Below are 144,179 nucleotides of genomic sequence, written 5' to 3'. Positions count from 1 at the left end.
ATCTGTGCATCCAACCTTTTATTCTAAGATCTCTTAAAATAATACCATTGTTTTTAGGGAAGATTCTGATATCAGCTGCTACATAAACATAAATTATTTTTTTCCTAATATCCTATTACAGGACATGAAAATATTACTCCGTGTCTTTGAACGTCTGCCACAGATGGAACACTGTGCAAAGAACATTGTGGTACCACTGTGATTATAAGTTCGTCTATCTTACTAATAAAAATACCAACAATCTCTTCCTGGGTTTTGTAGCATGATAAAAACGATGCAATTGAAAACTAAAAAGTAGTAACATTAAGTCTCTAAAAATCAAATATGATTAAATATATTCAGGGTTTAGCATTTTTATAAAAATTACTTTTTTAACCACTCATTTTTCTTTCCATTATGAATGGCTTGAACTTCCTCTGTTCATTTGGAAACCACTTAATGAAATATTGTCATGTATATACATGAAATATACCAATTTAATATTTTATTTTATTTTACTGTGATTGTGTATGATGTGGGGGTGTGTGCACACGCCATGGGGCATCTGTGAAAGAGGACAACTTTATTGAGTTTGTCCCATCTTTCCATCATTTACATAGATTCCAAGATCAAACTCAGATCAGTGGTGTGCGTGGCTCGATCCTTCCCCTGCAGAGCTATCACACTGGCCTCTAAATATACTGATTCTTTGTAGTGTTGTGGTTTTGTAATGTTGGGGTTTGTGCATGACAAGCAAGCACTCAACCACTGGCCCACATCCACAAATTAATTTTTAAAATAAAGTCAGTGGCTGTGTCCATTGAAATAGGCCGTTTTCAAGAAAACAACATAATAAGGGAGGTTTATGTTATTTTTCCCCCTGTAATATTCTCCAGAGAAAGGACCAAGTTTAGCCAAGCTTACATGGTGACATGTGTATAATCTTCCTCCCCCTTTTATGTGCATTTTTATTCATTTCTGCCTCAACTACCAACAACCACTGAAAACAAAGTTTAATTCCACTCTTTTAACAAGCATCTGTCAAGTATACCCTCTACTGGGGAGTAAGAATTCAAAGGTTTTAGTTGAGAAGAGAACTATACAAAGAAAAAGAAGTAGAAGAAATAATAATTAATTTTAGGGGGAAAAGCATTTATAAAGTTACCAGAAAAATCAAGAGTCATGTATGTACATACATGTCACATCATTGTGATAAATCAAAATGTCACCAGGGGAAGATTAATTACATGTACAGTCTCACTACAAAACATTTATAACTCTAGGATAGGGATATGGCTGTCTAAGTAAAGTGGGGAACCTCAGTTTGACTCCCAGCAAACACATAAAATATGGGGTGTGAGTAACCATCTATAATCTCAAAACAGGGGAGATGAAGACAGGAGAATCTCCAGGCAATCAGTGAGCTCCACGGTCAGTGAGAGACTAGCCAATCAGTGAGCTCCATGGTCAGTGAGAGACTAGCCAATCAGTGAGCTCCACATTCAGTGAGAGACTAGCCAATCAGTGAGCTCCATGTTCAGGAAAGCCTCTGTGACAAACAAAAATAAGGTGAACAACAATTGAAGAAAATAGCCAACATCATCCGCTAGCATCCACATATATGCACACACAAGGGCACACATGTGAAAACATGCATACACACATGAAAACATATACATGCATGAAAACATGTACACATATGCTATATCTAACTTGTAAAGGCTATGTCAAAGTACATCCAGTGTGGAGTGAAGTTTGACCTATCAGTGAAGTCTTCACATATGTGTGTGAATCCGTAGTTATGTGTGTGTGACTTCTATACTGAACTAGCACATTTCATACCATAAATGAAAAATAACACATCTCTTCCACAATTGTCTCTTAGGATCCTCTAGGATCGGACGAAAACATTCAGGGTTTCCCTTTGAAAAGAAACAGTTACATGGCCACTTTAAGACAAATATGACCTCAACTTAGTCATTAGAATTTCTTCTCCAATAATCACAATTTTGATTGGAAGCTTCCTTACTGTTGGCTTGCTTTCCCGATGCCAGAAGGTGCTATGCAGGCAGCTGAGGAAGAAAGGTCATCATCATTCTTGTCCTGAGTGGATGCTTTATGTTATAATATTGACCTGCCAGGCAAGACGTGCCCACTAGTGACACAGTGACGTGACTGTCAAAGCAGGAGCCAGTGGCTCTGATAGGAGCTGAGGTCTATCCCGTGGGAGGAATTCATGCCTGGTACTGCAAATGTTGTCAAAAGCCATGACTGAGGAAGCCACGGCCTCTAGCACATAACCTACTACTGCTGAGTTGCTAAATGGACATGTTGTAAACTCACCTTCTAAAATATTTATGTTTATAACCATCAATTAATTAGTTAAGCTACTCTCAATCTTGTGCAGAGAAGCTTCTTTCTGCAGTGGACAATGATTAATGCAGACTCCGAAGGTTGGGCCTGTCCGTAGTCTACTGTGAGCAGGAGAGAGGTCTTGGAGGCTGCACCATGAAAACTTTTTTAAACTGGGTTTAACATTAAGTTATCCTTTCTCCACAGCCTCAGTGTGCATCTCAAGATCTTCTGGCTTGGTTTTTGCTGTGGGCAGTTACTATAAGGCTTCACATCCACTGTTTTGATTGGGTTTTTAAAGCAGATTCCCAATGTTCTACTTGGGGCTGAAAATTGTCTTGAATACCTACTTAACCTGCAGGGTGCTATTTTTTCTCTGAGGGGAAATAATTCTGTTCCAAGTAGTAGTTTTATAAATTCTCCATCTTCCCGAAGCTGAGATCAACTGTCTTTATCCTTCTGTCCTCCCCTCCCTTTCCCTGACTCTCTCTTGCTCCTCCGTGTTCCTGTGTTCCTGTCCCACCTTAAAGTGCAGTCGGCTCAATGATGTCAGGTTGGAAGATTACATGGGTTGCAATAGACATATTTATACCACAGAAATCAAATGACAAAGACAAGGGTAAGAGAATGATTGCTTCTCTCCTCTTCCCTGCCTGTCCTCTTTCCCTCTTCTCACTCTGTGTGTGTGTGTGTGTGTGTGTGTGTGTGTGAGAGAGAGAGAGAGAGAGAGAGAGAGAGAGAGAGAGAGAGAGAGAGAGAGAGAAAATCCTGTTTTCAGTACAATACGGAGTCCATTACAAATGCAGATATATCTCTTCTCCCTGCAAACTAAATTATAAAAGTACAGGAAAATCCTGACATTGCCTCTTATTGGTTCCATCATCCACACACCAGCCAGCATTTTCAGCCTTCTGTGTGTAGATCACAGGAAACTCAATGAAGCCTCCCATGTGCTTTGGAAGCCTGCTCGCAGTCAGAATTGGTCAGGAAGTGCAGGTGCCCACTGTCCACAGGGGTGTAGCTCACAGCATGGCTTTCTCCGAAATCCTCCCCTGCCATTGGTCTTGTCTTCCATTCTATCTGCTGCCTCGATGAATCTGCCAACCAGTGGAGAGCCCTGAGTTCTAGAGTCAGACTGGTGGATTCTGTACTGGGAAGCAGAGCTCTGGAGCCAGACTGGTGAATTCTGCACTTGCAATCAGTCTTAGGAAATGTCTTCTATCTTAGTGTTTTGTTAAAAGCTCAATTTTAACATTTTGTTTCATAAGGTAAGCATGCATGAAAAGCAGGAAGCAAGCTCAACACACATTCTGTTTGGAAACACTCCTAGAAATAAAAAGAAAGATATGTCAATCCCATATTTTAGCATTACAGTGGGTACTGACTGTTTATTTTTAATGTGTAAAAATATTTATTCTTTAAGATTTTTAAGATAAAATACCAATAAAATTGTGGTTGGCTTGTACCTTTGGAGACCATATATTGTGCTGCAAGTTCTGAGGAGATTGGGATGTGGGGGGGGGGGGGGGGGGCTGCTATTCAATCATCTATGTGTCACGAGAGGCAATGCCATGGGCTCAAACATTTAATTTAAAAGGAAAACATGACCTTAACTAAATGTTATGTGACTCAGTATGCTAGACAGCTGTGGATTATGCTCATTGTTAATAATAAAGCTGATAGTTGGGCAGGAAGAGATTGTTTGCAAGAGCCAGACTAGGAGAATTCTGGGAACAGAAAAGGTGGAGTCAGGAATTCCAGCTAGACACAGAGGAAGCAAGATGAAAATGCCATACTGGGAAAAGTTACAATGCCATGTAACTAAACACAGATAAGAATTATGGATTACTTTAAATGTAAGGGCTAGTTAGTAATAAGTCTGAGCTACTGACCAAGCATTTATAAGTAATATTAAGCCTCTGAGTGGTTATTTGGGAACTTGCAGAAGGGAGAGGACCATCCATTTACACAAGATTGAGCCAATGCTTCTTATAATAATGTACAGAAGAGTATTCTGGAGTGGAGGTTGTATTAAAATGTAGATGCCAATTCATAATCTAAAGGAAAATAAGGTGAAGTCACAAATGTCCATGCTAATTCTCAGGGTCTTCTAAGGAATGAAGCACTAAAGAACACACACACACACACACACACACACACACACACACACCTGTGCACATGTACCTCCATACACACACTTACAAACACACGCAGAGAGATTGTAAATACTTAAAACTATGCTGTGAGTTAGGCATTACTTTCACTTACCAGCAAAAACCCCTTCAGTTAAATGAAATAAACTTATCCCACCCCATAAATTAGTAGTAGAGAGGATTCCAACTAGTTTTGAACATTTCCTTTCTCCATTGGATAGCCAGCACCCTGAGGCTATCATTTTAAAATTATCACCTTTAACATAGTGTTTTCTTTAAAAGGAAGCTGTGGAATTTCTTATCTTCACAAGGTGATTTTCCCCAGCTTTAAGTAACTGTTTGCCATTATATAGGTTACTCATGGAATTTCTTGTAGATATCTAATCTAAGTATAAATAATTGAAACACCTATTGAAAAGACAGCTATTTTGTCCTCTCTAAAGCCATGTCCGAATATATGCTATCTAGCAAAACAGACCTTTAAAATATATTCACAGACCTTTAAAATATATTCACTTGCTTTATTTCACTTATACTGGATTTGTAGACAATGTAAGGCAAAATATGCAAATGCTAAGCCCCAAATGAAGGTGGGTGTGGGTGTGTGTGAGTCCTGTGTGCTTCCCCTAGCAAGGTGGCATAAATAACCTCAGCCTGAAAATTTTAATTTGAAAAGATAACAATCTCTGAGTCTCTGGTAACTCACAAAATATCTTACTATTTCAAACTCATTAAATATAAAAGTACTGGCGAAATGATCCTTTCAATATGGTGCTGGCTAGTTATATGTCAACTCGACACAAACTTGAGTTATCTGAAAGGAGGGAAGCTTAATTGAGAAAATGCCTCCAGAAGATCCAGCTGTAAGGCACTTTCTTAATCAGTGATTGATGTGGGAGAGCCCAGCCCATTATGGGTGGTGCCACTCTGGACTGGTGGTCCTGGGTTCTATAAGAAAGCAGGCTGAGCAGGTAAGATGAGCAAACCTGTAAGCAGCACCCCTCCACAGCCTCTGCATCAGCTCCTGCCTCCAGGTCCCTTCCCAGCTTGAGTCCTGCGCTCACTGCTTTTGATAATGAACTGTATTTGGACCCTGAGTGAAATAAACACTTTCCTCTCCGAGTTGCTTCTGGTCACAGTGTTTTATCACAGCAATAGAAACCCTAAGGAACATAAAATGTTTATACACGTTGTTTGTTGTCATTGCTATATGGACTCAGTCCCTTGATGGTTCCCTTTAAGATGATTTAAAAACACTAAATGACGGAAGGAAGACAAAGGGACATGAGTCATATGCTAACAAAAATAACAAAGCAGCGAGCTGGCCACAGATAATTTCCTGAAACCAGTATGAGAAGAAGCAAGTTATGCGAAAGAAAAACATCAGCAAGTCCTTTTGTGAAACAGAAAATTTTCCAAACTAAATATCCATTTCTGAGCCCGAGGCAACAAATAAATGAAAGATAAGAAAAATTCAGTCCAATTTTTTTTTCAGTTTTCGTTTTTAGATCTGCAATATGATTGAGAAACAAAATAAATGAAAAGCCAATTCCCACTTTAGAACTCATGGCAGCCCAAGAGAGTCTGGTGGGCCACATGTTCTCATCCCCTGAGCCTGCATTCTGAACTATCTCCTTGGAAATGGAGCTTTTAATTAAGAATATTTTCCTGTGAAATATTATCTGAAGACCCACAGCAAACATACAAAGTATTTGATTCTATCACCAGCTGCTAATAATCATTTTGATGAAAGGAAATCCTGACTCCTGGTTTCAAATTTCTTTTACTGAAAATATATTTTTTCATATAATATATTGATTATGGTTTCCCCTCTCCCAGCTCCCCTCTGGTCCTCCCCATATCCCCTGCCATGCAAATCCCAATTCCGATCCATACCCTGTCTTTCTCTCTCTCATTAGAATACAAACAGGCATCTGAAAAAAACAATAATAATAATAAAATAAAACAAGATAAAAGCAACAAACTGGAATGGGACAAAACAGATGGGGGAGGGCAAAGAAAAGCACAAGAAACACGTGAAGACACCGAGACACACATGCTCACACACAGAGAAAACCAATAAAATAAAACCAGGAACTATAGTATAGCACAAGGTCTGGAAAGGGAAAACAAACAAACAAACAAACAAACAAACAAAAGCCTAGACAAACCACCGTGAGGCAAAAAAACAAAACAAAAACAAAAAAACTCTCCAAAAACATCACTTTGTGTTGGCCACATACTGCTGGGCCTAGGGTCTGTTTTTAAAGTGTGGTTTGCGTAACCAGTGAGACTCCCTGGGAGAGAACTAATTTTTCCTTGGTGAAGAGTTATCAATTGGAGATGGTTTCTGGATTAGGAGCGGGAGCTTGTGCCCACTCCCCCTCTCAGCACTGGACCCCATCTGGCTTAGACCTGCACAGGCCTGTGCACGCTGCCTCAGTCTCTGTGAGTTCACGTGTATGTCAATCCTGTTGTGTCTAGACAGCCTTGTTTCTGTGATGCTTTCCACCCTCACTGGCTCTTACAATCTTTCTGCCTCCTCTCCTGCAGGGTTCCCTCAGCCCTGAGGGGAGGAATTAGCTAGGGTATAAAGGCTTAAAAAAAAGAAAAAAGCAAAAGTATCAAAATGGATAGCATTTTCCCATTTAGTAACTTGCATTAGTGTTCACAATCTCCAATATTTGGAATATTCCAGGAGTTTCCACTAACTACATACAATTTAAAGCAGATCCTAAAGTTTGCAAAAATTGGAAATGAGTCATAGTATATTCTTCCCAGAAAATCTAAAACCATTAAGTGAAAACTTCTGAGATTTCACAAATTCAGTAAGTCAATAGATATAAGACAAAATAGAAAGATCAACTGTTTCTCAGCATGTCACAGTAGCTATTCCAAAAAAAAGAAGAGGAAAAAGAAAAAAAACTGTGTAAAATGACTATTAAAGAAAATCTTTCCAGAGTTAGTCACATAGGCACCAGCTTCCGTAAAATATCCCATCTTGATGAAATGGCAGCTGGGAGCTGAGACCGAACCTGAGAGCTCACGCCTCAAATTGTAAACAAGAAACTGAGAACAAACTGGGAGTGGCGTGAGGTTTTGGAACCTCTAATCCCAGCCTCAGTGACCTTGATGCACCTCCTTCATCAGGGTCAAACCTCCTAAACCAACTGAAAGAGCTCCAACAACCCAGACCACGTGTTCAGATGCTGGGATGATGGGAACAGCTCATTCTAACAAGCACAGTTGGATGTTGCTTTCTTGTAGTGGTGTTTGGCTTTGGTTTTGAGACAAGGTCTCAGGTAGCCCAGGCTGGCCTTGAACTCCTCAGTTCTGAGGCTTCCATCTCGCAAGTGTCACAGCCATTTACCACCACCTCAGGCATCCAGACACCGAGTTTAAAGAAGTAAAGTTTTAAATTTTTCCCACATAAAAATGTTTGCAAGACAAATTAAAGAATATAAACTGAGCATTCACAATAAAAACGACAACACTCTGTCCTGTTTCTTTATGATTGCTGAAAGCTGGTTTAGAAGTTGACTCTCCAGTGAAAACTATAGTTTTACAATGAAAGCAAGTCTCACACAAAATCCTCCCACAGTTCAAGTGATTCATACTAAACAAGTCTTGATCAACAACACGCAAAAAGTAACGTGTACTTTAAGATGCCCAAAATGCCAGCTCTGTCCTTTTGAGTTGGTCAAACAGCCCTTGCTACATAAAAGACAAACTGAGGCAGCTAGAACAGCCTTCCAGCAGCAGAGCCTAATATTTGAATAGCAAACTTTGAGCAACTTGGAACGTATTCTTTCATATATTAACCAAAGCCTGGCCTGGCCACAGCACTCTTTAGTGATCAATTCATGGGCACTAGTTTAGGGACAGAGAGCACAGACCTTGGGGCTTTCTTCATGCGCATGTAAATGTGTAGTATCAGTAACATTTTTATGAAAATACCTTTTACAGAAAACATTTGACTGCACTAAGCAGCAATATTCAGGTGCAAAATTACAGTAAGCGGCTTCTAATCATGTTCTGCTGATCCCCATACTGACTGCTCACTGAGGTACCGTAAACAGAAGCTCTTGAATTAGCCATTTACAGAAGGTCCTAATCAGATCAAACTGGCTTCTTCGGGGCCTTGGTGTTGTTGCTTATACTTGGCTATTGCTCAAGTTCTCTCCCTTCCATATGGTCCATCTTCCATGCTGTACACAAGGCTTGGAAACAGTCGTAAGTTCTGGATACTTCTGGCAGGATCCACAGTGGTGGTTGCGTTCAGTTCAAATCTATCCACATTAATTTTGGAAGGTGAGAGCAAATAAATTCTCCCAGCCTAAAGGATATCTACAGTCAGTACAGAATGACAATGATTTCCTTATAAAAATGTCTTACATACTCTTCTAACAAAGATGATTCTGCACTTAAGTATTGGATGAGATTCTAGCTTTTCACAATCTAAGCTTTTTTCAATAGCTTACCTCATTGCCATCAGAGCCAAACAGTAAAGAGCAAACAAAGGCTTTGGCAAGGTACTCTGCATTGTTTACCATGCCACAGCTATTTGGCAATGATGCCTGCCCATCCCCCCATCAGCCTCAGGCAGCTGTGCATCTGCCAGCTGCCAGCAGTGGAGAGAGGACTTGTACTTCAAAGGTCTCAGCGCGGCTCATAAAAGATCAGGGGGATTGACCCATGCCAAGAGGAAGACTGTATATTTGGCAAGTATGTTTGGATATGATGATGAGATAATCCACAGAAACTCAGGATTAACTGGGAGGAAGTCTGGATTTAATAGAACTACAGTAGGCTAAAAATAAATGTTAAAAAAAAAATCCTGCAAATCCCCACAGGAAAACACTTGGTGAGTTTGGTCCATCATAGAGATGGAAAAGGACAAAGTGGAGTGTCATTCTGGATACAAGAAATTAAATTGAAGAGATGAGAAATGTTCAAAGATCCAGAGAATTTAAAAAAAAATCAAGAAATGAGAGAAAGATAGCAAGCACGAAAAAGAGGTAACTTTCCAGGTGCTGAGTAGCTGAGGCCACTGGGAAGGGGGAGCTTGAGAGGTGAAAGGGAAGCCAGGGGTTTCAGGAAGCTCCAAGTAGACACTGGTCACAAACCGGTCACTAGTTCCCATGCACTTGAAAGAGGACAGAACTGAACTTGGTGTCAAAGATTAACGAGACACCCCAAGTCTAGCAATGCGATGTCAAGCCCCAATTATACCTTCAGACCAGAGCTTTTGCAGTCCCTAAACACCAAAGCTGTCCCCATAAGTGACTCCTTTTGAATACTGAGAGAAAACTGAAAACAGGAAACTGTTGTCAGATTTTACATGTACCTTTGTGTTCCCAAAACAACATAGGGTAATTTGAAAAAAATTGATAGGAGCATTGCAATTTGAGAATAGAATTTAGAAGAAAATTAAAGAACTCTAGCCAAAAAAACAAGGTGGAGTTTTTAAATAAAACCAAAATGAAAAGCATGCACATTAATGCTCATAGGAATAGTTCTCAATTCTTTTAGTATGAAATTACTTTTTCTATCATTGCATTTTTATACACTAAATCTCTTTTATACACAAATCACTAAAATCTCTCTGAAAGGCCTTTCACAGTTAGATTTGCTCAAGTATTCATCAATTAAATATACAAACAATAAACCAGAATGCATTCAGCTAACTGAAACTGTATTTGATGAAGCAGAAGTAACATTCATATGAAAAAGTGATGTGGTGAAGGGGCTGACTCCAGGGATAGAGTGCCCGTTGAACAAGCATGAGAACCTGAGGTCAGATCTCCAGCAGCCCTGGAGGAGCTGAGGTTATTTCAACTTGACTCTTGTGTGTCTGCTTTTACCTATCTCTGCTAGGTTGCCTGGAAGAGCATGCCTTCTGCCTGTGCTTTTAAAAGAGTTCCCTGTGGCTATATAAATCTTTTCTTTCAATGGTACTTTAATTCTGAAGGGGAAAATGTTGTTTAAACATCTTTTCATTAGCCTTTACAAACATTGATGAGGGAGGAGGGAGAGAAGAGCCCAAGGAGCTGAGAGTGTCACCACAGAGACACTCCCCAACCTACTTCTGACATCTTAGCCAAATCCAGTCCATGCTGGCCTTCCAGAGCAGTGGTGCATGGTAAAGCACCGAGGAACAGCTCACATCTATGGAAGGGCTTAGAGCATGGGTCTGCAGATGGAGCACATTGCATAGGAAAGCCTACTCCCACTTCACTGTTCTAAAACCTCACCAGCTTTCCATAGTACTCTACACTGGAGGCCACTGGCATAAACTCTATAATGATAGGGCTGCCTGGATCTGCATGTGATTGCTCCCTATCATTTGGGAAGGGAGGTGATTGCTTAAGTCATTTGTACTTACAGTACTATGTTTGTGTTTCAAAGCTTTAGACTACTGAGTATAATCAGAGTCTGAACAAAAAGAGCTCATGGAAAATCAAAGAACTATTTAAATCCAGTTCCTATAAAATTTCAGTACAGAAATATACAAATCTCTGCAAATAGGTTATTTGAAAATATAATTCTATTTTAGAATTCTCCTCCTCAAAAAAATATGTTTTCAAGACAGGGTTTCTCTGTGTAGTACTGGCTGTCCTAGAACTTACGCTGTAGACCAGGATGGCCTCAAACTCACAAAGGATGCTGGGATTACAGGCATGTGCCACCATCGCCCAGCCCTCCTCCCAAATTTAAGGTGATGTATTTCTACTCATTAATAGACTGTGGCATGGACAATGGTCCTCTGCAGACAGACAAATAAAAAAGACATCATTCCTCTTCACATCCTGGCATATTGCTTGTTTGCCAGACATTCTGTTTACTGCTATAAATAGAAAAAAGAGAGGTAGGATCCTATTGATTACCATTTAATGCTTGAATTAATCATCCCCTTCCAGGAAGGAAATTCAAACTCAATTCATGATATCCAACAAATAATCCATCTCACCAAGGCATAATTTACAAACCAAAAGATGATCCTTCTGGAATATACAATTCAATGGTTTTTGATATTTCACAAACTTGTAAGCATCAACTCTTTTTATCACCCATAAAACTAAAGTTTTAGTCACGTCGTAATACACAAGCCTTTAGGGTGAAGAGATGCTTCAGTAAATAAAAGTGTTTGCCATGCAAGCAAGAGCATCAGAGCTCAAACCCCAGAACTCATAAAAGCCAAGTATGGCTATGTATGCCTGTAACTCCATTGTGGGCACAGCCAGGGAGATCATGGGAACTCACTGGCTAGCCACCCTAGTTGAAATGGCAACCTTCCGATTCAGAAATAGATTCTATTTCAAAGCAGTAAAGGGGAGAGAACAGAGGAAACCATCAAAAGTCATACTCTGGCCTGTACACAGCACATGGATGTACACACCTATACCCAAGGGTGCATGCAAGCCTCCCCCTACACACACACAATGAATAAATAAATTCCCTATTGCTAGCAAGTGCTCATCATCTATTGGCTGTTCATTTAAACTAGATGGAGTCTGCTGGGATGTTCCAGTCTTTTGTACTGGCTTTCTGTTTCATTTAATATGGTGTGTTCAACTTGTGGTTATTGGGTTGTGTGGTAGTATGAATGAAAATGGACCTCATAGGGCACAGGGAGTGATACTATTAGGAGTTGTAGTCTTGTTGGAAGAAGTGTGTCACTTGGGGGTGAGAGGGTCTCTGAGGTTTCAGAAACTCACAGCAGGCCCAGTGTCACTCTCTCTTCCTTCTGCCTGCCATTCCAGATGTAGAATTATTGACTTCTCCGGCATCATGTCTGCCTGCATGCCACCATGCTTCCCACCATGATAATGGATTAAACCTCTGAACCTGTAAGCCAGCCTCAATTAAATGTTTTCCTTTATAAGAGTTGCTATGGTCATGGTATCTCTTCACAGAAATAGAAACCCTACCTAAGACAGAAATTGGTACTGGGAGTGGGATATTGTTGTGATAGGCTTTACCATGCTTTTGTTTGGAGAAATATGAAACACTTTGGAACTTTGGATGAGAAAAGAAATTAGACATTTTAAGCCAGGCTTAATGGGCAATACTTGTAGGAACATGGAAGACAGTGGTACTGAGGGTGATTTGAACTGTGGGGGCCTAGCTCAAGAGGTTTCACAGGAGAAGAACATTAATGTGTAGCCTAGAGATTGTTTTTATGATATTTTGATGAAGAATGTGGTTGCTTTCTGCCCTTGTCCAATAAATCTGCCTGAGGCTTAAGTGAGAGTTACAGATAGATAACTCTTGCAGAGGACATTTCCAGATGACCTAGCTTTGACTGTGTTGTGTGGCTATTAGTGGCCAGATTCATGCAGATCTGTAATGAAAAGAAGCAAAGTTGAACAAGGAAAAAATACAAAATGTATAGTTTGAGGAGGAAAAGGGCACCATGAAGTGTAAACATCAAAGAAAATCAGATGCTAAGTGGAATAAAGGGAGTGATGACCTCAGAGAAAGATCCCACCCAGGTAAGCTTTCAAATTGTGAAAAGGAATTAAAGAAAAGCATAGGGGCAGGTGTGGTGGTGCACATCTTTAATGCCAGTACTCAGAAGGCAAAGAATGGTGGATCTCTGAGTTCAAGGCCAACCTAGTCTACAGAGAGAGTTACATGACAGCCAAGCTTAGGCAGTGAAGGACACCATCAGAACAAAAAGCTGGTGAAAATGGTATTTGGATGATGTGGCCATGTTCCAGCCCCAGCAAGCAGCAGAACTTGGCAGCTTCAGCCACATGATTCTGGCTTTAGAGTCAAAGACAGAAGAAAGGGGTTATGGATTCTCCTTCCATGACTAAGGAAAGCCACTGAGCCTAGAGCATCTTCTCTGTGCTGTGTAAATGGGTACATCCTCTTTAAGTAACTGTCAGTAATGCACAAGAGAGAGTTCTTTAGGATATGCCTGTAGGAGGACTAGAATTTGTGGGAAAGATTTAAATGCTTACAGTCTGGCTGTGCCACTTTGAAGTTTAAGATTACATTTTACCACTCACACATGCTCACTCACCATGAAGAGCAATAACTACACAAAGGAGCCTCAAAGTCAAGTCCTCCTCATGGAACACACAATTATTATTACACATATACAAGAGTCACTCATGTCCACGCTATCTAGATTGCCTTTCCCGTCAGACTCTCTTAACAGTTCTCAGTGGTTTATATGTCTGTTCCTGAGCTACAATCGTGATAGAACTTCGTGTTTTCCAAATGCCTTATCCTCATGCTTGCTCTTTCACTTGCTTAGATTTCTTTATTCTTTGTTTGCTTTCAATTTTTTGTGACTGGTATAGGGTCTGTTATAACCCAAGCTGGCTTTGAACTCTTGTCTCTTCTGCCTCTATACTCCAAGTGTTAAAATTACAGATATGTACCACTACATCCAAGCTCACTTGCTTAGATTTCATCTTAAACACCGTAAGTCACTAAAGAGGGCACATTTTCTTAGGCCTGCAAACTACTTGCTAACTTAAGAAAGGCTGTCCACACACTTCATGTCCCATCATCCACTCTGTCAGTTTCCTTATGTAGATCTCAGTCTTGGCCACCCAGTGATGAAATGTTGTGTACTTTAATGTGAATACCATCCCTAATAGGATCCCAGCTGAAAATTGTCCTAAACAGCACCAAATGTAAGAGCAAACTGCTTTCTGGGTTACATGAAATTCCCTCTTGTCTGTGAAAGCTCCTTGCTGATGCAACATTTTTTCATTAGATTTTCTCTTCCCTAGGAGAGGTAAAGATAACCAAAATCAAAATGTACAGGTCCTTAAAATCAGTAAAGAGGAAAAAATACCAAAGTGTGTTTAGAATTGAATACTGCCCAAACATGTTTCAAGATGTTTCTCATACCTTTATTCTCCCTTTATTACCAAGTTACATGTGATTTTTCTTTCTTGAGGTAACAATGTGCATAGTTTGAAGAAGAGTATCTAATGAGTGAGCATTGATATGAAATACAGGAGAAAAAAAAAATTGTCTCCTGCTCTATAGGAGACATCTTTGCAGGGAAGAAGAAAGGAGTTGGGACATCCTACTGTGTATGAAAACCAAGAGAGTCAAGCTGCTGCTGCTTGTTTATGATGTAATGTAACACATAGGTGGACTTTACAATACCCATTTTTACCCTCTGGGCAGTTATGCTCCCTTAACAAATCAAAGGTAAGAGTGCCGTTTACTTTAGTGACATCTACAGGCACTTTGGAAGAAAAACAGCCTCATTCTGCTGTGCAACTGAAACACTTGTATACGCAGGAAGCTCCATATATATATAAGAACCATGCTTACTGGATCACTGCTCAGCCACTGGAGTCTTGGGATGCATCAATTTGTTTCCAAAATGAAGCTTCTTCCAGGTGTTTATTTTTACCAAACATCACGTCCTGATCATATCTATCTAATGAAAACTGTATACTGCCATTTAGGCTCAATTCTGAACTAAAACTATGTAAGTGCCTTCAATTGACTTGCCTTATTTTGCTCACATAAATTCTGCCTTTCATGGAACTTGAATGGAAAAAAGGTGACTGTTGACATCTCTCATATATATGTAGACACAGACACACGCACACACACACATACACACACAGACACACGTACACACACACACACATACACTCCTGTCATACCTCCTGAGATGTGAAAACCTGTGGATCTGCTCCAACATACTACCAATGAGTAGGATGATAAACTTCTCAAAACAGCTTGTATTAGCAGAAACAGAAGCCAATAACCAATGAATTGGATCGCCTTAAAGAACTACACCAAACACAAGTTGTCGGGTACCTCATCTGAGTAACCCCAGAGCAAGCAAAACTGTGGAAAACAGGTGCTGTGGTAGTAGTAAGCGACACAGGATGGAATGATTCAGCCAGAGTATAATTCCAGCAGAAAAGAACTGTACAGTTTCTGAGACAGGTACAGACACAGTAGTCCTATTAAGAAAACGCACAAGGATGTTCTGTTAGAGACAAGTCAGTGTGAGGAGGCTGCCATGACAAACAGACAAACAGACAAACAAAAACAAAAAAAGCAGAAAGAAAGGTAAAATCCCAGACAGCACCACCAAATAAGATGGTCCATCCTGCCTTTTATGTCTCACTCCTCTCATTTCCTCATACCTAGAAGACTCCGTCACAAAACACAGAAGGGAGATGTGAAGCAAGGAGGCAGACCTGGGGTTCAGCCCCAAAGGAAAAGGGAGCACAGAGCTCAATGCCAGACCACACTACACGTTTAATACCTCAAGAATGAACGTGACCAGAAATTGTCACCAGGTGTGAGGAAGGAACATCTAGGGAGTTACTACATTGAAAGAAGAAAAGTAAAGCTACTTCCTAGCTTTACCCTGTGGAGCCCAGTCCATGCGAGCTGGTGAACTGGTTCAGATTTTGTGTGTGTGTGTGTGTGTGTGTGTGTGTGTGTGTGTGTGTGTGTGTGTGTGTGTGTACACATAGGAATAATTTGGCTAGTAAAGGGAAATATTAAGTGAAAAATGATAACTGTTTTTACCCATGTTAAAAAATTCAGGGAAATTTCCCAATGGTATATTTACATTGAAGTACATTTACATATTCAGATTTTTCCTTACAGAGTAGAGGAGGATGCTCATTGAGAAGCGAGGAGCAGACTTTAGGGCAAAGGTCCAGGATTTTTACTTTGCCTCTTCAAACACACTTTTGAACTTCCACTCTCCCTGTCTTACTGCTAAGGTTTTTAAGATTTGATCTCAATAAACTATAACATCAGTACTGGCAGCGCCTGCCTCTGGAGAATCAGGCTTATATTTTCTAGAGACTCCTGTGGGTTCCTCTGCCGTAAACAGGTTCCTATGGCTGACCCTCATGTCTGTCTCCAAAGGGCTTTCTTGGAAGATTGTCTTATAGGCTGCCCTATGCTGATCTGTAGGACTGATCTGTAGGACTGCAGGGGCTTAGTTCTGTACTGGCCTGCCACATCAACTGCCTACAAGATAAAGGGGCTACCCATCCCTAGGCCATGAACAATGAATCACAGGGGGACCCAGGAGCCTCTGCAGATCACAGGTGAGGAGCTAAGGACAGGTCTCAATTCCCCATCTCAAGGAAGATGAAGTATGCATGGGGTAAGAGGACATGGCTATCAGGAGGATGCTTTCAAGAACTCACTTACTGATATCAAGCACCTGGATGTGGTCATGTGTGTCACAAATATCCACTACCTGTTCCTTACCACAAACGATGCTTGGTCACACCACTGAAACAGCAAGCAGGTTCTCTCTGACATTTACCATGGTCTAGTCCCTTCTTTAGGACTCAGGCAGCCATTCAGATTTAGGGGCACAATGCATGAGGTGGAAAGAAATTCTGTATGTGTTTCTTTTTCTTCCTCTCCTCAATTACTCTAGCAGATAATCATACTGGAATTCTCTTCCATAGGATGAGACAGCTCAGGATGGTCAAATAACCACAGCAGGATCCAAGAACCATTAAAGCTCACCTCAAGCATGACTGGAAGGCCAGGGTTGACACCATGAGTACACATCTGTCTGTCCCCATGAGTACTCATCTGTCTGTCCCCACAAGTACACATCGGTCTATCCCCACCCCACTCCCTCTTCTCAATCTCCCACTTTATTCTTTAGTTCTTCAGCCTCATGCCAAAGGCCTTCATAAAAAGCTTTCTTTGGGAAAAATAAAAACAGCTAAACCCATCAAAAGGCTGTTCTTCACATGTGCCACTTTCTAAGCAGCTAATGTACTCTGGGTAACATGAACTCATGGAGAAGAATAATACAGCATCTTAGGAACAAGATCACTAAAAGAAAAAGTAGAATTAGTAAATCAAAAAGTATTTTTAAAATGTCCTCAGAGAGACAGAGACTTCTGCAAATGGGGAAAAGAGTGGGAGAAAACAATTTAAAAAAGAAGTGGAAACGTTACTATGAAAACATCAGTTTAAAAAATAAAAATTAATATGATAGATATAGCTAAGTGAAGAAACTCGCTCAAAGATGGACATAGTACACTCCGTAAACACTGCTCAATCCAGTTTTTAATTTAATTTTTGTTTAATAAATGTATTTATTAATTTATCTAACATCCTGGCTGCAGTTTCCCCTCCCTCCTCTCCTCCCAGCCCTTCCCTCCAGCCCCGCTCTGTTCCCACCCTCCAATCCACTCCCTCTCCACTTTGGTTTAGGGAAGGGCAGTTCTCCCACGAGTGTCAACAAAACATGGCCTATCAAGTTGCAGTAAGACTAACCACTTCCCCATGTATTAAGGCTGAACAAGGTGACCCAGTATAGGGAATAGGGTTCCAAAAGTCAGTAAAAGAGTCAGAGACAGCCCCTGATTCCACTGTTAGGAGTCCCACAAGAGGGCCAAGCCACACAACTGTAACATATGCAGAGGACCTAGGTTAGTCTCATGCAAGCTCCCTGGTTGTCCCTTCAGTCTCCATGAGTCTCTATAAGCCCAGGCTAGTTGATTCTGTGAATTTTCTTGTGGTGTCCTTGACCTGTCTGGTTCCTACAATCCTTTCTCCCCATCTTCTGCAGGACTCTCTGAGCTCAGGTTAATGTTTGGCTGTGGGTCTGCATCTGTTTCCACCAGTTGCTGTATGAAGCCTTTCTGATGACAATTGGGCTGGGTACCAACCTGGTCACAGGAGATGGCTATGCATCTATTACTAGGAGTCTTAGCTGGGGTCCTCCTTTTAGATTCCTTGGAGATTCCCTTGTGACAAGTTATTATCTGACCCCAAAATGACCCCCTTTCCAGGAGTCTCTTTAAATACTCTCCCCCTCCAGCCCTCAACCTGATCACTCATGTTCCCATTCCCACCCACCATCAATCCACTCACAAAATCTCTTCTATTTCCCCTTCCCAGGGAGATTGGGGCGTTCCTCATGAACCTTCCTTGTTGCCTAGTCTCTGGGTCTGTGTGTTATAGCATAGGTATCCTTTTTTTATAGCTAATATTTCACTTATGAATGAGTATATACCATGTTCATCTTTCTGGGTCTGGGTTACCACACTTGGGATGATTTTTTTCTCTCTCCATCCATGTGCCTGGAAATTTCCTGGTGTCCTTGTTTTTAACATCTGAGTAATATTCCATTGTATAAATGTACCACATTTTCTTTATCCATTCCTCAGTTAGGTACATCTAGGCTGTTTCCAGGTTCTGATTAATACAAATAAAGCTGCTATGTACATAGTTGAGAAAGTGTCCTTCTTGTAAGACTGAGCATCTTTTGGGTATATGCCCAAGAGTGATATGTAACTGGATGGTTTCTTCCACCACCAATTCCAAAATAGCCATTTAGAGGCTTAATATTACTTATAAATGCTTGGCCAGTAGCTCAGGTTTATTACTAGCTAGCTCTTGCATTTAAATCAACCCATTTCTATTAATTTATGCATTGCCACATGGCCCATACCTTAGTGGTTCTGTGACATCTTGTTCCTTGGGTGGCTGCATTGTGTCTACTTGACTCTGCCCTTCTTCATCTCCATAGTTTGAATGTACCACCTAAACTTATTCTGCCTCACCATTGGCCAAACAGCTTTATTATCAACCAATGAGAACAACACATATTCACAGCATACAGGATAGATTTAAAATAGTAAAATAAAGTCCTTAGAAAGGGGAATAAAGTATTATAAAAGAAAAAAACCACATAAAGATGGAATATACAAAGAGAGTCTGGATACTATATATTATTGTGTTGTCTTTGAAGATTTTTGGACTACAGAGGAAGGAGTAAGAACTGCTAAGAGACATTTGACTATAAACATTGTTAGATTAAACCAACCTATATATTTAGAAAATGCCTTGACTTCAAAATTTAAGTCAAAAGGCATGTTACTTTGGAGAAGAGTTTATGCTTTTGTTTCCACAGGAAATAAAAGGCTGTGGGTTCATTCTGGGCTAAAGAAAATCAGATTTGATCAAGGAAAACCCCTGAAATCAAACTATAGACATGAAAAAAAAAACCTAAAGTAACTAAAAGACATGTAACATATACTTTACCTGCCCAAACATAAAACAAACAAACAAAAATACCTTTGACTGGCATGGGTACAATGCACAGTTTATATTTGTATTGATGCAGATATGTATATTACCTTTAAAAGTTTATATATTTTTAGTATGAGGTGACCTGACACCAATAAAAATGGATGGCCCAGATGAGCCAACAATCCAATATACTTCTGTTACAGTATCCTCTGAATTCTGCATCCAAAACAGCTTTGAGGCTGCTGGCTGAGATGGACCAGCCAGACAAAATGCCCTAGTCAGGACTTGACCATAATTCTAAATTTTCTCAGTGTCCCCATAAGATTATCAGCATCTCTAATCAGCAGGAAGTAGTATAGAGAACTATGCCCAAATTCTCAAAATATTGTTTATGAATGTTTGTTTTCATTTAAGGGGGGTTGATTATAAATTGTTAATGGTCATAGCCAATCACTTTCTAAAGAAGAAAGGGGGATATTATATAAAAATGATGGGGAAAAGGGTAGATTCTTATGAAAAAAGGTAGATTATTGAATCTATTTTAATCTAAAAAACAACTGTTAATCTCAAAATATTTTGCATTGGTGTGAATATTATTTTATTGACACAAATTTGAAGTCATTTTGTTATACCGTATGTATATTTCCACTCTTGTTTAAGGTATTATGTTTATGCAGCTCATTTAAAAATGTAATGTATAGTCCAGAAGAAACAGGAGTGCAGCGTGAACATGGGGAAGCAGAAGAAAACAAGGAAATATGCGACTATGAAGCGAATGCTTAGTCTCAGAGATGAGAGACTTAAAGAAAAGGATAGAGTAAAGCCTAAAAAGAAAGAAAAGAAAGATCCCAGTGCGCTGAAGGAAAGAGAAGTCCCCCAGCATCCTTCCTGCTTGTTCTTCCAGTATAATACACAACTGGGTCCACCTTACCACATCCTCGTTGATACCAACTTCATCAACTTTTCCATTAGAGCCAAACTGGACTTAGTGCAGTCAATGATGGACTGTCTGTACGCCAAGTGTATCCCTTGCATAACTGATTGTGTGATGGCTGAAATTGAGAAATTGGGACAGAAGTATCGAGTGGCACTAAGGATTGCCAAGGATCCACGATTTGACTGACTTCCGTGCACACACAAAGGAACCTGTGCTGCTGACGGCTTGATCCAGAGAGTCACTCAGCACAAGAGTTACCTTGTGGCCACAGTTGACCGGGACCTCAAATGAAGAATCCGAAAGATCCCTGGAGTTCCTATCATGTACATTTCTAACCATAGGTACAAATTGAACGGATGCCAGATGATTAAGGAGCTCCTCAGTTCTAATTCTTACTCGACAAAATTTGCTTGCCTTTCTTTGACGAGCTTTCTCTGTTGTCAATTAATTAAACATACTTTTTGGTGTTTTTTTTAAATGACATTTTGTCTCAATTTAAAAAACAGCTACATCTTTTAAAAAAAATGTAATGTATAATTTAAAAAATACAGATTAATAGTTAGTCACCTATAGGAGTCAAACTTATACCCATATTAGTTAGGCTTTTTAGGTATTCAAAGATATATTTCAATTAGGTAGGTAATCTTCAAACACTTCAAAGACCTACAGAATGTGACATTTAAAATGTCTTAAGAACTTAGACTTTTCTCAACAATGAGATGAGTCAGCTCCTGGAAGCACTGATTACTTCAAAGAGGATGATGGGCAATGAAGACTTTCCTTATGAAGTTTGCTTTCAATATCAAGGCTACCCATGCTAGTCAAGGCTAGAAATTGCTCTTGCCTGGATTGCTTGACAGTATGCTATATAAACTGGACAAGAAGGACCCACAGAAAAGTGACCATTAAACATTGCCAACACAAGATGGGACAGTCCTTCAGGTTCCTACTTTACAGAAGAAACTGCCAGACACAGAAGAAAGTGATGGATGAACTTTGCCAATATAGGTGGGACAATCCTTCAAATTTGCTGCTTCACTAAAAAGTCTGCCAGATAGTCTAGGACTGTAGGCTGAAGATAGATGCCCCAACATTGCAGAAGAACTTTGAATGACTGTCTAGGCAGTCAGATGTCTCTGTCATTTCTAGAATTTTGGAAGTTGCTTGCAATGCACTTCCTGTTTGCTCAGGTAATATTATATCCTTCTGGAGTCTTTGATGGAATTGAAGATTAGATAGTTATAGTTTTCCTTAATTATGATAGAAGGTAAATTCGATATGAACCTTTAGACTCACAAAGATAGGATAGATGATAGAGTATTTTCTTTAATTTTGCTAAATATAAATAGACTGGGTATTGTAGTTCTTGCTTGATAATTGTTTTGTTGTATATAATTTTACTATGTTAAGGTTAATACCTTCCTTTTTAATTAGACAAAAAAGGGGAAATGCTGTGGATTATGCCAATTGTTAATAATAAATCTGATTGGCCAATGGCTGGGCAGGAAGAGATTGAGTATGAGAGCCAGACTAGGAGAATTCTGAAAAAAGGAAAGGCAGAATCAGGGCAGACACCAGCCAGCCAGCCTCTGAGGAAGCAAGACATATAGAAAATGAGGTAATAAGCCACAAACCATGTGGCAAAGCATAGATATAAAATATGGGTTAATTTAAGTGTAAGAGCTAAATAGTAATAAGTCTGAGTCATTAGCCAAACATTTATAATTAATATAAGCCTCTGAGTGATCATTTAGAAGCATCTGCAGGATGGGGCAGGACAGAGAAAAGCCTCCATTTACAGTGGTATAGCTGTGTCTTAGGGCAGATTGATTCCTAGTTTTCTGAGAAACTATCACACTGATTTCCAAAGTGGCAATATAAGTTTGCACTCCCACCAGCAATGGAAGAGTGTTCCCCTTACTTGAAATCCTCTCCAAGCATGAGCTGTCACTTATGCTTTTGATCTTAGTCATTCTGACAGGTGTAAGGTGGAATCTCAAAGTTGTTTTGATTTGCGTTTCCCTGATGGCTAAGGATTTGAACATCTCCTTAAGTGTTTCTAAGCCATTTGAGATTCTTCTGTTGAGAATACTTTGTTTAGATCTATACTCCATTTTTAACTGGATTATTTGGTTTGTTAATATCTAGTTTCTTGAGTTCTTTATACATTTTGGAAATCAGCCCTTTGTCAAATGTGGGGCTGGTGAATATCTTTTCTTATTCTGTAGGCTGTCATTTTTTTCTTTGATGGTGTCCTTTGCCAAACAGAAATTTTCCAATTTCATGAGGTCTCATTTGTTAATTGTAAATCTTAGTCCCTGTGCTATTGGTGTCCTGTTAAAGAAGTTGTCCTGTGCCAATGCATTCAAGATTAATTCCCACTTTCCTTCTATCAGGTTCAGTGTATTTGTTTTTTTTTTTTTTTTTTTTTTTTTTTTTTTTTTTGTTGAGGTCTTTGATCTGCTTGGACTTGAGTTTTGTATAGGGCAATAGATATGGATCAATTTGCATCTTCTACATGCTGACATCCAGTTAGACCTGCACCATTTCTTGAAGATGCTTTCTTTTTTCCATTGTATAATTTTGGCTTCTTTGTTAAAAATCAGATGTCAAAAACCATAGGTGTGTGGATTTATGCCTGGGTCTTTTATTTGATTCCTTCATCAACACATCTGTTCTTATGCAAATACCATGTTGCTTTTATTGCTATAGCTCTATAGTAGAGTTTGAAATCAGGGATGGTGATGGCTCCAGAAGTTCTCTTATTGTACAGGATTGTCTTAGCTATCCTGGGTTTTGTTTTTGTTTTTGTTTTTCCACATGAAATTGAGTATATTTCTTTCAATGTCTGTAAAGAATTATTTTGGGATTTTGATGGGGATTGCATTAAATCTATAGACTGCTTTTGGTAGAATTGCCATTTTTACTATGTCAATTCTACTGATCCATGGGCATGGGAGATCTTTCCATTTTCTGACATCTTCTTCCCCTTACACTACAACTAAATCCAATCTTCTCTTTCAGAAAACCATTTCTTCTCCCTATCCTGGTCATCATCAAACCACTTTCACCTTTAAGCCACTTTACTCACCTGAGAGAATCCAAGGACCCACCATCTGCATTCAGACACCTTTCTCACTGGAAATCATCCTGTAGCAAGCGTTCTCATCAGACTTTCTTTGGCCTGCCAGCCCATAAATAATGACATGAAGACTTACTAATTATGACAGCTTGGCCTTTAGCTTACTTAGGCTTCTTTCCAACTAGTTCTTATAACTTAATTGACCCATATTTTTTAATCTATATTCTGAAATGTGGCTCTTTACCTTTCCCCAGTACAGCACATATGACTTGCTCCAAGTCTGATGGCAAAATCCATTTGCCTAGATTGCACCTCCCAGTTCCTTTCTCTGCCTGGAAGTCCTGCTTATCCTCTCATGCCTAACTATTGAACATTCAGCTTTTTATTAAACCAATCAGAAGGCATCATATGCAGAGACACATATTTTCAGTATCCAAAAAGATCATCCTACAACATTTCCCCCATTTGTCTAACTAAATGGAAAAATTTTAATTCTAACACATTAAAACTGTATACAATAAGGACAAGTATCAGGTAAGAATTACATTTACAAAGTTCAGTCCATTTGCTTTTGGCAAAATCAGAGAAAATACTCCATTATCTAATCCTATCTTGGTGAGTCCAAAGTTTTGTACCTCATTCACTTTCTGTCATAATTTCTATTACCAGACTTAAGCTATCATTTTAGACCTTAAGACATTTTTTAGATAAACAACTTAAATTTTTATGTCTCTTAAACTTACACACTTTACATCTCTTTTGTAATTTTTTTTTAAATTCGGTAACAAACAAAACAAAACAAAAAAAATGGTATAACTATCTAGTCTTCAACCCCCATCAGAAACCAGAAAAGGATAAAATTTTACCCGAGTAAACAGGAAGTGCAGAGCAAACAACATCCAAAACTATAGAAATGACAGGGAGAGCTGGGTGCCTGGACAGTCACCCAAGGTTCTTCTGTAACATTGGAACATCCATCTTCAACCTTCAGATGTAGATTATCTGACAGACTTTTCTGTGAAGTAGGAATTTTTAAAGGATTGTTTTACCTTGTCTTGGCAAAGTTTGGCAGTCACCTTCTCTTGTGTCCTGCTTGTCCAACTTGGATAGCATACTGTCAGCAATTGAGACACTAACAATCTCTTGCCCAGTGGCTGAATTTGTCACAATGAAAGCACACTCCTTATGGAGGTTCTTCATTGTCCATTATCCTTTTTTGAAGTAAATTGATGCTGCCAGGAGTAGCTGTCTCTTACTGTCATGAAAAGACTTATGTTATTAAAGCATTGTAATGCTGTATTGTGTAGGTCTCTGAAGTATTTGAAGACCACCTATCTGTCTCAAATACATGCGGTTAAATAGAGCATATTTCTGTCTAAATCTAAGCCCTTACTACTAGTTTGATTGTTATCTTAATTATCCTAAAGAATTTGAAATAATAGCTTTCAAAGACAAGAACTTTACATTACATTTTTTAATTGGCTGCATAGGTACAATGCCCTAGACAAGAGTAGAAAACACACACACACACACACACACACACACACACACACACACACACACACAGTATGTTATAGCAAAAATAACCTTAGATTTTTATCATTATATAAAAATCCATACCAATGTAAAAACTTGTGATTAATAGTTGCTTTTTAGTTTAAAAGTAGATTCAATAATCTACTATTTTATCCTATCATTCCCTGCTGTGGAATATCTTTCTGTACACTGTGAATATATGCTCCTACCTATCACTGGTTGATAAATAAAGCTGTTTGGCCAATGGTGAGGCAAAATAAGGTTAGATGATACATTCAAACTGAAGACAGAGATGAAGAAGGGTGGAGTCAGGCAGAAGCTGTGAGCCACCACCAGGAGAAGCAAGATGTGAGAGGACAGGCAATGCCATGAAGCCACATGGCAAAACATAGGTTAATAGAAATGGGTTGAATTAAGTTAAAAGAGCTAGCTAATATAAGCCAGAGCCATAGGCCATACAGTTTATAACTAATATAAGCCTCTGAGTGGTTATTTCATAACTGGCTGTGAGAGCTTGGGTGGGAGAGATTTGTCCAGACCTCAGGGCTAGATGGGACAGAGAAACTTCCTCCAACAATTCCCATATTCCCCTTTTTTTCTTTTCAGAAAGAGGTCTTTGAATCCAACCTCACTTGGTTAGTTTCTTCCCTGACCATGACCAATAACAACTTGCAACCAATCCTCTTAAATGATGATAAACATTCATAAGAACCAAATGACCAAAAACCATCCACCCCACCTCTTGGGAATGTGGGTGTCATGTTCTCTAGACTGCTTCCTTTCCTTGGGGATATGGAATCTTCAGGGGACCCTAAGAAAATTGAGGCAATGGTCAAGTCCTAGGAGAGCTAGCTGTATTATTTGTTGTCCAGTCTCTGTGTGATAGGAAAGTATAGGGCTTATCTGAAGTCCTGGCTAGAGTAGTCTGTGAGACTGGACCACCTCAGCTAGCAGCCTTGAAGTTGTTCTGCATGCAGAATTTTCAGGAAACTGCAACACAGGCATTTTGAGAAGGTGGATCACCTGAGCTACTTGTCTTTATTGGTGTCTGGTCCTTTTTTTCTGAAAATACACTAATACACATTAATACAAGTATGAAATGTGCAGTGTGCACAATTCAGCTAAAGATGATTTTTTTTGTTCTGTTTGAGCAGGTAAAAGGCATTGGTCAACTTTATAAGTTCCTTTGAACTGCATAACCAAACTGTAATATAAATTTCCAGCCATGCCATATGAAAAGATGGCAGGTAACAATAAGTCATGAGAACTCTGTAGCTAACAAGATTTATCACATCTCATCTCGTCTCAGAGCTGTTTCCATGTAGAGGGATCAGCATACATATCACCTGTCCTGTAGGTTTTCTTGGTTTCTTTCTTTATGACTGTAGCCAAGATTTTCAGGAAGTCTCCCCTGGTCAAACCTAATCTTCCTTAATTTTGAAGGAATCTGTAGCTTTTTGTTCCTGGTGGAAATAAAGGCATAACCTCTCCCATAATACAACATATTTCCTGACTTCCATTCTGAAGTTAAGACATTCTTAAAATATATAAGTTGGTTTAATTTAGCATTTTTTTCTACAATTCAACACATCTCAGCACTATTTGTCCTTTGCTTATCAACATTCAAAAAATTTAAAGTCAACAAATCAAATAATGGGATCCAGGTGTCCTGTGTATTTCTCATCCTTACATGGCTTTTTTTAAATTACTTTACTCTTTCTTTAAAGACTTTACTTTATTATTTTTAAATTATTTATTTTTTATTTTTTATGACTGTCTATAACCAATTTCTTTTTTGTCCTTAAGTATCTAAGCACATTTTAAAGCATTCTGTATTTCTTTAGGTTTTTTTTCAGTCTGGACCTGGCTTTACTAAGCACCTGCAGCATTCTCTGACCGTATGAGCCAAAGCTTAAATTGCTAGGTGGCGGTTAGGCCCTCCACTGTGCAGCTAGTTTAGTACATGGCACTAGCAACTGGCTCTGCCCCCCTCAGCCTAATGGTCCCAGCTCCAGGAAGCTTCTGTGTCTGTGTTAGAGCAGGTGTTTCTGTCTAGTCTCCTGCCCCAGTAGCACACAGGCTGCTCAAGGGGTTGGTTGTATTAAAAAGGGCTGCACCTCTGTACATTGCAAGCTCTGCACTTGTTTGAGAGTCCAAGGCCACCTGGAAGCTATGTCTGACTCTGATCAGAATTTTTTTTTTTTATCTTTCTCAGGCTCTATGTGGATTTATGTGGTTGGATGTTGGGTGCCAGCTTTCTCATTGGACTTTCTTTGGACTACCAGCTTGCAAATTATGGCATGGAGACTTGTTAATTATGAAAGCTTGGTCTTCAGCTTAGGCTTCTTTCCAATTATCTCTTATACCTTAATTAACCCATATTTTTAGTCTATAATCTGACACATGGCTCTTTACCTTCCTCAGTATGGCACATCTGACTTGCTCCAAGTCTGCTGGTAAAATCTGCATGCCTAGATTCCTCTTTTCAGTTCCTCTTTCTGCCTGGAAGTTCCACCTATCCTCTCCTGCATAGGTATTGGCCATTCAGCTTTATATTAATCCAATCAGAAGGCGCCTTAGACAGAGACACATCTTTACAGTATGCAAAAAGATTATCGGAGAACAGCATCCCAGAATCCAGTATCAGCATTCAGACAGACAACTTAGGTGTTGTAAGACTTTATATTGAGAGTTGGTGCCTGATATCAATCCTGGTGATTATCTCCATAAGATAGCTTGGCTTCCAAAGACAAAGACATTTTAAACTCTGAGGAATCAAAGTCACCAGTAATTAACACCTTATCCTTCCTACACTCTCCAGAAAATGGTAGCTGCATGGCTAAAGAAGTAAAAACTGGGGGGATAGCAAGATGACTCAGTGAGCAAAGGTTCTCACTGTGAAGCCGATGACCTGAGTTCACTTCCCAGCACCTGTCTGGTAGAAGAAAGAATGCTAAATCTTTTTTCATCAGTAAGTGTTATACAGAGCAATGTGGCGTGTTCAAAGAAACATGTATGCTGGACTTAAAGGCTCAGCCTCCAAATTAAACATAATAGACAGCTATAAAATCTGAAAAATGTATTTCTTTTAAAATATTAGGCACATGCTCTTACATATGCTTTTGGTCTAGAAGAAAACAATGTGGACTGAGACTACCTTTAGTTTTAATACTACTTACTGGCATTATATAAGGCAGAGTCCATGACTTCACTACCCACTACTATAAATATTAAGGCTAGCTGTTTGAATTGCAAAATGTATTCCCTGAGACTATAGAATTTGGAGTGAAGTTTCCAAAGTTGTGGCATCAGATAAATAAATAGCCTGAAGTCCTAGATCAAAATTGGCATGTAAATTTATTTACACTAAAAAAGTTTTGATAAACACCTATATTGGGTCAGGAGTTTTTTCCACACAGGAAACTAAAGATCTCTATATTCATGAAAATAATTTACTTGGAAGAGAGGTTTTTAGCAGGAAAATCATGTCCGTAGTTTTAAGGTCACAGATTTAACAATGGAAGCGGAATGTCTTGCCTTGCAGTGTAGTTGACTGTCAATAACCACAGCATAATGAAAGCTCCTCACAGCATCATCAAAAGAAACCTTAGAATATGTTAGAAAAGTACTAAGAGATGCTTCTCTTATAAGCAAAGAATACGAAGTATGCCTCTAACTCAGCCTGATGAAGTCCATTTGCTTCATTTAACAATGAACTGTGATTTAGAACCCAGGCATAAAATGTGGCTGTTGCTGCATGAGCAAGTGGGTAGAAGAAGAAACTACTCAGTCTTAAAATGTTTCCACTCTGAGGACTTTAAAATATGCATATACTGTGTGTGGATGATTTATGCATTTGGAAAGAAAAGAAAGGACAAAGAAAAGAAGGATTTAATTAGTTTGTGGGTTGCATAACATCTAGCTACTAAACCTCTTCTTGCAAAAAAGATGACTTCCTGATGGCATCCTTACATAACACAGAGAAGGGAAGAGAGACCGCTGGGAGTCACTAGCCGTGTCCTGGACACATAGGCACGAGGACTTGCCACATTTATTCATTATCACGTAGAACTTTTATGGTTCTAAATTATTTACTTAGGGCACTTAATATTACACTCGAAACCTCAAATCCTACTGGTTTTCTTTAAAAATCTTAAAGATTAATTTAAAAGGCTTTCTAGTATCTAAGAACATTATGAAATGGAAACATGAATTAAGCTTTAAAATGAGCAAAAGAAATGGATACAGCACTAACTTTCATGGTTTGCATAACCTAAAGATAGACGAAGAAATATGAGAAATGAAGGTGTCTTTACTAGTGGCACCATCACGCTCTTAGGTTTCTGGGCTCACTTCCTCAGGGAAACTTGGCAAGAAACAACATATTTTGAAGAAACACACACAGAATCAGAATTAATGAAATTAAGGATCAAGACTTCAAAGCCAGAAAATATATCATACAAGGAAGTGAGGCCGTAGGCAGGCGTTATCAACAGCAGCACATTTAATCCACAAAGATTGCAGATATTGCAATCATCTGACAGCAAAACTACAGGAAATGTGGCTTCTATGTTTATAGAAACAACGTCTGAATGGGGAAAATAACATGTGATTCTGGGAATGAGATAAGCAGTTTTAGAGAGGAAATGTATATATGAGTGAGTATGTGAATGTGTGTGTTTATGAGTATGTGTGTGGGGTGTGTGTGTGTGTGTGTGTGTGTGTGTAAAAATTCACAGTATAGTTTTGGTAATAAATTAGAGTATGAAGAACAGGAGAACTTCCCAGAATGTGGATAATGTAAAATCAAAGAAAATGAGGATTAAAATTAAAAAATCTAATGTATGCCTCTTCTGTGTTACTGGAATTCTGAAGAAATAGTGAAAGTTGGCAGTTATCAAGATGAAACTTGGGGAGAATTACTTTAAAGTTTTAAATTAGGCAGCTCAATGAATTCTGAATTGTATACATAAAATGTACAGAAAACTAAATAAGGACAAAACTTAAATATAGCCCCCAATGGAATATTATTTAACAATGAAAGGAGTACAAGTCACAAAATGGGTCATAAGCATCAAAACATTAAACCTAGTGCAGCCTCAAATTTCAGCATAAGACCAAACAAAATAAAACTAAACCACTAACAATGACAAAATAAGGCCACGTACAGAAAGCCAGAAGCATAAATCTATGTAATTCGGCTGACTTGTATATCCTGTTATTGCCATTCTACTCACAAATCCAGGTAATGAATCCTGGCTAAATGCCACCAACAAATGAATGCTTGAAGACTATATGATACATGTGCTGTGGGATGTCTTTCTGTATGCTGTGAATATGTGTTGCTCTGATTGGTTGATAAATAAAAGTACACTGGCCTATAGCATGGCAGCTTAGAGGCAGGCAGGACATCCAAGCAGACAGATGGAGAGAAGAAAGGAGAGGAGGGGAGTCACCAGCCGCCACCGAAGGAGCAGCAAGATGCCAGCAGACTGGTAATGCGACAGCCACGTGGCAACTTAGAGATTAATAGAAATGGGTTATAAGAGCTGGTTAGCAAGACACCTGCTATAAGCAATACAATTGGCAATTAATATTAAGCCTCTGAATGATTATTTTATAAGTGGCCGAGGGACCATGAGCCCAGGTGGGACCTGAGAAAATTTACAGCTACATACATGTCCTCATGGAGACACACTGAGCCATAGAACAAATGATATTATGTTTGCAGAAAAAAAAACTGAATTGGGAATCACTGTCAAGTGAAAAAAAAAAAAACAGAAAAGAAAGGCAAATGCTGTCTGTTTCCTCACACAGACAAACCTACATTTAAACATACATTTATTTATGTACATCCATGTGTGGATATTAAATATGAAACATCAGAGGCAAATTTACAGAGCAAAACCACTGCTCAGCGGTTCAGTGGCTACCTATGACTGACTGGGCCTTGGAGCACAGATGAGCTGCAAACGGGCATGAGTCAGCTTTTCAAGTGATAGAAATGTTCTAAACTTCAAACGTGGTAATGGATACACATCTCTCATTTTGCTAAGATTACTGAATTGGGCCTTTGAAACACTAGGTCAACCCTAAAAGAGACTACATGATGTACACATACATATGTATACACATTATACACATATAAACACATTTAGACAAAAAAGAAAAGGAGGATATGACAGCTAAATCGATATAAAATAGGCATCCCAATAAATCACTGTCAGATCCAATCATATGGATCAAAGGTTTAAATCATCAGGTATATTCAAAAATTCCAAACTAGTATAGAGAATTAACATATACCAAGCAAGAAATCAAAAACTATGAAATAATAAACAATAAATTCATGCCCTACTTGTAGATCTTCAGAGTGTATGGCATAATTGACAAATTCATCAGAGAAAAATATCAGTAAAATAATAAAAGATTTAAATTACACAATTATGTGCTGTAATCTAAGGGACACATAAAATCCATTGTAACTAATAAATTTTAGTGCATAAATGAAAAATAAAATTGCTATAAAAACAAATTTCAAAACACTTTGAAGAATGATGATTCTGTAGTTTACACTGACATCTATGAATATGCAGAGATCATCAGAGAACTTCCATGTATTTAGAAATTAAAAATATAAGTCAAAGTTAGAGATACAATCATACTAGAAACTGAATATGTTTAAAAATTAAAAGTAAGTTTCAAAGAAAAATGTAAAAAAAAAACCAATAAGCATAAGAACAGAAATGAATTAAGCCAAAGACACAAAACAAACAAATATCTAAACACTGGTGTTTTCAAAACCTCTTATAAGCTTGATCAAGAAATGAGGTGGATTTCATGAACATCAGAGGTGATTATAATAAAAAGAAAATCAAAATTAATTCAAGGGGAAATTAAGAGTACCTAAACACTAAAATTATGGGAAATAAAATTATGGTAGTTGGTAGAAAAAAATATGCAGATATTGTCTTTATAAAAGAGTAAGAACAAAACCAGCATTCGTGACACAGTCCCAAGGAGCTAGCAAATGCACAGTACTTCTGATGTACCATGTAGATTCCAGGTCCTTTGAATGTAGACACTGGACAGAGGCCACAGTAGTAACTGGAACACTGCTACCCTTGGACTTTCATCTAGAAAAAGTGAACCTTGATGATTGTGCACAATTAGCAGTACTGCAAGTCTGATGGCATGATAGCTTGTTCCCTTTGGAGGTTGACTGGCTTCATTTTCTGAAAATAGGGATAGCAACTTCCTTCTCAAGAGGACAGAGAAAAATCCATCCATGTGTGGTCAATTCTAGCTCCTTAAGGAAAAGCTACCTAAAACAGTAAAATTCTGTATCTACTACTTAGGAGTCTGTTAAGGGAATCACATATAAACCCTCCTGGTAAAATTTAGGGTAATTAAAACATTGGTAATTCTGATATTTTCTTCTCTTTCATAACATACACTGTTTGTCAAGCCTCAGAAATATAAGAACTCTGAATAACAGAAGAAGAAAGGGAACAACAATTAGAAAGATATATTTAATATGCTAAGGAAAAACAATTCATTGAAGTATTCATTTTTCATTTTTACTTAACAGTCTACAAAGTTAGAAATCACAGATTGAGGGAAATGGATCGTGTTCTGTTTGGCTCAATACACACATATTGAGCACCCGTGACTCATAAGGCTCAGTAGTGGGGGCCAGAGAGAGAGATGAAGAAAGCCTGAGACATTTCCTGGAGGCATTTTGAATTTAGCAGAAACTGGAAGCTGGTTTGTTCATCAACCAGGCTACTGAAGAGGTATGTCATAGATACTAATCATAAAGATTGAAACACTTTCAAAAGTATGTGAAAGTGAGGACTGGAGAGGTATATCAGTGGTTTGATCACTTGCCATCTAACTATGAGGACCAGAGTTCATATCCCCCAAACCCACAAACATTCCAGGTAGTAATGGCTGACTGTGTATGATCACAACACACAGAGAGTAGAAAAAGGAAATCGTGGAGAAAGGGGGCAAGCCAGATTGACATCTGAATACAATTGAGAGACTGTGTCTCAATTAAGGTAGAAGAGCAATTGAAGATTCCTGATGTCAACCTTGAGTTTCCTCAATAATGTGCACACATGTGCATCCCACACACAAGTACCCACACACATGAGAACATGCCTATTCATATACATGCACACCACTGGGCTTCCCACTGATAAGGCAAGTGCTCCACCACTGAGCATTGTCCTCAGCTAACATTTTGCTTTTATTCTGAGACAAAGCAAGCTGTGACACAAAGCTGCTGTGCTCTTTGGACAAAACGAAGGATGTGGGCCAGGGACTTGCTACCAGAATTTCAAGAATTTGGTTGTGTTAGGTCTAAAGAAATGATAGGTAAAGTGTATAGAGCATTTGCTATGCCGTGGGTTCTATACTCTGCTCCCAACTAATGTCATTCTCTTGTCACCTGACTGTGTAAATTTGGGCTTCGTAAAACCATGTAAACTCTGATCAAAAAGAGGCCTTTTGCTTGTTGGATATGGCAAAGTCTTAAGGCTCCATCCTTGAAGCAGGATTAGCAGGTATCACAAACCTCAGCTAATGATTTGTCTCTAAAATGGTCTGAGTGTTTGGAGTGAAGCTAGGAGCCCACAGGTACTGCTCATGTTCTCCTCCATAGGGGCTGCTCATGTTCTCCTCCATAGGGGCTGCTCATGTCCTCCATAGGGGCTGCTCATGTCCTCCATAGGGGCTGCTCATGTTCTCCTCCATAGGTGCTGCTCATGTTCTCCATAGGTGCTGCTCATGTTCTCCATAGGGGCTGCTCATGTCCTCCTCCATAGGGGCTGCTCATGTTCTCCTCCATAGGTGCTGCTCATGCTCTCCATAGGGGCTGCTCATGTTCTCCATTTCTGTCTTATGGAACTTGTGTGAACTTAGCTAAAGCTGTAATATCATTTTAAATAAACAGGGGTATTGTAAGCAGGAGGCCTTTAGTAATCATCAAAATAGGACTTTTGTTCTCATACTAATATTAAAACATTGTCTAAAAAAAAACAGCTGGAGAACATGGATCAAAACCTCCAAGAGTGCATTTCCTTTCATGGAGTAATTTTTATGTCTAAAAACTGTAGTTTTTTTTCTGTCTCAGTCAACCTAAGTACAAGTTTGCACAAAAATTCCACCAAGAATATTCAACAGGTTGCTTACAACAGGGAACAATGAAACTCCCAAGTGACCAGTGGGGAGCAGGTAGCTATTTAGCCCAATGCTACAAGAGTCGGCAGGTCTACAGCAGGGCTCCCTGTTAAGGAGCATCCCCGGCCACCGCAGGATGTTTGGTAGGAATTCTTGCTTCCACACAGCAAATGCTAGGAGCAAAAATATTTTGTGTGACTAAATGTTGACCTGCTGTGAACATTGTCCATGGTTGAGCTTCACTCTACCAGATATTGTCACAGAAAACTGTCCACAATGAGCTTGAAGATGAAACCAGAAGTTATAAACAATAAGAAAAATATAGATGCTTCCCTTACCTATCCCTCCACCACATACTCTACATTTTTATTGAAGAGAACTAGAAATATATTAATTAAAAATGTCAATGAAAATCCTAATAAAATTATTTCTGGAGAGTAAGCTTTGTTTGTTTTGCATTTTTATAGTAAATATCACAGCGAGGACCCAGCATGCTATCACTAAGGGCTTCAGTATCACAGCTCAAGTGTGCCTGCTCCCAAGGCAGAGTCAGTTATCAAGAACTACAGTGTAATTATTCAAGTTTGACCTTTCCAACACTGTCCTGAGATGCAGGAATCATGGAGGGTGCACACACAGAGGGAATGCTCTCCTTGTGAGACAGGTCCTCTTCCTAACATCAAGCCATCAGCATAGAGTCTCATTACTGTTTGAAAATATAGGTTTCCCAGTGGAAGTAGATCCTAATCAATTTAACCCAAATAACCAGAAAACCAGCTTGACCAATTTCTTCAGTAGGGTGCTGGTTTGGGAAGAGGAAAGAAAGTACCTAGCAGTAAGAAGAGAAGGACTTGCACGGAAAGATAGCATTCTGTGTCTGTGTTTTCTATGCCTCGCACGTGTGCGTGCGTGTGTGTGTGTGTGTGTGTGTGTGTGTGTGTGTGTGTGTTCATAGTCACATTATTTCCAGAGAAGTCCTTCATTAACAATAAACTCATCTGAAGAAACAGGCCCAGCAATATAAAGTGCTAACCTTGATAGGCAGAAGAATGCTAGGTCACACAGGCAGATCACCTTTTCTGGGCCACTTCCATGCTAATGGTGTAGATTATAGAATGGAGGGGTGGACACGTAAAATAATGGACAAGACTGCCCTGCTGGCCTGACTTCTGATCTACCCAGTCTGGCTCCCATGCTCATGTAGAGCTGGCTTCACTGCAAATAATCCTTCAAAGTTGATTCACTAGAATAAACCACTGTATTCAGGGTTTCCATCTAAATTAGAATCTTCAAAAATATGTCATTCCACATATTACGTCAAACTATTGATGTTTCTTGAAAAAGAAAAGTTATTTTCACTTTTAATTAATATGAATGTTGTTGTGGATATCGCTCTGTATAAATAAAATGTTGATTGGCCAGTAGCCAGTATAGGGGGGACAAGGAGAGAGGAGAATTCTGGGAAGTGGAAGGCTGAGGCAGAGAGACACTGCCAGCCACCGCCATGACAAGCAAGATGTAAGGTACCGGTAAGCCACGAGCCACGTGGCAACTTATAGATTAATAGAAATGGGTTAATTTAAGATATGAGAACAGCTAGCAAGAAGCCTGAGCCATTAGGCCAAACAATTTAAGTAATACAAGTCTCTGTGTGTTTACTGGGTTGGGTCTGAGCAGCTGCGGGACTGGTGGGTGAGAGATTTATCCTGACTGTGGGCCAGGCAGGACCAGGAAAACTCTAGCTACATGAATGTGAAAATTCTTTTTACCCATATGGACATTGTATGTGTTGAGTGTGGGTGACTTACACAAGACATACTGAAATGCCGGTGTAACTCTGATGAATCTTGGACTTGATAACCTTGAATATCTTTAAACACTGTTGCTAAGATGGGTTTAAGAATTCACCTTCCTCAGAGCAAGGTCCTAGCTAAGAATCAGGAAGCTTGCTATCAGTGCTTTTGGGCAGCTGAGTAACACAGAAGAACCGTGTCTCTGAGCCCACTGACCCATGGCATCTACAAAGGAAACGTCCTCAGTTGTGGAAGTTTACTGTTGTATTTTGATTTTACTTTTGGTTTTTGAGAACAGGATATCCACAAACACAAAGAAATAAAGACTAAAGCTGAGAAGAATCAGTAAAAGCAATGAATGTTTTAATAATGGTGTTAATCAGACATGTGATAAGTCATTTAATGTACAGATGAACCAAAAAGATGGCCCCACCATGTGCCAGGAGAGACAAAATTAAGCATTAAGAATTTCTATATCCTGCCAACCTAATTCTAACTTTTCTTTTTAGCACCAACAATGAGATATTTTTTCTAACCACAGGATGCTGCATGATACTTACTTGGCAGCTCCATGTGGTAGAGACAGAGAAAGGAGAACCTGAGTTTAGTTTTATTCACTTTGAGGAAAACAGAGCAAGGTCATGAGAGGGAAGCAGAGCCAAGCCCAGGAGCAGGCTGTGCTTTGCTGAGTTTTCTGTTCCTTAATTGGTTTGGAGTCTTGTGGTTCCTTTAAAATATGGGGATTGGGTGATATCTATTGGGTAGTGACTCAGACCATAGCTACAGGAACAAACACAACAACAAAAAGCTTAAGCCACACAAAACACAAGCACTCAGACTCTGAAAAAGTAAACAAGCTAAAAACACCATACACATATCACAAAATGGTTGGGCACACACCAAAAGCCAGATATGTTTGCAAGTTCACCAAGTCCCAAATACATCGTGCCACTTGTATCCTCCCTTCCAAATGTTCTACCCAGGTGCTCTGAGGTACTTACTGTGAAGAAAAATGCATCATCTTACTGAACCATCTATAGAGCAGGAACACAGAGAGAGAGAGAGACAGACAGACAGAGAGAGAGAGACAGACAGACAGACAGACATAGACAGAGAGAGGGAGGGAGGGAGGCAGAGAGAGAGAGAGAGAGAGAGAGAGAGAGAGAGAGAGAGAGAGAGAGAGAGAGAGAGAGAGAGGGAAAGAGAGAAAGAGAGAGAGAGAGAGAGAGAGAGAGAGAGAGAGAGAGAGAGAGAGAGAGAGAGAGAGAGAGAAAGGAGGGAGAGAAGGAAAATGAGGAAGGGAAAGGAAAGGGAGCAAAGGAGGAAAGGAACAGAGAAAATTATTGAAAAACACAACAAAAGGCATTGAGTTTTCAAGTCACTTAATGTAAAACTTTCAAAACTCCCATGTTTTACCAGATAAATATTTCCCCATAGCCTCAGGAAGTAAGTCATCTCCCCCACATACTATAAAAAAAATCCTCTTCGGTTAATCCATCAGTAATCCCTACCAAACATTTTACCTTAGAAACGGTTTGTCTTGGAGGCCAGAGACAGCTTGGTTGGTGAACCATCGCACAAACATGAGGACCTGAGTTTGGACCCCAGCACTCAGGTGAAACAACCGGGGCGGTGGTGAACACCTACAATCCCAGCCAGAGCATACGAAGACAGAAAGATCCCCGGGACCTGCTGGCCAGTTGGGCTAGCCAACCTGTGAACACCAGGTTCGGGGGAGAGAGAGAGCAATTGAAGAAGACACTTGGGTGTCAAACTCTGTCCCCCAGACGTGCACATGTAGGCACATGCACTGGCATACACATGTGTACAAACATGCACACACATGTACACACACAGACACATGTAATTCCTTGTCTTTTAGGGTTTTTTTATATGGGTTATTCAGAATAATCAAGAAAGGAGGCAAACCTGTGTGTAGAACACTGAGTTTGTTTGTTGGGCATTCTGCAAACCCAGCAGCAACCACCCACTCTTTGCTGTCCTGCTTACAACCATCCACCCCATCGAGTGACAGCAGTGTGGCCAGCTTGGTCCATCAGCGCCCCTTGCATGGAAACGTACTACAAATTTGCATACCAGCCACATGTTTTTCAGTAATAAGAAAGTGTGGGAAAGTGGACATTCTGGCTCAGTCTCCCTGACTTTAATTATAGCATTATCTGCTTCTCTTAAGACGAAGATAATCAGTTCAGTTCAAGTTAGCTGAACTTAAATTCACAGTAAATCCAGTGGGTGCTCAGTACACGTCAGATTACATTTCTGGTTTCTGCAGGTCTTTCTCAGGGTTCAATTTCTTTTCTCCCTCCCCATTTCAGGGCACAGACAGCGCCCCTTGTGAATCCTACAGGATGAGTTTTGGGCTACGTTCTCTCTCACCTTTCATGTGGTTTACTTTTTGTTGTGGAATCTTTTAATGTCAGATATTGCTAGGTGGTTTTTTTCTAGCATTATTAATTTAGTTGTAGTACAAAGTATATCTAAGTGGTTTAGTCTCAACTAGTATTGCTTTTCTTCAGAAATAAGTATGGTCTACTTTTGTGTCAAGTAGCATATGATGTGGTTCCAGACCTTCACGGAGCTGCAGTTGATCACAGAATTAGTTGTTTATAAACCTCACTGTTCATTGCCATAAACACATGGATCATAGATGATAAATAATAGATAAATAATAGATAATAAGGTAATAAGCACTGTTTAAAAATACTCTGAATGATTCAGAGAGGGGGATAGATGATTCACATTAAAAGCAGACAAAAAGGAAAAAGGTTTCTCTTGGGAATTCTTTATATGTCTAAATAATTTGGGAAAGTCTATGACATAATCTTAAGGGAAATGTTGATGCTTGGACAGAACACAGTGACAGGTTTCTGAAATCAACTGTTGCAATGGATGATCTGGATATGACTGTATGAATTGCTTGAAATTACGGCTTACCAACGGGATAATCAAACTAGATGTAAAGTTGAATACTGATTTCAGAAGGTCTTTTAATGTTTAATTTAATTTGAAATGCTTTTGAATCACAGATTCTTGTTATCTGATTTTATGTATATAGGCTGAGGGATATTGGCAGGGTTACTGTGTTGAGTAAAACTACATAATAATAATAATGGACTACTGTTCAAAGGAATGGGGTGAAGAACAATTTTCTTTTGTTCAAGGCTAATTTCTAGAGATTTCTGTCAGATTCCACCCAATTTTATGGCCACATTGAAGTCTCAGAAGACTTTCTATATTGCTCAGTGCTGCTGGCGTTCCGCTTTCAGAAGTGCCCATCACACTGGACAGAAGGGTTAGGGTGGCCTGAGAACTGCGCTCCTTTTGTTAGCAGCAAAAGAGGCTGGAGCGAATTCAGCAAACAGGGCCAGCATCTAGCTCCACAGTGAATCTTTTCTTCAGCTGAGACTGTGGACTGTAATCGATGGTTTGGAAGGAATGAGGTTGGTGAATCTCACAGAAGAGTTTTTGAGACATATTTATTAGACAAAAGGCTTTTGAAAGCGGAAGTGGGCCGTTAAGTGGGATGGCCTCCCGCAGACATTTCACTCATTTCCAGTAAGAAGTCCTCAGCAATGGACAGTGCTTCAAAGTGAACAATCGCAGTATTTCAACACCCGCAAGGCAGACCGGGGAGGGCACTGGAATGAGGATGAGAGCCTGTGCCGTTCTGACCTTTCCCATGCCCGTAACTGACAGACACAGCCCTGAAACCCTTGACAAGGCTGCTGGTATATTTAGAAATGTGCCTGTGAGTCACTGTGCACACAATCTGGCAGGGAATGGGGCAATGGCTACTAAGTCCAACTCACTGCCCGAGGACATGGCCTTTCCATGTGCAGCACCTTCCGAAGGACGCAGTTGCCTCATTTACTAACTTGATGGCTGAGTTCAGAACTTCATAAGCCAAGATCTAGTCATCAAAACAAATACCAAAATAGTTAAGATCAGAATGTTTCAACATGCATTCTGATATTAATAAAAGTGAAAATGTTTTAAAAATGGGGGGCAGCAATCCGGAAGGTGACAGCTGTGAAGAGCACTGGCTGCTCTTTTAGAGGACACAGGCTTGGGTGCCAGCACCCATATAATAACTTACAGCCATCCAGTGGTTCCTGGGGATGTGTTGCTTTCTCCTGACCCTTACAGGCACCAAGCCCACACATAGTAAATATACATCCATGCAGACAAAATACTCACATGTGTAAAATAAAACTAATTTTCTTTTAAATATTTAGTCAAAAGCTTGTGCTGACTTCTAAACAGCACCTAGGATATGAAAATATGGAGGAATGCCATTCCTACCATAGTGATCAAAACAAGCTTCATAGTCTACAAGTCTTGATTTCTTTATTTATTGAATAAAGGAGTGTAGCTGGAATCTCTCAACCTCTTTTTTTTTTTTTTTAACAATATACTTGGGTTTAGAGAAGGAGTGAGCCAATTCCATCTCCAAAGCCAGCTTGGTATATTTGGGAATTTGGGTGTAGCTTTTTTTACTACTTCCTGCTGGAAGGGGGTGCTGTATCTTATGGGGACACAAAGAAAATTTTAGGATCATGGAGTAGTCCGTGAGGCTGTATCTTCTGAGCCAGTTGCCTTGAAACCATTCTGGATGTTGGATCATCTGGGCTATGGTGTCACTGGAGACCTTTCAGGTGGTCTTGCCTGGTCAAACCTGATGTATCTTAATCTGGAACAAATCCATAGCCTCTTGTTTTTTGTGGAAACAAAAGCGGAGCCTCCTTTCCAAAACAACATATCCTTACATCCAAATTTTGAAGTCAAGGTACCTTTAAAATATTCATATTGGTTTAACTCAACAGCTTTTACAATCAAATGTTTTTCTGCAGTTAAAAATCCCAAAGACAACACAATCCAGATTCTCTGTGTAATATCCATCTTTACATGCCTTATTTTTTATACTACCTTTACTGTCTCTTTAAAGACTTTATTTTTAAAAACTATGTATCTTTTTTATATAACTGTATATATTTCTTTTTCTCTTCCAAGCTAACATACATTTTTACATACATTGTAAAAGCATTTAAAGTCTTGTTCCATCTGAATCTGTCTAATTATGAACCTATTGCTTTAAACTGCAGCATTTCTAAGACTGAAAGGCCACTGTGGCTGGTGGCTCTGCCCGCCTCAGCTTCCCAACATGGTGGTGGTACAGTTTACCACCAGCTCTGGGAGCCATCAACTCTTAGAAACAGTGGGTCTATGCTTTTATCAAAGCATCGTATGGCCCAGAATCCTTTTTTTTTTAACTAGCAAAAACTATATCCAACACACAGCACAGTGCACAGCTTGGAGACACCTCTGTGTAACATAGCATAGGGCAAGCCCGCACTCACGCCACGAGTCCGCCATTGAGTAGCTCAAATCCACAGGCTGCCGCTAACTTGAGAAAGACAACTAGGGAGCTGTTTTTAGCTCTGTTTTAGAATCTTTTTTCTCAGGTTTTAGGTGGAAACTCTTCCAACCCGTGGGCGCCATTTGTAGCTGGAGTTTTTCTCTCCAGCTCCTGCTAGGCCCGCAGTCAGGACAAATCTCTCTCACCTGCCAGTCCCCAACCAAGTAAACACACAGAGACTTACATTGTTTACAAACTGTATGGCCACAGCAGGCTTCTTGTTATCTAGTTCTTATATCTTAAATTAACCCATTTCTATTAGTCTATAAGTTGCCACATGGCTTGTGGCTTACCGTTACCTTACATCTTGCTTGTGGCGGCTGGCAGTGTCTCTCTGACTCAGCCTTTTACTTCCCAGAATTCTCCTCTCTGTTAGTCCCACCTATACTTCCTGCCTGGCTACTGGCCAATCAGTGTTTTAGTTATTAACCAATCAGAGCAACACATTTGACATACAGAACATCCCACAGCAAAGGAGACTGGAGGGAGGTTATATAACTAACTTAATGCCCAAGGAGACAGATGTTTTAAATGAATAAATCAGTAAGTGTAAGACTTTTCCTAATAGTTACAGAGAAGCCAGGGTTGCCACATATGTTGATAAGATAAATTCAATTAAAATTTTAGCAAATATCTTAGTCCAAAGAATGAACCACCATGAGACACCCTGGTTTTATTGTTTGGAAAAGTGTCCCTCAAAAGTCTTATTGGGAGATGGGGAGATGGTGGGAGTTTTAAGAAGTGGGGCCTAAGTTGAGGTTCCATGTTCTTGCAATGGGCTCACCTCTGGCATGAGGAGAATAGGCTTGCTCAGTGTGCTTTCCTGCCAGAATGAGTTGGCTAATCACAGCTGAGAAGTCAGAGCCAACTGGCAATAAACGAACTGCAAAGCTGCAAGCCGATGTAATCCTCTCGTCTTTTTAAGCTGATTTTCTCCAGCATTTTGTTACAGTAACACAACGCTTGTCCAACCCTGGGGACTTCAGTCAAAAATGAAGCTTGTACCGTCTCAGTTATCCATTGTCATGTTCTAGTAATCTAGAGGGAAAGCTCTTCCTCCCAGGATAGCCAGAACGGACCAGCAAGCACATGAGTGCTCCCGGTCATGGCAAGAACAGCGGAAACCTTTTCCTCTTTGATGAACAGTGAAGGCGAAGCAAGAACAAAAGCCCTCTTACAAGACGAAAATAATGAACAAAACTAAAGCAGATCACAACTCTGAGCCATAATTTAGTTTCAAATCCCTGCAATAAACATTTCAAAGGTCCGAGCCAGATTACTATTCAAAATGCATAAACACGTGAATTTCAGAAAAGAGCCGGAAACAGCAAGAGTCAAATGAAAATGGGAGAAAAGACAGAAGAGACGCTCATGAGTAGACATCTCATCTTCAGTAGACACAGCACTGCTGAAGGCGCATCACGAGGTTACCTGAAGAGAAGCAAAAGAGGGAACGAAAGAGAAGGGACCGCGTGAGGTTCCAGTGCTGCCGCGTGGCCGGGTCACGGGGGTGTGTTTGCAGTGACTGCATGAACCTTCCTTTCTCCTCGCTGGAACAGACGCCTTCACAAAAGAGCCTTTCTACTTCCCACCATGGGAGGACAGAGCTGTGGTCACCTCCAGAGTGAGCAGCAGCCTCGCCAGAAACCCAGCAACTGGGTCTTCGTCTTGGACTTTCAGCCCCCATGAGACTAATTTGTGCTGGTTACAAATGACCAGTCTGTGGTGTTGTGTTACAGTGATAGCGATGCAGATGGGTAGATTAAGGTGAGGGCGACGTGCGGAATCAAATGGTATAACGCATGTCAACTAGAATCCCCAAAGACAGGCTGTAAGATAAAACAGCAAAAACAATTGAAGTGACACTCAAGATTTTTTTTATGATGAGAATCAAATCTCAAATCCCCAAAGTCAGAGTTTTACAGGAATAAACATTTGTACAAGTAGGTATTATCCTATATAAAGTGCTGAAAATGGGATAAGGGGAGAAATCTTTAGAACAACCATAGGAAAAAAGGAACATTAAATAAAGTTCAATTCATACAAACGTAAAATCAGTACTACAAAGTACTAAAGCAAGAAGATACATCAAGAACAACACGTACTAGAACTGGAAGTACTACATACAGAGAATGCCCTTCACAAACAACGGACACATCAAGACTTCAAGACTTCAGGTGAGGAAGGGCATCCAGAGTCAACATGCATGCAGTACATGCATGTGCTACATGCACCATTGCAAGTACTTCAGGCAGAAAGAATTAATGCAAGGCAGAGAATAAAGAATTGAAGGTCTTCATAGTTTGGTTACTGGAGAAGATTTTCTAGTTTCAAGTTATTCTAAAATAATTGATTATTTAATTCAATAAAAGTATAAATGCATTATATGTCATAGAAGATATATATGTAAATTTTATTTAAAAAAACATTAGTCCAAAGATTAGGATATTTTAAGAAGTATAACACTGTAAAAAATCTCACTCTATACGTTAAGAGGTATACTATTTTATGAGGATAAACTATAATCGCTTAGAGATTTACATTGAAGTTAGTAGGAAATAAGATTAAATACACTTCTAAAAAGTAAAGATGATTAGCTAACAATCCAAATACATGCAGAAAAAGAAGAATCTAGGAAGGTGAAAGATGGCATAGCATAAAAGTGGCGTGTTTTAATTTACCAAATCAAAATGCTATTAAGAGCAAGTTTCAATGCAAAACAATTGAAAAGTAGGAAACATATAAATATAGTCTAGTGACAAAACTACTTTAAATGTAAAAATTGTATTAGTTAAAATTATGTGCAAATGTATACACACACACACATATACACACACTGCAGGTAAACAATAAACGTATAACAACTGCCTTAATGTTAAAGTATATTTTAAAATAATGAATCTTTGGGGGAAATAAAAGAATGATATTACATATAGCTTCAAAAGAGTAAATTCCAATAAATACAAAATAGTTATAAATGCAAAAAATAAGGATTTGGAAAGCAAAATGTGAAAACTAATACAGCTAAAGTAGAAATGAGCTAATTCCACATTATAGATTGAAACATAAATGTTTCCTCGCTGGGCAGTGGTGGCACATGCCTTTAATCCCAGTATTCAGGAGGCAGAGGCAGGCAGATCTTTGAGTTTGAGACCAGCCTGGTCTACAGAGTTAGTTCTAGGGCAGCCAGGACTACACAAAGAAACCTTGTATCTAAAAACAAAAACAAAAAAAAATAAAAAATTAAATGCTTTCCTCTATATGTGATTAATTAAAGTAGCAGAGAACCTGAGAAATTCTATTGGCCAACCTGAGCAAACTGTTGATAAAGGAAACCACACACAGTGGCAGAATGGCCATTCTTTCAAGTACACAAGGTACAAACAAGAAGTTAAATACATTCTGTATCCTGAAACAAATTTCACTCTGCTTCTAAGGAAGACCAGACAGGGGTGAGAACGTAGAGATGGATCTCTTATCTTGCATGCACAATATCCCAGGATATAGACAGATAGATAGATAGATAGATAGATAGATAGATAGATAGATAGATGATAGATAGATAGATAGATAGATAGATAGATAGATAGATAGGTAGGTAGGTAGATAGATAGATAGATAGATAGATAGATAGATAGATAGATAGATAGATAGATAGGTAGGTAGGTAGGTAGATAGATAGATAGATAGGTAGGTAGGTAGATAGATAGATAGATAGATAGATAGATAGATAGATAGATAGATAGATAGATAGATAATCATATTATGGGTTTGGATGTGAGATTTCCCAGATAGGCTCACCTGTCTTGGAACTCAATCCCCAGCTAGCGGTGCCTTATTGGGAGGCTGAGGAACTTAGGTGGAAGGAAGTGGGCCACTAGCAGATGGACCTGGGGATTATAGTTCCAGCCCAAGCTCTCTACTTCCTGGTTGGCTGGGACATAATGAGACATGATAAAAGCTTTCACCACCACAAATATCACTTCGGCCAGCATATCTTCCTTGCCAAGAATGACTGAGTTGTGAATCAAAACCAAACTCCCATGCATTAATTTGCTCTCATCAGGTATTAAGTCACAAGAAGATGAAGTAACTAATACAGATAATTGGCACTGAGTCTCCCTACAGTGATACATCTGACCACATTGTAGGTCTGTGGACCTGGTTTGTAGGAGGAATACGGAAATGGTTGAAACTGTGGCTAGGGACGTCCAACTGTGATACCAGCAGAGCTTAGTGTACAATCCTGGAAGGAGTTCAGAAGAACGGAATACAATAGACAAGCAGTGAAGGTCCAGACCATGAGATTCAGAGGGGACGGAGGACTATATTAGGGCCTGGACTCCAGGCCATTTGTGTTACAGTCTGGTAAAGTACTTGGATATGTCTTGCTCATTTGAGGAAAACTGAGCTTACACTGAATTGCAAAGTAATGTGGCGACTGGTTTAGTGGAAGAATTTCACGACAACAAAACATGAAGGCTATGGCATCTGTAGTGAGCATCCAAGGGAAAGAGGAAGTGGAGCAGAAAGACATGAAAAGTGTATAATATGTCCAAGAATAGTGACATGAGCACATTTAATGCTGTGGACATGCTTGGGCAGAGAAAGCAGCTGCAGTTATTGAAGAGACATGCATCATTAAAGAGAAACTCAGAGCTTTTCACTAGAGCAACAGGAATGAATGTTGCCTTCAGGAAAAGATTTGCCTTGTCAAAAATCTTCAGGTTATACCAGAACTAGATGTAATACTTTACTGCTGAAAACATGACCCACTGATACACTTTGGTAACAGGATACAGAAAAATCAAGCTGGAATAGAGCTCAGAAACAATCTCTCTGCTGGCTAGCTAGCTCAAAGCTGAAGGTGCTATTCAGGCCACAGGGGAAGAAAGTGTATGGATGGCATTTAATCAGTAGTGAACTTCACATACTCTAATACTAACCTGCTAGGCAATATTTACCCATGGTGTAGAAGCAGCATAAAAGTTATGGGGGTAACCAATCACTTTTGGATTGGATTTGAGGCTTGATGAAAGTAGCATTCATGTATGCTACTGTAAATCTGGTCAAAAATCCATGGTTGAGGGAGATCTTAGGCTCTAAGGGACATCCACTACTTCTGTCTTGCTGGATGGACATGTCAAATTATCTTCTAAGTGTTTATGTTTATACACATAGATTAGTATTGCTCTCAACCTTGGCCAGAAAAGATTCTCTCTGAGTGATCAGCACTTAATACAAAAACTCATAACTAGTCCAAGTACTGAGAATAAATGACTAGCGAGGACTCCGGCCTAAGTGGGACATCTTATCTTCTACCCACCCACCCCAAGGCTTGGCAAACATCTCAGAAAAGTGGGAGGACAGAATGCACGAGCTGGAGGATGGAAAGAGGGTCTCTTGGACACGATATGCCACTGTACTCACAGAATAAGTGCAGCTATGGTCCCTGCACACGACTAAGTCAACAAGATCAATCAACTTTCTAACAAGTAGCACTAATTGGACTCAGTCAGCCATGAAAAAAATATAAAAGGACATTAACTGGGGAGAAAGGGTATTGTGGGTACCTGAGAAGAGTAGGGGGAAGGAGTTGGTGATGGAGATGATTGAGATCTATTGTCTACATATACAAAATTGTCAAAAATAAATTAAAATGTTCTATTTTTTAAAAAACCTCCATGGTATGAAAAAAATAAACTCTTTAAAAACTTTTTTGCTTAAATGGAGAGTTCTCAAATAGAGAGTTCTGGTTCTGGGGCACCACACCCTACCAGTACTGCCTGGAGAAATGTTTACCCTGTGTCAGCCATGTGGCCAATCAGAGACCAGGGAGCTGTTGTAAAATGGGCTTTACCTCATCTCAAGGGGCCACCAGAACCTGGCACTGTCCACATAGTGCTGGACTTGGATTAACATAACACCCCAAAAAAAGTGGATTGAGGAAGTTTGGTCCAAAGTTCCAGAAAGCAGCTAGTGGAGAAAGGCAATGTATAGCAGAGAGGCCCTGAGATATCGGTCTGTGACTCTGTGACGCTGATACTTACGTTGCAGTGGAGATTCCAGTCTGCTATTGATGCCAAGAACATGAGACATGTTCCAAGAAAAACAGCAGGTACAGGCCCAGCAGAAATCGTATGTGTGCTGAAGGCAGCAGGGCGGAGAAGACAAGGCCACACAAGCACACTGGAGCCAAGTTGATCCCATATTTGTGCTCTGGATGACAGACATAGAGCTATAGGATTTGTATTTACTGGTTTCCGTCCTGCTTCAGCTGAAACTTTTTTCAGCTATACTGTTAATCCTCTCCTTTCAAATAGGCTAGAATAGGAATGCTTACTCTAGGTCATTGTATATGAGAACTATATAACTTGTTTTTAGTGGTGTTGATAGTTAAAAGACTGCCTTGAGTCTCAGAAGAAACTTCAGATTTTTAACAGAGTTACAATTATTGAAAATACAGAACTTCTGTAGTTCATCAGAATACCTGTTTCAGTAAGAGATGGTCACGAGTCTTTGGGAGCCAGAGGAAAAATGTTATGGTTTGGATATTGATGACTCCTGTAAGTTCTTGTATCTGAACACTTATTCCCCAGCTCGTAGCCCTGTGGGCCTCTAGAGTTCCAGCTCTACTCCACATCTGCCCCAGGCTTGCTCCTTCCTGTGTGCACTGCAATGTGGCCAGACTCTCGGGTTCCCACCACATACTGAGACAATATGAGTGTTGTCCTTTCTCCACTGGGGTGGACTGCTTCCCTTTAAACTGTGACACAAAATAAGCAGCTCCTTCCTTAAGCCACTTCTATCAAGTTCCTGCCAGGAACAAAGTAACTAAAATCATGTATTCTAATACTAAGAAAATTAATCCAGCAATCTGTAGCAAAAACATATTGCAAGCCATTACATACTTGGAAATTAAGTTGCAAGCTTATATATTGTTAGTAGAGGAGAGTGATAAGACAATTAGAAACTACTTTTATTTGAATTAAAGTAAATCATCACATAAAGATTTTTGGGGAAAAAAGTCAGTAAGGAGAAATCTTTGCACTAAATATCTATATGAGAAAAATGCTAAAAGTAATTATCTAAGCTCTTCCCTTAAGATGGGACTGACTAAAGCCCAAAGGAAGGAAACAATTAGGAAGGGAGAACTGCATAGAACTGGGGGGAACCCGACCAGAGACATCAGTAAGACAAACGCTGTGTTTTAGGGGATCAGTAAGAGGAACAAGCTCATAAGCCATAAGAAAAAGAAAGGGGTGAGGCAGAAAGGAAAGGAAGGCAGGAAAAAGAGATATAATCATAAACATCAGTAATTCAATAACTCAAATGCAACAAACAAATTTCTTGAAGGGACACTACCAAAGCTCATCCAGGAAGAAACATACAACTTAAGTAGCTATCAACCTTTCAAAGAAAATTTGTAGCTAAAATTTCTCAACAAGGAAAATATCAGGACTACATGGATATACTGGCAGTTTCTATCAAAATCTTGAGATAATATGAATTATAGAGAAAACCTCAGAAACCTATAGCAGCAAGGAGCATACCTTCACTTAGTTTATATAAGGCCTGACCTACTGTGACCACTAACCAGGTAAAGGAGTAAATAACTATTCCAGACCCTTTCCTCCAACCATACAGACAAAATTCCTCAAGATACTTGGCAAATTGGATCCAGCAAGCTACCAACACCATGAAAAAGGGAGTTTAAAGTGAAAATATGGAGTTTTTTATCATTAGCAAGTTAATGTATACAATTCATACGTGAGTAGACTTAAGAAACACAAACTGATAGAGGCACATGGGAAAGCATGTGGCAGTTCCTTACAAGTAAACATGTACTGACCACATAGCTCAAGACCTTATTCCTTAACTTTTACCAACAAAAAATAAAATTGATGCTTTCATGGAACTGTCTATGGTAGTTTTGCTCATAGACTCTAAGGATGGCTACCAACGTGAAAGTCCTTCAGCTGGTCAATTCACAGGTGTGGGTGGCACCGTTCCTTGGCTGGGGTCCTGGGCTGTGTTGGTGGAGAAAGGGTACCAAGCAGCAGTCTACACCTGCTTCCTCACTACATGTGAGATGGGGTCATCTGCTTCAACTTCTTGCCAATTTGGTTTTCTGGCCATGATGGACAGTACCTGTGGCACAAACTGTGAAGCAGAATAAGACCTTTCTCCTTAGGTTGCTTCTGTCAGAGGGAATCTTTGTACAGAAACAGAAGAAGCCAAGAGGTCAGTCAGCTATAATCTGCTTTCCTATTCTCTGGTATTCCTGATCTGTTATCAGCGTGGTCCACAGGTATCCTCAGACCTCATGGAAACCTTCATTGACATTGTTTTTCCTGAGCCCTGAATTCCTGAAGGACACTGCCTCTTCTACAGTCTACTTGCCGAATTCTTACTGTCTCTCTCATGCTCCGATGTCACCAGGCTAGCAGGTTCATTAATTGTTCTTGCTTCTTAATGCTGCTTCCAGATAATTGTTCTTCCCAACAAAATTTCCAGGAACATGAAAGTCACACATAACACTGTTGCATCCTATCCTTTCCTGACTCAGTCATCTACGGAGATGCCCCTGGCTGAACCCTCCATTTTCACTCACTCCACTAGCTCCCTGAAATGAACTACCCATGCTTTTCTCCTAGTCCAGTCCCCAATTTGTCAATGAGGTATCTTCATCATCCTGCACTGAAGGATGCCACCCCCACAGTAGGCTGTTAGAATAAATTATGAACCATCTGAACTTAATCAAGTTTCAATTTCCTTTGTTTCCTAGCTAGCTCATGCCAACTTGTCACAAGCTAGAATCATAGAGGGGAGTCTCAATTTAAAAATGTCTTCAAAAAAATTGGGCTGTAGGTAGGCAAGCCTGTAGGGCATTTTCTTAATTGGTAATTAATGTGAGAGAGTCCAGTTCATTATGGGGGGGGGCACCCCTGGGCTAGTGGTCTTGAATTCTATAAGAAAGTAGGCTGAGGAAATCATGAGGAGCAAGCCAATAAGCAGCACCCCTCCATGGCCTCTGCATCAGCTCCTGCTTCCAGATTCCTGTCCTGTTTGAGTTCCTGTCTTGATTTCCTTTGATAATGAACAGTGACATGGAAACATAAGTCAAATAAACCGTCCCCTGCCCCCAACAGCTTAGGGTCATGGTGTTTCATCACAGCAATAGAAACCCTGACTAAGACAATGAGTATCACACACTCAGGCATGCTTCTCCTTTGTCCAGATGAGCTTCTGCCCCACAGCCTCCACTTTAGCCAGAGAAGCAAACTCAAGCGTTCTTCATCAGGGATACTTGGCGCCAATACATACCTAACTTTCTGCATACACTTAGGTATCCACCAAAAAGGCCACAAGAAACAGCACGGTATGAAAGGTCCCAGGTTGTTCTGGGGAGTTGATTCTCTGCCAAACAGTACTTTCATTCTCCCATCCCAGAGACTCTGCACGGCACCTGCCTCATGCGTTCTTCTCTCTAGCAAGCTGTCTTTTCCTGACACATTGCCTCTATTCACTCTTGGCTAAACTCCTGGCCAGGCATCAATACCTCTGCAGCAGCAGAGTGAAGCAGATGACCTGCAGGATAAATCGAGGAGCACGATGGCATGCGAAGACAGAGAACGTTTAGGAAAGGAAGCAAAAGAGAAGGAGATAGTACTGTCTCCTCTCGGGACATTAGCTTGTGAGAATAAAGGCACCAAGTGATAGTGTTGACTTGTGTCTGATACAAAGTAGATGTGCGTGCTAAAACATCAAGAGACTCAATGGACACACTATCGACTCCCTGATTTTATGACCTTCGTCACACACATAGCTACAGTTAATAAACTCTCGCTTTGCTGGCCCTGGAAAGCCTGGCATGGCACACTTGATAATTCTGGCAATATGCTCCTCACCAGTGTTTGGTTACTACTGGCTTCAACACTCAATGGTTTGACTGATCCTACAGGAAAAAAATGTGGTAGATAGAGATGAAGAAAGCAGTTTCCTCTAAGGAACTAGCGAAAACTTCCGGGTTGGGAGGGTGGTGTTGACATTTACAGATGAAAGTTTTCAAGGCAGATATATGGAGGTATATGTCTGCAATCCCAGAACTTGGGAGGTGGAGGCAGGAAGATCAGGAGTTCAAGGCCAGCCTGGGCTACATGAGATCTTGATGGGGGATGTCTTTTTGAACAGTGCGAATATGTGTTGCTCTGATTGGTTGATAAATAAAGCCATTTGGCCTATGGCAAGGCAGCTTAGAGGCAGGCGGGAAATTCAAAGAGAGAGACAGGAAGAAGGCAAGAGAAGGAGAGATACACCAGCCATCTGCCCAAGGAGCAACATGTAATGGGACGTAGGTAAAGCCACGGAACATGTGGTGATACATAGATTATTAGTTCAGGCTAATTTAAGATACAAGAGCTAGCTAGCAAAAAGCTTGAGCCATGACCTGCAGTTATAATTAATACAAGCCTCTGTGTGTTTACTTGGAGGACAAGAGTGGGAGAGACTTGTCTATAACACTGGCAGGCTGAGACACAGAAAAACTTTCAGCTATAAGACCTTGTCTCAAAAAATGAAAAGACAGCTAAATTCTAAAATCTTCCAAACTATTAGGTAGATTAAAATAGTGTTCTTGTGATTTAATGGAGTCTCACTTCAGAGAAGACTATCCTAATAAGATTTTAATTAATTTATTTTATTATTTTACTTTAAAATGTAAGATATTTTGTTTTCTGAAAATCATATAATATATTGACCTTCTTTAAGTTTTCATTTGCTAATATTATTTTTCCATATCTCTAATAGTTCAGTTAAAAACAAAAATAACTGTTTATAGGTTCAAAATAGAATTGAAACTAGTATGACTGTAGATGTTACACAGGGATTCCCTTCTAGCTTAAGACTTCCATTTGGGTGACTGAGATGTGGTTTTCTTAGGGTGTTAGAGTTCAGGTTTAATTCAATGGAACAGGGTTCTACTTGAAGGACACTAAGAGCTGTTCCACAAGGCAAATGACTCTTCCTTCTCTTGCCCCTTTACAACAGCCACCCCCACTAGACCTCACTGTAGCCAAGTCTCAAGCCCCAAGGATGAGCATTTATGTCAGAGATGCCCAAACTCCATAGCATTCTGCACCCTCAATCTAGGGCTAGATGTAGGAAGTGTTCATGTGCTTCTATTTATCTCAATTTAGTTTTCAAGTGAGTCCTAATGTACAGAACATATTGCTATCTGCCTCAAACTCACAGCAAGTTGTACAGCACCAGAGACTCCTAATTTCTTAGAGTGTGATTAGCCTTAATGTGTGGCTGCTGAGTCAGCGTATCAAATTTGACTGGCATGTTGGCTCAAAGCAGAGGGCAAAACATTTGGCATTATAAATTCCAACTTTTGTGGAAAAGAGTGACTTTGATTGCTATGCTTTTTCATTGCATATGAGGAATAGAAACTCCTAAATACATTTTCTGGATGGCTTAATACCCCCAGCTCTTAGAATTAAGGTTGGGCAAAGCTGGTGAAAATACTTCCATGGACAAGCTGTGACTCACAGCTTCCTCTGGGGGATGAATTCTTGGTAACTCTTGTGGAAAGTCACGTTGACATCTCTCCTCCTCCTCTGCTCTATTTGAAGCTTGTCAGTGTGTCAAGTGTGTCTGTCTGCTGCTAACTCACAAAGTGGTATGGGAAGAAGACTCACAGGACAGCTCTCCTCTTGTGGTCATGTGAACACAACTCCCAGCGAGTGAACAAGACACATTGTTGTACATTCAGAGAAAGACACGATCTCTTGCCTTCTGGCACAACTTGTACAGTGACTAAATGAGACTGAGGTCTTGGGAACCCGGATATGGTTATGTCTATTTTGGTAGCACTTTCTTGCTCCGAGCCTGCAGCAAATAGGGAATCACCCTCTTTGTGTAAATGTTTGCTTTGTTGAAAATTCTCAAGCAGAAATTAATAGCATGCATGCTCCAGAAGGAGTATTAAATCAAGCATGGTAAACAACTCCTAGGCAATGTTTAGACTGGCCAAAGCCAGCTAGGGATCGCGTATCCATAATGAATAGGCCTATCAGAGTAAGCGGATTCACGACTAGACACGTTATCAAATCCCCACTGAGTTTTCCTTCTTTCTTTCTTTCTTTTTTTTTCCTTTTGGTGGTGTAGACACTGCTAATGAGTCATGAATGTTTGATGTCCCTTTCCAGCAGTTACAAAACCCACTTGGAACTGGTCTGGGAATTCACTTTGATCTCTTGTTTGAAGTCATATGCCAGTATTGTGGTCCCCTGTGACATCAATGATCTCAGACCCTGGACTACTAAAGAGCTGAACCTAATCACACAGAATTTATGCCAAAAGATGTTTCAAAATGACACAGCAGTGTGTTCAAGAAACCTGCAAGCGCAGGGCCTTGTGCTTCTAGGGTTGAGTCAGCAACAGGCAGCCAGCTGGCCCGAGGGTCCACTGAGGCTGTTTCACTTTCCCACAGTGCTGGACCCGACAGCCTCAAGCACAGACCGTGACAAAGGGGAACAATGCCGTCCAACACAAATCTTACTTTGAATAATAGCTTAGAGTTGACTTTAAGCCAAATGAAAACAATGTAGCTTCTTTTTTAATTTCATTCCATTTCTGTTGTCCAATCCACAAGTGTTATTAAATATTTACCAGAAATCAAATGGCAATTTCTTAATGTTTATTAATCAGAGATAATGTACTCCATTAACAGCTCAATAAACTTCATTAAGGTTGGACAAGGTCAGTCTCTCTACCTTAACACTGCTAACCCATCCTTGCAAAATAAATATTTACTTTGAGTTTCTCTATGCCAAATTCTATGGGATCATGGTGTCTAAATCTCCTTTTGTAAATAAGGAGTACCTCAAAGAGGAAGAGATAGCAGAATTTGGTCTTGTTAGCCTTTCTACATTCCCTCGACCTAGAACAAAAGGTCAATGGATCCAGAACATCAGATTTAGGACATTTCTGACCTATGTCTTTGAAAGTGCTTAGCTAGTTCAAGTCACACTGGCATCGATTGTCTCAGATGCACCAGACTGATGTGGGCTCTGTTGAGGTGTCCTCTCTAGTGCACTAAGAGACAGAGGGAGTATCTTTGGTTCCCTTAATTGCTCCTTCATACAGACGCCCAGCCTCCTTCCTTCTCCAGGACATGCATCTCTTCCTTTGCATCTCCATCTTGACTTTCCTGAGTTGCTTGGGTGCCCCCTCACAAACACAGCACTGAATGTGAGAACAGGAAGGTCAGGACTTTGCTGACCCCTGAGCAGACAAACCCCCACCTTCACTGAGGTACCTCCACTACTGTGAAGAGACGTCATTCACCCGCAACTATCATGTACAGACAGAGCATGCATTACTATTATCCATTACTAATACTTCTGTAGAATTCCCCCAGGAAACACTAACAGTAACATAAATTCTTACTTACTTATAATCGGCTGACAGTTTCTTTGAGAGAAAGTATTTTGAGTGAAGAAAACAGAGAGGGAAGGGGACATTTCCCAGCAAACCACACACACACACAGACACACACACACACACACACACACACACACACACACACACACACACAAAAAAAAAAAAAAAAAAAGCCCTGACCTTGTAGTAGGTCTTTCAGATAAATTATATCTTTTTAATTCCTTCAACCATAGTTATCTGTAGACAGTGCTGTTTTCATTTTGGGACTAATGAACTCAACTTCAGAGGAGCTAAGCAAAATTTCCAAAGTCATAGCTATTAAATGGTAAGTGTGGGATTCAAATCAACCATCTTAGCAAGGTAACATTGCTTAAAACAACTAAGGGGGCTGAAGGACACACTCTTTTTAAAGTACATATACCCAATTCCCAAAAAACATGTGAGGAACATAAGTGACACATGAAAAAACAATTTGTCTAACTAGGGTTTGAGGGGGAGGGAGCCTGGGGTGGTAGGAGTAGTTTTACTTTGATCCCAAGTCAGCATGGTCTAACTGAACTGGGGCCCTGTCCTTTTCGTCTGTTACCCAACTGTAAGACTGAATACGGTGTCTGTGTGCACACGGACACAGATGCATCTGCGATTAAAACCACATTCTCAGTTCCAAAAGGTTAAATCGAACTCTCCTGGAATCTTTTCCCAGTTAGCATTAAATTAAATAGGCCAGAAAGATTGAAAATGTGAAAGCTGTAAATGATTCAATTGCCATTTCCAGAATTTAAATCAGTTATGAGGCTCAAAGACCAGTGCCAAGTCTTCTTAGCCCACTCACCCCCCCACTCCAACCCCCTACCCTACCCATCCCAACCCCCACCACAAACCCCCACCCTACCCACCCCAAACCTCCAACCCACCCACCCAAACCCCCACCCCACCCAGCCCTGGTCCATAAGCAGTTGTTAACCTATTCAAGGAAGTGGACTAAGGTGGATAACAAATAAAAAACTGAGTTTAAAATACTCCCCATAGCATCAACAGAAATCATGGTTTACTTTGCTAAATGACTCCATTGTTCTTTATAAACATCCAGACTCCCCACATAGATAAAGGAAGCCTTGGGTCAATTATGCAAAGGACTGGGTTGCAACATGAACTAAGCATATTCTTCAGAGTGACTCATCTGAAAATGAAAGGAATAACTATAAAAGATGATGCCACCTGGTAACATTTCAAATAAGACACAAGAAACATGTCTGTGTTTGCTTTCAAGTCATAAAATAGCACACAAAACTGAATGTTCAAGAAGCCAGGATCTGTGAATCAGTTTGACTCAACAACTCAGTTAATCATATCTTTAGGTATGCATGACCAAAAAATTATATCCTTATGTGGCATAACAAATGTACCTCAATTTATTATTACTTTTTTGTTTTAAATGCATACTGACGTTTGGGTGTGAGTAAGTGTTATTTGTTGTAGGGTAAGAATAAGGCCTCCCAAGCTTTAAGCACTCCAATGATTCCAGTGTAGTCCAGGGTGAGCACTACTCTGCTAAGTTGTATAAGATTTAGAAAGTTTCACCTTTGGGCTCCTAATGTAGCCAAAAATACCATCATGGCAACACAATCTGGGTTATTCACTCCTTCCAATGACTCTGTTTCCACATCTCTAAAATGGAGCTCAGTACACCTTCCAGGATCAGGCTTTGGCATGGAGCCCAGGTCATCAGAGTTTCAAAAATAAGTGTAAATGAGCATAGATACTTTGTTTCCCCTCAATCATTTTTTATTCATATCATCTATAAAATGATGTGTATGTCACCTATAAAATGCCTCATTGTTTCTTTTACCCATAAAATTTAAAGTATTCTTTCAGAATGAAAAAAAATGACTTAAAAGTAGAAGAATATTTCTAACTGTGCTGGCTGGTTTTGCCAACTTGATACAAGCTAGAATCACTGAAAAGGAGGGAACCTCAACTGAGACAAGGCTTTCATAAGATACGGCTGTAAGGCATTTTCTTAATTAGTGATTGATGGTGGAGGGCCCAGACTATTGTGGGTAGGGACATCTGGGCTGGTGGTCCTAGGTTCTATAAGAAAGCAGACTGATCAAGCTGTAAGGAGCAAGCCAGTAGGCAGCACTCCTCCAGGACCTCTGCATCATCTCCTGCCTCCAGGCTCCTGCCCTGTTAGAGTGCCTGTCCTGACTTCCTTTGAGGGTAACCTGTGATGGGGAAGTGTAAGCCAAATAAACCCTTTCCTCCCCAACTTGCTTTTTGGCCATAGTGTTTCATCACAGCGATAGAATCCTAGTGGAATTCTGCTATACTCTAGATGGAAGACTGGCATAGTCATTATCAGAGAGACTTCATCTAGCAACTGATGGGAGCAGATGCAGAGACCCACAGTCAAACATTAGGAGGCGCTCAGGGTATCCTGAGGATGACGGTGAGGAAGGATTGTAGGAGCCAGAAGGGTCAAGAGCACCACAAGAAAACCCACACAATCGATTAACCTGGGCTCACAGGGGCTCACAGAGACTGAAACAACATTCAGGGAGCCTGTATGGGTCTGACCCAGGTCCTCTGCATATGTGATGTACCTTGGTCATCCTGTGGGACTTTTGCCTCCACTTGGGACCCTTTTCCTCCTGCTGGATTGCCTTCTCCAGCCTTGATATGAGGATGTGTGCCTAGTCTTATTGTAACTTGATATGTCATGTTCGGTTGATGTCCATGGGAGGCCTGCTCTTTTCTGAAGGGAAATGGAGGAGTGGATCTGGGGGAGAAAGGAGGAGGGGGGAGGGACTGGGAAGAGAGGAAGAAGGGGAAACTGTGGTTGGGATGAAATGAATGAGAGAAGAATAAAGAAAAAAGAAAAAAGTCTATGGTCATACCACCCTGAACACTCCCAATCTCCTCTGGTCTTTTATTTTTATTCTCTCCCTGACAGATTAACAAGTGGTAACCTAATAATCATTTCAATTCACTTTTACTGATACTCTCATTTTTCTTCCTAGCTACTTCTACTCATTCTACCCATTTCTATTCTCATTCCTTCTGTATGAACACTATCCCCTTCCTCTTTCCCTCCCTAAATCCCTCTTTTCCTCCCTAAATACATGTGTGTATGTGTACATCCAATGAATATATGCTTAGCTGCTCTGAATAAAAAATTTATCTCACATTAAAACTGAATTCCTGAAAATGTGATGAACTTGAGCAACGGTCTCAAGACCTTCTTTGCACAGTGCAATATGGGAAATCTCAGGACAGCGAAACAGTTTGGCACAGAATACCAATCCAAGTGTGGCCATCACAGGCCCATGGGACACAAGGAAGGAAGCGTAGTACCATAGTTAGCTTGTTATCCTTGATGGCTCTGGTGGACATAAAAATCTTCTCCAACATAGGCTCAACAGCGACATAAAACATGTAAGAGACAAGAATCCACAAATTTGCCTGACACCCCTCCACCCACCTACACCTATGACTGCCTGTCTCCGACTTCTGAGGAAAGACGTTGCTACGTTACCTCCCCTGGCTCTCGCTCATTGTTTCACGCTCCTCCCCTCCCTTCTCCTCCCTCGTCATTTTTACTAGATATTTAGCAGGATTTTCATTGTAATCTTTAATGTTATATGTTTTCTCCCCCTTCTTACATTACCTAATTTTTGAATAATTGGAAAATCTTTGGTTTTTACTTCTGGTATCTTGGCCTTTTCTCTTCCCTCTGTGACGGTCTCCACCATTCCCATTCTCTCCTCTGCTTTATTTAACCCTTTCCCATCCCCTTCCTTTACCCCATTCATGTAAAACTTTCAGTTAACCTAATAACTTTGATTTTCACAGCACATTCTCCATTATTTTACTATCTTTGTAGTCTTTGGTGATATATTAGTGATATATAGTTTATTTGAAGTATTTTTCTGTATCTTTTCAGGTTTTCTTCTCACATGACCAAGTGGTAATGGGGGTAAGCCTTCAAAAGTAGTCTGCACAATATGAAAGTCCATGGCCCAAAATATCTGAGATACATTAGTGAACAGATGGGTAAGAAAGGAAGCAATGTTAAAATATGAGACAACATGATTCTTTCAAAAGATGATAATACAACTACTGAACTCAAAGAAACAAAAATAGGTAAGTTATCAGTTTAACTTTTCAAATAATTAGACAAAAATTGTCAACAAAATTACTGTGAACCTAACTGAAGGATTAAGATTACCCACCATGACAATTTTGGTTTTTGTACTGGGAATAAAAGGTTGGTTCAGCATGCAAATGAGTAATCATAATTCAGCAGATAAAGAAACTTGCAATATAAAACACATAGTCTTTATCCTAATAGATACACAAGGTGTTCAACAAAGGTCAACATTTCTTCATGATACAAACACTGAATCCTCCAGTCCCGTAGAAATGTTCTACCATGAGAACATTTCAGAATTTTTAAGAACAATCAAAGTTTTTTTTGTTTTTTGTTGTTTTTTTTTTTTTTTTTTTTGTCCAGAGCTGGGGACTGAACCCAGGGCCTTGCACTTGCTAGGTAAGCACTCTACCACTGAGCTAAATCCCCAACCCCACAATCAAAGTTTTAAGGAGTTTGAAGAAGACAGAAAGAAGCAGCTCAGTGAACGTAAAGAGAATAAATGCCTGAGTGATGCACGAAAATATAAATACAATGCTGAATGAAATGATGAAGCTAACCCAGGAGTTAAAGACCAAACTCAATGAAGAGAAACAGTAAAGAAAACTCCAGTTGAAATGAAGGTAAAACTGCAAAACTCAGATAGAAAACCCAAGGGAAAGTCTTAGAAGTAAAATGACCAAGTAGACAATAGAATATCAGCCCTTGAAGATGAAGTACAAGAACTAAACCAAACAAGCAAGGAATCCAAAAAAAATTAATTAAATAAATAAATAAATAAATAAATAAATAAATAAATAAGCACAGGAAAGGAACATGTAGGAAATATGAGACACATAAAAAAAACAAACCTTCACATTATAAGCAGATTGGAGAGAAGAAACCAGGTCAACAGCACAGACCAGATCTTCAGCAAGAGCAGAGAAAAAAACTTCTGCAAGCTCAAAAAAGACATATTCAACATATACACAGAACACAGAGAATACTGAATAGGCAGGAAAAGAAACTCCCCACAGCATATCATAGTTAAAATACTTATAGAACAAAGAAAGCATATTGCAAGCTGCAGTAGAAAAAAAAAAAGAAAACCACAAGCCTCACATAAAGGAAAATCCGTCAGAATAATCACTGATTTCTCTATGGAAACGTTGAAAGCCAGAGGATCCTAGAGCAATGTATTCCAAGTTCTAAAAGCTTATGACTGCCAGCCTAGACTACTGTACTCAGCAACACTATCTGCCATAGTTGAAGGAGAAATAAAAACTTCTCATGATACATACAAACAACCTAAAATAGTTCATGTCCCATGAACCAGCTCTAAGCAGAATATTGGAAGGAATGCTTCAGACAGCTAAGAGGAAGGAGCACAGCCAAGAGACTCAAGAAAGAAAACACTGAAGCCCAAATTAGTGAAATGCGAAGCACAAGTAAGAGCACAAACAGAAAAAAAATCAAAATGACTGAAATCAGCACAAACCTATCAATAATAACTTTAAATATTAATGGCCTCAATTCTGCAATCAAGACTCAGGCTGGCTGGAAGTATGAGGAAGAAACTCTATCTTGCTTTGTCTACAGAAACTCAGCTTTAAAGATAATCATCGTCTTACAATAAAAGGATGCAAGGACAAACAAACAACTCCAGTGAAATAGGGCCAGGAAGCAAAGCAGGCATTGTTACCCCAATATCTGACAAAGTGAAGTTCAAGCTAAAGCTAATCAAGAGAAAAAGAAGGATCAGTTATCCAAGAAGACCCTACTGTCCTAAATACACACGCACCAGATTCTGATGCAAACATTTCCATAAAAAGTATACTACTAAAATTAAAGCTACAGAGTAATGTTTTAAGCTATTGGTAGTAAATTCCAAACCCATTATCTCCAATAAACAGGATATCTTAACAAAAAGAGAGAAAGAGACATCAGAATTAAATGGTATCATACATGAAGCAGAAGTAGCAGATAGCTACAGAATATCCCATCCAAGTACTAAGAATATGCATTCTACCCAGAGGCCCACAGAAGCCTCTCTAAAACAGGCCACCTAGTACACAAAACAAATTTTCAAAAATACAGAAAATTTTAAATAACTCCCTTCATCCTAGCCGACCATTATGTGAAATAGACAGCAAACAATCAGTGATAAGGCACAAACCCATGGTGATCAAACAAGTCATTTACTGAATGATGAATTGGTCAAAGAAAAACATTTTTAAATTTTCTAAAACTAAAGAAAATGAAAATACAACACAACACCAACTCAGACACATTAACAGTTCTAACAGTGAAAATAAATTTCTAAATATCTGATGAAGAAATAGAGAAAAACACTAGAAAACAGAGAGATAGTCCATATACACAGATTAGTAGTATTATGGAAATGACTGTTCTACCAAAAGCTATTTAGAAGATCAATGCAATCTCAATCAAAATTCCCATTCCATTCTTCACAGGAAAAAAAACTCCTGAAATTCTTTTGGAACCACAAAAGAACCTGAATAGCCAAAGCAATCCTGAGCTAAAATAATGCTAGAAGGATTACCATCCCAGAATCAAGATATACTACAGAGCCATAGTAGTAAAACAGCATGGTACTGGCACAAAACAGATATGTAGACCAATAGAACAAAAGAGAAGACTGAGTACAAGTAACCCAGCCATTTAATGTGTGTCAAAGAAACCAGAATCATATCCTGGAGATTAGAAAAAAAAAAAAGCATCTTCAACAAATGGTGCAGGGATAACTGGGTATCCACAGACAGGAGAATGAAATTCCACCCACACCTGTCACCTTGTACAAAAACAAGCTCCATGTGGATCAAAGCCTGAACATGAAACCTGAACAGTGAACTCCTGGAAGAAAACAAAGGTAGTACTCAACAGGAAATAAGGGTGGGAAAGCACTTCTGAGTGGGACTCGTTTGCCCAAGAACTGAGGCCAACAATTGAGAGGTGAGACTTCATAAAACTAAAAAGCTTCTGACAGCTACAGAAACAACCAATCAGGTGAAGACAAGGCCCATAGAATGGGAAATATTCCTTTGCCAGCTATACATCTGACAGAAGATTAATATGTAGAGTATGTAAAGAACTATCCAAAAAAAAAGTCAAAGAAATCACAAATGAACCATTCAAAAAACAGATGAGGCTATGGATCCAAACTCAGATTTCTCAAAAAGGAAATATAAGTGGCTAAGAGATACCTCCAAAAACGTAATGTTCATGTCCTTAACAATTAGGAGAATGCAAATCAAACCAGCTTTGAGACTTCATCTTTTCCCAGTCAGAATAACAAAGAACAACAAAACAACTGACAAATTCAGGAGAATTGTGGGAAACTCTCACTGTTAAATAACGTCATTCCACGTGGTCTCACAATGTCTCCCCCACACCCTCATGAGCCACAGACTAACAAAAAAAACCCAATACCAGGCATGAGGAGAAACCCTGTTTCAAGTTGTTGGTCAAGGGAGTCCAAAAGACTTCCAAAACAATATAGGTTATGACTGTTGCCCTTGTTTGCCTCCCAGAGGTTAAAATAAGTCCCTATTGCTGAACAAAATCATGCAGTTCAGATACCAGATCCAGAGGTCCTGGATATGACTTGAAAGCTTCTTCCCTGAGGACTAGCTTTCATAGGACCAAAAGGTATAGTGGGGAAGCAGTAACTAGTACTTCTACCCAACTGTCATACCTATGAAACATAAGGAACACAAGGGGATCAGCATGGCATGATAACCCTAAGGATGCAACAGCGGCACTTACATATTAGTAGTAACCAACAGCGCTCGAATTGGACGTAAGACCTGCCTAACAGGAGGGAAACCTTACGTGATATTGGAAACCTAGCCAACTGCCTGGGGCCAGTCAGGTCAATGATCTTAGAGAACCTTCTGCTCCCACTGTGTTCGTCCAGTATAATCACTAACTGCGTTCTAAATACAGACAAATGTAGCTCCCATTCCTCATCAAAGAAACTTCTCTTTGCAACCAATAGTCTCAAAGACTGCAACAGAAAACCACAACCAATCAAAATGCATACAACCACTGACCACAGGGTATCCAGGTCCAATGGACATATCCACAACCCAGTGCCTGCACCTAAGCCTCAGAAACATCTCAAAGGAGGAGGCAGAAAAACTTTCAGAGTCAGAGGATCAGGAAATCTGCTGCGAGATTGTATCTCCTGAAAAGGACAGGGAAGCTTCACCCAGTACTTCAACCACAAGCTAACATGGATGTGAAAAAATCTCACCAGGCTCCAACCGTAGACAAAGAAGTACAAGCAACTAACAACTGCTGAGAATGGGAGAAATAATCTTCCCTCGGGGATGAGCCCCCAAATTAGCTATCCAGTATCAAACGGTCAGCCCTGGAATCATACGTGTTTGTGTGTGTGTGTGTGTGTGTGTGTGTGTGTGTGTGTGTGTGTACATACATTTACACAAATAAAAATTTTGAGAGGGAGAAAACAAGGGTAACATGGGAGGAATTAGAAGGGAGAAAGAGAAGTGAGAAAATGATTGAATTATATTTTAACTTTTAAAAATGAATTTTTAATTAAAAATATATAATCCTAAGAATAAACCTAGCAAAGGAGAAGATCATCTCCTACAGCAAGATCTTTAAGACCATGAATAATTTTAAGAAAGCACTAGAAAGTAGAAAGAGTTTATATGGCCATGAGACAGGAAAATAAATATTATAAACATGGCTATATTTGTAAAAGTGACCCATCAAAACCCAATGACATTCTTTAAAGCACCAGTAAAGCAGCGTATAAATGGACAAAAGATTTTTAATTGTGGAGGCCCACGAAGAGTCCTAGTGAGATCTGAGTTTGCTTTATCCAGCAAAGCTGCATTAGAGGATTGCTTGACCATATGCGTGGTTACCAGGTGATTGGAAGGGTCTGTACTTGGATGTGTGGTGTGCTTTGATCCAGCAAGGGGAGGTCTTTTGCTCTGTCCCTTGGCATTTCTTTAAAAAGCCCTTTAGAAGAGACAGAAGGGGCCAGTGAATAAGGATCCAGGCCCTCCCGGGCTATCCTGTGCTTCTATCTGTCTCTCTCCCCTGTATCCTTCTATTTAAATATTTCTCACTTCTCCCTCCTCAAGAGTACCCTGGGGTAAGGGTGGGAGAGGGCCTCCCACACTCAACGGGCAATGCAATCAGTCCTTAACAAAGGACAATGCTGGGGTATCACAGCATCCAATCTCATACAGAATCATAGTAACAAAAACATAAATTTGCACAGAAACAGACACATAGACCAATGGAATAAAGACTCATAAATAAACTCACACAGCTACAGCTACTGAGTTTTTGACAAAAACGTCAAAAATACACATTGTAGAAAAAATCTACAAATGGCGAAAAAAGAGAGATTCCTGTGTAGAAGAGTGCACCTAGATCCATGTTCCTCAGCCTGTGAAAAAATCAATTAAAAATGGACCAAAGACCTCAATGTTAGATCAGGGACTTTGACCCACTGGAGATAACACGGAAAGGGTGCTTTCAGGTGTCATCTTACACAAGGGTTTTTTGAGAAGACATCAATACAGCAAATAAAACCAAAAATTCACAAATGGGATGACATCAGCAAAAAGCTGCATAGCGAAGGGAGTGATCATGAGTAAAGAAACAGCCTACAAAATGAGAAGTAGGTGAACAGCTAGCATATGGGAGGACATATGACAATCTTCAAAATTCAACCTCCCGAGAGAGCCACCCATTCAAGTCAATAGGTTAATGAACAGAATAGACAGTTTTCCAAAGAAGAGATACAAATGGCCAATAAAAACCTGGAAAAAATGCTCAATATCTTTAGCCATTGGGGAAATTCACATTAAAACTACTCTGAGATTCTATCTCACTCCAGTTAGAATAAACATGGTATTTCTTAAATCAGCCCTATGGGGACGTTTATCTGTATTTCACTCTGCTTCATTTTAGTAGCTCTGATAGTTTCCTGTTTTTGTGATAAAACTCCTGAAATAAACTTAACTCAGTAAAGATTTATTTGGCCTCATATGTAGATCTCTGAGAGTTTGAGGCCAGCCTGATCTATATAACAAGCCCCTATCTCAAAAAACCTAAACCAAAACAACAATAACAAAGTAAATATATAAATTAAGTGAAAGAAACTAGGTGGAAAAGATTTTATAATATGTAATTCCCTGCGACTTAAATTTAAACACCAGGCAAAACTACAGTAATCAAAAGCGAGTGAGTGTTCACTGAGAAACAGGTGTGGGAAAGAGTAAGTTGACTGCAAAGGGATATCGGAAGTTGTACGGGGCACAGATGTGTTGGATAACAATCATGGTAGCACTTAAACTACTCTAAGCATCTCTCAAAACACAGTTGTACCCTACAGCTAGAGCATATAATTGTCTGTCATTTGTATCTCAACAAAGCTTATGAAACCAGTTGCCCTTCAGAAAATACTTACTGGACACCTGTTTCAGGTACGTTTGAGAAAAAGTTGTAAGAAAGCAAAGTCTGCTATTGAGAAAGCCTGTCTACCTGGGGAGTGGGAGGCGGTAGATCACAAACAAATACTCAGAGTAAATTAGAAAACCTCAAGAATCCATAAATACCACAGGGAGAATAAAATAATTCACATTAATCAGAAGAACATGGTATTGAAAATACTAAGTTCAGTAGCCATCAGCCCTCTGTGTTAGTCTTTTAGTCATCAAAATAAGTAAGAGAAATGATTGATAGTAGGAAAGATTTATTTATGCTCACAGCTCCACAGTTTCCATCCATATTGACTTGTTCCACGGCTATGGATCTACAAGAGGCTGAACATCCTGAAAGCAGGAACACAGAGAACAGAAGCAGCTTTCTTCACACAGCCACAAACAGAGAAACCAGAGAGGGCCAGAGATCCTGGGAACAAGATACACCCTTCCAAGCCATGTCCTCCCCTCTTACAGCTTTCACCATCGCCTAACACAGGACTACCCACTGGGGACCAAGGCTATGCGCAGGTGAGGGCCTTCCATAGCCAAGCCATAATGCTCTGCAGCCCTCGTCCTCAGTGAGAGTCGAGCTCTGCAGGCTGAGGGGAAGGAAGTGGGGATGGGATAAATAGGTGTGAGGAGGAATGGCCAGAAAGCAGCTGTATATTTTATTACTTGTCCTATGATATTGCTTGGATATGTTACCACATGTCTGAATAATTGTTTTCCTTTTTAAAAGGCAACTTAAACAGTATATATCAAACATAAGCATTTTGGACAATACCAGAATCCAAGGGACAGAATGAGTCATCTTTACAATCATGTGTTGCTGAGGGGAAAATGACCATTACTCCTATACAGGTAAATGGTTCTTCGCAGCCAAGAAGGGAACTACTTGGAGAATCTATTGTTAGGAAATTGTTCACATGGAACTATCTTCCTGCTTCCATGTGGTTCTCTACAGGATCATAGCTACTGAGAAGTATTTGCTCTTTCTAGAATCATATACATTTGTAAATTATTGAAATGTGCATCTATTGATACACATGTACACTGTGCATTATACTTGGTACTCTTTCCTGGCAAAAGAGTTACAAACAAGAACTTGAGGCTATCAGAAAGCTATTTGAGAAGGCACTTACTGAAGAATCTCCAGGAAGACAGCCTGCGCAGCTTGGGATACATTGTGATAAATGAGAAACAACAGACTGGAGAGAGGGAGTCTCTTTTATCTAGAATAAATCCATGAATATACTTGTTTTTAAAGTAAAAAGTTTATGCTGGGTGCAGGAGCACAATGACTGAAAACCTAGATCTTGAAAGGTGGAAGCAAGAAGATCAGGAGTTCAAGACCAGCCTCAGCTATATAGCAAATTCAAATCCAAACCCTTAGAATACACCATGGCAGAGGGAACTCTGTAAACTGTGACTAGGAGATAACAGTGCATCAGTACACGCTGATATAAAAATATAAAAACCAAATATAAAAAGCTAACACCCTGATTTGGGGGATTTGTTCTGATAGGACAATGCATAAAGGGTGTCATACGACAATCTCTGTGCTTTCCTGGTTTGGCTGTGAACTTCCAACTACTATTTATAAAAAATCATTTTCAATTTATGAAAGAATAAAGCTTTTTTCCTCCAATCTATGGTACAATGAACTACACCATGTAGCTATGAGCGTCACAGACTATGGTGAAAGCCAGAGACCAGTGCATGCAAGACTGCTTCACAATAGAGCACACTGAACGCTGCAGGGTAGAGAGTCTTGTTAACGAGGGCTCTCTTAACTGAGCAAGTGACTTAAGGGACGATTCTGCTGTCTGTACCCTGATGAGGCCAAGAGTAATTCCAGTAGAGGGAACAATGGGGGCCAGGACCAGAAGCTCAGGTACTTCAAGTCTAGGGCTAGACTGAAAACAATATTAGTGATTTCCCCTCAGGGTCTGGTTCTCTAGACTCACAGCATATCAGGGACAACGGGCTGTTTGTGTCATTGCTAAGAACAGTCCCTCCTGAACAGTGAGCTGTTATTTAATCATGATTGAAATATTTTAAAATGAAGTTCCGGCATGTCATTAATTGATGAAAATACATGGTTCTATGGCTCTCAATCTATTTGAATGCTAACTGTATTAAAATTAAGAAAGAGAAGAAAAATGCCTACCTATGTAGAATCATTGTATTGGAGAGAGGGGCTTGAAAAGTTGCAGATTGGCAGATAATGACAAAGAATTCAATTTATGAAATGTTCAATTTATGATTATTTAAATCTTACTAATCATATAAAATAATTTACACATTTAATCTTGATGAAAATCTTGGTGTAGGTACCGTTGTGTTCTCCACTTTATATATGCGTAAACTGAGGCACAGAGCAAAGACTTGCCCTGTAAACAGCAAAGCCCAGGATTGGCTCTCTCTAGCTAGTGGTTGTAGACCTCTGCATCCGGTTACTAGCCATGGCTCCACCAGTGTCTGGAAAGCAGTTACTGGCTAAGTTGAAGCCAGAATGGAGGTTCCAGATTCCAAATGCCAAGTTATTCCCACCACAAGCATCTGCCTACGCAGGTTGTCATCACTGGGTTTCTGAGGCAACTTGCTATTTTGTAACAAAATTCTTCCTTTACTCCTCAAATTTTAAAGTGGTGTTCCTCATTTTCACGGATGGAAAATTTCTCTCAGCTACACTCACTTTACAAACCACTACAACCAAACCACTACGAGTCAAGCCACAACAAAAATGCTTTGGCAACATGCATCTCGTCCACAAAGAGGGAGCGAACACAGCAGACACTAGCCACATGCAGCGTCTGCTTTTATTTGTCCTTGAAATAAGAAGATAGAAGCAAGCTGATGGCACACATCTGTGCGACTCATTTTCAGAACAAATACTTGGTGGTGTTTCACTTTATGATCATCTCCCTTTTAAGGGGCTAAAGCAGAGGAAGGCAGGAGGCCTTCTGCGCATTCCTCCCCGGAGCACGCAGCCTCATCCTTGTTGAACAGGATGCCGAGGGAAATGCTTCCTGGAGTGGGGGTATAGATTCTATAGCTGGAAAGAGAAGTATTAATATTTGAGAGAAAAACATCACCATCTGCCATGGCTTAAGAGAAGGCAAAGGCAGGATTCCCACAGTCAGTCTCAGCAAGAAGGAAGGATGGGGTCAGCCTTGACTGGACAGTGACATCAGCTGGGGGCTTGCCACACTGCCATGCCTGGGGCCTTCTGGAGAGAGAGATCTTTAACTCATCTCTGATGCCATCTTTAGAAATGTGATACTTTTAAGCTTCCCAGTTCTAACCACAGGCATAGTCGTAACAATTATTTACAAAAGGGAATGGAAGGAGGCAGACAAATGTAGGAGAGCTTTGGTGATATTCTTCCCTGGGTGTTGGAAAGACTAGGAAGGTGTTTGGAGTCAAATTCCAGGAAGAATTTCCTACAAAGAAGGATGCTATCTGTAGCTATGTTTAAGAGTCATCAACAGGCATGAAATTAAAAAGAATAAGGCTATAGCACTGTTCTATTGGAGCCTCTGGCTCACCCCTGCACAGTCCAGGAAGCCCCATTCCTCCCCCGCCCTCTCTCCAAACCCTGCCCACTTAGAATCTCCAAAGGAAAGTCACCAAAAGGCCAGTTGCACGTTCTTGGCGAGTATTGCAGTTTTGTCTCCTGATGCTGCCGGTTACCCACCTAAGCTCTCAGCTTTTGATCCTACTTGGGCACAAACCCAACTTGAGGCAGACACATCATCACTCCTCCCCTACAATCTATAAAACCTTCCTGCCCTGGCTCAGTCATGTGACTCCTCTGGCCTTCATCTCTGGGACTGGTGAATCTGCCTGGGAATTGCTTTGCCCTCAATAAACCTGTTGTTACACTTTTTCAATTCAGCTTGATCTGACTTACAGCATCAGCAGAGGAACACATTATTTGGGACAGAAAACCTATTAAGCAGGAGAAGGAGCTAAGTTCCTAAGGCCTAAATGGACTATGCAGGAAGTAACTGTCTTCTGCAGATTTCATGGTCATTGACGCAGGAAGGCTGTTTACCAGATGCTGGCCAAAGTCTAGTTAGTGGCAGCAAGTAGCTATGTCTAAAAGAGTCTTGTGGGAGCTACATACAGCATCCAATAGGAGTTCTATCATTAATTTCCTCTAAATCATATTTTACATATCTAAGTGTTAAATATATGTTAAATGCATTATTTGTATATGTGTATATAATAAAAATAAACCTTGGAAAACTATTCCAGTTTTTATGGTTTCAGGTAGTTTGCTGAGCAGGACTCAAGCAACTCCCCCACACACTCTCATCTGTTCCTACTCGCCCATTTTAGAGAAGAATACTTGAAAAATCCAGATCATCAACTTGACTTTAGTTTTATGCCTCAAATATATGCAATTCTAATTCTATATCCTGTGTTTGCCCAATTGAACCATAAAATTTTCAATTGAAGAATTATAAAGTGAAGGAAGTGTTTGGGAAGCAGGACTCATGTTGTCTATAACTTTTGGCATGCTTGGCAGAGGCAGGACTTAATTTATTTCAGTATCGAGTCTGTTTCTCTCAAGGAAGAAAACAAGCTGTGTGAGTCACGGTCTTCATGTTTACTGAATTGTGTCCCATCTCTCAAAGTATTTTAATAAGACTGCTTCCTTCTAAAATTGCTTTGCTATCCCCAACATTAGATAAGAAGATGGAGAAAAGGAATATCCACCATCTCCCAAGAGCTAAGTGGAATCCAGGCTTCGATTCCTACCTAAGTACTCCCAGAAACCTTGGCTCTGCACTCAACATTTCCTGTGAACGTCGCTCCTCTGTGCCAGATTCACATGTCTTCACTCTCCAGTAAGCTATGATGCCAGGCCTCATGTCTACTAAAGTCAGAGGGGAACTCAGTGAATATGAAAAAGAACACTCTGGGGGTTTGATGGACATTAAAATGTTCTTATAAAACAAAAAATTCATATGAGTTCATTGTGACTTAGTGACGAACATGTGAGCCCTAATATCTTTAAATAAAGTTCACTGGTTCCGAAAAAATAAAGCAAGCCTATGTAGCAGCAAACATTCTTTCTACTCGAGGTATTTAAGTAACAAGTTTGGATGATCTTTCTCTATGCATTAGGTTAAAGAAGGCTCCACTGTGAGCACTCCAATGCTCCCCTGTTACTGTAAAGGAGTCCAGGGAATGACAGCATTCTCTGAGAGCACATGATGCTCCTGGGAAGAGCATGCCCAGAGACATTGAATTTTGCCATTATCACATCAATTCACTTTCTAGAGCTTGAAACTTGCATTTAAACATATATTATCAAGGACATTTTCCCAGTAAGTAATTCCATGATGACATTATTCAAAAAGTAATTGTGATCTTAAGCAAACTGTGTCAACCTTAAAATATTGAACTATTCCCATAGTGAAGACTACAAAAGATAAAAGATTAAGATGAACCTACCACAAGTTAGTGTTTTTATTTTATTTCAATTTTATTTTATGTGGATGGATATTTTACCTGCATGTATGTCTGCACCATTTGCATGCCTGGTACCCACAGAGGCCAGCAGACAGCATTGAATACCCTGGAACTGGAGTTGCAGACAGTTGTGAGCTCCCACGTGGGTACTGGGAATTGAACCTGGTCCTCTAGAACAGCAGCTACATTTTTTTTCTTTTCACATAGTGCTCGATTGATTTGGATTGATCATCTCAGCCAGCCACAGTATTGGTTAACTGCTTTGGTTTATTAGCTTACTCCTGCATGTTTACTCATCTTGAATACCCAGGGGTCATAGTTAATTTTGCATGTTACTTTGACTGGCCATGGAGTGGGTGTCCAGATTGAACATTGTTTTGGGTTGTGTTGTTAAGGTTATTTCTGGTTAAGATTAATAATTGACTCAGTGGAGCTAGTAATTAAACCCTGAGTTCTCCTGGTTCTTAGACTTTCCTGCATGAAATGGAATTATCCCTCCTGCTTGCCCTGGCCTCAACCTTATACACAGTCCAGCCTAAAAATCATCAGTCTCTCAGGAGGCAATTCTTCATAGTCAACTAATACCCTCTTGGTTCTGTTTTCTGAAGAAAATTTAGACCACTCTTTGTTTGCAAAGCTGTCCAACATTGTTGGTTCACTGATTCTTTGGTTTAATGATTTCTCTGCTAACCTAACCTCAGTGAGTGCAGGGAACCAATTTTGTTGCCCAGTGTCTGGATGAGTATGTTTCATAGGAATTACAGTAGTCTCCTGTGAGCATTTAAGAGGGACTCAATACCAGTAGTGAACTGATGCCCAAGCTTTGACTTATTTGACATAATTTTGCTAAGCATTTACCATGACGTGCTCCATGCAAAGTTTTCACTACACAGAGGATTCAAATGTGGGAGAACTTTCTTTCAGTGCTATCCGAGGCAGGGAGCACGGTAGGATCCCCTTCGCTCAGGCTGGATGGAGCACTCAGGCAGAAGATGATCATCCTATCACACCTCGCACAGAAGCCTCACCCTCTCTCATGCATTCTTCCCTACACCCTTCATGCAGCAAATGGTTCCTGCACATTCCCACCACATCTGGCCCTCAGTTAATCCTGTTTGCCTTTTCATCATTGTCACAAAAATCTACAGGGAGATATGAAATATTGAATTAAAAATGCAAGGCAAGTAGGAAGAAAGATCTTCATGTTCCTGAAACTCTGTCTCATGCTGTTGAAGTTCTGTCACCACCCCTCTCTGTGAGTCATGTACTGCCAGCCCACGTTAGCTGTTTGGGGTTTTTTGTTTTGTTTTGTTTTATTTTACACTCACATCTAAACAATTTTAGTTTTTGGTCATCACCATCCCAGTTTCATGAGCCCAAGAGTTAAAGATAACATAAATGTTACAGGGAACCCCTGTTTATAGTGAACCTGCACTTAGCACACATGTGGAGAGAAATCTTCTGGTTGTTAGGTTCCCTGGCCCCATGGTGGCTCACTGAGGGACTTCCATCAACTTGGGAGTCATGAGATACTGCATGTCAGGAAACCAACGTCTCCAACTGTCTTCTGGGGCTTTGGTGAAACTTTACTTACACTTCATAAATAAAAATGGCAGGCCTGGCCTTCTTACTAAATAAACAAGAACACACACACACACACACACACACACACACACACACACACACACACACACCCTCTCTAGATTAGTGCCTGAATGCCTTCTGAGAACAAAGGCCTTTCCAGACTTGGAATAATGTACAAGATAAGTACACCCTTGAGTTTCTGACATGAAGCAAATCTCTTCTCCAAATAATCTTATCCTCCCTCCCTCCTATGCTTGGACTAAAGGGAGAGGCCAGACTTTTCTATTGAGGTGGTTCTCAAAGAGGGGCTCCTCATCACTATCACCGTCAGCTGGTTACACTCTTCCCAATTCCTACCGGAGACCCAAGGTGGGGCCCAAAGTCTGTTTAAGCAAGCATTGCACAGGATACGCTCAGGAAAATTGAAAACAACTGCTCTGTATTTATCCCTGACACCACCACCATCAAATAAACACAAAAAATATGAGCAAATTCCAACTTTCCGAAAAAGAAGTAAAGTCTTACCCGGAGGACAAGGAGTGTCTGATAACTTAGAGAATTCATAAACTGATTACCAAAACTTGTATGTTCTATGAATGGAACATTCATCCGGGAATGAAGCAAGGACAGATCATAAAATGAAGGTCATGTGTACACAACCCATTAAACCTGCCTGCAGAGTCGTGATTCATCACACTTGAATTCTGTGGATCACAGGGGCGGTGAGAAGAGAGAAGAAACAGATGGGTGTGAAGTTCGATTGTGGCTCATTACAATGCAAGATAGGTCAAAAGCTAGGCAGCAACACAGTCAGGAGGCTAAGGCCGGAGGATTTGGAGTTTTAGGACAACGGAGGCTACCAAACACTTCTTTTTTTAAAACTTAACAACAACAACAACAACAATAATAATCTACTATTTAAGAAAAAAGACATCTAGTAAATGGGGGAGCAAGATTAAGTTTCTAAGAAAATACAACAGCCAGTCATCATTGTGTACACACGTGACATAGGAGGTGGGAGCCGAAGGCTCAGGAATTCAGTCATCCTGTTAGGCAGCTAACAAAGAGGCATAAAGGTTACTAAGTATGGGTGCTTAATTAGCTTCAGGCCCCACCTCTTGTGTGCCTGGTACTATATTAATTGTAAGGCATATGAAAGTATTACAATTGCCCCTCGTTAGAATTTGAAATGTCACATAAAAGGGAGGAAGACAGAGATTGCAGAGCTTCATTGAGGCCCATTAAGGAATGGCTACTTCCTCCAGGTAACACATGGTTGTTTTATAAATGTATTTGTTTGTTCGTTTGTTGTGTATGTTTGTATGTGTGTGTGGGGGGGGAGGTGTGTGAGCGTGTGCACACGCGTGCATATGCAGGGCAAGGAAAGCACACATGAGTATATGTGTCCAAGGAAGCCAAAGGCATCTGTTGCCCCTGGAGCTGGAGTTACAGGCAGTTGTGAGTGTCCTGATGTGGATGCCAAGGTACTAAACTTGGGTTCTCTGCAAGAGCATAAACACTCATAACAGCGAAGTCATCTTTCTCTCCACCCTCCTATAGATAATTTATTTTCTCTTTAGGTTTTTAAATCTATTCTGTTGTATGGTTGCTGGTAAAAGAATAGGATCTGAGTTGGACCATTGACCCTGAGTAAAGATATGATTTTCTGAACATCCAGAAAGGTTGCAAAATTGCCACCTAGCAAGGGTGTGATTGCTCCATTAATATAGAACATCAATTTGACAGAACTCAGAATCACCTAGGAGACACACCTCTGGGCGTGTTTGTGGGGACATTTCCAGGCAGGCTAACTGAGATGGGAAGACCCACCCTGAATGTGAGTAGCATCTTTCCTTAGCTGAAGTCCTAGACTGGATAAAAAAGAGAAAGTGATCTGCATGCATCAACCAAAACCTCCCTGTGCTTTCTGACAGTAGACGCACTGGGACCAGATGCCCAGGTTCTGGCCACCATACCTTCCCCACCATGACATGCTGTGCCCACAGGCCATGAGGCAAAAGAATCCTTCCTTCTCTCAGACTTTTTGGTGAGGAAAAAATGTATCACTGTGCCCTCCCTTACCAAAATGTCCCTGTCAAATGCTTAAATAGGAAAACATTCCTTGGGACCTCGTTGTCAGTTCTAGAGAATTTAGGAAATCATAAGAAATCTGTTAAACATGTGGATCAGCCCAAGGGTCTCCCTAGTCATTGTCCTCTCTTACCCCATGATAGTGTGTGCCTCCACAATGGTGTCTCTGGCCATTATCCTCTCTCACCCCATGAATTCTCTGTAATGGTCCTTTTGGTCATTGCACACATCACAATAGAGAGCACACCCATGTTATTCTATAGTGAACTCTGCCTGTTTTCTACACTATCTCAAGGACCATGGCAAGGACAAAGAGAGATTCTGGCAACAACCCTTAGCTACACATTGAATTTAAGGCCAACATGGACTCCATCTCAAAAAGTGTAGAAATAAAAACAAGTAAATACAACAATGCAAACAAAAGTTAAAAAAAAATACCATCACAACCTGCATCACTCAAAAATACAAACTTCTGTTCTCCACCCAGTACCTACTGGAGACCAAGGCCCAGAAATATGTTTAAATAAGCATTTTATCCAATAAACACACAAAAACTTAAAAACACTAGTGTTTCTACATAGTGTTTTGTGAATAGAAATTAGAAGATATAAATAACATTGTAGAGTATACTAGTGATTTGGGGACAGTGAGGAGCTCTCATGTAGCTCAGGCTAGCTTCATATTTACTATGTAGTTGAGAGATAGCCTTTGAACTACTGATCCCCCTTCCTCTATGTCCCAGTGTTGGGGTTAAAGACCATGCTTGTTTTTTTTGTTTTAAAAGTGACTCTAGTGCCTCTGTGTTTTCCAGATAAGGTGTGCTGGCTTATGGTTGTGGGAAAGTTGAATGAACCAATGGGAAGGGCACTGTGGTTCAGATTTTCTGATCTCCCTCATTTGTTCCCTGGTCCCTCTGCAGAACCCACAATTGCTGCTTCTCACACTACTGCTGGTTCTTGCTGTGTAAATCTATGATACTACAATCATGTTCTCACAAGGCTTCTTGGGTATCAGATTGTCAGTGAACTTGACTGGCCTAGAAATTTTTCTTTAGAAGAGTTGAATGGCCTATCCCTATTTTCGAAACATTTCAAAGTTACATTTATATCCTTGATGGTGTGGTCAGTGTAAATAATAAAATTAGCATTTGGAAGAATATGTCACTGAGACATATGGAAAGGACAAAATAAGAGGGCATGGCCAGGAAATCCCACTTCACTTCAGTTACCAGGATCACATAACAAGATGCTGTGAGAACAGCATTAGAAACACTAAATAGAGACACAGAATGTGAACAATTAAGAAAACATCAAGAACAAATGGTTATCCCTTTTGAAGAATAAATAGTTGGTGATGCATTTATTTCTTCAACACCCTTGGGGGGGAATTAAGTAGAAATAGAATAGAAAGGACTTTGCTCAAATGGCTTGTTAGTCTGAAGAACAGCTGGGTTTAATTTGGCTTTCCCAAGACCAAAGAAGAAAAATTTGGAAGTAGCCCAGCTTTACTATCCAGATTCATTTATCTTTGATATATTCATTCATTCACCAATGAATCTCCATGGAATAGCCACCACACACCAAGAAAACATTGTGCAAGGCCCTTGGGAGGCATGCAGCCACACCTCTCATGGGCCCTTCTCTATCTCTTGGTTTCTCCTCTGCCTTTTGTTAGACACACAAGCTCTTCAGTGGCCAGGAAGTGTGCAGCCTCCTTCCATACTACTCAATGCTAGAAGATAGTCTGAGGAGATAGAACCTGGAAGTCTGCTTTTGAATGAGGCCTGCCCCTCTCTTTTTCTTCCACCAGCTGAGCCCTTGTAGGGCCCTGGCCCCCCATTTTGGGGAGCTGTTGCCTTGCTTGCTGACCTTGACCGGATGTCCTCCCTATGCTGATTCCCTGCCAGTTTCCTTCCTCCTGAACACTCACCCGAGGTTCCTTGTTTGTGTATCCTGCATATTGGGCGTTAACAGCTTAGATGCAAGAATGTAGAACATCTGTAGCAAACTTCTGCCCTCCGGGGTTCTCCCATTGTGCTGTAAGCCTGTATTTAAGGTTTTCTCCCTCCTTCAATAAACAAAATGCATTCAGCATTCTGCTGAGGTGAATGACCCGCTGTCTCTTGTCTCTGTTTTTTGATCCACAGCCCCTCACTTGGACATGGTGAACGTGTAGTAGTAGCGTGGGCGTTACCGCTACATGCCCTGCCTCTCAAAGCTTTTAGAATATCCAAAAGTAACATGATTTATATCATGATCCTTAAGGGATATTTCCTATTTAAAACATGATAGGAGTTGAGGAAGTTCAGGGTCTGTCATAGAAATGCTGCTGGTTAAAATTCAAGGTATTGGACAACAGTACAAGACCATTCACACTGAAGAAAGATTCCTAGTATGAGAAATATCAGACAAAAGAAATACAAACTTTTAGCTACTTTATCATTGTTAAAGAAGAGGAGAGAGAGAAAGAGTGAGAGAGAGAGAGAGAGAGAGAGAGAGAGAGAGAGAGAGAGAGAGAGAGACCAGAAACAGGGTATTGGCACTGTACATGACAGTCAACTGTTGACTACTCTTCTCTCCCATTCTCTAGCATATCAATGACATTTGCCCGAACACTGGTAGATATACTCTTCCTATATATTGATCTGAAATAGTCACCCATCAAACCATTTCAAACATATGGCAATATGGAAGTAGGTTCTTGATAAATTGATAATATCTTGGCACTATTAAAATGAAGTTGGTTTCATAATTTAGAGTAAAAGGTGGAATTCCCTATACCCATACTTGAGATCCTACATAACTGCCTTTCTATGCTATGACCTTGAGCATGAGCCAAACAAAGATCAAACGAAACACCAGATCTGATGCAGAAGCCTCAATCTTTACTTAAAGTCTTGGGTTGGAACCAGTAAATTCTGCTGCTTCAGACAGAAGGAAAAAACCTCTCTGGTATATTTGCTTTCTATACCACAGTAGGTGCAAAAAGGAAAAGAAAGGAAATCCCTATTCATTACTTCAAGCAACAATACACCTCAGTTAACGAATTTTCAACAAGGAATTGCAAACTCACATGACAAAAGAGCTATAAATAAATATATAACACAAGCCATTACACTTTCTGTTGTGAGACAGGGTCTCACTGTTTCCCTGGCTAACCTGGAAGTCACTATGTATGTGCCAAGGATGGTCTTGAGTTTGTGGTTATCCTCCTGACTTAGTGGAGAGATTACAGACATAGACCACTACAGCTAGCCCAAGAGACAATTCTTAAAGCAGAAAACCTTGAAACCAACTTCCTTTTAAAATGGAAAAAGATACTACAGATTTATCAAGACTCCACCTTCCTACTGTCACATATTTGAAACTGTTTGATGTAGGACTATGTCAGACGAATACATGGGATATACTAGAGATACACTGGAGAATGGAAGAGAATAGTTGACTTCTGAGGGACTGATTCAGAAGGAAAAGTCTGATTGCTTCTCTTGAGACTTCTGGACTCTAACAGCAATTTGAAGTCAAAATGACTCTCCTAATTCTCAGATAAGATCATCGTACTATAGACAAAGAAATGTCTTAACAATAAGATTATAAAGCATAGCTTCCAAGAAAGGGAAAAAGTTTCTCTATCATAATTCTTTGAAGTATAAGTTCTTTCTACAATACCTTACGAAAAAAATGCCCATCTATTTTAGAAAAAGAAATGATTACCTTAGAACAATGTTTATATCATAGTATATACACTATTTGCCAAATTATGTGTATTTTTATTTTTTCTCATGCTTAAGGGTAGAGATTACCATTTTTTTTTACATATCCATAGGTGATTCTTTGCAAAGAAACTTGATGTTTTCTTACCCTGCCTCTTATCTGATTATATTGGTCTGTCACCCAGGAAGAGGAGATGGGAATTAGGATAAAAGGACTATCAAAGGTAGAAAAGGTTCACTAGGATTAAGTTAGAACCATTCTGACTAATCACATGTTGCCTTAAATATGTACTGCCCCCCCGCCCCCGCCACCGCATTCTTCCCTACACAGAGAAAAGTCATCAGACGTACCGAAGAGAGAATGACAGGATTCTTCAGAGACCATCACCTCTAGCCCCTATAGAAAAGGACAGGCATATCTCAAAGCAAATCCTGGAAAATAATGCTTTGGAAGAAGAAATATAAAGAAAAAGTGATTATTTCTAAAGACTGTGGAGCTAATATTGAAACACAAACCCAGATACCTGAAAAGTGCTATTTTGGCAAATCAGCCACCATGGACTGGAGGACACAAGACCAAGGGAATCAGAATCCATATGCTCCACAGTGTTCAATATGGTGCATGGATATTTAATCTCACAATCCTCAGACTACTTCCAGAAGGTAGTTTCTAAATTTATCTCATTTCAAAAAAAAATTTTAAAAAAGCAACCTAAGGTTTAGAGAAATGTGAGCTATCATCTAAACTATATTTCCATTTGAGAGTCTGTCAGTGAACGCAAAATTTATTTTAGCATTTAATTATACCACAAGTTACATAAGGTTATTTCTTCAAAACAAAAACATATTTTAAGAGCAAAACTTTAAGAAAGAATAAATAAACCATGGGGTTTTATATGGGAAATTGTGGCAATACATTGTGATGAAAATATCTCTTTCATTCTAAGAGACTGGAGCTTTTGCTGGACCTCACAACCAGAGTTAATTCTAAGACTTAAGACTGCCAGCCTCCCATGTACTCAGTCTGTTTTTTCAACCTGCCTTTAAGAAAATATTGTAACAATAACCTTACTTGTCTTGGATTCTCATATATTCAGCTTTTACAAGTTGATTGGTTACAAGTTAATGCATAGCTTTAATCTTAAATTATGTGCCTTTCTATGCCTCAACCCAAGAATAATTCATGTGTGTTCTAATAATCACTTGCTGAAAACAACCATAATGGAGACTGAATGAAAGAAATCTTCCAAAAAGAATGTCCACCATAAATTTTTAACTCAACTCACAGATACTGGTTGATAAACAAAGATGCTGGTAGGAGTTTGTTATCTGGGTCAGTTGGACTCCATTACATTTTGTGGCTTAATCCATTAGAAAAGTCTGTTAAAGATTTCTTCAAAGCATCTCCCATGCCTTCCTCCATGTGATGGCTTCTGTGCTGCTCGACAAAAGAGAGGGCAGGCCCTTTGTTGGAGACAGACACACAGACATATTCACATAGACAAGAAACTCAGACAAAAACAGACACGAGGACAGGGATAGATTCACAAGACCGTCTTCGGGCAGGCACAGAGTCAGACTCCTACAACAGATGGACAAAAGGACAGAAGACCCAGGGAGAACAAAGTAAAGAATTCAAACCTGGACTCACTGTTGCCTAAATGACACCAAAGAGAAGCACTTTGATTTTTCTCCTTAGTGCGACACTGACACACTATGGGTGACTCAGAGTTATTACTAATGCGTTCACGCTGACCACAAGAAAGAACAGAAACTGTTTCCAGCATTTGTTCAAATCTGATTCTGGGACAAGCTTCTAGTCAGAGCTGAGGACAGAACACTTATCTGGAGCACAGCAGGCCAGTCTGCAGTAAGGAAGGCATGACTTGGAGAACGTGGGTCCCCAGCACAGGGACCTTCTTCTTCCCAAAGGGAGCTTTCCTCATTTTGTCCAGCTAGATTTGGCTTAGGAGGAGAGAGAAGAGGAAAAGACAGAAATCGTGCAACTGAATCAACTTTGTTTGAAGTTTTCTGCTCAGGAACCAGCACAAGAATAAATCCTCAGCCTGTTGAGATAGCAGCATGCTAATTCAACCAAAACTTGCCCTAGTATTGGGTTCAGCACAAAAATGATCATTCTCATCTTTTTTTCCCATTGTAGGGCACAAAGCTCCCACACCAAGCCCTCACACTTTTACCTTCCACTTGCATTATTATAACAGAAAGTCTTGCATTCACGACTTACAGAGTTTCCTTCACGTGGATCCAAATACACAGGGGAAAGTGGGCTCCCATAGCTTGTCTCTGCTGGTTCCCAACCTTCCTAACGCTGCGACCCTTTAATAGAGTTCCTCATGTTGTGGGGACCCCCAACTGTAAAATTATTTTCATTGCTACTTCATAACTATAATTTTGCTACTGTTATGAATCATAATGCAAACATCTGTATTTTCCCATGGTCTTAGGTGACCTCTGAAAGGGTCATGACTCACAGGTTGAGAACCACTGGCTTACACACTTGTCTTTCTGTTGTCAGGGCCTAATCCCAATTTATATCAATTTTTATTCAGCATTCATTCCTGTCTTGGCACTCAGAAACCTGTTTCATTTACTAGCATTCTACCCTGTTACTGTCTCTTATCTTACTGTAGCTTATCTCTACTGGCTCATCCCCTGTAACGGCCAAGCTTTGCTTTCCCAGAAGCTCTCTGCTTATCTTCTTCTTCCTATGTAAGTCTCATCCCCCACCTCTGCTCGAGCTTCTGATGTTGGTGTCCACACACACTTTCTTCATGTTCTTCCTCCTTTCCAGTCTGGGACTTGGATCTAAATTCCTCTTGCTGAGATTGTCAGCTAAGGTTATTATTTTCCAAAGCTGACCCCACACAATTCCAATGGTTCCTGTACAGAAGCAGGCTGTGACTCCAACCAAAAGCTAGAAATGATCATCCCTCTGCTCTGCTCTGGTCTTCTGACTGCTTTAATTAACATAATACAGTGTAGGAGATGACGTGGAGCTTGCCTTCACTACTTCTGCTCCTCTTAGGGTACTTCAGAAATATTTTCATTTGAAATATTCCAAATGAGGTATAAATACTCTAATTGCCCCCAAACATAGCCTTTTCAGTTCATTATAGTGCTTATCAAAGTTTTTAATAACTATTTTATTCTGTAACTATTTTTAATAAATGTCCTCCTTTACCAGTAAACATGTGATCTTAAGCTTATAGTTTTCATTCTCTAGATAGGAAGCTTCTGGTATGATTCCCTTTTGAACATGGGCTGGACCTACCAAGTATTTTCTAAAAAACAAACATGTCAAAAGTAAAATATTATTCCCATAATTAGATTATAAAAGATGATGGCTTATATTGATAGCCAGCCATGTTTATTATTATACTTCTCTTCCTCCTCCTCCTTCTTCAATTGGGTCTTAAAGATACAGTACAAGCTGTTTTCAAATTCACTGTCCTGTCTCAGCCTTCTTGAATGCTGGAGTCACAGATGTGAATCACCACAACTCTCTTCAGTTGTCCACATAAAAAAGGCAAGTTGTCACCGGGCGGTGGTGGCGCACGCCTTTAATCCCAGCACTTGGGAGGCAGAGCCAGGCAGATCTCTGTGAGTTCAAGGCCAGCCTGGGCTACCAAGTGAGTTCCAGGAGAGGCGCAAAGCTACACAGAGAAACCCTGTCTCGAAAAACCAAAAAAAAAAAAGAAAAGAAAAGAAAAAAAGGCAAGTTGTCATGTTGGAAAGACATATATGATGAGGAACTGAGTGTGACCACTGGCCAAGAGTTATCAATGAATTAAACCCTGACAACAACTCTGTGTGTTTAGAAACAACTTTACGTCATTGAACTTTGAGACAACTACAGTCCTTGATGCCCTAAATACTGCTATGAAGTAGTAGCGGACACATCTAAGCCATGCAAATTTCTGGCCCACAGAAACACTAAGATAATGAATGAATGCTATGTCAAGCCACTAATTTCTAGTTTAATTTAGAGTACAGCCTTGCACAGCCTTGATACAGACGGGAGGGGCTTGGACCTGCCTCAACTGAATGTACCAGGCTTTGCTGACTTCCCACGGGAGGCCTTACCTTTTTGGAGGAGGGGATGGAGGGTAGGTTGGGGGAAGCCTTGGGGGAAGTAGGAAAAGGAATGAGAGGGGGATCTGTGATTGGTGTGTAAAATGAATAAAAGAATTCTTAATAAAGAAAGATAAATTAAAAAAAGAAATATCATCCTTGTGCCTTCTGCACTGAAAGTAACATCTTCGACATCTGTATCTCTTTCAGCACTTCATGTGTGTGCATTCATTTACTCACCACAACCTTAGGAAGTGTTTTAAAATGTGGAAACCAAGGCACAACGTTTCTGTAACTACCAAAGACGATTCAAGCGTTATGAATTAGAGTTAAGACTTGCATCAGATATAAATATTTATTAAAAGAATGAATGCCTATATCATTCTAAAAAGCAAGAAAATGTTCTTGGAATAATTAAAACATTTTTAGCACTTTAACAAACTGAGTGAAATTAAGAAATGCCCATGTAATAGATTCTGGATGCATGTTAGTATTTGGAACCTTGCAGTTGACATAAAATATATAAAATATCTATTCCCTACTCCCATGCATACTGCAGATATGGTTTATACTTTATGCTATTTACATATAAACTAGAGTAGTCATTCAGGAGAACTGGTAACTGATTGTGAGTTACATATGAGCTTTATGATGAGACACGCAAATGCGGGCTGTTTTATTGGACCAAAATAACCAGCCATCTCCAAGTCAGTCAATTTTCCACCTTGCAGTAATAATAGACATTGTAGGAAACAATCTGGCTCTTCATGAATGCTGTGCTACAGAATGGCAGCTCCTTCCATTTCCACACCTGTGAGTGGGCCATGCGATTTCACGTTGCATGGTTTCCTTTCTATGACTCTGGTGTGGTTTCCAAATCACGTATGTTCAGGCTATAGCTTCCCTCCAGAGACTGAGACCAGCTTCATCACACATCTTTACTGTATCCCTCATTAAAAACAAAAGGGAAGCCCCAACAATGGTCAGTTCATAGGCCTGGTTTGAAGAAAACAGAAATGGGTCGGGCTACATTCCTGAACATTAGTTCTGTTTTACCTCCCAGGAAGTTGTGGGTGTTTGGGCAGTGTGACACATGAACAGACATGTTGATAGGAGTCTGAAAAGAATGCTCATGACCGTGAGTCACCACAACCATGACTTCAAAGCTGTGTTAGTGCTTGGCAGGAAGTGCTATGGGTCTCTAGAGCATAAAACTGGCCTCAGAGAAGGTGTGGTCCATGAAAATCCTGATGTAATATAAACATTGTCTTTCCCAAATATTTATAAGGTCATTCCTACCCTGCTCCAGAAGTCACCTCTGCTGCCGAGAGGTTCCAAATGGAACCTACAACATTCTTCGGTTTGGGCACTTTTGCAATTCGACCCATTTCTGCACTCTCTGGGAAAGGGAGTCATCAAAGTAGAATTTGACTTGGCATTCCTCTGCAGAACTTTCATCCAGTCAGTTCACTAGGCTCCAGCTTCCTCAAAACTCTGAATAAACTTAGACATTTTTTTTTTTTTTTTGGTGTTATTCTCCTGTCCATGGCTTGATGAAGCCCTAGGAGCGACAAAAACAAGTTCCTTCAGTGTCTCTCAGGACCATATTGCTGCCACAGACACACAGGTACCATTATTCCAGTGCCGCTGTAACTTGCAGAAACACAGTCAATCCCTACCACCCCTCTCGTTTATATCTTAATAACTTGAAACGTCCTAGAAAATAAAAGGTAAAGTGAAAAACTCCTCGACCCCAAAATTTTGAGAACTACCCTTAATAAGAAAGTGCAAGAGCCGGACGGTGGTGGTACACACCTTTAATCCCAGCACTTACTTGGGAGGCAGAGGCAGGCGGATCTTTGTGAGTTCGAGGCCAGCCTGGTCTACAGAGCAAGACCCAGGAAAGGCGCAAAGCTACACAGAGAAACCCTGTCTCGAAAAACCAAAAAAAAAAAAAAAGAAAGAAAGAAAGAAAGTGCAAGAAAGGAAACAGTAACAGCCTGGCTCACCAACGCCTGCACCACAGCTACGGAAAAGTTGCTTTCTTTAAGGGGAGGATGTTTTTAACTAAGAAAGAGCTGTGCTGTAGCAGTCAATATCAACACCTGGGAGAAACCCGTGTGACAAGTTAGGGGTCTCAGATACAAAGAAGTCATTTTCATAAGACATCACATCGCTTGGAATCACAGGATGATTGAACTACAGCACCCAAAGCAGAGGGAAGGAGGCCATGCTCAACTCTAAACAAAGAAAATGCCTTGTTTTGAAAGATGCGAGTCCAGGTCAGGACTAGCCAAAGTGAAATCATGTCCTCTACCTCCCTTCTCAGCAAGGTTTTCCACCTCTGCTGCTGTCCAATTCTACGCTACCCCATCAAGTCCGATTTCCTAAGCAAGTTATTGATCAGGAAAAATAATTCTTAAGTCCCTGCTTTGAACGTTCTCAGTGATGTTTGCATTTAAATATATTTTATTTTCTAACAGTTTCTCAAAAAATTGTCAATAAAAGAATTTTAAACATCTATGAACAAATCTGGAGTAAAGGATGAGCTGGAAACACATAGGCAAAGTTTAAGAGTTTTTTGTTTTGTTTTGTTTTTTAATTTGGCAGTTTTACAAATAGTTCTTTGTCCAGCAGCACTTGTTTTGATGTCACATGAAGGATAGGAATTGTGTCCAAGCCTGTTGAATTCAACTTCATTATTGACAAAGGATGCTACAGTATATCCAGAAACAAAATAAACAAATGATTGTTGATAGCGCTGGCCTCTTCACCGTGACACTGGGGAGAACACATGTGAAAACACGAGGCAGCCTAGGAAAAATAGGAAGAAGAGCCTGTGATGTGACTTGAGAGCTAGGCACACTTGGTGTCTTCTGTGGGAAAGGCAGAGCCATGAAAACTCAGACTAGGGTTCAGAAGTTCAACTGATTTCCAAAACAAACACAACCAAGATTAAGAGTGGCATTTGGAAGGTAAGTTAAGAACTGAGAAGCAAAGGGCAGAAGTGAGAGGACCTCTGTGGTGGTATTGTGTTCCCCAAAATATTGTGTACCCTAATAAACTTATCTGGGGTCAGAGAACAGAAAAGCCACTAGATACTTAGGATAGGCAGTGGTAGCACACACCTTTAATCCTAGCATTCTAGAGGCAGAAATCCATCTGTTCAAGGATACAGCCAAGCATGGTGACTCATGCCTTTAATCCCAGGGAGTGATGGTAGAAAGCAGAAAGGTATATAAGGCATGAAAACCAGAAACTAGAAGTATGTGACCTGGTTAAACATTTGGCCTGGTTAAGCATTTGGCTGGTTAAACATTTGGGTGGTTAAGCTTTTAGGTTTTGAGCAACACAGTTCAGCTGAGAGCGATTCGCATGAGGACACAGAGGCTTCCAGTCTAAGAAAACAAGATCAGCTGAGAAGTTGGCCAGGTGAGGTTAGCTGTGGCTTGTTCTGTCTCTCTGATCTTCCAGCATTCACCACAATAACTGGCCTCAGGTTTGATTTTATTAATAAGACTCTTTAAGATTCCTGCTACAGACCTCCATAGGAGAAATCCTGAACCTCCACCTGCCTTCTGGCCACCTTACCGTCATTCCACGGCTATGCATGGAACGACTGTTTGCGCTAGACACCTCTCTAAACGGGGAAACTGGTGGATGAAGGCCTTTCAGGCATAGGGTGTGCATGCCACTGGGGGTAACACCTACAAGCAAATAGAAAAATAACGGAAATTGAAATAGTGAGTGAGGGGAAAGTGACACAAGGAGGTAGTTACTGGAGGAAGCTGTTTGGAGCTAAATTGTCTCTTCAGATAACTCACATATTGAATTCCTAATCCCCAGGACTTCAGAATGTGGCTCTATTTAGATATGAGATCTTTAAAGGTAATTAATGCAGTAAAGAATAAGATAGGACATTTAAAGGAGTTTTTTAAAAAAAAAACAAATTCATTATAGCAAACTCCAATTCAACATGACCAGAGTCTCTGGAAGAGGAAGGAATTTGGACATAGACACAGAGGGCAGACAGTGATAAAAAGAGACCTGGGAAGAAACCAACCTGCCAATGCCTTGCTCTCAAACTTCTGGCCTCCAGAAATGGGAGATGATGTATTCCCACTCTTTAGATACATGATCCATGGTGTTTAATTCTGACAGCCATAGCAGCAGCAGCCAAATCAATACAGATGCCTTCCTTCCTGTGGTCAAAGAGAGACTCTGAAGTGGTAACAGGCAACATTTAGGGTGAAACACAAATAAACAGTGTTCCAAGAACAGAAAAGGTTACATGCATGAGAAATAAGACAGACATTTCAAAAGCAGAAATGCTGTCTTCCATTTCACAGAGAGGAGATGAATGATGAGACAAAGGGCAGGAAGGTCTGCCCTTAGCTCTTATAGAAGTTCTCCATCATAAAAGCATGGGAGGAAGATGAGTGTTGAGATGCCTACTCACTCACAGCAACAATAAGAACTGGCCATTAGTGAGATGTTAGAGGGAAAGCAGTCATCGGAGTGATGGGAACGTGAGCATGTGGGAGACGTGAACAGGATTAACAGTCTGTCATGTGCTCATGTGGGATCTGACTATGATTTCAGAAGGAGAAAGATCACAGCTGCTCGATCTTCTTTACTCTGCATAGTCCACAGATGCATGCTCATAGTACATCTTTGAGTAAATCAAAACAAGAATTTTAACCAATGTTCAAAATCTGGTAAAGAAAAATTAATGAAATTTGATTCCTGTTTTCTGAGGGCTTTTTGTAGGCATAACGATCAACAATGATGTATTTTCCCAGAAAATTTCAATTCAAGTACTCACACATTATTCTAACTGATGCCCTTCTAGCTGTCAAACTGCATGCTTTCACTACTGCTTGTAAAAACATTATAATAACTAGCACAAACACACTGACATTAAGAACAACATAGAATTATGGTGAAACCCCATGCAACAAAGATAACCCACTCTTGTGGTTGCTTTAAGAGTAGGTACTGATCACCCATTTCCTTCCCTCCTTTTATGACAGGGAAGTAGACACTAGCTAAGTTCAGACTTCCCTCCACCTGTCTGTCTCATCGTGCCCTCTCTGTAAACAGAAGACAGCGATTCTGCACTCTAGGAAATAATGCATACCATACATTCCCGTGCACTGTGTTGCATGTGTTTTGCTTCTTTCTATATTTTGATTTCCTGTCTTGGGTCTACTGTGTTTGACCTTTTCTATTCTTGGAATGGTGTTTATTTGCATTCCAGGCCACTTGTTACCTGTCACCACTTCAGAAAGGCTCCCCTCCACCACACTGAGGAAGGCCATTGTTGCTATAGTTGCTGCTGTAAGGTGGGAACGAACAGTCTAATCGTTTTCATTAGACCAATGTACTTTTTAGACAAATGTATTCAATAGAGTATGACCCAAGATGCAGGATGAAAATCCTCAATATTCACATGGTGGAACAAACCTGAGGCCCATTTCTCGTTTATATAGCAGTCTGAAAGGAGCTGGCTGGGTTAAGAGGGTGGTCTAAAGGAGGACACACGGAGATCTGTCAGATTGAAATGGAGATTATTAAAATTTTGACTATAGGACCCCTTTATCCTCTCGTAGACTCCTGAAGACCATGAAGAGAATACATTTATTTGATAATTATCCACTGATATTTAATGTACTAGAAACTAGACTGGGAAGGTTATTGGAATATTTGTTTACTTGGAATTTTGAGATCACATTTTCTCCTTCTCTTTCGTCCATCCAAACCCTTCCAAATGCCATTCCTTGCTCTCCTTCAAATTCATAGCCTCTTTTTTCATTGTTATTGAATATATATATTCCTAAATATAACCTGCTCAGTCTGTATAATATTACCTGTATGTATTCTCAGGGCTGACCATTTGGCACTGAACAACCAACTGGTGTGCTCTTCCCTGGGGAAAATCATTTCTCCCACTCCCAGATTTTCTCAGTTGCCTTTGCGTAGGGTTGGGGTTTCATGCACTTCTCCCTGTCCACTTTGGCATGTCCATTTGCATCCTCCTTGTTCAGCTTACAGTTGGGCAGTCACATTGGTAAGAATTTAAAGGCATAGTTTCTGATGTTACCATGAGACACAATCTCACAGCAAACTCCCTGATCCTCTGGCTCTTACAATCTTTCTGCCTCTCTTCAGCAATATTCTCTGAGCCTTAGGTTCATGGGTGTTTTATAGATGTGTCCATTGGAACTTGAATCCACAATTCTGCCTTTTGGTTAGTTGTGGTTTACTGTAGTAGTCTCCAATAAATCCATTTTTGTTAACATCAGTTATGTATGAATTATTTGTCATGCACTTCATATGTCTTCATTTCTTCAGGGTAGGTTATTGGTACTTATTTTTGTTCCTTTGATAGTGCCATGTTTCCCTGATTGTTTAGGATCCTTGTGGCTAAACACAGGTGTCAACACCAATGAAGAAGCTGGCATCTAATTCTAATGATTAGTATTGGTTTTGTAGACTGGCTCTACTAAGGGAAGCCCTAGAGCAATTTGTTCACCTGTACTCTCTGGACAGATAACCTAACGTGCTTGATGGGTGAACTTGCTGCCAGATTCCTTGTGAAGGCTGCTGTATTGCTACAATCAACTCATACAATCTTGAGTTCACAGTGTGTCTCTGCTGGAGTGAGCCTGCATCCTGAGCCTGTGAGGCCATCCTGAGCTTGTGAGCCTGCATCCTGAGCCTGTGAGGCCATCCTGAGCCCGTGAGGCCATCCTGAGCCCATGAGGCCAGCCTAAGCCCCTGAGGCCAGCCCAGCGCCATGTTCACCACTAAAATGAACCTGCTGAAGGAGTCCAGTAGGAAAGGCCTAGAATCCTGGCCGGCAAATGCAGTCTCAGCACCTGTATTCCTAGAGCCCTCTGGCAGCACAGATTCAGTGACTGATCTGGATCTGGGTCAGGCCAGAGTCTGTGATTACAGGACTTAGTCTGATACCCTGCATCTGAGTTTATAGGGCCCAGTTTGGTACTGGGGTGAGCCTTCAACTTTTTTGTTTATTGTTTGAGACAGGGCTTATCAGTGTAGTTTTGGTGCCTGTCCTGGATCTCACTCTATAGACCAGGCTGGCCTCGAACTCACAGAGATCTGCCTGGTTCTGCCTCCTGAGTGCTGGGATTAAAGGCATGCACCACCACCGCCCAGCCGGAGCCTTCAGCTTTTGACCAGCAGAGCTGTCTTTCGCCAGAATTTTACTACTGTGGGCCTGGAGACAGGTCTACAGCAAAGCTCACTGCTCACTCCTCTCTCCTTCCCCTATATGGAGAGTATCTGTATCAATGCTGTGGTAAGTAGGCTTAGAGAAGCCATGATGGGGAGTGTTCATTCTTGTCATCTTCAATTACTTTATCTTTTTTTTTTGCACTGAGCTTGCGTAAGCTAAACTGACCTATTACTGAGATACCCCAAGCGAGGTGTACCTCCTTAATCCGTACTACCCAATATGCTACTAATCTGTTGACCAATTTCCTTAGATCTTGTAAAAGTGCTCCACTGTCCTGATGATGCCCGTCTGGCATGAGTCCTTTTAGAAGGAATAAATACATCCTTTGACAGTAAAGAGAGGCATTATGAAAAGAGAAATCAATAATAGAGAAAAATAGGAAAGTTCTACATGGGTGTGGATATTAAACAATACATCTCAGAGCTGCCAACTGGTCAAAGAAATCAAAAGTGAAATCAGAAAAGTAACTTTGATAAAATGAAATAAAGCCCACTTGTTTTTTAAATGTATTTATTTTTATTTTGTGTATCTGGGTGTTGGGCGTTCATGTGTCCGTATCTTTGTACTATGTGCATGCTCTGTGCCTGAGGAGGCAGAGTGTCACATCCCTACAACCAGTCGCAAGTTTTTTAGCCACTGTTGAAGTGTTAAAAATCAAACCTAGGTGTTGGAGAATATTATTTTAAAGTGTGTTGCATTTTTTTCTACTGTTTTTGTTAACAATTCAAAGATGTGTTTGATTAAATAAAATTAACCTGCGAGCAGGAGGCTGAGTCAGCACGTAGTGTGGGGTCCACAGAGACCCCAGCTTGTGGCTTGTTTTCATCTGGACTCAGGATCAGAGAGTCTGAGCTTGTTTTCCCCTGCAAGGCTGCATAACAGGATGTTTTGGCCAAAGGCATGGTTACCAGGTGTCTTATACCTCAAGGCCCATTTACGGGATGCTTTTCCATAAGGCATGGTCACCAGATGTCTTGAGTACTAAGGAGGTGTTTATACTTGACTGTACTTTGTACCTTGAGCTATAATGTCCTTGAAAGAGGGAGATCTTTTTGCCCCCCTTGCTTTGGGTATATAAAGTCTATGAGTAATAAACTCGGGCATCTGTGGTATTGACTCAGAGCCCTCCCAAAGCTATCCTGTATCTCTGTCTTTTTCTATATCTATGTCTGTATTTCATAGCTATCATTTCTCAATTTCACATTCCCCCCTTCAGAACCATTTGACAGGTCGAGCAGGACACAGTAGCTGACAGGAAGTGGGAAGGAGGAACCACGTGTAGCAAGGGTTTTTTAAGTGGGGACTGAGAGAAAGACACAGGGTTTTTTGGAAGATGCCAGCAAAGGGAGAAGGTGAGCTACTTGCTATTCAGCCTCTCTAAGCGAGCAGAATTCCACCTCAACCTTGAATTGTGAGTTCTTTATATTTAAAGTTTCCCTTAGTAACTTTGAAAGAGTCGGTTCCTAAGGGAACAGAATCCCCTCAGGCTGCAGCCCTTGTGGCCAAAGCCATTGCTTACGGGGCAGCCATTATAGGTAATAGAAAATAGATAACAATACCTAGGTCCTCTGGAAGAGCAGCCAGTACTCTTAGCCACAGAGCCATCTCTCCAGTCCCAAGCACACCAAAATGTATGGAATACAGCAAAAGTAATTCTAAGAAGGGAATTCATTATAAATGTCATCAATAACAAAAACAAGAAAGCTCTCAAATAACCTAATTTTATACTTAAGGCTGGAGTTAGCAACAGAAAGAAAATAAATAAGATTAGAGCATAAATGAATGTAACAATAACTAGAAAAATTTTTTAAAAATGAAAATAAGATTTTGTGTTTTGAAGAGATAAGTGAAATTTATAAAACTTTATTTTGAGAGAATTATGATGAGAAATAAGGTGAGAAGTTTCAAATATATAAAATTATAAGCAAAAGAGGCAATCTAAACAGTGAACACAAAGGAGAAAGAGCTAAGCTCCTCCAAACAAACCTACCAAGAACACAGGAAGGAGACATGGGAAATTTGAGTAGACACATAATAAACAAGAAAATTGAAATGGTAATCAAAGATATCCCAATAGAGAAAATTGTGTGGTTTCACTGATAAATGACAAAACATTTTTACTCTGTGTGTGTGTGTGTTTGCCTGTCGATATGTATATACAGTGCCCATGAAGACCAGAAGAGGGCATTGGATCCACTGGAACTCAAATTGCAGGCAGTTGTGAGCTGCTTGATATGGGTACTGAGAACCAAAAGGTCATATAGCAGGTGTATAGACTGACAAGGATTTAGAGCTAATCACTATAGCCCCAGAGCCTGGACTATTTCGACAAGACTGTAGCATGCCCAAAATTGTTTCTAGCTCTAAAATGTGGAGTCCCCACAAATGATGGGTAGTAAACATCCCTTGATTTGTAAGACTTTTCAACCTTCTCTACCTTGTGCCCCAGAGTTGGGCACCAGTAGCTTAGTGCCTGTGCCAGAGTGAGAGCTCCCAAGGCAGGGTGACAATCAAGTTGACATCATCCCCTCCTGTGGGTACCATAGAGGGCCTCATCCTCAGTATTCCTTCTAACACTTAGCTAAAACGAGCATCACTGTGAAGTTAATCACCGGACATAGAGGTCTATATAGTATAGGAAACAACTGTTCATAGAGAAACAATTAGATTAAAGCGGTGTGGCACTTTAGACAGCTCATGTTCACTTCATTTTGATTCAAACTAGAATAAAAAGTTATACTTTGCTTTAAATCCATTTTGTTTTGGGGGTTCTCTCCTCCTACAATTCCTTCACTTCACATTATTCACTATAGATAAAAGCCCTTGTGGCTGGTGAAAATACTTTTTTGTTTTCATAAAGAACAATCAAATATTCACAAAATACTCATACAAACAAGCCATGTATTTCTTTTATTCTTACCCAAAATAATTTGTCAACTGCCCTGTTGCCAAATAAAGGTAACACACCATTCCCACTTCCCATCTGCACTGGACACTGCTGGCTTGTTGCAGGCTCTGGAAAACCAGAAGACGGGGATGTCAGAGACTGCAGTCAATGTCAGTGTCTCTGGCTTCTCCTGAGACCCTCTTTGGAAGGATGCTGTGATTGCTGACCTCACTAAATTCCACTCCGTGGTTCCCAGGCCCTCCCGTGTCTTTGGCATATGTTATATACTTCATCTCTATAACCCACATTTCCACTTATTGCTATCTCAAAACCCAAGCTGGAATCATAGCAATGGTGTTTCACTAAATGTTCCTCAGGGTGATAGTTATGAAAATGTATTCTACACCTGAAGTTTAGTGAACACATAAAATATGCAGAAGACCTGAGATATGCAGGTGATGATAACACTGTCCTGGGGAATTGAGTACCAGATTTATTTCTTCCAAGAACACTCCACTGAGTCACAGGACAGCCCAAACTATATTATACCAACTTCACCAATGAGAATGAAAAGCAACAGAGCTGAGTGTGGCTGGGAATTCCAGGTAGTTTTGTTTAAGAGCTTTTGGGAGGACAAAATTAGTTACTGACTTACTCCAATTCTTATTTCATAAAGTCAAGGTAAGTTTTCCATGACAAACCTAGTTTTAAATTACCTTTTTTTCCTAAAAGCTAGAGGTGAAAGAATAGATATATGTGAAATCAAGTTCATCTCATACTTTAGTCATGTACATCACTGTTTAAATCACCAAAATAGCCTCAAATATTTCTAGTCACTGTATTCTCTCTAATCAAACATCAAAGCTTTTTTTCAGAACTGAAGGACTTAAACTAAACAGGGTGGAGTGGCACAATGAACCACAGGAAAGCAAATGACTGTCATAAAATTTCCACGTTCCCAGAGTAGTACTCTTTCCGGCTGGCCGAACTCGTGTTATATCCTGAAGATGTATTACATTTGACATCACTCACTACTGAGACTGTAAACTTTCTGGTAAATAGCTCAGGGCAGGGGACAGACATTTGGATTATTTACTCTCATTGATGCAGAACCCAAAAGTCATTGCCTCAGTTTTCCAGGATCCTTTAAGAAAATTTTCATGTGATTTCCTGTGACAGAAATAGTCCTGTCAGCAGAAAAAAAGTAAAACTATTGATTGAAATAAGGATTACATTTGCAATGCTCACATTCTTTCTACAGATTTTTTGAGGGTTTTTTTTTTTTTTTCAGATTCCTTACTGTGATATAAGATGCTGGCTAAAACTTAAGTATTTGGAGATAGACAAATCTGTTCTTTATTGTGTTTTTTGTTTCTCTTTCTTTAATCTGCCACTTGCCAGTATCATGGCTTTGAATAAGCTACTCAGAGGTTTTTCCACTTGCTTAATAGTGTCTGGCCCTTTATCAGGACTGGTCCTCACAGTCACAGTTCAGTTAGACTATCAGAGGTGCTGACCCAGAATACATGCTCCCTAAGTGTTAGTCAGCACAGCTGTCCCAGTGCGTCTTCCATAACTGGGTCAGTAGACTGACAGTGACTACCTATCTCCTGGGATACTGAGTGCTAGAGTTTTGTTGATCCCTGGTACACAGCATACTTCTACTTCTACTGACTACATAGAGAAGATGAAATCTGGGATGCCTTGCTCCTGAATCTGGAACTGGGCTCATACTGAGATTAGAAACACTTTTGCTGAACTGCAGTTATACCTGTGTACATGTAATTAAACTAGACCAGAATCAAAACTCTAAATCTCTGGGAACTCTACAAAATTGCTACCTGTTTAATACTTGTTTATGTTTTCAATTCTGAAGATTCTAAACAGATTTATTAAAAGTATGTAAAATTAATTAAATTCAATGCAACTCAATGAACCATGAGTGGGAAAATTCCATTTCTACACTTGATCTTACTCAAAGAACAAGAAGCAATAAAAATACCATTTCTATATAAAAACTAAAATGGATGAGTATAAATATTGGTATATATTCATAATAAGAAGCCACTAGAAAAAAATCAATGCTAATATAAAGGTAATGATGAGTTACTAAATATAAGATAGAATGGAGAGAGAGAGAGAGAATTGTATGATTATGGTGGAATAATTAAGTCCATCTTGGTGGATAAAAAGGGGTGTTGATAAAAGGAAAGGGCTCGGCACGACTCTCTTCCATGACTTAGTTTTATGTCATTAGGAAAATTAGATGACCTCCTCTCTAAAACAGGGGTGCACAACAAACCCTGAAGACCTAGGTGTGGGTCTCAATATTTCAGGGCCTTTTCTAACACAACTAGAATTGATTTTCATAAGAAGTAGGGAAACATTCAAAAGCAAAAGGAGCTTAATACCTCATGCAGCTGTGGCACTGATGGATCATAAACACTCAGAGGGACTCATTTGCTGGTATAAGTGTGGCAACCGTTCCCAGGACATGCAGCATTGAGGCAGAGCTACAACACAAGCTTCTGAGGTGTCCTGTTTCCCTGCCTCTCATTTCTACATCATAATAATGTATATACTTTGTGAAGATTTTTATTCTGGTCTAATTTAATAAAATCTACATTAATGATCTGCTGTGGAATAAAGGCATTTATAATCTCAAGGTAAGTCAAGTCCCAGATTCAGTAGCAAAGCTTGACAAATTTCATCATGCTTAGACAATGCATTCAAATGAAAATGTCTTCAAATCCCTGCAAGAACGTTCCACAAGCACCCTCCTTTCCTGCCTTTGCCTCGTTATATAATAACCACTCAAAAAGAAGAACAGCTTTTTATAATGTGAGATTACAGCCATTAGCTGCAGATAATCATCTGGTCCCATTAACCAGAGCCTCAAGGCCCTGGGAAACGTGCCAATGAAATGAAATGAGATTCATTAAGATCAATTTGTTAATTGTTAATGAGGCATCAAAATGTGGTAGTAAATGACTTAATCGTTTTAAGAACGCATTGATACTCCTTCACTCATCCCTTCTGTACATGAAAAAGTTAATTTGTTTTTAATCATTTCCATTTCTCCTTTCATCCCCCTGAAGGCTACAATAATTCTCTGCTATTACCACCACTAATCAAAGCAGCCCATAAAATTGAAGACCAAGTGTAATGAAAGAGCACTTAAATAGCATGACAGAATCTTCAAAGCAACCACATTATTTCATTCCATTTACAAAACAGTAAATATAATAGTAACTCACAGTTTTACCATAAAGAGCTAACATATTGTAGTGCCTCCCTTTTGAAAATGATGGGTTGAGCTGTTCAGGATGTCCCTGAATACACTAGCATGCTTCTGATGAATTAGACAAGATGCAAGACATCTTTTTAATTGCTTGTGTTGATTAATTAGCTAAACTTGGTCGGAGGCCTAGCAAAATGACGAGAAAACATTTAGAAGTTAGCTATTAACAAAATGACTTGTGCCTATCAGGACAAGAGCCCCTTGGGCCATTTGTTTACATGGTAGTCCTGTGACTACACAACACAGAGACAATAAAAACATCTGCAGCATAGAATGTCTGTCTATAACACAAAGAAATTAAAATTAGATCTTCTGCCAATTCTACAGTAGTAAATTAAAGACTTGAAAATTCTTTTCACACACAAAAAAAGGCTACTTTAAGAAACCACACAGGGCACATTGCAAAAATTATCACAGGATCTCTATGAAAGGATGTAAATTTATAAGGATGGAGGGCTGCACCCATCTGCTCTCTCTCCCTAGCAACCATGAGGCATAGAGAAGCTGGATTCCAATTCTTCTCTGCCATTCTCTGAAGTGTAGAATGAATGTTTTCTGAGCTGAGCTTTCCTCCTCCACAGAAAGATAATGTGTATCTCATGGAGTGCTGTGATGACTCAGACCCAGCGCATGGGGAGGGGGGGCAGAGTAATTTAACTGATATAAACCATTACCTTAAATATCTGTCTGTTCTAAAAAAGGGTGTGTATACTCATCTCTCAGACCTAGAGCCTGTTCCAGAAGAGAAACCATCACATTGATATAGACACATATTAACGTATGTCATCATGTAAGTAGGCCACAAGACAAGATGAAAGTGTAGGCATTCTAAGCTTCCATGTCTATATATTGACTTTCATGTGCAATGAACAGATTTCCTGGCTTTTCAAGCATCACAAGGATACAGGTCAGAAATCAGAAATTTCTTGTCAATATTATTTTTTGTTTGTTTGTTTGCTTGTTTGTTTTTTGACAGGGTTTCTCTGTGTAGCTTTGGGCCTTTCCTGGATCTTGCTCTGTAGACCAGGCTGGCCTTGAACTCACAAAGATCCGCCTGCCTCTGCCTCCCGAGTGCTGGGATTAAAGGTGTGCGCCACCACCGCCCGGCCTCTAGTCAATATTGTTAAACATCCAAAATAAACTCAGACAATTCTAGAGCTATATTTAATAATACAAGAAGTAACATGATATTCCCAAAACAAAAATAAATTATGTGGTGTGTGTGTGTGTGTTTTATGCCTGCTCACTTGCATGAGGGCATACTTGTGTGTGATGCACATGTACCTGTTTATTCATGTGTGTCAGACCTAAAGCTGATGTCTGCTGTCTGCCTCAACTGCTCTTCACTTTATTTGTTGAGGCAGAGTCTCTCAAAAACCTGAAGCTCACAGATTCTAGGGAATATAGCTAACAAGCTTGCCTTGGTGATTCTGTTTCTGCCTCCTGAGTTCTTGGATTAAAGGTGGCTGCCACAACTTACCCAGCTTTTATGTGGTATCTAGGGATCCAAACTTAAGATCCCACATTTGTGAAACAAGTTATCGCCTCAGCCATGCCTCCAACCTAATACTAATTTTTAAAGTATGTTTCAACTAGAAATTTTTAAAAAGGAGAAATCATAAAACTGCCATAAAAACAGTTTTAAGAGTCATTTAATGTATAGGCTCTTAATACCTCCTCCCAAACTGTGAAAATAATTACATTACAGAAACATAGTGGGCAAGCCAAGTGATAATCACCAAAATGTACACTATTTCTCTACAGGACCACTGAAGAATTAGATTTATAAAAGTGACAACAATAAATCGCCCTTATCTGAGACACAAAGGTCTATTTCCAACAATCAAAAGCTTTCTGAGTAAAATAGCACACATTTGTAACCACAGTTCTCAGTATGCTGAGGCAGGAAGATAAGGAATTTGAGATCAACCTAAACGGTGTAGTTCTACATAGTGACAAGTTGTCTCAAGAGAAACAAACAAAATCTTAGAGCAACAAATTCATGAAGGCAATTTATAATAATCAAACGCTATTTTCTAGATTAAAAATAGCATTTTAGACCTTAAAACATTTTCTTAGATAAATGACTTTTTTTTTTTTTTTTTTTTTGGTTTTTTGAGACAGGGTTTCTCTGTGTAGCTTTGTGCCTTTCCTGGGACTCACTTGGTAGTCCAGGCTGGCCTCGAACTCACAGAGATCCGCCTGGCTCTGCCTCCCGAGTGCTGGGATTAAAGGCGTGCGCCACCACCGCCCGACAGATAAATGACTTTTATGTCTCTCAACCTTTATAAACTTCAGATCTTTTTTGTGATTTTCTTTTCTAATTTGGTAACAAGGAAAACTGTAAAACTATAACTGCCTAGTCTTCAGCCCCATCAGAGACTTGAGAAGGATAAAATACTACCTGAGCAAACAGAAAGCACAAAGGAAGCAACTTCCAAAAGTGTAGAAATGACAGAATCAGCTGGCTGCCTGGATAGTCACTCAAGTTCCTCTACAACATTGGGGCATCTGTCTTTGACCTACAGGGCTAGAATATCTGACAGACTTTTCTGTGAAGCAGTAGTTTTAAAAGACTGGCCTACATTGTCTTGGTAGAGTTCAGCAGTCACCTTCTTTTGCGTCCTGATTGTCCAATTTGGACAGCATACTGTCAGCAGTCAAGTCAAGGGAAGTTTCTTGCCCAGTGGCTAGCTTTGTCATATTGAAAGCAAACTCTATATGGAGGTTCTTTAATGCCCATCATCTTCTCTGAAGTACATTGGTGCTGCCAGGAGCAGACATGTCTCACTATCCTGAAAATCCTTGTGCTATTAACATTTTAAATGCAATATTCTGTAGAACTTAAGTGTTTGAAGACTACCTATCTATCAAAATATATTAGTTTAACCTTGAAAACATACCTAACATGACTACAAGTTTGATTGTTATAGATGACTAACTACTAACCTGCATTCCTTAATTATCCTTAACAGTTTGTAATAATAGCTTTTAAGGATTAGAACTTTACATTTTAAATCAGCTGTATAGATATAATACCTTAAACAGGAGTAGAATATATATATATATATATATATATATATATATATATATATATCCATATCAATATAAAATATTTGAGACTAGTAGTTGCTTTTTAGTAGATTCAATAATCTACCCTTTTATCCTATCATTCTTATATCCTCCTTTTCTTTCTTTTCATCCTCATTCCTTTATTTCAACACTATTTAGAAGAGAAAAAAGATAGAAAAAAGAGGAAAGAAAGAAATCCCTTAATCTACCCTTCTTTGTTTAGCTTCCTCTCTGACCATGACTAATAACAACTAACCCCCCCAAACAATGACAAACATCCATGACCTGCCAAAAATCCAAAAACTACCCACCATACCTCTTGGGAATGTGGATACTGTGTTCTTAAAATTACTACCTAATGTCTGGGGGCGGGGTGAAAGCATCTTTAGGGGACCCTAGGAAATTGGGAAAATGGTCAAGGCCTGGGAGAGCTAGCTGTTGTCCAGTTTCTATGTGATGGGAAAGTGCAGGGCTTAACTAAACTCCTGGCTGGAGCAGTCTGTGAGGCCACACCAGCTCAGCTGGCTTCTTTGAAATTGTTCTGGATGCTGATGTTTGAGGAAGCTGCAAGAGAGGCATTCTAAGAGGCTGGATCACCTGGGCTACTTGTCTTCACTGGTGTCTAGTCCTTTTTTCTGAAAACACATAAATTTAAAGTTAACATATGTATCTGCATTAACACAAGTATGGAATGTGCACAACTCAGATAAAGATGATTTTCTGTTCTATGTTTGAGCAGGTAAAAGGTATCTCTCAATTTTATAAATCTGTTTGGATTATATAACCAAACAGTAATATAAATCTCCATCAATGCCATATGAAAGAACAGCTTGTAATAATAAGTTATAAGGACTCTGTAACCAAAAAGAGTTATCATGTCTCATCCAGTCTCAGAGCTATTATCATGTAGAGGGATCAGGGATCAGCATATATGTCACCTGTCTTGTAGTTTTTTTATGCTTCTTCCTTCATGGCTGCAGCCAAGATTTTTAGAAGATCTCCCCTGATCAAGTCGGAACTTAATTGATTTTGAAGGAATCCATAGCTGTTTGTTTCCTGTGGAAACAAAGGCATAACCTTTCCCCCAATGTAACATATTTTCTGACTTCCATTCTGAAGTTAAGACATCCTTAAAATATGTATGATGGTTTAATTCAGCAGTTTTTTCCATAATCAAATGTCTTTCAGTAGCTGTTGGTTTTGTTCATTAGCATTTAAAATTTTTTAAATTAATAAAGCACTATATAAGGTCCAAACTCCCTGTTATATTTCCCATCCTGATGTGGCTTATTCTTTTTACACTATTTTACTCTATCTTTAAAGACTCCACTTTATTACTTTCAAACTATTTTTTTCTATGACTGTCTATACCTATTTTTATTTCTTTCTTCAGCACCTAAGCACATTTTCAAGCATACTTTACCTGTTAAGAGGTTTTCTGCAGGCTCCTTCTGCAACTCATCTTAGCACATGGCATTAGCAGCTGGCTCTGCCATGCCTTGGGTTGGTCTGGCAGGCTACCCAACTGGTTCTGGGCTGCAGTTGATGTTTTCCCTTCCATAAGAGCTTTTAGCCTCATGTCTGCAGGCATCAGCCAGGAATCATACCTACCCATCTCAGCTCTGGGAAGCTTTTGAGCCCATGCTTTGGCAGACATTTCTGCCTAGTGCCGAGTAGCATGTTGCTATCCAAGTGCTCAGCTGCACAGCGGGGCCTCTTAAAGTGCCTCTAAGCTACAAGCACTGGGACTGCCTTAGAGACTGAGGCTGCTAGGAAGCCAAATCCTACTCTGTATCTGTAACTTTTGTCAGCTTTCTCAGACCCTATGTGGATGTACATGCCGCACAATGGACATTAAATGTAGTCGGACTTTCTTTGAACCTCCAACTCCCAAATAATCACATGGAGAATTCTTATTTATTATGAAAGCTTGGCCTTAGCTTGAACTTGATCCCAACTAACTCTTAAAACTTAAATTAACCCATTTATATTAATCTACATTCTGCCACATGGCTCATTACCTCTCCTCCATACTGTACATTTGAACCTCTCTGCATCTCGCTGGTGAATCCTCCCTTCTCAGATTCTTCCCAGAGTTCTGATCTCTGCCCAGAAGTCCTGCCTATCCTCTCCTGCCTAGTTATTAGCCGTTCTGTTCTTTATTAAATCAATCAGAAGGTGCTTTGGCAGAGACACATCTTCATGGTGCACAAAAAGATTATCCCACAACAGTTTCCAGTTTTCAACTCTCAAGTACCATGTACAGCTCTGCACATGCATTTAATCAGTTCATAAAAGATATTAGTCATGCCTCCAGGAGATGACTTCCACAAATTGTGTGTGTGTGTGTGTGTGTGTGTGTGTGTGTGTGTGTGTGTACAAAAGGAGAGATGCAAACAACTCTAGCGAGATCTTGAGGGGAATTCTCTTATACATGGTGACAAAGGTCTATAGCTCTTGCCCAGCTAAGGCATTCCCAATTCCTCAGCTTTATCTGTGGAATCAAAACAAGCACTATCACATCTATACTATGTAATCCTCCTTTCAAGCTATGTGGCGGAAAATGACTACTCTATATGAACAGAGATCAAGAAAGAGTGACTTCAAAGAGATTGTCAATCACAGCAGGAATGGCTTCTCACTGGGTATCATTGCCTGTTGCCCATTTATCCCTATGACATTGCTACTCCAGTTCCTAGCCACATCCACTTAAATACATTATAATTAGAATTGAAAACTGCCCAAAGCTGCATTTTCTTCCTCAAAACTAGTTCTTGCCTTTTTGAGTTTTGAGTTGGCATCAATCTTACCACCTAAACTTCCAACTATGAAAAACCTGACCTTATGGAGGAGTTGTACATCATGAATAAACATCCTTACAAGGTTTGACCTACAGCAACCCACCAGGTCCCAGTCTAGCAGTTATCCCAAAGTACTTGAACCTCTCCTATTGGTTTAATCCAAAACTGCTCCAGAAAATACGCATTTCCTTGTTGACAGACAGAAAGTCTCCTTTCTTAGGGACTGGTCTTGCCTTGAAAGCTAAAATTTCTTGAGGCCAAGAATAAATAAATTTAGAAATGTACTCATCATGATGAAACAAAGTCTCAAATATAACTAATTCAAGGTTTTAATAGTAATGTGTATAACTATTTCAATAATGCTATTCTTGTTTGAAAGCAAATTATAACTTCAAATAGCCATTTATCTCATTATACACTGATTTTGTTCATATAAGAATGCACATGCATGTGTGGGCATGTGCGTGTGGAGGACAGAGGTTGATATCAAGTGTCTTCCTTCATCATTCAACCTCTTACCTTTTTAGAAACGGCCTTTCATTGAACCCGAAGCTTGCTGGTTTGGCAAGGCTGACTGACCAGCAAGCTCTAGGGATTTGCCTGTCTCTGCTTCCCCAGCACCAGGATCATAAGTGCATGCCATCACACCCAGCTTTTTATGTGTTTTTAGGTGACCAAACTTGAGACCTCATGGTTGCTCTACAGGCAGTTCACCAACTGAGCCATTTTCCTAGCCTCTCATTCTACATTGTATGCCTATTATACACATACACATGTGTATGCACACAGTGTCATGTTGCTAGGAACACTAAATCACAGAAACGACTAAGACACTGCCTCTGTCTTGGGAAAGTTCATTAGTAGAGGAGACAAACACATAAATAAGCAATGCTCTGGCTTTATCAGCTGGACTACCTGGCCCTGCACTTTTGGTTTACTAGTTGCTAAGTTCAATGCTCACATAGGCCATTTATTTAATTCTACATGACAATACCATGGTAGGTAGTATTACAGATGTGCAGGCCTTAGAGCTACCAAGTGCTTTGTCTGGCTTGTAGAAGAAGATTCAAACCCAAGTCTGTCTAGCCTCGACTGCAAAATCCTAACTGGCACATTTTCTTCTACTTACAATATTGCAGGAATAAAGCAGCAAAAATAAATCCACGGGATTGGAACAGAGGGCTTGATCTTACCCCAGCAAGCCTGGGGATTACAGACAGAAGGAAAGCTGATGGGCAGCAAAGCTAAGGTGTGGATGGAAGCAAGCGAAAGAATCACTAAGGTCATAGCAGGCTCTTGGACCTGGGCTACTTGTTGCTGAGGGCAGCTCCACCCCAGATACAGAGCACAGAGAGACTCTTATGTCTCCCTTTTTAGACTAGGCTCCTTGGTGTCTCAGACCCTGAACATGGGTTGTTGTTTTGTATCATCATGGCGTGACTCATTGTTTCCTCATACTGCTCTTTTGAAATGGCAATAGAGTGGTCCACACCCATTTCCCCCCGGTCAGCTGCACTGGGACTGAGGAACAACTGAAATACAGTTCTGCAAGACTCTGAAGTCAGATGGACATAGTACATGCCTTTTAGAGCTTCCCAAGCATGTTGGGGGTGTTACTAGCTCTTCTTTGAACTCTTTCTATAAGGTGTGATAAATATCAAGTGACATTTATATACTTCTCACAAACACCTTGTTACCATAATGCATCTTATCAGAGGAACTCAAGGTTCCTCACCTAAGAATTGTTTTTGGAGAACATTCTATGTGCCTGTCCCTGGCCTGGATACTGAGAACACACAAAATGAAATAGCAGCCTGCAGAAACCTTACTTACTTGCAGATACAACTGATTAAAAATGTAAGACTAGCATCCTCCCAACAAGCTAAACAGAGAGATGATGAGAAAAATAAACAAAAAGTCTTTTCACTTATAGCTACAGTGAAAGTTGAGTTGGTGAGCAGGTGAGATGGTTTTTAAGTTAGTGTAAATGGCAGAAATGAAGGCATTCTAAAGAGACATGTGTCTCTTAATCTATCAGACTATTGAAATAATTGACATCAAGGGATGAGAATTCTCCCAGAAATCTCATTCTAGAAGAAGAAAAAAATGCCAACCAGATGGAGAAATCATTCCCCAGAAAGGGAAAGAGATTGGACAAAGTCCTAACATCTTGTCATAACCACGTTAGACTAATTGAAGGCCGGGCAATGATGAGGCAATAGTAGGCAGGACCCCACCTGGATCCAGACTGCTGAGATGTGTGTGTCCCTGATCTGCTATGTGAACTTTAGTCTGTCCTGAACCTGGAAGACGCACTTGAAGAGCGAGCACACTGCATCACTGGTCCATCTTCCCAAGGTGCCCACATTAAATAAACTTCCTTTTCTGCTTACTGTTAAATCGACTGTTTTAATTGGCCTTCTCAAAGACTGGTAGCTGAACTTGGCTTCCTGTGGTGCACACTGTGACCCTAAGTTCAATAGCATTAGGACTTCATTTTTTATTTTAAACAAATTGAGACAATATAGAAATTTACAAAGGAAGAAGGAGGTAAATGAACCACATCCTTCCAGGTTGGCCATTGATCTTTGCTGAGCTCTATTGCAGCTGGGCAGCATTAGAGACAATGAAGATATTAGGTGGTCAGAAACACACTGTATTTTCAACATGTGTGATTTATCTAAGATATTAAATAACAGACGTGAAATTAAAAAGAAATAGAAATTAGAATAAAATAAATAGGTTTTAAGAGGTATCCATAATCAGTAACATTAAACATTTCAAGAAGCCTCTCAGATGCAGACTAGCCAGACAAGGTCCTCAAAGCCTTGGCTGGTGGGAAGACATCCACGTCCGGACTGATGCATAGGCCTGCTTGCCGCCTGGGCTGGCCATGGTGATGGTGGTGAGGATTATACTGAGGTGGGGAGGTTTGCTATCCACTGGAATCATAGTGATGTCTGGGCCAGGCTGCTGCCAATGGCCGTGTCTGGGTCCCTGGTCCTACAGCAGCAAGGGTCTGTGCTGATGTCCACAGCCCGTATTGCCATCAAGCGCCATACTGATTCCAATGGTCTGCCTCCTGGGGCCGTGTTTGTGTCCAGGGGCTATGCTGCCCCTGGAGCCATGCTGATCTGGGTAGCCTTTGTCACCATCTGCGGCCATGGTGACAACTGGGCACAGACTGCAGCTGAGGACCATGTCTGGGTCCATAGACCTACTACAGCTGAGGTCTGGAGGCACATGAGTCTCTCCCACCTGCCTGTTTTTGAATAACCAGCCAGAGGCTTAATATTAATTATAAACTGTTCGGTCTATGGCACCAGCTTATTGCTAGCTAGCGCTAACATCTTAAATTAGCCCATCTCTATTAATCTATGTATTGCCATATGCCTTGTGACTTTACCTGTGGTCTATTACATCTTGCTCCTCCAGCAGCTCACAGTGGCTCTCCTCTCTCCACCTTTCTCCTCCCTGTATCTCTGCTTGGATTTTCCTCCTGGCTCTAAGCTGCCTTGCCATAGGTCAAAGCAGCTTTATTCATCAACCAATGAGAGAGCAGCATATATTCATAGCATATAGAAAGATCATCCCACAGCAGTGGTCTATGTTGATGTCCATGGCCCATGTTGCCACCCAAGGTCACATGAAGCCAGGGGTCTGGGCTACAATCTGTGGCCTTGTTGGTATCCAGGGGCCATGCTGCTGCCAGAACCATCCTGATCTGAGTGGCCAGGGCTACCACCTGGAATTAGAATGTCCACCAGGCCCAACTGCTGCCTGGGACCATGTCTGGGTCCATGGCCCAGTTGTAGTTGGGATCTGTGTTGAAGTCTGTGGCTCAGGGTGCCACTGGGGCTCATACAGAGGCCTAGGATCTGGGCCAAAGCCTGTGGCTTGATTGAAGTCTGGGGTTCATGCCACAGCAGGTGCCATACAGATTTGGGTGGCCTATGCTGCCACCCAGGGCTATAGTGTCATCCAGGTTCAGGCTGCTGCCGAGGGCCATGTCTGAGTCCATGGCCCTGCTATAGCTAGGGTTTATGCTAATATCTAGGCTCCTGCTACTATTGAAAATCGTGCAGACACCCAAGATCTGAGGCCATGTCGGTGTTTGAGGGCCTGCACTGCCACCTGGGAAAGTGGTGACATCCAGACCCAGCTGTTGCCGAGGACCATGTCTGGGTCCATGGTCCTACCATGACCAGGATCTATGCTGAAGTCTGAGTCCCATACTAAATAAAGGTCACATAGAAACCCAGGGTTGGGGCTGAGACCTGAGGACCTGGTGGTGTCCAGGGCCCATACAGGCTGCCAGAACCATCCTGACCTGAGTGGCCATTACTTCCACCCAGCGCCAGGATATTGTCCAGGCCCAAGCTGCTACCAAGGGCCATATCTGGGTCCATGGTCCAGCTGCAGCTGGGGTCTGTGCTGTTGTCTGTAGCCCATGTCAACTCAGGGGTCCTTAGAAACCATGTGAGATGAAATTGAAGGGCCATGCTGAGCAAGCCCCGTGCTTCACTGGCTCTGGGAAAGCTGGTCTTCCCTCTCACAGGACACTACAGCAAGAAAGCTGGCCCCTGCACTCAGGAGAGATGGCCCCACCCCTCACCACAAGCAAGGCTGAACCAACCCTGAGGGCATAAATGTAGGGGAGCTGACTCTGCCCCCTCACATGAGGTCAATGGCCCCAGTGGCCTGGACTGTTCAGTTTAGCTACCACCCAGGCCCACAGCTGGGCCTTGGGTTGGCCCAACCTAGCATCTACCCTATCTAGGACCTGGTGGGAGGTGAGTGGAATTGGGGTGCCTGATGTGAAACTCCCAAATAATTAATAAAGAAATTAAATTTTTTAAAAAAGTTTCAGGAAAGGGAGGGCTGGAGAACCCACATGCAGAACTCAGACTTCCCATCTCACACCATAAGCAACAATCAGCTCTAATTTGATTAGAAACATAAACAGACATCTGAAAGCAGAGAACTCCTGGAAGAAAACATAAAGGAAAGGTTTCTTGGCATAGGTCTAGGCAAACTTTGGAATGGGGTTTAGAACATCATAGACAACAAAAGCCAAAATAGACACATAGGGTTGCCTCAAGTGTAGAGGCTTTTGCTCAGCAAAGAAAACAATTAAAATAAAACCCATGGAATGGCAACAACACTTGCAAGCTGTATACCACGAAGGCGGTCGCTGTGACTTCCGTGTCTCCTCCAAAATCCTGACATTGTTTGAGAGACAGGAAAAGGTTGGTTCTTAGAGGGTCATGATTGGGCCATGAGGACTCCTCCTTTTCAATGAAAGAGGCTTCAAAGGACAGCCTTTGCCTAGTGAGAACACTGTGTGTGTGTGTGTGTTTGTTTGTCCTTCCAGCTTCCAGCACAGGAATGAGAGTATAGCAAGAAGTCCTCACCAGACACTCCCACGTTGATATGGATTTCCTAGCCTCCAGCAGTATGGAGCTTGCTAAGTAGACTCGGCTGGCCAGTGAGCCCCAGGGACCCGCCTATCTCCACCCTCCAGCATTAGGACTGCAACTGTGTGTGCCACCATACCCAGCTTTTGCTTTACTTGGGTTCTAAGTATTAAATTTGGATCCTCATCCTCCTAAAACATGGACTTTACTGACTAAGCTATCTCCCAAGCCCTCAGTTTCTCTTCCTTATAAACTACCTAGTCTTGTGTTGTTGTGTTGTATTGTTGAAAAATGGACAAGGACAGAAGTTAATGTCCAAAATGTATAAGGAATCCCTACTGTGGGGGCCCACAGAGGCTCCCTAGTAAGGCCTTACTCAAAGTTAGAAAGTCTGACCTTGCTTTATTCAGCAGGGCTACATAATAGGATGATTTGGCCAAAGGCATGGTTAACAGGTGTTTTGAAGGGTCTATACTTGTTGGTACTTTATACCTTGACCTTGTAAAGGGAAGGTCTTTTGCCTCTCCCCTTATTAGCGTATAAAAATCCCATTAGAAATAAACTTGAGGCTGTTGGGTATTGACCCAGGGCCCTCCCAAATCTATCTTGTGTCTCTGTCTTTTTTCTTTGTCTACTTCTCTATTTCCTATCTAGCATTTCCCAGTTCCTCACTCCCTCCTTCAAGGGACCCTTTGATAGGTTGGGGCTGAACCCAAACACTGGTCCCTGGATACCCTACAACTTAACAGCAAAAGATATTATTAAAAGATAGGTGCGTGCTGGCCATGGTGGCATGTGTCTTTAGTCCCAGGACTTGTAAGGCAGAGGCAAGCAGATCTCTGCAAGTTCAAGGCTAGCCTGTCTATACCATGAGTGAAATCTTATTTAATAAATGAATAAATAAATGAACAAACAAACAAATAAATAAATAGGCAAAGAATCCAAATATATGTTTTTCCAGTGAACACATTGACCTGGGCAACAGGTATATACAACTGTTATCAACATCACTAAAAATTAGGGAAATATGAGGCAAAGCCACAGTGGGATGGCTCCTCACACTTGTTAGAATGACTGCTATCAGAAACTCAGCATGTAAATTTGGTAAAGTCATGCAGAAAAGTGGATGGCTCTTCACACTTCTTAGAATGACTGCTATCAGAAATTCACCATGTGACCCGTCCTGTGGGCCAGGTTATTTGATGAGACCTGAGGAGGCACCTCCTGAAAGATCAATGGGGGTGAGAGAGAAAGGAGACCAAGTGCATAAAGGAAGACAAAGTCAGTCTGAGTCACGTCAAGGTCTCGTTTATTGCAAGGGGAATCAGGTTTATATATGCTAGGGGCTAGGAGAAGTAGATAGGGGTATGGAAAGTTACTAGGAGGATGTTAGGGTAAGGTAGGGTTCAGGAAAAGGTCTCTTTGTTCCAGGGCCTGATCAACGGACCATACAGCAAACCATTATGTTTCAGGGAGTTGATCAAAAGGTACATACTGTGGTCTTGTTGAAAAATGGTTGCTATTGAAACTGTTAACGGAAGGTTAGGTACACAGCTTTTTCCCATGAGAATCAGTTAGGCTACTTGGCTCCTGACAACCATGTAAATTTGGTAAAGTCATGCAGAAAAGTGGATATTATATGCTGTTGGTGGGCATGTAAATAGTACAGCCATTATGGATATCAGTATGTAAATTCCTCAAAAAGTAAAAATAGAACTACCTATGATCCAGTGATCTTAATTCTCTTCTTATGGCTAAAGAAAATAAAGTCAGCATCTCAAAATGGACAGCTAGCTCCTGTTCTTTACAGTACTATTTAAAACAGTCCAGACATGTAAACAACCCAGATGACTATCAATATATACATGACAAGTGAATAAAGTGCGATCACACACACACACAAACAACCCAGATGACCATCAATATATACATGACTAGTGAATAAAGTGTGATCACACACACACACACACACACACACACACACACACACACACACACACACAGGAATGTTATGCTATGTGAAAGAAGAAAAACATTCTGTCTTTTACAATAAAGCCAAAGGAAGACATTAAGTGGAAGATGCCAAGCAAAGACGACAAATTATGACTGGCATCAATTATACAGGAATCTAAGACAGTAAAATTTAGAGGAGCAGAGAGTAGAATGATGGTGGTTGGGGCCTGAGAGAGGTGGAAATGGGAATACACTGACCAAAAGTTACCAAGGTTCAGTTGTAGGAGCAAGTTCTAAAAACCTAATGGGTAATATGAGCTTAGTTCAATTCTGTACTAAAAGGGCCCATCTCCAGTGTTCTTAGCATGGGAAAGAAAAAGAAAATGCTAACTATGTGAGATTATGGCTATGTTAATTAATTTGGTTGGTACCATGAACTGGGCTCAAAACACCTTTCCTGGGTAGGTCATGGGCCCTGGGAAAGAACCTAGTCACTATTATTACTATGCTAAATGACATAGTAATAAACTGTCATCTAAGTTCTCCTTATACCCATAGATTAGTACATCTCTCAACCCTTAGCAGAGAATCATCATTTTGCAAAGGACAGAGATCAATATAGAGACCCCACAACTGGTCAACATGCAGCGAATAAGAGACTAAAGTGTGCTAATGTCTAAAGGGGAACACACACACACACACACACACACACACACACACACTGAGGCTCAGAGATCATCACAGAGGAAAAGAAGAAAGATTGTAAGAGCCAGAGGTAGTAGACAACTTTTTCTAGACATGAAAGGGTCATTACACACATAAGCTCACAGTGGATCTGACTGCATGCAAAAGATCTGCACCAGATCAAGTCAGTCAGTATTCCAGCACAGATGGGGAAGGGCTCGTGAAGTCCCACACTTAGCTGAGATGCTACTGGCAACTGATGGCTGCTGGGGAAGTCAGTTTTCTTCAAGGATGTGTTTCCTGAGAGGCTACCCATTCCTGATGCTACACTTTTGCACATCCAGGGAGCATTAAGTGTACTCAGCAGGGTTAAAAATGGAGCACATGAAGTTGGGAGGGAGAAGTAAGGGGGACAGAGAAGGAATTGGAAGGAAGAGAAGTGGACTTTATCAAAACACACTATATGCATATGTGAAATCTTCAAACAATAAATAAAGAAAGTGGTAACTATATGAGGTAATGGCTACGTTAATTAGTTTGTCATCCCTCATTTCACAATGTACATGTATGCCAAAATACTCACATATGGCATACATATACACCTTGGTCTCCCTAACATATGTGATTATATTTGCTTGCTATAACCTCAAATAGTTGTCACTTCTACACAGCTTGACTACTTAAGTCCTGTCATTTAAGTACTGATGTCAACATGTTTATAGATAGCACAGTCCACTCCCTGGAGCATGTTTGGATGCCATCATGGTTGCCACTTACATGTGTGCATGCTTTTTCTAAGGAGCAGAACTATGGCTTTCATCAGGGTCTCAGAGCAGTTCTTCATGCCAAGATATTTAAAAATCTCTGCTTCACAAACTGGATATGCTTGTGGTTTGGAGAATCAAAATAAAAAAGTTAAAAGGGAGCCAAAGAAATCACTTAGAAGCCCAGCAACTGTACTCCAGGAGACAGAAATAATTACCCTTTCGTGGAAGGGCCTCAGCCATGACTAAAGAGCTGCCTTTACCTGTTAAAAACAGTAGGCTTCAAGCTGGGTAAGGCCCTCTGATGAACTTCCTAGAGGGTCTCCTTACAGCTCCTGGCCAAGGGAAACAGGAAGGGGAAACCGAGTAGAACCTTAATGTACCTGCTACTGTTTACCAGGATGATCTCTATAAATAGAACACACCAAATAGTTTGTGTCACATGACCTAGCGGGCATCATCCCTATCTCCCCATGAGGAGAATCTTGCAAGTTACAAGCTTGACCACCCCCAAGTATCTCTGAGTTTGTGGGGTTCCTAACCCATCAGACAGGGCAGAGGATACTGATGTCCAGTATTGTGGGCCTCAAATTCACAATGGCCCTCCAGTGTGGCACAGAGGATCATGGAAGGGAACCACCTTTATCTTGAATAAGTAGCCGGGGAGGGGGGAGGGAGAAAAAGGTTATTGATGTTTTCACTACAGAGATTAAAATTCTCTGACTCAGAGAGAAATAATCTTTTCAAGGTCCATTAATATGAGTCATAGAACTGAAATCCTAACTGATTCCTTTTTAAAAAACAAGCCTCATTACTTTTTTAAGGCAGTTTTAGGTTCACAAAAAAAGAGTAGCTAGTTCTCATATATCCCCAATCCTCACATGTACACACCTGCCCCACCCCATATATATACACACACAAGATAGATTTTGTTTTGTTCACAAAAAGTTTCCAGTTACGTGAAAGCAGATGAATTAAGGGAGTCTCACTTTCAAGTGACTTTTATTATTAATTATTTTTGCAAAATGAATAATGAACTACTTCATTGCTTATTTCTTGAATGTATGTGAAGCTTCCCATATGGGATTCTCTTCCAGTACAGCAACACTATCAAGGCCCAGTCAATAGGACAAAACAGCCTACTGATGCTACATTGTGTACTGGATCATCAGTTGTATATTTTGAAGAATTACTCATGAGACACCATTTCTAACAGCCCTCATCTAAGTAAAGTCCTTTAAAACTCAGAGTGCATGATCTTACTTCAGGGCCAAAGCCATTCACGTGGGAATACCCCCAAAAAAGAGACAACAGGTGAGAGAAATACTAAAAATGTTGGGTAATATTGAGTAAAGACTTTGAAAAGATCAAAGTATTAGTTGTTTGAGAAAGTTCCAGAGAAATGTCGATCTCCTCAAGCTTCAGTTTGAATATGTCTGTAGAATATGGATGATGATCATGATGATCACATATGCTTCATGAGACCATGTGAGAATGAGCAGGATGACAGGGGATGCAGATCATGAAGCCTAGACTGCCCAGCACCACAGTGTCCCTATGAGTGCATAGTTACATGGCTGTGTTGTACCTGCTACTGCAGATACAAAACTCTTCCACCTTTAATGGGATGCAGAAGAGTGGGGTCTGTAGCTGTGGCTGAGGCACCTACTGCCTCAGAGGTTAAAAGCAAACATGTGGGGTTCATGGTAGACATCGTTACATTTTTCCCTGAGACCTACTGTTTGCTTCTTTCTGATAACAACAGTACTTCAATTCAAAAGATTAAATCTATGTAAGGTTACAGGGGGAAGCAAAGCACGCTGGTCATTTGTGTATGTACGGCCTGTGCTATCTTTTCTACCAGATTAAAATCACTTAGCAAAAGTTCTATGTACTCTAAACAGGAAAGACTTGGTAAGACAGTAAAAAATAACTGAGCTGAAACTTAGAGCACATGGGGCACCAACTTACATCTGTTTATAAAATGTTTCAAGTGCTTCCCTCAGGCAGACATGCCCTCTGCCCAAACACAGGCTACATCTGCCAGAAGACCAGTAGGCCACCCACCTTCAGACCGTCCCCACTCTCTAGCTTCCAGCACACCCAATCTGCAGTTGCCCCTCCCCCTTTGTCACTGAGTCCCAGCCCCCGACTCCAGCAGACATCCCAAACACTGGCCATGCCTGTCAGACTAGGTAGGCAGCCATCCTCAGACCTCCACTGCTCTCTCAGTCTCCACAAACACTATGCCAAATCCACTCCATGTTGCTATGTTCTAGCCCCCCAACTTGGGCAGAGACCCCCCTGCTCAACAAGAGACCATGCTGGCCACCAGAAGTCCAGCCCCCAACTTGGATGAAGAACCCCTGCTCAATGACAGGCCACACAGGCCATAAGACCAAAAAGGGAACAGAAACCAAGGAACAAAACACCCATTCAACAAAGACAAACCCAGAAATCAGCACCCAGACCTATCAATAGCCAAAACCCAGATTCCTAGACACCAGCATAAGAACACAATCAACAGCCAGAGCAATATGTCACCACCAGAACCCAGTTATCCTACTACAGAAAGCCCTGAATATTCCAACACAGCTGACACACAAGAAAAAGACCCTAAAACCAACTATATGAAGATGATAGAGGTCCTTAAAGAATCAATCAATCCCTTGAACCTAGGAAAAGGCAAACAAAAACATGCAGGAAATGAATAAATCTCTTAAAGAAACCCAAGAGAGCCAAGAAATAGATAGATAGATAGATAGATAGATAGATAGATAGATAGATAGATAGAAACATGAAAATGGAAATAGAAGCAACAAAGAAAACACAAACCAAGGGAATTCTGGAAATGGAAAATCTAGGCACGTGAACAGGTACAAGCATCACCAATAGAATACAAGAGATGAAAGAGAGATTCTCATACATAGACGGTATGATAGAAGAAATAAATGTGTCAGTCAAAAAATGTTAAATCTAAGAAATCCCTGACACAAAACATCCAGGAAATCTGGGACACTATGAAAAGATCAAACCTAAGAATAATAGGAATAGAAGAAGGAGAAAAATCCCAGCTCAAAGGCCTAGGAAGTATATTCAACAAAATCATAGAAGAAAAATTTCCTAACCTAAAGAAAGGAGACACCTATAAACATTCAAGAAGCTTACAAATACCAAATAGATTGGACTAGAAAAAAAAGACCCCTCCCGTCACATAATAATCAAAGCACTAAACATACAAAAAATATTAAAAGTTGCAAGGGAAAAAGAACAAGTAGCATATAAAGGTAGACCTACTAGAATTACATCTGACTTCTCAACGGAGACTCTAAAAGTCAGGAAGTAAGAGACGTCCTGCAGACACAGTTGCCTGCCCAGACGACCATACCCAGCAAAACTTTCAATCACCAGAGTAGAGAAAACAAGATATTCTATGATAAAGTCAAATTCAAGCAATATATATCTATAAATCCAGCCCTACAGGAGATACTAGGAAGAAAACTCCAACCCCAAGATAATAACTACACCCATGAAAACACAGGTAATGAATAATCTCACACCAGCAAAACCAAAAGAAGGGAAGAGTGTACACACACACACACACACACACACACACCACCTCGCACAGCAACAAAATAACAGAAATTAACACCCATTGGTCCTTGATATCTCTCAATATCAATGGACTCAATTCCCCAATAAAAAGATACAGATTAACAGAATGGATGGGAAACAGGATCCATCCTTCTGTTGTATATAAGGAATGCATGTCAATATCAAAGATAGACATTACCTCAGAGGAAAGGGTTGGAAAAAGATCTCCAAACAAGTGGTCCTAAGAAGCAAGCTGGTGTAGCCATTCTAATATCTAAGAAAATAGACTTCAAACAAAAATTAATCAAATACTCATCATAGTAAAAGTACACCAAATGACATTTCAGTTCTTAACTTCTATGCTGCAAATACAAGAACACCCACTTTTGTAAAGACCTTAAATCACATACAGACACTCACATTTTGATAGTGGGAGAATTCAATACCCCAATCTCACCAATGGACAGGTCATTCAGACAAAAACTAAACAGAGAAATACTGGAGCTAACAGATGCTATAAACCAAATGGACCTAATGGATATCTACAAAACATTTCACCAAAACACAAAATAATATACCTTCTTCTTAGCACCTCATGGAACATTCTCCAAAATTGACCATATATTTGGTAACAAGAAAGTCTCAACAGATACAAAAAAAATTGAAATAATCCCCTGTATCCTATCAGACGATCACAAATGAAAGCTTGTTTGCAACAACAACAGAAACAACAGAAAGCCTACAAATTCAGGGAAAGTGAACAACTCCCTACTTGAACAACTACTGGATCAAAGAAGAAATTAAAGATTTCCTGGAATTCAATTAAAATGAATCAACAACATACCCAAACTTATGAGACACACTTAAAGGGGTACTAAGAAGAAAGTTCATAGCACTAAGTGCCTACATAAAGAATTTAGAGAAACCTCACACTAGTGACTTAACAGCACACCTGAAAGCTCTAGAACAAAAAGAAGCAGACACACCCAAAGGAGTAGATGGCAGGAAATAATCAACTGAGGGCTGAAATCAACAAAATAGAAACAAAGAGAACAATACAAAGAATCAATGAAACAAAGATTGATTCTTTGAGAAAATCAACTAGACAAACCCTTATTCAAACTAACTTATAGACAGAATGATAATATCCAAATTAATAAAGTCAGATACGAAAAGGGAGACATAAAAACAGATACTAAGTAAGTCTAAAGAATCATTAGGTCAACATCAAAATCCTGTACTCCATAAAATTGGAAAATCTAAAAGAAATGGAGAATTTTCTTGATAATTACCACTTACCAAAGTTAAATCAAGATCAGATAAACAATTGAAATAGAACTATAACCTCCAAGGAAATAGAATAGTCATTAAAAATCTTCCCCAAAAAGCTCAGGGCCAGACAGTTTTAGTGCAGAATTCTAACACACTTGCAAAGAAGACCTAATACCAATACTCCTCAAATTATTCCATAGCATAAAACATAAGAAATATTGTCAAATTCATTTTATGAGGCCTCAGTTACCCTGATACCCAAACCACACAAAGATACAACAAAGAAAGAGAATTACAGACCAGTTTTCCTTATGAACATTGATGCAAAAAAAGTATTCAATAAAATACTCACAAATCAAATCCAAGAACACATCAAAAAAATCATCCACCATGATCAAGCAGACTTCATCTCAGAGATCCAGGGATGGTTCAACAAATGAAAAATCAGTCAATGTAATCCATCATATAAACAAATTAAATGAAAAAAAAAGCACATCTAATTAGATGCTGAAAAAGCCTTTGACAAAATCCAAGACCCCTTCATATTAAAAGTCTTAGAGAGATTAGGAATACAATGGACTTACCTAAACGTTATAAAAGTAATATACAGCAAGCTGATAGCCAACATCAAATTAAATGAAGAGAAACTCAAAGCGATTCCACTAAAATCAGGAACAGGACAAGGCTGTCCACTCTCTCCATACCTATTCAATATAGTACTTGAAATTCTATCTAGAGCAATAAGACAACTGAAGGAGACCAAGGGGATACAAATTGGAAAGGAAGAAGTCAAAGTATTGTTATTTGTAGATGATACGATAGTATACATAAGTGACTCCAAAAACTCTACCAGGGAACTCCTACAGCTGATAAACACCTTTAGCAAGCTGGCTGGATACAAGATTAATTAAAAAGATCAGTGGCCCTCCCATACACAAATGACAAATGGATTGAGGAAAAAATCAGGGAAACAGCATCCTTCATGTTAGCCATCTTCTGTAACCGTACATGTCTTCCAGTGGTGGAACTGGGATACCAATCCAGCCACAAGACCTTCAGTTTACAACCAGTCCTATCTGCAAGATGTGCTGGGGCAATGGTGACTAATAGCTTGTGGGAGTGGCCAACCAATGACTGGTCTAACTTGAGGCCCAAGCCACAAGACAAAGCCCATGCCTGACACTGCCTGGATGGCCAGGATCCAAAATCTGGATAACCCAGAGACCTTGGGTAGAACCAAACACAACTCACTTAAAAAAAAAAAATGAAAGAAAGGATTCCTAATGATACTCTGCTATACTCATAGATTGGTGCTTAGCCTAATCACTATCAGAGAGGCTTCCTCCAGTAGCTGATGGAGCAGATGCAGAGACCCACAGTCAGACATTAGGTGGAGCTTGGGGAACCCTACAGAAGATGGAGAGGAAGGATTGTAGGAACCAGAGAACTTGAAGACGCCAGAACATGGCCCAAAGAATCAACTAAGCAGGGCTCACAGGGGCTCACAGAGATTGAAAGGACAGTCATAGAGACTGGACAGGTCTGCAAATATGTTGTGGTTGTTTAGTTTGGGGTTTTATGGGACTCCTAATAGTGGGAGTGGGGGTGTCTCTGGCTCTTTTGGCTGCTTTTGGGACCCTTTTCCTCTTACTGGGTTGCCTTGTCCAGCTTTGATTTGAGGGTTTGTGCCTAGTCTTACTGTAACTTTTATGCCATATTTGTTTGACATCTCTGGAAAGCCTTCTCCTTTCTGAAGGGAAAAGGAGGAGCAGTGGATCTAGGAGAGAGGGGAGGTGGGGGGCTGGGGGAAGAGACTTGGGGTAGGGGGAACTGGCGGGAGGGAAGGCTGCAGCCCAGATGTACTGTAGGAGAAAAGAATAAATAAAAAGAAAAAATGTTTTAAAAATACAAATACACTAGATTTTAGATGTCATTCCAGTTGATTTTTCTCCAGAACAAGCTTCAAAAAATACCTTGCAGAAGAAAAAAAATTTCAACTAAGGTTTACTTTTCTGCATAGAGCTTCAAAATTCTGGTCTTGCTGAAAGACAACTCATCCTGAACTGTCATAGCCAAGAGTACCCAATAAGGATGAATCTAGTCCAAGAACTGAAAACACCAGAGCCAATACAGCACCCTCCCCGCACCTCCAGCCACATGCCTATCAAAATCAGTGTTTTTAATATGGTTGAAAACAGATTTTCAAGCTTTTCATTCTTCCCTCTACCCAATACTCTTAAGTCATTATGTCTTAAGGCTGAACAGAGTCCAGGAACACCAACAGTTCAGTTCCAGGCAATCACAAGAAGTAGAAGAAGGCGAAGGACTGTTTGCCAAGGTTACATAAAACCTCACCCCAAAGCAAAGCCCTGTGAACGGAAAAACAGGAGAGTCAGAATCCTGGCATGAGGCCGCAAAGTCAAAGGCCAATCCCATTCCATATGTGCCTAGAGCTGCACAGGGAATTCTCCCAGATGCTGCACTCTGATACAGAAAACTCCTTCAGTTCCATGGGAGCAATTTTTCTTACCCTTTTAGAAAATGCTGCTCTCTTCTAATATGAATTACATGTACCCACTATAACTGAATTTCTCTCGTATAAAATGAATGGCCAGTAGGATCTGGTTTTCTGTTGGCAATATTTAAGAGGACACACTTGTTCTAACAAATGCTTCTCCCGCTCATGCCATTTCCCTTTACCAGCTGCTGGGGTGGGGCAGTTGCTTACAATCCCTGAAGAGCCAGAATACACCTCAACTTTTTAGATAAGATCAATTGTGGCCAGAGTAGTATGTCCATAGGCTGATCTAGACTTCAAATGACAGTGATGGCTATCCCATCTAACAAATACTGTGAATAAACACACATCTTCCCATTGTATCTTCACAAATATCTCTCTCTTACTTGAAGACTAAAGCTTGATAAAATTCTTGATTGCTACATGGACAGTATTAAAACTTTTTAAATATTTAATCTTTTAGTTAACTCTCTGCCATATATGGTATAGCTCTGGATTTTATAAGGGACTTCATCAGTGAATTACAATTTTTAAAACCCAGTCAAGGCCTAGGAAAATGCACTGGTCTGTGAACCTGAATTCTGATCTCCAGCACACATATAAAAACTGGGTGTGATGATGCACTCCTATGACGCCAGTACTAGGGTATGGAAACAGGTAGGTCCAGTGCTTCCCTGGCACTAGTCTAGCCCAAGCAGTGAGCTCCAGGTTTATTGAGAGACCCTGTGTCAAAGAATAAAGTGGAGAGTGATTGAGGGAAACATCCCACCATCAGCCTTCGCCTTCCTCCTGCACTGCACTGGTGAATACCTATGTGTACACGCACGGGTAGGGAGCACATACCACAGACAAACAAACAAGTAAATGAATGAATAAGTAAATAAACTTAAAATCTAGTCAAGCAATGGAAAAGTGATAATGGCTTAAGAAGTTCTTAAATATTAAAAGTAAAGTTCTGTAAGGAAATCATCATAGAAAACAAAAATGAATCACCAAATGCTCACATGAACACAAGTGAGAAATTAGACTGACTTCCATTAGAATTTAGAGAGAATAAGCCAGTGTGCCTTGCCTTCATCTCCCCTCTCCTCCTGTCCCTTCCCTTCCCTTCCCTTCTTCTCCCTGGGGTGATGGGAGAACTATCTTTTCCACCTGAATTTAATGTCCCTGAAATAAATCAGGCAATTCCAACATAACTTCCTTATTTTTCAGATAAGGCCCAGCGATATACTCTGTTGAGCATGGTAGGGTCACGTGACAACTATGCCCATCCATAACTATGCTCATCCATGACTATGCCCATCTGTGACTATGCCCATCCATGACTATGCCCATCCGTGACTATGCCCATCCATGATTATACCTATCCATGATCATGCCCATCTGTAATTTCCATTCAACATTGAGAACATGTTGTCTAGGATCAGTGAGGTCTAGAATCAGTGATGCTGCCCGTTTGACATCACAGGTCTCCCACACTACATATGGGTCTATCTGTATGCCTGTCTCCTTCCCACTGACTTGTTTTACTATACATTGCATTGCTCCATGGCTGCTGCTAAGATGGACAGCCTCTTCAGCATCCAGGAAATTCCTGGATGCAAGGCAGCAGCTCTTCTCTTATTTATATTGGGGAATATGCAAAATATTCCCACATTATGGAATGGCAGACAGGAATCCTCTCAGGCTATTTATATCTGTGTAACAGCCTCCAGGATGGTGAGACCAAAAGGAATTAAATCCATCACCCACTATATATATCACCACTAAAGGAAATGTCTATGTGTGCTTCTGAAACTGCCTTGTTGAACAAATCTGCCTTACAATGACATCTGCTGGGAGACTCTGGCATTGGGTGGAAACTAAGCCAAATATCCAATGTCAATAATTGCCCAGGGAGGAGAGAGATTTGTGCCAAGATCTATCTGTTAAATGATCTTCCAAGCTACAAACCATATTGTTAAAAGCATAAACCAAATCCAAGGTGAGCCCATAATAACTACCAGATGCAGAAATATGAAGCTGAAACCCAAATACAAGTGAGCAGTGCAGTTCAGCTTTTAAACACTTCATCGAGAAAGATAAAATAGATGACAGTCATCTGAGGTAAGCTTACACTCTAGTTCCTCACTGCAGAAGAGTTGTCATTTTCTTTCACAACCATCAAAGCACTGGTTGAGCTTAAATATCTTCATCTTCCTGGGAATCCACCATACATTTTGGGCAGACTTCCCTGGCCAATGGGTAGATGAATCTCCTCCTAATCTGTGTTTGAATTCCAGTTGATGGTGTGGCCAACATCTGAGGTAAAAAGACTTCAGCAGAAATGATCTTTCATCAAGCTACTGTTATTTCCAGGGGTTCATCCTCCAAGGAGAAAACAAAAGCAACCTTAGCTATAATAAGTCTCCTGGTATCCTCTAGCATGTGGAAGAGACACATGAAATAAGTCTCCTAGTATCCTCTAGCATGTGGAAGAGAAACATGAATAAAGAAAGAATCACAGGAGCTCATGGAACTGGAAGTACACAATAAATTATGACATGAATAGTCATAATTTTACTGACTTGTCCCCACTAAGATGTATTGATTGCCATTTAGTCAAAAGATTTTTGCAATGAAATGGAAGGTCTCTCTATTCATTGAGGAAAATTCGTTTTGTCGTGAAAGTATGATAGATCAACTATCTATTTCTAGTAAAAATTGAAGCCAATTTTAACATGTGATTGGAGAGTAATTATAACTGCAAAATTCCTGAGCTCAATGACATTACAATCTCTGGGAATTTCCAAAGAGAATGGCAAAATACATATGCAATTAAAATTGGACAGGACTTCTGAGAAAAAGCCCCTTGTACTTTTTAAGGATAAAGTACAATAAAAGGAAAAAATATTTTATCACATAGTAGGCCTGAGACTGCAGCACATGTCTGTGATATTCAGATGCATTTTTGCGTGGAAAAACAATTCATTATTGAATCTAATCATCCAAAGGCTTGGCTTCTAGCAAGGCTCCCATCATGTCTGCAAAAGTGGCATAGGGTTAATGAACAGAGAGAGTTGGCATATATTCTATAATCACTTTCTTTTCATAAATTGAAATTATTTAGAGGCAAGTCTCTACAACAACCAACACTATATTCAGAATTAGTGGGTTTTGTATTCTCAGTGACAGTTCACAGGCTTCCTAAATAATTTGTAAAAGGAGTTTCCATATATCCAACCTTCCACACTTCTGTATATCCTACCACTTTATTATCCCACCTCACCTCTACACACACAAATGCTATAACGGTCCATGCCTTCTTGCCTCACAATTCTATTTCAGACACTAATTTATTCCAAAATTTTGTTTTCTATTATTTCCCACACTTTGTTTTGCTCTATTTATAGATTATCCTACCATCATGCAACTCCCGTTACCATCTTAATCTCTCTGTTCATTTTGTTTTCTCACCTAGAATGCTTTGCTCCCTACTTTCATATTCATTCTTCGAGGTTGACTTTAAGCTGCAACTGAAAGCTCTTGTGTGTTTCAAATGTTAAAGCTCCACACTACTCATCACAACAGACTTTCTGAATGTTACTGAACACCTGTAGATCAAATGTACACTTAACCACAGAAGAATGAAATACAAACATCTTGGCTAAGTTAACCTGATTTCTGTGCTGGTGTTACACTTCCATTGGTAGCCAACGACAATTAGTCAACACTTTTCACCATTAGTGCAAATCAGAGTGTCTCAAATTTAGCTGCTTTTTAAAATCAACAGAAGCTTATGTAAGAATAAAGCCTATACTCCCCTTAAGACTATGACTGAGTAGGTTTCCAGAACATGTAGTTTCACGTAGCTCCACAGGTTCCTGATATCTACCCAGTGCCAGGACATTGTTTTTCCAAAGTAGATTCCATCTGACTGCTTATCAACTGACCCATGAGAAGTCAAAGAAGTTATGCAAACCACAAGAGATTTAGGGATGATATGTAGATTAAACAAAAGACAGGAGTTTTGTTTTTACATGTCAAATTCAGCAGCATCTGCATATTTGATCAAATAATCCACAATGTTTTCCTTGTTGCCACAGCTATAAACTGGCAACTGGAGCTAGAATTTCCCAGATATGACTGTATCTTGAACAATTTGGGGGCTGGGGGAGTGGTGTCAATATATTATCTCACTGACTCAAACTCTGAGAATGGAATCTGAAGGTCTGTATGTTTTTTAAATCTCCAGGTAAATGTTTTAAGCATAAGGCTTTGGAAATACCTTTTCAATATAAATTTGTGGCATATATTTGTTATATGTAGTGATGGGTGTCATTTGAACATGTTTTTTGTTTTAAAAAAAATCTTTTTAATTCATTTTACATACCAACCACAGATCCCCCTCTCATCCCTCTTCCCACTCCCCCTAGTCTCCCCCCACCCCACCTCACAACCCACTCCGATCTCTCCTCCAAAAAGGTAAGGCCTCCCATGGAGAGTCAGCAAAGCCTGGTACATTCAGTTGAGGCAGGTCCAAGCCCTTCCTGCCTGCATCAAGGATGAGCAAGGCATCTGACCATAGGTAATGGGCTCCAGAAAGCCAGCTCATGCACTAGGGATAGATCCTGACTCCCTGGCAATGGCCCCTCAAACAGACCAAGCTACACAACTGTCTCCCATATGCAGAAGGCCTAGTCTGGTCCCATAGATGTTGGTCTAAAGTTTGTAAGTTCCTACAAGCTTGGTTCAGTTGTCTCTGTAGATTTCCCCATCATGATCTTGACCCACCCTCCTTGCTCATTATAATCCCTCTTCCCTCTCTTCGACTAGACTCCTGGAGCTCAGTCTGGTGCTTGACTGTAGATCTCTGCATCTGCTTCCATCAGTTACTGAATGAGGGCTCTATGATGACAGTTAGAGTATTCACCAGTCTGATTACTAAGGTAAGCCAGTTTATACTCACTTCACAAGCTATCCTCTTTAAATACCCTTAGAGATAGTTTTCTTTCAATTGAAAAAAAAAATCATAACAAGACTTCCCTTCTTATTTTGCCACAGTAGATATTTTGATACACATCAACCACGAAGAAAAGAGAATGTTTGTCAGTTGGGATTTTGCCCTTGTTATATAAAATTGAAGGTGGAAACTGTGGCTTTGAAGAAAACATTGAAATTCCAGTAAGTGGGATTAATCAGACTTTTATGTTCCAGAGTTATTGCAAACAGCAAGTAAAAGTTCCCTGACCTACCAGGAGAAGTAAACTTTCTCAAATTAAAATAAAAAAGGACTTCACAGACTTAGCAGAAGCAACTCTGGAACGAGTAACGTTTGACATTTGGAAGGCTGGACTCTCAGCTCACAGCTCTCTCCCACAAGGGACACATCTCACCAAATAGTTGGCTCATTGTGGTATCTAGCTTTCCTTGAAACAGCAAGCTTAAAGTCTTTAGGGAGAAGGAAAATTAATGCAAACTTTTTTGGCTTAACTCCTCATGGCCTGAGAACTGTTGCAATCTAGTCAAGAAGTGCAGACCAAAAACGAGTTTTAAAGTCCAAGTGTCTGAGAGATGGGAATGACATCAATGGGAACAGATTGTTGACAGGCCTGGGCCCTCCAGCAGCCACAGAAACCCACTCAGCATGTGTCTTGGGACTTTTGCCCGACATCTTTAATAAAGTCTCATTGTTTGGGGTTAACATTTGAACATCCTTATTTGTTTTGTGCACCACGACAGTTGTCATTTTAAAATGCAAAGAGATCTCACATAACAATGAGAACAGCGTAGAAGCACAACAATGAGCACTACAGAGTCGTCAGGGGTGAAAACCTTCTGTACCGTCACCTGCGTCATTCAGAGTTCAAGGCGACATCCAGGTGAATGGAGAGATGAAATAGGGTGGGCTACTAGAAGTTCCAATATTGAACTAAAAAATAAGATTTATGCATGTTCTGTGCATCTCCTAAGGCTTCAGAGCTGTGGAGCCCAAACAACCTCATTGCAGTTTGTTATGGTTTCTTAAGTGCAGATAGAAAACCGAATATCTCCATGCTTTTCCTCTAAACCACATTTGCATCTTAAGAAATCCTTCTTAATGTCACAGACTCTCATGACTCACACAGAAAATCCCAGCTTCATTCCATTCTTCTCAATGTCCCTTGGTTTTATGAGCACAATGCAACAACTTTTAGTAAGCCCTTGGCTGTCTCTGTTGCCTTGACCTACTCCACAAAATGCAGGTGGTCTTTGTATCCATCCCCAACATGTGTGGTCAGTGTGTAATGGTGACTAGAACTCTGAGAAGCAAGGATGGCAAAGCAACTGGACCATGAATCACATTGCTTATATCATGAGCTAATACAGAATTATCTTCATAAAGATCCTGTGAAAATGCAATTCAGAATTCAGTAAATCTGTTTACCTATAAAACACTTTTCTTCTGTATCTAGCAGGTTCCTTATTATAAAATATTATGACACAGTGAACCTAAAACCACACCAGTGATGATCTATGAGTATAATGACTTTGGTTTTTCCTTTATCATCTTTTACTTAGTCAATAAAGACAATTCTCCATTTGTACATTAAACATTGAAGCAATGACCTAATCGTATCATGCTTTAAGCAAGAGTGCCCAAACGTCTGTCTTTCCTAGTTGCACAGCCCTAACTTCAACAACAATTAACATGGTGATAAGGTTGTTTTCTTCCTAAGGAACTCAAGCACACCTGCTGAAAGGCCCTCAAACAGAGACTGGTCACTTTGTTCCATTACCTGTTGATGATATGGTCAGAGTTTTCTCTAATAAAAGTCTCATCTTGGAAGACACCTTCACTAGGCCAATGATGAACAAGGCTACAGTTCTTGAACAAATTGCATACTCAATTAGAGAAAGGGTCCGCCTATCCAAAGAAAAGTAGTGGTACCAAATAACCAGAGGAATAAAGATAGAGAGTGCTATTTCAAATTTGAAGACAACAAAAATGTCTTAAGATTTCCAAATGTGCAGTTCTGGGCGTTGCTTAGAACAGAAAGCATCTGCCATTGGCCAATCACACACTGAATGTACAGGACTGCCCTGCCAGGGTCTGCTCTCCTCGACTGGCCACAGTTAGAAATGTCAAAGTTGATGCATACAAACCACATAGGTTAAAGTTGATTAAAGTTTTCAGTTTTATATAGTTTAATCAAATTCCAGGTTCCATGCATTAATTTAACTCTTCCAAAAATCCTGCAGTACAAGTCCAGAGCTCTGCCCTGGAACTGCATCAAGTCTATACTAGGAAGGTTTTCAAAACCACTAAGGGGAAGTCCTTCCTTTAGGTAGACAAGTCTGAAATCATCCTTAGTCTGTAAGCAACCGAGAAAAGGAACAAAATACAGGAAATGCCTATGGTTAACATTGGACCAGAGACAGCAGAGACTGTGACTGCAGGGAGAAACAAGAGAATGAAGAGAGTCTCAGAATGTCCAGGCTTTTGCCTGAAAGTATTCTATGGCTTTCTGAGCAAGGGAGTTTCGCTTGAAACTGCTGCTTCACTGTGGAGGGGAGACAAGAGGCTGAGGTGCTCTCTCAGCACATCAAGAATGCCTGAGAAACGGAGCTCCACAGAGAGCTCCAGAAGTCTACATGGGGGAAGCTGGAGTATGTGAGCACACATCGTCTGCACTGCAGGGTATGAAAGAGCATGCGGGAAGCCGAAGACTGTCTTCTAAGAAAAGAAAATGCGCTGAAGCAGGGCTTACCATGAAGTTTCTAGAACTCACTCCAGGTAAGGAAGAGTTCCAGTCCCTACATGAGAAACAGACTCCAGGTACATGAGACTATCAGGAGAGACTACACAGGCCAGTCTAATTCAGCTTAAGTTAGCCCTGCACCTTGTTCTGGGTAATGTTAACAGGCCAGTCTAATTCAGCTTAAGTTAGCCCTGAACCTTGTTCTGGGTAATGTTAACAACTCATTTTGCAGGATTCAAACAAGCAACCCTGGTCTACAATCTGATCCAAACAAAAACCAGCAGGTATGTGAAGAAGGGAGGAAAGCTGACCAAAACCAATGAGGGAAATTAATCATTAAAAAAGAGATAAAAATACTATATATGAAATTAAAATGTCACTAGCTAAAATTGATAGCAAAGTAAAAAGTGCTGAAGAAAATATCAGTGAATTTGAATGCAGAAGTAAAAATTACCCAAAATCAAATGTGGAAAATTTTCTGGAAAAACATTAGCACCTTAACTTTAACATAAGTATAACTGTGATTCAAAAGGAGGGAGAAAAGTGACTTAAGTAAAACAATGGTTTAAAATATTCCAATGTTGAGGAAAACTAAAAATCTGCAAAGTTAAGAGGGTCCGCAAACCCTATAGCTCCAGATGAGAGAGAGAGACAGAAAAAGACAGAGACAGAGAAAACTGTACTGAAGACAGTTTCACTAAAGAACAACGTAATTGAAATCATTCGAAGCCAACAATAAATAGGAAAATCCTTGAGAAAACAAACAAAGCACCCCGAGGAAAATGTCACATAAAATACAGAAATGAGACTAAGAATATCATGTATTTTTCTTTTAAAACTACATAGGTTAGAAGATAAGACAACAGCATATATATGTATACACACACACATATATCATGTGTAGATATATGTTCAGGTGCACACATGTTCATGCATGTAGAGGGCCAAGGGTGAAGTCTTCTTCTGTCTCTATGTCTCTCCACTTTATTTACTGAGGCAGAGTCTCTCAATGAACCCAAAACTTGCCATTTTGACTTGTCTGCTAGCCATCTTGCTGTGGGATTCATAGTCTCTGCCTCTAGATCCACATCTCATGATTACTGGTGGTCTGAAATGTCTGCTCAGCTTTTACATTGGCAATCTGAACTCTAGGCCTGATGTTGGCACAGCAAACCCTTTACCTGCTGAACCATCTCTCTAGCCATAGACCAGAACTGACGTATAGTCCAGCAACATGACTTCCAGACATATATACAAAATACCTGAAACCAGTGTCTATAGAAGATTCACTGCAACATGAGGGACAACAGTCAGAAGGCAGAAGCAATTCACATGTCTACCAGTGGATGAATGGCTAAGTGAACCATGGTTCACACACAGAATGATACAGCCTGGAAAAGAAGGGACAGCATGTGAAATAAACTTGGAAGATACTGCTAAGTGAAATAAGTCAATCAAACAATGACAAATACTATATGACAAGACTTATGTGAGTAGACATTCAAAGAAGTAGAAGATAGAAGACTTGCTGGGGCCTTGCCCAAGACAAAGAAGGCAGTTGTGAATGGAGCATGCCTGCAACTCCCTGTACAGCTTGCAGGCAGTATGGCTGGCTGGAGAGTCCCACTCCCCAACAACTGTTACTGCTTGTATAAATGGGGGGACTTTGTGAGTCTTGTAAGTTCTATAGCTTCTCGATCCTTGTAAGTTTTGTTTTGTTCCTGAGTCTTGTAAGTTTCATTTGCTTTCTGGGTTTCAAGGTCACCACTCCTCTACAGAAGGGAACTTTTCAATTTTTGAGAAGTAGCTACATAACATGGAGGTAAAGGTATAGAAAGAAAGAAAGAAAGAAAGAAAGAAAGAAAGAAAGAAAGAAAGAAAGAAAGAAAGAAAGGAAGGAAGGAAGGAAGGAAGGAAGGAAGGAAGGAAGGAAGGAAGGAAGGACAAAAAAAGAAAAGAAAGGATCACAACTCATCCAAAAGAAAGAGGAGAAGTGGAAAATGAATATAAAGTACAAAAACAAAATAAAAATGGTAAACTTATAGTACCAAGAAATTCATTTAAGACATGATTCCAACCAGGTGCAATGGTGCATACCTACAATATCAGTATTCGAAGGCTAAGGCAGAAAGATCATGAGTTCAAAGTAGGCAGTGTAGGCTATATAATAAGACCTTGTCTCAAAAAACAAAATCCAACATCCAACCTATATATGTACATATAACCCTATATATAGATTATATATGTGTATGTGCACGTACATAATGATACAGATAGTACAAAAGTAGATGAAGAGCTAAAACTACTTGTGAAAGCAGTAGACTTTTAGGAAGATAGGAGAACATTTAAGAGGTGAAGACTTGCTGGAGGAAGTAAGTCCCTGGAGCCAGGCCTTGGGAATTTGTAGCCTGGCCTCACTTTCTGCTCATTCTCTGCTTCTTGACTGCTGGTGTGATTTAACCAGCTGCCTGTCACTCCTGTTTTCCCCACCATGGTAGAATATATCCCCTTGAAACGTGAGACAAAATAAGCCCTTCTTTCCTTGAGTTGCTTTGGTTAGGTATTCTGTTGCAACATGGAAATAACTAATACACTCATCTCCTGGAACTCACACCCATGTGCAATCCTTTCCCTTTGAGGGTGGGCTAGACATAATGACTTGTTTCTAAGAAAAACAAGCCGGAAAACTACTGGGATATAACTTCTGACATTCATTTTCAAAGTCTGTGTCCCCATCTGACCCTGTCCTTTTCCCCAACCCATCCCGACTTGCTTGCTTGCTCTCCTCAAGTAAACTATCATGTTGTACATTGCCCTGTGGAAAGCCACATATAGCCAGGAACTGACAGTCATCTATCTCTGATCAATACCTAGGAAGAAATGAAAACCTCAGTTAACCAGCAAGAAACTGGCTTCCATGTGAGGAATTTGAAGTGAACCCTTCCCTTATGATTTGAGATGAACCAGATTTAGTTGACTGTGATTACTATCTTATGAGGGATCCCAGACAGGGAATCCAGTGAGGCCATAATTCTTGACCCACAAGATACTGTGAGGTAGTATTTGTTGTTTTCCTGTTCAAGGTTTAAAGTAACTTGTTTTACTACAAAAGATAACTAAGTCCTTTCTGCAATAACCCTTATTTCTCCTGTTGTCTGTTTGGAGAATTGCCAGACTTAAGTTTCTACAACCTCTACAAATCATCTCTTAAATATCAACATGCAGAACAAAATTTAAAGTTCTTGAAGGACCTAAAGTATCCTACAGCAGCCTGTTCCTTTGTCCTTAAATCCTAGTACTCACACCTCAGCCCACAGATGTTGTGGGTGTTCCTCAGGAACGCTGGGTATGCTCACACACTGGCCTTTCCCTAAAATGAATCCCTACACACATTTTACTCCATTGCCTCTTTCAAATGTTTGATCAAATGTTCTCTTCTTAATGAAGCATCATTTTGGAAACTGACATGTAACTTCTCTTCCTCTCCTCCACTTTCCTTATCTATACCATCTGTCACCTTCTAATTGGTCGCCTATTAAGTCTTTTTTTAAGTCTATTCCTCTGTAAAATTTTTCACCAGGGCATTTTGGGGTCAGAGAAAAAACCTCACTCAAGGGAACCTCTCAGGATCTACAAGGATAACCCCAGTTAAGACTCCTAGCAATAGGAGATATGTAACCTGAACTGACCATATCCTGTGACCAGGCAAGACTTCAAGTGGAGGGACTGGGACACCAACCAGCCACACAACTTTTAACCTACAGTCTGTCCTGCCTATGGGATGTGCTGGGGTTAGGGTGGCCTGGAGATTGAGGGAGTGGCCAACCAATGACTGGTCTAGCCTAAAACCCATGTCAGGAGAGTAAGCTCACCCCTGACACTGACTGGAATGTCAGAACCCAGAGGCTGGACGACCTAGAGACCTAGGATAGAACCAAACACCACTGGAGGAAAAACAATGTCAATGTAATGATGCTTAACGATATTCTGCTGTACTCATAGATTGGTGCCTAGCCCAATTGTCATCAGAAAGGCTTCATCTAGCAACTGATGGGAACAGATGCAGAGAGACACAGCTAAACATTAGGCAAAGCTCAGCTAGGGAAATCCAGCAGAAGAGGGGGAGAAAGGATTATAGGACTCAGAGGGGTCAAGGGCACCACAATAAAACCCACAGAATCAACTAACCTGGGCTCATAGGGGCTCACAGAGACTGAACTGACAACCAGGGAGCCTGCATGAGACTGACCTAGGTCCTCTACATATATGTTACAGTTGTGCAGCTTGGTCCTCTTGTGGGACTCCTAACAGTGGGATGTGGAGAGGGCGGTGCTGACTCTGACTCTTTTACTGTCTTTTGGAACCCTCCTCCTCATACTGGTTGCCTTGTCCAGCCTTAATACAAGGGGAGGTACTTAGTCTTACTGCAACTTGATGTGTCATGTTTTGTTGATATCCATGGGAGGCCTGCTCTTTCCTGAACAGAAATGGAGGAGTGGACTGGGGAGTGGGAACAGAGGGGGATGAGGAGGGACTGGGAAGAGAGGAGGGAGGAGAAACTGCAGCTGGAATGTAAAATTAATTAATTAATTTTAATTTTTTGTACCAGTTCAAAGATTAAATTATACTTGTGTAGACATCTTTCCAAGAAACCAGAACCATTATGGAATAACAGTTTAAGAATTAAAAATGGGGAGCTGGAGAGAGGACTTAGTGATTAGAAGAACTGGCTGTTCTGCCAGAGAACATGGGTTCAAATCCCAGCACTTACATGGCAGATCACAACTGTCTGTAACTCCTGTTCCAGAAGATCCAATGCCCTCTTCTGGCCTTCTCAAGACTAGTTAACATGTGGTACACAAAGATACATCCTGCCCCCACACTCATACACATAAAATAAATAAATTATAGTTTTAAATTAAAAAGATGATGACAGACATATTGGTAAATTAAATACATGTACAATGTTTCAGTATTGAATGTATTAAGCCAAATAAAAGCTCACAAACTCACACATGAGACTGTGACAAACAAAATGGGCATGTGTGTCTGCTGAGAGTTTTTACTAACTACCATATCTCACTCATTATGGAAGTATGAAATGGTCCCTAGGCATTCTCTGGACTTATCAGAACTTAACTCTTTGGTAACAGTTCTGTTTCCCTGTTAAGGTTTATGGGTTTACATCATACTCTTACTGTGACCCTGAAATAACTAACTCCTTGGTAACAATGGCAGGGCCACACTTGTCAGGTGCCCACAAATGAAGAACTCTTATTCTGCTCACATCCTTCTTAGATGAAAGGCCTTCACTCAGTTATGGCAAGCAGCCCCATCCCCAAGGCAGCTTTGAGTCTAAGTGGTGGTAGTGTGTTACTGGCCTTAGTATACAAAGTGCAGAGAACCACACTGTGTGCATCAGTGGTCTGCAATGTTTCACTAGCAAAGAAGCATCTTTATTCATTGATACTTGAAACCTAGCTCTGTCTCTACCTCCTGCCCTTTCCTCTTATCCAGGTATACATGCCTGTATACACACACACACACACACACACACACACACACACACACACACACGGCTGGGAGATGAGAGTTAGTTATTTTCCTACACTGCTTTTGATTCTTCCAGCTTTACAGTGTGTGGTAATAAGAACGAAGGAACTATATGCTTTATATACAACTTCTTAATAATGATTCTATGATTTCTAGTGCTTTCTATGCCCATCCACAATAACTGAACACACACACACACACACACACACACACACACACACACACACACACACACCTTGGATCACATTGACAAGAGGAAAGAGACGTCTTAGACAGGCCCCCTGGCTTATGCAGACCATTAGTGAATCCAGCGTGAGTCAATGGAGTCCGCACTGTTCTCTGTCAAACAGCTTGTGGGGACCGTGATGAGATCCAGGGCACTGGTGCCTCCTACACCAAGACGGACTCTGCAGAACCACTGACCCAGCTGCACATCAAAAGGACTGTATGGGCAGAGCATCCCTAGCGGCATCTGGGTGGCTACTCTTTTGCATCCAGAGCAGTCTTTACCCAGCACCACAGCCAAGGCTGAAGGCAGAGTGAAGAGAAGATGAAGGGGTAGGAGGAATGGGGGCAGCTACCCCACCTTTTAGGTTGTATGCTCATCTTTTAAAAGTCTTTATTAAGAACCTAATAGCAATCTAATGACATATGGGCAGAAACTAGTGCTAAATGCTAAAACCACAGGGTCTGTGTTTGAATCATCATGCTCCCACTTCCCGATGATGTAGCTTTCAGGAAATCTGTTAAATTTGTTCTAAGTTTCAGTTTATTTGTAAAATGTTGATAAAAAATATTTCTTATCTCTAAGAACTGCTGCATCATGGCATATGAATGTCAAGTGCTTTTGAACTTCGCCAGGCACACAGTACACATTCAGAACGTGTTATCATCAACTGCTGTTACCAGTGTCTGCTGACCCATACGCAAAGTGCTGTGTGTGCAGCGAGAAGACACAAAGTCTTTGTTATTATGATGTGTGCGCTTTACTGGGGGTGACAACAGTCAACAAGTAGTCAAGGAAATACGATGTCAGTGAGATGGTAACAAGCGATATGGAGAAAGCAAAGGAGAGATTCGGAATGAAGTGACTGTCCCATTGAGAATAAGAGGGATGAGATTAACACAAGGCCAGCACTCACCATTCTCTATCACATCAAATCTCTAGCCTCAGAAGGGAGCAGATTAAACCATGCAGCCCCCTCCATCATGCAGAATAATAATGTCTGGAGAAGTGCCCTTGCTGAGTCCTTGATACCCCAGGGCTGGGAAGTCACTTCTCTTCTGAGATTGCTGCTCAGCATCTTTCAATGTTACATCTATTTTGTATCCCAAAGCCCTTGTTCTTTTAAATATATTGATAATAAAAAAAATCTTAACAAAAAGGCTAGGATCAGTGAACAGTCATCTATACCAACAGCTACACTCCCTTAAAAAGAGGCAGTGAGAGTGTCCTGTTACCTTTGCAAGAAACAGCATCTTTAAGCTGATGAGGAAACGACAACACGGTACAGGGCATAGCTCATTCATATCTGTATAGTCCTAAAGAATGCCTTCAAGTAGCTTCTGAAATTGAATGACCTATTCAGTGGAAGCTTCTGAGGCAACAGAACGCCCCAATCATAGTTCTCTTTGCCTTCACATCTGCTGCTTGCTCCCAGCCTATTTAATATCCCCCTTCTGTCTTCTTAATAGGGAGTTTGGGAAGTGCTACATATCCACATCAAATGTGACCCATGCCATTTCCCTAGAATTAGGCAATACTGACCTGGTGGGCATGTGACATTTGCATCTACAAGGAGTCATCAAGGACAAGAAGAGTCCACATGGAGGAAGAGTGACTCAGGCCTTTCTACGTCAAACTTTATCATCACTGCTCATCACCTAAGGCGGAGGAGGAGGAAAGTGGGGGTATAAAGGAGAAGAGAAGAAAAGCATATAGTGATTTGCAACATTACCTTTATCCAAAGGTTATCTTGCTTTCTCCTTGCAAGAAGACACTCTCAACACCCACTAGAAGCTGGGAATCCCAAAGTTCTCTCAATGTCCATGAAAAGAACTAAGGGAATCCTTCCCAGATTTCTGTACAAGATATTGAAGTAATCAGCAGTCACAGGTATACTACAGACTGAGTTCTTTAAAGTAAGTCAGCTGTCTTTGAACACCAGCAGCTAACACAGTAGCAAGCACAATACAGATGCTTCAGGAGTGTGTGTGCCATGAAGGGTGGAAATGAACAAATGTCTCCAAAGCAGCATTTTAATGTTTCCCCATAATTACATGTCCAAATGGCAGAGGGGAATAAATTCTCACTGGCCTTAGGGGAGAGGAAGTAAGTTCTCAGCATGAGGCCTGGTTGTTAATGTTCCCCTTAATTAAAATAGTTCTGTGTCCCTGGTATTCTGAAATTATGTTGTTCAAGGAAAACACTAAGAAGTTGCCAAAATACTTGAGCAAATGCATTTCTTATGAAGACATTTAAGATTTGGGTCCTTTCCTGAATGGTCATGAAATAGTTCAACCTGCAAGTCATGGCTCTTGAGAAAAACATGTATTTCAACAAATTTTGTTCCATTGAATATAATACCTCACTCTTACACAGCTAATGTCACTCTGTTAACACTCTCTGCACATATGTGCATGTGCACGTACACACACACACACTTCTTCTGCAAAGGGTCACTATGAGCAAGATGATGATTAGAACTCAGCCCTGTCACATGCAGTCCCAAAAGAGCTTGACAGCCACACGGACCTTCTCTCAGATATATCAGATACAGCCCTGAGAGGCCATGGGACTCTGCCACAACCGGCTGGCTCTGGCTTGCACTTGTCAGAACTCTGCAGCCAACACCTCTCAGAGGCTTCATGAGCACAGAAGTTTCTCAAGAACCTTCTCAACATGACCCTCAACTGCTTTTGCATTGGATCCTACTTAGTCCCTGTACCAAAGCTGTGAAATTCCACTATTTCGATTCTTCCCACGTTTTTGCATTGGGAGTTCTCTCTTTCAATTTATTACTTCTTCCAACTGTAAAACTTGTCCTGGCCTCACTTCTTAAGCTTGGCTTGCCTTCCTTCTGCTCCCTCATTCTCTGCCTCTGACCTCCCACTCATTCTTTACAACAGCAAACATTTTCTCTCCAAAAGCCCAGCCTCCTCCCCCAGGCAGTTGTAGTCTCCGTGAGAAGGTGAGCCCTGTCAATAGGGAGGCTGTGTGGTTGTACCAAAATGTGTAAGCCTGGCAGCAGCTAGGCCTGGGGTGGATTCCACCTCCACCTTACCAGCTAGGGAAGTCTTTTAGCCTGGCTGCATCTCTGTCCCCTGCTGTCCTATTGGTGAAAATAACATGACTTAGAATTCCTGGAAATGACAGGAACTCAGAAATTGATAAAGTGAACCCAAAAAGATTAGAAGAACTGATTAGAACACTCTTTTATTAAAATTATTTTTTTTCATACAATAGATTTTGGTTATGGTCTCCCTCCCCCAATTCCTCCCAGGTCCTCCTCATGTCCCCACCCACCCAAATCCACACCCTTTCTTGACTCCTTAGAAAACAAACAAGCATCTAAAAAGAATTAAAGTTAAGATAAAATAAAAACAAACAAACCTGAACAAAAAAAAATGAACAAATGAAAAACAGAGAGAGAAAACCAAAGAAAAAGCATGAGAAACACGTTGGCACAGAGACACACATTTGCACACACAGAATTCCTATGAAGACACAAAAATCAGAAACCATAATATATACTCAAAAAGCCTGTAGGATTAAAAGTACAACAAGCCCAAAGGAAGCATTATAAGACCCAAACCCAAACAAACAAGGACAACAAAGACAAACAAACAAACAAAAACTCCAAAGCTGGACATGGTGGCGCACACCTTTAATCCCAGCACTCAGAAGGCAGAGGCAGGCGGATCTCTGAAAGCTCGAGACCAGGCTGGTCTGCAGAGTGACTTCTGGAACAGCCAGAGCTACACAGACAAACCTTGCCTCAGAAAACAAACAAACAAAACAAACAAACAAACAAAAAAAGCTCCAAAATACCACTGAGTTCGTTTTGTGTTGGCCATCTACCGCTGGGCACAGAACCTGCCATGGTGGTTTTTATACCTAGTGAGGCTCCTTTGTGAGTGGTTATCGATGTGAGATAGCTTCTGAGTTCTAGTTGGAGGTTTGTGTCCACTTCCTCTCTCATGCTGGGACCCATCAGGCTTAGACTTGTGCAGGTGCTGTGCCCTCTTGTCTAGAGGGCCTTGTTTCCTCCTTGATGCTCTCCATCCCCTCTGGCTCTTACACTCTTTCCACCTCCCCTTCCACAGGCTCCCTGAGCCCTGGGGGAGGGATCTGATGGACACATCTGGTTTAGGACTGAGTTCCAAGGTCTCTCACTTTGAAGAGCAGCAGAGAAAGCTGGTCTTCTGTCACTAGGTCTCAGCTAGGGATGTCTCCTCTTGAAGAACGCTTGACTCCATGTTTTTTTCTCCAGCCAACCTTCCCTCTCCTTCACACGCGTTTCCAGGTGAGCTCTCCATCTTCAAACGGTCCTTGGTAGTTTTCTGTCAACTTGACACAAGCTAGAGTTCCCGATGAAGAGGAAGCTCAGTTGAGAAACCACCTCCATTAGAGCTCCAGAAGACAAGTCTATGGGACATGTTGAGTGATAGTGTGAGAGAGGAGCCAATGCCCTGATATAGAGGAGGGGCCTTACAAGAGACTAAGAGTTTTCTGCTGGACTACTCCCCTCTGCCTAACTGGGGACTAGTTGGACTAACTGCCTAGCTGGACTAACTGCCTACCCCCGCACAACAACAATAACAAAAGCCACTGCCGTCATGACCCACTACGGGTCTCCTTTGGAGCCATAACTGGAAGGAGCCACAGTTTGAGAAGCACTAAGGGGCTGTTGACTCTGAGAAGTGAGTGCTGCTCTCATGTAAGAAAAGAACAGGGTGGGAAGACATGATATGACTCTTGGAAGCTACAGGTGCTACAGCTTCTTTCTAGCTAAAGGACAAAGCGAGCCACATGGCCAGGCTGCTGCCCTGATGTCACTGGGGAGCTGAAGGACAGTGTTGGGAACCCTGGGAATGATCAGTACATATATTAATCAGTACTTTCCAGCCTTAAAGTGTACAAGCAGCTAGTTGAGAAGTGTGCTGTAATTCATTACTCATCATAAAGTCCTTGAGTTTTCAGTAAATGGCATTTAAAAATAAGCAAAGATATGTTTGCCCTTTACATGCTAGCATGTTGTTCACACTCTTATGCTGTTGTGAGTAGGCAAGAAAGGGGTACAGTTATCGCTACCTCGCTACCTAAAGAAAGGAGTCTAAGCACAATTACACAAATGGTGTCATGGGAACGATTTACGTATGTGTTGTGGCAGAAAAACAAGGTTGCAATCACTTATCTAACCCCCAGCCATATTTATCATTTCCACACTGCTGGGAACAGTTACATATGTGTTCTTGCTGGCCAGACAGTAAACACACAAAGAACCAGAGCTAGATTTCCTTCCTCATGAAACCATTTGGCACAGATGGGGAACATTTTCTCTGCTCAGGACTATCAATTCAAAAGACGTTAGGGGTTGGGTATAATGACAATAACATGTTGCAAAAAATTATTTTGCAATATGTGTCATAAAGTTCTTCATCTATACATTTTCTAAGTTGTAGCTGGAGCAAAATAATGTGAGAATTTCCCAATTCATCTCATCGAAATCTGAAAACAGAAAAGTTTTAATAATTATGGTCAGAACTGGGATAAAGCATTTGCCCTGCAGGTGTGAGGGCCAGTTTAGAACCCTAGCACCCATGTAAATGCCAAATAGGCATGGATCCAGAGAGAGGGAATCCCTGGGACAAGCCACCCAGCTAAACTATCCAAGCAAGTGTGCACACACACACAAGCGGGCCTATGGCAATACATAAGGCAGAGAGCAATTGATGAAGACGCCTAATGTCAACTGTGGGTCTCCACATGCATGTGCATACACAGACCCACACTTACACAAGCATGTACACACACATATGCATATACCACACATGTGACTAATAATCATAATAGAGCTTGCACAGTGCCAAGAAAGAATTAGCTTTGGTGAATCTGTCCAGGCTAGAAGAGGTTAGGTTGTAGGCATTATCTAGTGACAAGCTTTTCCCACACTTCGACTCAGAACTTAGGGTGGGAGGTGAGTGCTCCATACCAATGTTTTCTAGAAAGGCGCGCACATAGCAAGAGACCCCCCATCTTTCCAAGCAGAGATATTGATTTGTACAAGTCCTTTAGAATTCCCTGTGACCCTTAGAGATTTTATTAGAAGCCACTTGGCATGCCCAGAAAGGACACAACTGAGAAGTGTGCCCTCCCTTAGGATTTGTCTTAGGGTTTCTATTGTGACGAAAAATCAAGTGGGGAGGAAGGGTTTACCAGGCTCACACTTCAGCATTGCTGTTCATCACTGCAGGAAGTCAGGACAGGGATTCAAACAGGGCAGGAGCCTGGCAGCAAGAGCTGATGCAGAGGCCATGGAGGGGAGCTGCTCACTGGCTTGCTTCCCATGACTGGCTCAGCCCACTTTCTTATAGAACCCAGGACCACCAATCCAGGGATGGCACCACCCACCATGGGCTGGGCCCTCCCCCACTGATTACTAAATGAAAAAATGCCTTACAGCTGGATCTCATGGAGGAATTTCCTCAACTGAGGCTCCTTCCTCTCTGATGACTTTACTTGTATCAAGTTGACACAAAAATCAGCCAGTACAACTTACCCCTTGTCAACTTGATACAATCAGCCAGTACAACTGACAACTTGATACACAGACACACCACTATTAAGCCACATTCCTTCCTTTCTTATTCACCCCCAAGATCTCACATCAAAATCATAAGTAATTTTAAAAGTCCCACAGTCTTTACAAATTCAGTCTCTAAAATTTCAGTCTCTTGAAAATATCCAATCTCTTTTAAAAGTTCAAGTTTTTCATCTGTGGGCTCCTTTAAAACTCAAAATTAAATACCTTCTAGAGGGAAAAACCAGGGCACTGTCACAGTCTGAACCAAGCGAAACCAAACTCCTACAGTATAAATAACTCCATGTCCAATAATCTGGGCTCCCCTCACAATCTTCCAGACTCCTTCTCTGGCTCTGCGCTCTGCAGCACAGGCAGCGTGTCTTCTCATCTCCAGTGGCTCCACTCCACTGCTGCTGCTCTTGGCGGTCATCCCACGGGACTGGCATCTCGAAAATGCCGGGGTCTTCTGCTGCAACTGGGCTGCACTTTTCACCAATAGTCTCTCATAGGCTGTCCTCGTGGTGCCAAGCCTCAGTTTCTTTGCATGACCCCTTCAGTCCTGGGCCTTCAACTGCCACTGAGGCTGCGCCTTCACCAATGGCCTTTCTTGGCCTCTCACAGTGCCAGTCCCCAGCTGCTCTCCATGACCCCTTCATGCCTTCAAAACCAGTACCACCTGGGTGATGCTAACACATTACCAAGTCCTGCTGCCCGCAGGTACAACCTTGGCTGCTTCTGGAACACAGCTTCTCTGTGTTCTCAGGAAATACTTCCCAGAAGACGCCACCTGAAGAATACTGGTCTCTTCTTAATCACCGTTAATTTCTTAGCTCCAGCTGACTGGCATCAATTGTCCCAGTAACGTAAAGGTTTCACTTTAGTAGTTCTGGTATCTTATTAATCACAGCTGATTCTGCAGCCCCAGCTAACCAGAACCACGAGATCTTAAATCAAAAGAGCAAACATCCTTGATAGAGTCTTTAATCTTCCCTCTGAAATTTCCCAAGCCAGGCCTCCATCTTCTGCACTGCTCTCAACATTCCTGTCTTGCAAGGTCCCACAGAACTCTCAACACTCAATGGTTCTTCTAGCCCAAAGTTCCAAAGTCTTTCCACAACCCTCCCCAAGACACAGTCAGGTTTGTCACAGCAATACCCACTCCTGGTACCATTTTGTCTTAGTTAGGGTTTCTATTGCTGTGACGAAACACCATGATCAAAAAATCAAGTTGGGGATGAAGAGGTTTATTTGGCTTACACTTCAGCATTGCTGTTCATCACTGAAGGAAGTCAGGACAGGAAATCCTGTTTAGGGCAGGATCCTGAAGACAGGAGCTAACACACAGGCCATGGAGGAGAGCTGCTTACTGGCTTGCTTCCCATGACTTGTTTAGCCCACCTTCTTATAGAACCCAGGACTACCTGCCCAGGGATGGCACCACCCACCATGGGCTGGGCCCCTCCCACTGATCCCTAAATGAGAAAATGCCTTACAGCTGGATCTCCTGGAGGCATTTCCTCAACTGAGGATCCTTCCTCTGATGACTGTAGCTTGCATCAAGTTGACACACAAACCAGCCAGTACAGGATTCTTCTTTGAAATTAGATTGAATTTGAGGACATGTGGGGAGCCCCAGAAAGCAAGAGAGTTAAAGTCATAAACACAGTGTGGACTTGAAAGTCAGGGAACCCAGTGCTTCCCGGGGAAAGCGCATCATGACTGCCGGGGGCTTGTCACATTCACACCAAATTCAATAACTGCTCCGTTTTAGTCATAGGAGATAAGGTTTAGAGAATTAATTATCTATGCTTGCATAGTTTTCTGGGCTTACATCTCTTCAAACTCAAATCCTCTACTTATAGCCATTCAGTTTGCCTGAGGATGGGGAGAAGGTGGCTTGGGGCGACTGGGAGAATCCGAGGACATGGGAAAGAAAGAGACATAGTGTCCACTGCATTGCCCTTTATACAGTTTTCAAATCTTGTAGCATTAATTTTCATTCTTTGTGGATTCCTTACTTACACATTTGCCTACTGGCTACAACTTATTCGTAACCTCAAAGTAAGTGGTTGCACATTTCAAGGGACATTTGCAGACATATGTGGAGGGCGGGAACTTTGAGATGCAGTGAAAACATGTACATTCCTGGCTGAGGTAGAGCTGGGTGAGGCTTGGCCTTCAGGCTTCAGTTCTGGTGAAGGAACGGGCAGGGGACAGAGACAGCCCTGGTAATGGCCACTTCCCTGGGCCAGCTAGGCCTCCTCTGTTCACTTCTCAGTGTAGCCTCAGGCAAGTCTCTTAAAGCTTTTGAATATTTTTCCCATTTGGAAAAATTAAAACAATAGAATCTACTCAGACGAATGTGCTTCTGCATTTAAAACGATAATCTATGTAAGAGTCCATGTAACTGTGTCTACACTTTCTTCTATGACTCTATGCTGTCTAATTCAGCATTTACAGTAACTTTATAAAACACGCTAAGTATACAACTATATGAATAATAAGAATTGCCGCACGTAAATGTTCACTATTCTGTGTGGGAGGACTCAGGCGAGTCATGTGTGTGAGGATTGCCAGGGCATGAAAAGAGGGTCTGTATCATCAAGAATTAAGGACAAACTCAAGACAATAGCATAGTCCTGATTCTCAACCTCAAATTACAGATAAAGGGCCTGTCAGGAATAAGGAAGATGGGAAGAGGCTCTTTCTCACCAAGAGTCAAGGCGATAGTCATGGTACAATGCAGAAGTCACCTTATCCTTCCGATGTGTAGGAATTGGCACCCAGAGTCGACTCCGAGTTCTGAGGTGGAAAATGAGCACATCAAGGCCTTGGAAGCCAAGACAGCAGGATTCTTAGCCGAGGACTCTCCCCAGACTCATGTACATCTGGAGTTGTGGGGTCTTTTGTCTGAGAGGCAGGATGAGTGACAGGCAGGATGAACCCAAATGCCAGCTGTGGAACACTCCAGCAGACACTGGGGAGCAAATGTGGGGAGAGGAGAGGTCTGGGGACCTGAGATGAGGCCTTGGAGCTTGCCAGTCCAGGGAACCTTTTGTACATAGGATGTTTTCTCAGGAGAAGTCGCAGTGAAACCTCAGGTCGTCAAGGTGTTCCCTAACCCACCAACATGTTGTCCTTTTCCTTCCATCACCAGTACTAGTCAGCTTTGTTTGATTTTTATTGTTTTCCTGGTGTTTTTGAAATGAAATTGAGAATATTCTCACAGACTGCAGAAACAGCCAGCCACCCCAGTGGCTGCTCTAATACCCTCTATCCCCCTGACTGGGCTCAGGTCCTGCTTCTGCTATAAATGAAGGAGGGGCACTGAGACAGGCCCACCCCGGTCCTGAGAGAGAGAAGACTTCTCGGGCACTTTCCCTGTGGTCTTTCTGAACCTTTCTGGATGGCACAGTGGCTGGGAATGCTGCCACAGAGGTGCCTCCACGTTTGCCTGTTCCTACCTTAAGGACCCCCCAGTCCGATGGTTTCACCCGCACCCTCTCCTGGGCAGGTCCTCCCATAAAACCCTTCCGTGTTTAGTGTTTAATCACATCACGTCTTCAGAGCTGCTTCTCAGGTGACCCGCACTAACAAAAGCACTGGCTTTCTTTTGCATTGTGAGTGAGAACAGAAACAAGAGAGACTGCCACCACTTGCTCGCTGCCACAGGGCCCTCTCCACTTCCCAGACTTCAAGGGGAGATTCACAGCTGGAACAAATTACAGGTTGCTCTACGTTTCCAGCTATGTACTTAACTCAAACCCTTTGAAGAGCTCACATAATAGAACTTGGATTTTCAAACACCCAGAAGACTGTGTCTAAAATATCAAGGAAGTCTAGAAAGGCCATGGCCTTCTTGCCTCTGTGCCATTCTGAATACCCTTCCTCCACATTTCCCTGCTTTTTCTACTGGGACTTTCCACTTGTTACTCCAAACACAGCTCAGAGGTTCCCTTACCCAGAGACCTTGCCCTGATTTCCCTAGCACAAGATTATTATTACTCAACATCACAGAATAAACATTCTGGAGGGACCTTTGACAATTGGTTCAGTTTTCTACAGGATGAATAACATACCCGTTTTCTGTCTACACATTCATCATCCCCAATAAATTAGAAATGTTACCCTTCAAGATGATCCATCATCATCCCAAATCCAACCTACAGCAGAAAGAGAAGCTCTGCCCATGGTCTCTCATCTTTCATCTGTGAAGATGGCCCTTCTGGGAACCCAGCTGGGAGACCGGCTCCCACATTTTATGACAGAGAACTCTTGAGGAGAGAGGGATAAAAGATATTAGAAAAAAGGATAGAGAGGAGAGAAAGAGATAGAAACACAGGGTAGCCTCGGAGGGCCTGGATCAATATCCACCAGCCCATTCTGTCTCTTCTAAAGGGCTTTTATAGGAATGCCAAGGGGTGGAGCAAAAGACCTCCCCCTAGCTCAGCCAAGTGTAGACCCTTCTAATCACCTAGAAACCATGGCATACGGTCAAGCCTTCCTCTAGTGCAGCTCTGCTGGATAAAGCAAGCTCAGATCTCACTAGGAAACCTTTGTGGGTCTCCACAGGCCCTTCCAGGAGTTACCCCAGGAGAGTCTATCTTTTCTTGCGTTGGTCAGAAGCAGTCACATGGCCACTCCAGCCAGTCATGGCAAAGGGGAATAGGACTGCACAATTGGTTTAAACCAATGATTCATTCCTTTGATGGGGTCCAACTTTCTTTCAACATATTACTATTACTGTTTCCTGCCCTCCTCACTCTGCCCCTCCGTCCTCTCTCCATACCTTCCTTCCTAGCACCGACTGAGTCTCCATCTTACCCTCTTCTCTCTGCCCCACACTGTGCAGTTTGGGGGTGGGGAAGGGGAGCTGAGGCAGGGCTTGTTCTTTACTTCACCCACAACGGGCTCAACGCAACATTCAGCAAAGGTTTTGCCAAGCATCTTCCACAATCACTTGTTCACTGAATCCCCAAAGTCAGTGCACGTGAGGAACACAATGCACTGGAAATACCAGAACTCAAGTATCCGATTAATTCTCCACTGCTGCCTGAAAGATAGTGAATTCTGTTTCAATTCTCAACAACAGGGGAGTCAGGCCAAAGGAGCAGCTAACCACAGTAGAAGGTTGTGAGCGTCTGATTCAGCCTGCTCCTGAAACCCCAGACAACAGTCGTGCCACCTCTGTGGTCCCCAGACGACGGTCGTGCCACCTCTGTGGTCTCCTTCTACTTTGTCATCCTTTCCATTGCCCCCTCCTCCTCTTCAGGTTTTTGGAGACAGGTCTTTCTATGCAGACCAGAATTCCCTTAAACCTATAATAGTCCTCATGCCTCAGCCTCACAAGTGCTAGGATTATAATCATGTTCCATCATGCCTGGCTGCCTCACTGGTTTCCAGATATACTTTAAATATGATAGAAGTGTCTCACTTAAGGATACAACTATTTAAGTAATGACCATGGAATGCATAGCACACTGAGACATGTTTCCATTAGACAAATTTTTGGGGGAAAATTGTATTAGAAAACACAAACAACCATAAGCAAAGTGTTTGATTTTACACAAAATCAACTCCATTCTAAAAGCCTTAGCAATGTTTGGATTACTCTGGATGTAGTCATTGTTCTGTGGGGCTCTGGCTCTGTGGTAGCATTTTTAGGAGCCTTGATGGCAATTCAGAGTCCTGGGTTCCACCCCGGCTCTGCCTAAAGCTGTGCAAACATGGCTAGCTGGCACACCGAGTGCCGAAATCAGACCAAAACTCACAACAGAAAGAAAGTGCTCCCAGACTTGAAAGCCACCGAGAAAGACTTAGAAAAAAAATAGGCATGTCAAAATTGACCTGCTGGGGTGTGCCTCAGTGGCAGAGGCAGCTGCTTGCGTGGGCCCTGGGCTCAGTCCTCAGAACTAAAAACAAAACAGGGGGCGGGCTGCTGGCGTTGGCCAGTAGTTTAATTTCACTTTGTGGTTACCTCACGGAGTTCACACATTGGGTGAAAGAGAGAAAAGTGAGCACCCAAAATCTTAAGAACAAATCATTACGGTTGGGGCGGAGG

The 144,179-nt window shown here is 40.7% G+C and overlaps 1 pseudogene; it reads left to right on the top strand.

Annotated features, from left to right (window-relative positions):
• Positions 1–20,222: 20,222 nt before the first annotated feature.
• Positions 20,223–20,834, top strand: LOC128110445 (rRNA-processing protein FCF1 homolog; annotated as a pseudogene).
• Positions 20,835–144,179: the final 123,345 nt, after the last annotated feature.

This window comes from Peromyscus californicus, unplaced genomic scaffold (assembly GCF_007827085.1).
Source record: "Peromyscus californicus insignis strain IS unplaced genomic scaffold, ASM782708v3 Scaffold_15__1_contigs__length_86483966, whole genome shotgun sequence".
In the NCBI taxonomy this organism is placed as follows: Eukaryota; Metazoa; Chordata; class Mammalia; order Rodentia; family Cricetidae; genus Peromyscus; species Peromyscus californicus.
The sequence above is the reverse complement of the archived record's forward strand: the minus strand, read 5'-3'. Positions and strand labels throughout refer to the sequence as shown.